This window comes from Protopterus annectens, chromosome 12.part0 (assembly GCF_019279795.1).
Source record: "Protopterus annectens isolate FY-2018-M chromosome 12.part0, PAN1.0, whole genome shotgun sequence".
Classification (NCBI taxonomy): Eukaryota; Metazoa; Chordata; order Ceratodontiformes; family Protopteridae; genus Protopterus; species Protopterus annectens.
The window spans coordinates 730,263,744-730,407,922 of NC_056746.1; positions in this window are offsets into that span (position 1 = coordinate 730,263,744).

Below are 144,179 nucleotides of genomic sequence, written 5' to 3' on the forward strand. Positions count from 1 at the left end.
GGCTTATAAATGCCCTAGGGCAGATAGCCTAGTATGAACCTATGAACCTATGAACCTATAAACAGTTCTCACCACATGAGGCCAGGACTGGCACATCTGATGATAACGATTTGTGTACACAACATGGGCCAGACACCCCAGATACAGTTCCACATGTCACTGTACATGCATGTGGGAGGTGTACACATCCCACTGTCCATATCATGGATGAAGGAACACATACATGGCAAGCAATGCACAGCATTGGCCACATGCAATAGTCACCCAGGTGACTGGATGGTGAATACAGTACCCACCTGTGTGGGCAACTCCAGACACTACACCCCTGAGCCAAAATGGAGACCTTTGTCATGTGGCCTGATGCCAAGGTATATCCATCACCTAGCCTTGTATAGCCCTCTGGCACCGTCAACCACAACACATCCGTGAAGCAGTGCACACATGCATGTTAGTACTGACACCCATGTCTCTGTGTGTGGTGTATGCTGCATATGACCACATTCACACTCACAACAACCCCCATTGGCATACTGAAACATGCTGTCTGATGTCAGACACCTCCACATACCCTTTGCACATATAACCTCCATATGACTCCTGTGGTGTATGTGATACCTGCACAATACTGTGCTGTGGCAATCCCACTAGTGATGAGTTGTATTCCTGGCCTTGCCAAGTGTGGCAATGTGTGTGCATCTCTGTGAGAGTGTGGATGTGTTGACGCTGACACCTGTTCATGTGGGCAGGCATGTGTACTACACCTACCACATAGCTACCATATCCCTGTTGCAGATGTCACTCACCATCACATATATGATCTGAGAGCTCCCCAACATGTAACCTATGTGATGCATCCAATAATTGCATGGACATGTGATAGCACTACATAGTCGTCGGGGGTTTGATACCCTGTACTGGTAGGTGTGTGACACAAACATGCATACGTTTTACTCTCCCACCCCTCCCTGGCTTTTCTATCCCTGTGTCTGCCTCTGTTTCTCCCTCTCTGGTGGATATGGAGACTTACACCTGCTTTGCTTTGGCAGCAGCATGTGTATTTTAAGTGATGCTCAGGATCAGCTGATGGTCTTTGCACGAATTGCAGCCCTCCTCTAGCTGATTGCATGTGAAACAGCTGTGGTAACATTCCCATAGCCAATTGCATGGAAACATACTCCAGTATCTAGGAACATCATGTTGGTGTTGGGCCTTTCATTCACTGTGAGCAGGAATGCGATCTGTTGTTTGGCAAACAGCATCTCAAATGGATTGGGGTTTACCTCTAACAACATGGACTATGGGAACAGGCCAACACACAGGAGGGGATGTGCCTGACCTGACTACAGACTGTAAGTGCTGCTATACTGCATTTGGAGTAATGTTGGTTTAACAGGGTGTGTGTGGATATGGCTGTTCTACATGTTTACATACCTGCCATGTCAGTGCTATGTTTATGAGGGAACACTCATCTGTTGGGCCATCTGCAGGTTGGCCAGTGTGTGGTGCCTTTTGTTTCAGGTGTTACCCACAGAGCACCTATCTGTGAACTGCAGAAGGTAGTGTGAGGATTGCAGTCTGTAGATGGTGACTGCCATAAGAGTTACTGACTTCATATCCCTCATAGGACATATTGTGCAACAAACCCTGTTACAACAGTAGATGTATGAGGTTATCACAGCAACATGTCAATATTGGCCCTGTGTATGTGCCTTCAGCCACAACCCTGACAACCTTTGTACATATGTCATGCCGTAAGGGGTGCCTATGTACTGTACATCTTAATTACTGACATCATATCTGATAACAAGCCAGTGAGATATCAGACTGCTGCACATGTAATGTATAGTAGGGGGTTATATTTGATGACATAACCTGGACATTCTGTGGTTGTGTGTACAGTACTGAGGTCTGTGTACTTATGGTGATTGTCAGCAATGTGTGTATTGTTAATATGTACCTTGGTCTGTGTACAGACTGTAGTAGATGTCATTGTTCCTGGTCCTATTTTATCTGATGTTACATGCTACTCCACTGTATTTTACCCTATCAGCTTACATGTTTGTAGGGCCATACATGCACATGTCCCATACCACAGACAGGCAGTGGACCACACTGTATAGCAGCCCAGTAAATGTAGGGTGAGTGTGTGTGTGGCACATATGAGGTTGGTGTTGAACAGATAGTCCATATACTATAATAATACACTAGCATGCCATATGTAATTGTGGCTGTGTTCACATTTGTTGTGGTGATGCACTTACCACAGGTGTATGTTACTCTGTGCTGTGGCATGTCTGTAGAGCCTGCTATCTATGTGCAGGTACATGTGCATTCCCTCATAGGAAATGTAGGCCAGTGTTGAGCCAGTCTGCCTGTAGCCTGCACAGTGCTTTGTTACATGCCTAACAGCTTAGTATACGTACCCACTTAGATGTAATGTCCAGTTACTTGCCAGATGTACTGCTGCCGGGCCACCATAACAGTCATGTATGTCAGACAGAGCAGTGGGATGTACAGATGTATGTCAATATCTAGTGGGTGGTATGTTGCCATGGCACCCACTTACCAGCAGTTATTATGTGGCAGGACAGACAGGGAAGTGTGACTGCATAAAATATAGGGGCAAATGTGTACCAGTAGTTATGTGCTATACCCATCTACATGGCTAACATACAAATTGTCAGGATTGGTCCACATGTCTTGCACTAAGGGGTTATGTGTATACCTCTGGACTGTACAGAGTGTGTCAGACTGTCCACATATATTGGCCATTATCTCTGCTGTAGTCGACAGGAGCATTATTTGCTAGCAGTGGTACTGTACTATGATGTCCTTAGGATGTCTGTCAGTAACCAATGGCGCACATGTTAAAAGCAGATGTGACCTCCCAAACACACCATGTCTGTGAAGACAATCCCTATTATAGTAGCAATACTCTACAAGTATACCTGCTATACATACTTGACATCCCCTTGCACTACAAAGTTGGGTATACAGGGGCTGAGGTAGGTCTACACTCCATGTTCAGGATATATGGTGATGATATATATATATACATATACTTATCCAGATATCTATATAGACATACAGATATACATATCGACATACATAGATGGGTATGTATATGTACATAGAATTACAAATAAACACCCAACTATATACATATACAGAGCAATATATGTCTACACATATACAGATAGAGATACATATGCACATATACGTATGGATATCTACATATATTTTGACAGTAGTAGGTATATCAGAATAGATATGTATGCATACATAGTTATTGATATCTACATGTATACCAACATAACTAGGCATATCTGTACACATAGGATGTGCATACATATATAGCTATATATACATATATCTACATATACATATACGTATATCTATGTATACATGTAGCTATATATACACATATGTATATGGAAGTGCTACAGAATCATGAAGTCCCAAAGACCAACAGGGGTGAGCTGCCTTAAGGTATATGGATGTACGTTACCATAAAATCCAACTTGGTTAAATGCAGGCCTACTGCCACCTGATATACAGACTGTTCTGTTTGTCAGTGTGCTTGTGATGGTGTCAGTTGTGCCTTGTTATGTAACAGTTACTTCCCATTGTGTCAAATGAGGTCTTTACCATCTAGGGATTGTCTACAGAGTGTAGATAGAGGCTGCTGAACTATACACCTGCATTACTTACCGACGATTATTTGGTATCCTGTCGGCCAGTCTGTCTTTACTATTGTACTACTTGATGGCCTTGGCCTGGACAGCAACATTTGTTAACTTTTCCAGACTACTGTATTAGTATAACTGTTCCACAGTTGCATTACTCAGTTTATCTGGATGTCAGTGTCTAAACAGCTCTATGACATGGCATATAAAACTGCAATACTACACAAATAAAGCTTTCCAATTTATGCACACCTGTGTGTGGTGTTATATCCTTTGATATCTTTGTGGGTATATGTTGCAGGCAATGAATGCCTTTTCTATGGCTGGCTCATACACTCTCCAGTTGGTAAGGTGGTAACTGTAGAAATAGTGGCTGTTCCATGTTGTGTGCATGTACTACATATTTAGCTTACTGTAAGTATCTCTGCGTGTGTATGTGTAGCTACATATCTCTCTCTCTCTCTCTCTATATATATATATATATATATATATATATATATATATATATATATATATATATATGTATGTATATCTCTATCTGCATATATGTGTCTGTGTATATGTATCCTAGGGATGCCCATGTCAGGTCCTGGTTATGGGATCTGCAATACTTGGTAGTTTATTACAGGGCGGCCGTGTGTGGCTGTGGAGGGGTATACATATTCGTACAAGACGTATATTGTTTGGGGCCTCTCAACCCCATTAATGGTGCATGTGGACATATATGTTATAGTTATTTTCCCATTGTTATCTACAGATGTATATCTATATATACCTATACATATATATATATATATATATATATATATATATATATATATATATCTGCTTACATATATATATAACTATGTCCTTATATACCTACATAGATATATATCTGCTTACATATATGTATCTTGATGTGTATATTTAGACATATAGGTGTAGACATATATATCTATAGATGTAGGCATTTGCATGTATATATGTTCATATATATTTATATAAATGCATATATATCTATATATATATATATATATATATATATATATATATACACACACACATATATAGATATGTTGTATCTGTTTAGATATTAATGTATTTACACACACACATACATCTAAATGTTGGAATACATTCTCTGTACTGTTGAATGACTGGGCTGGAAGATATGTTTTTGAAAACATCATGGTTATGTATATCTGACATTGCTTAGTGGTAAATAACTTTAGCTATGGAGTTCAGGGTACTGGCTTTGGGCCTTGCAGAGGCTATTTATTTTGTTGCTGGACAGAAAACGGGCCTTTGGATACAGAGTGATTAAGGCACTTTACAGCAGTTGTAAGCGAGTTTGCATGGGTTTGCACGGAGGTAAGCACTGCTAACTTCCGGTTACAGTTTCTTATACTCAGCTTCTAAATTGCTTAACCTGTGTAGGCATAGCTTACCCCCATACAAACAGGCTTAAACCTGCTTACTGCTGCTTAAAAGTGCTTACTCCCACTTACTCCCTTGCTAATTTCGTTAAAAGAAAAGAAAAAGGGGTTGATAGGAAAGTGCTGAAAAAAGGGGCACAAAGAGGGAAAGACAGTAGGAAAAATAGCCAGGGATGTGCATGAAGGGTGTAAGGAAGGTCCATAGCAGTCCATTACTTCTACAGCAACAGCTGTGCATATACACCAAATTTGGAGGTAGATTTGGGCACTCAAACCCCTGGGAGGGGGTGAGGACAACAAAAATAAGTTGTAATGCCAAATAGACCAGATTACATGTGTCCAGTGGACATGTGTGCGAAATGGACAGGTATGTATGGGGTGAGAGTTTTTTGTGGGAACAGATTGCCCTTTTATTTTTTTTTCAGGTGAGAGTGGGATGTTGGGGAGGGGTAGTAGGTATATTTTGGGGAGGTAGATTGGGTAGGTTAACAGACAAGACAAACAAGACGCATACAGGGGTTGTATATAACACATGTGGGGGGTAAACACCTTGATGGGGAGGGGATGTTTGGAAATTGGAAGCCCACAAGCCCCCTAGTGGAAGCAGTGGGACTGATGTCCCCACCCATGGGCAGTCACCACTGCACCTTCACAGCCCTGAAGGTGGCTGGGCTGGGGGCTGAGTTGCAGAGCCAGGCTGACTCTTTAATCATGACATGTGGCCCTCGAGCTGGCGAGAAGATCAAACTGCTGGTTGATCTCTCTACACACCATGACCCTGACCTGGCGACAGGTGACAGATGCCTGTTCGCACTCAGTCCCAGTGGGGCAAGCCCCATCCCCTGAGGTGGTTTCACCCGAAGATAGTGCAGGACCAATGGACAAGGAGGTCCCGGGTTGGGCCCCAAACATGCTGTTGCCTGGTGCCATGGCCAGCTGAGGTGGGACAGGTGGGTCCACTGGGACCAGCCTTCCCAAGCATGCTATAGTGTTTAGATTTCATCATCATATGTCGGTTAGTAATAGTCAACACATTCCAGGGTTAGGTATAACAGCATGCATAGATATTCCCATTAACCCAGACACCAGATACGGAACAGTTGCATAGCAAACAGAACACATGCATATATGGGACCACAGTGGTAATAAGAACAGCGTGCAGGTACATTGATGGCACCATGCCACCAATGTTGGAATAATTCAATATAGCACATGCATGGGAACTATTAAAATATTTCTCAAACAATTGGACATTATCAGAACATAGGTGTCAGTACATACCAGTTGGGGTGGGTATGTTTATTATTGTTGGACATATGGTGGGGGGAGAGAAAGGTCAATTAACAACTTGTATATTTTTGTAGTCCACATTACTTTCCTAGTCAGTGCTGTTATCTGTACCTTACACGTCTTACTACACTACCCTATAGCCTTAGGTTGGACAGTGATATGGCTGTCATAATTGTTACACATGAACTGGTTTTACCTGCAGTATATACCTCTTACCTGGTATACCTGTGGAGGGAATGTTTGTTAACACTAACTGTTTCTACACATAATCCCAGATTCCAGGCTGATGTTGTGCACATAGCTATCCAACTCTTTCTGCACAGACTCTGGCCATGTGTTGACCATGTGCTGTTATGCTGGGACATATCTAGAATATTGCCCTCTTCCACCTTTAGTGACCTGACACACACATATACATGCTTTCCTACACAGTTATATTATGTAGCACAGTGTGGGTGACAGCTCCAGTGATACTTTATTAGTCAGAGAAACTGCAACACTCACAATTCCCTACAATACCAGAGTGAACAGTACCAGTACAGGTTATAATGGTCTGTATTTCTCAGCACAGTGTTCGTATCCAAGGTACCTGTGGGAGCAATGTTTATTAGCACTATCTGACTGTTGCCACACAAAGTTCCGAATTACACATTAGTATTATGCACATACATCTCACTCTGTTACTGTACACAGTCTTGTCACAGCTTGACAACATGGGAGTGTAGATAGGACATACTTGAAATATTACTCTCCTAACAGTTTTGGGGGTTGCTACAGTGACAGGTGTGTTCTCATAGATGTTTGACAATCACTTGTATTCCCTGTTTGCTGGCTAAATATCTTGGATCATCCCACAGACATACAGGGGGACAGGCAGCAGATATGGGCCCATATACTGGACATTCTAGCCTCAACTGTACAGTTGTGGGGTATGATTTTGTATGCAGCCTAATTCCACTCCCATGATACATACCATGGATGTGTCTGCTACAACTTAAACATTGTCCATCACAGCTGTGTCTGCTATATAGATATTGCTGTATATCTCCTATCTGCTTTCTGTCTTATTAATCCCTTGTGCTTTTACATTCTGACCTTGTATTACAACACTCTTATACAGATTTCCTAGACAGTTATATGTTGGAGGACAGTGTGGGTGACAGTGATGTGTAATACCTCATTATTCAGAGCAACTGCATCAGTCTCAATGCCATACAATACCACTGTGAACAGTACCAGTAATGGGCGTCATGCTTGTATTTCTGGGCACAGTGTTGGTATCTGACAGACCTGTGGGAGGAATGTTTATTAGCACTACCTGAATGTTCCTACACACAGTACCAGATTCCACATTACTACTATGCACATACATCTCACTCTGTTACTGTACACACTCTGACCACAGCTTGACAAGTTAGGGTGTAAATGGGACAGTCATGGCTTCTTAGTCACATAAGGTATTGGGGAGTTGCTAGTGTGCCAGCTTTGTTCTCATAGATGTGTGTTAATCAGTTGTATTTCCTGTTTTCCGCCTATATGTCTGGGATCATCCCACAGATTTATCAGGGGGACAGGTTGATAGGCAATAGATATGGGTCACTTTAATAGACATTCTGGACATATCTGTACAATTGTGGGGTATGATTCTGTATGCAGACTACTACCACTGGCAGAATTCGAACTGTGGCTGTGTGTGTTAAAAAACAGTTCACATCTCAGTTGCATGCCCTATTCGTTTTTTGTTGTCTGCATTTTCACTGCTTACTGTCTTTGCATCTTTCATTTGTACTAAATGGCCTCTGGGAATTACATCTGTCATATACAGGCATTCCTACACATTCAATTTATGGTGCATAATGTGGGTAACAGTGCTTAATACAACAGTACTATTATATGATTGCAAATCTACATTACCGCATAATACCCGGATATACACATGCAGTCCAGCAGTTAGACCTGTTTTGTCAGGCTATTACACTTTTATTGACACACAAACAGTATGAGACCCTTCCTACCATATTCTCTAATGTATGCAGTGCTTGCCTTAAACAATACAGGTTTTATACAGGCAATTAATTTACTACCACTTTTTAGTTTTATTTCCTATGACAGTAAATGCATGTATTACTGACCTGCCTCGCATCACAACCTTGCCAGGTGACTGATGTGGGCCTCCTGGTTTGCGGTCCACTTCATTGCAGCTGTGGAGGACATAAGAGTAATATTTAGCCATACCTATCCATGATATACCTGAGCTGGCAAGTATTACACACATACTGGGGTGATACTTACACATGGCTGGAACATCCCCTGTCGTTCTAGCCTCTTGGAGCCACTCCTCCAAGAGGTCCCCCTTACACCATTTCAGGTCAGCATAGTGGAGCCTGACCTGCTCACCAGTTCAGGGTATGCCAGTGGCACTGGTGAGATCATGGCCGAGACAGTTCCAGGCCTCCGCCTTACATTGGGAGCCCTGGTACTGGCTCTGCAGCAGTCTTTCATTTGTACTAAATGGCCTCTGGGGATTACACCTGTCATATACAGGCATTCCTACACATTCAATTTATGATACACAATGTGGGTAATAGTGCTTAATACAACAGTACTATTACATGATTGAAAATCTACATTACTGTATAATACCCAGATATACACTTGCAGTCCAGCAGTTAGACCTGTTTTGTCAGGCTATTACACTTTTATTGACACACAAACAGTATGAGACCCTTCCTACCATATTCTCTAATGTATGCAGTGCTTGCCTTAAACAATACAGGTTTTATACAGGCAATTAATTTACTACCACTTTTTAGTTTTATTTCCTATGACAGTAAATGCATGTATTACTGACCTGCCTCACATCACAACCTTGCCAGGTGACTGATGTGGGCCTCCTGGTTTGCGGTCCACTTCATTGCAGCTGTGGAGGACATAAGAGTAATATTTAGCCATACCTATCCATGATATACCTGAGCTGGCAAGTATTACACACATACTGGGGTGATACTTACACACGGCTGGAACATCCCCTGCTGCTCTAGCCTCTTGGAGCCACTCCTCCAAGAGGTTCCCCTTATGCCACTTCAGGTCAGCATAGTGGAGCTTGACCTGCTCACCAGTTCAGGGTATGCCAGTGGCACTAGTGAGATCATGGGTGAGACAGTACTAGGCCTCCACCTTACATTGGGAGCCCTGGTACTGGCTGTGCAGCAGTCTCTGATCATGGTCTTTGACAAGGAGTCCTGCCATGCCCTTTGACTCCTGGATGCACCAGCGCTGCACATGAAAGTGCACACTTTCTCCCTTTACTGCCATAGTGCCTGCAAGGGGAAGCTACAACCAGTTATGAGAAGTATTCCCGCCTCTTGGGTTTAAGTAGGGCTGATTTCCTGCACTTTTCCGTGATTGGTCGGTTTTGAAAAGGCTAAGCTATGGGCAAACCTACTTACCTATGGTTGGCATTGTTTAAAGGGGTATACCACTGGGCACAATGAGTAAGCTAGTCTCCACATTGCTTACACCTCCTATGCCAGCCTGTACAATGCTGCTTACATTAAACTTTGCATTATATTTCTTTTTTGGCATTGATTTCTTATTCATTACATCTTATATATCTGCCTGGTATCCATGATTAATGTGTACGTACACTCTATGGGGTTCTTGTATTTTATTGGGGACTTCAACACTCTATTTCAATTACACCTCACGTCTGGGCTTACTGCTGTACTCCAGTTCACATATTTATGTTATGTAGTGGGTTATAGAACATATGACTGTATACTGATTCCTTTCACAGGTTTAGTTTGGTTATACTATGGTGAGGACTTGTTTGCTGATACCTCCTTCTTCTGTACTTCTGTGATGGCTTGGTGGTTAACTACTGTGACTGTGGTGTACAGAGACCTGGGTTCGTGACCTGCATGGCTGTTTATTTTGTTGACGGGCAGAACAAGGGCCATTGGATACAGGGTGATTAAGGCATTCTGTGCATTTGTGTGTTTGCGTGGGTTTGCGTGATGGTAAGCACTGCTAACCTGCCATTATATCTGCTTACAGAGAGTTAGCTTTATAACTGCTTAACCAGTGTAGGCATTGCTTACCGCCATGCAAACGGGCTTAAGCCCGCTTACTAGTGCTTAAATATGCTTACTACTGCTTATTTGTGCTTAAACCTGCTTACTAGTTCCTTATTCATTATGACACTGACACCTCACATGTGCATTTACTGCAGTACTCCAGTTCATAAAAATATGTTATTTAGTGAGTTATGCAACATAAATATTACTCATAATGTGCTTTGCCATGGAAAATGGAATCTGCTGTAGTGGGACTCAAACTCGAAATGCCTGCTCGTAAGGTGAATGCTCTGCCCACTACACTATTGCTATGCTGCTGCATTTGCATATATCTTCCTTGTTATCCTCTTCAGCCATTTAAACTGCATTAACCGTAGCTAAGCGATGGGCACACCCGCACACCTACGGTTAGCCTTAATGGGATTTTTTAACATATTTTCACATATGTTGCCTCAATGTCTATTATTGTCAGCTTGGATGACCATGTCTTAACACCAGCTATTGCCTATAGGTCTCCATTTCCCACCTCCTGGAAGGACTCATATCTGGAAGTGGTGGCTAAGCAAGCCAAGGCCCAGCCCCACCCCACCAGGATGGGTATACTAGTCTTCCTCCGATACACCATCAGAGGTCTGAGCCACTAAACAAACTCAAATCACGTAGGTCATAGTCATGGCTGTATCCCTTTACTCATCCATAGTTCATGTCCTTTTAATCATTTGTCTTAGTGTAATGAGAAGTCTCCTCAGTAGGTGCATAAATGTTAAACTATATTAGATTTATCTTAATGCTATATTGGCCTAGCATACAAACAAGACTTGTGAGCAAATCATAGTGATTTACAAATATAGTTTTGCTTTTAGACATTTTTCTATTTGTATCATTCTTTAGTGGGACTTAATTGCTGTATTGCTTATCAAATCTTTGCTGCTTTTCATTGGATTATATTTTAAGTATTGTACTTACCCGTGCAAGATTTTTCTTCATCAATGTGCAATATCTGCTCTGTGAATAAGAAACCTGTTCTCTTTATGATGTGAATATTTGCTTTCACAAATTTGCAGTTCATGCTCTGTACAAATGTAAAAATGTTTGTACATATGTTGCATGTTTGAATTGCATTCACTATTTGCATGTTGTCCAGTGGTATACTGAGACTGCATCTGAAAACTATGCATGTGATACAGTATGCCCAACTATACACAATTAGAAATTTGACTGTATTCTGCATTCTTATAAACAAGCTGTCTCATGCATTTTTATATGTGAGAGAACAAATACTTTTCATGTAGCACTGACAGGACTTCAGGCAACTAAACAATGGAAGACAATATATCCTGGTGAAGCAGCATTTAGGAGAAGCTTTAACAGACAATAGTCAGTATTTAGCACAGATATGATATTAAAAAAAAGTTATGTACCTAGTGTGGCCTTCTTTCTATAGTTTGCCCCTTTCAGCTGATCCTCATATGCCCCTTCTCTTGGACCTACACTCATCCCAGGTCATTTTGGAGAAATCTTACTATAGTCTAGTACCAGCTCAGTTAACTGTTTCATTTATTCTCTACTCTCTCCATTAAAAATACTTTTAAATATTTCATTTAAACTTTTTACCTTTGTGTAGTAGACATGTACCCTGCGCCCACCTCTGTCCTTCTTCCAGATCTTTTTGCCATCATACTGTCCTCTGAGAGTTTTTGTACTCTTCTAATTTTCTCCTTGTATCCATCATTGCCCTAGTATTGTTATTACTCTGGTATCCTTTGTTTGCATCTTCTTGATTAGCTTGGTCTGCTTATCACTGTACGGCTACTAGAAATTAACACAGTGTTCCAGCTGGAGCCAAACTAGGACTTGAGGGAAGGTAATCATCTGGAGAAGATACTAAAATGTCCTTTCTTTTATATTAAATGCCCACTTAACCTCCTTCTTGAACCATACTGCCACTTTGTTCTTAATGCTGTGCTTCTTTTTTGGCCCCTTTTTTTCAATGGCTGTCTGTATACTTCTTTTTATTTTTATAAACAAGCTCTTTGGTCCCTGTACTTTTCTCTAGCCTCCCATTTCAGTTGTGTTAAGTTTCTCTAGCCTTTCTGTAATCCAGTGCTTTGATTTAGCTGATTTGGCTCTTGTTACTGTCAACCATTGTGAACTAGATATCTGCATGGTCATTAATGTCTGGAGTGCTCTTACTTCTAAGTCTTTAACTCTTCTTCTCTCTCATTCTTGCCGAGGATGATATATTTTATTTAAACTTCCCTATACCTTATTGTACTAGGTGAATGAAGCCCGACAACCTATAGTCCCTACTGTTTCTGCTTTTAGATTGCTTTCTCTCATCAGTACTTTTTTACTGCCTCTGGACCTTGTCCACTGTTTTATTTGTTCACCAACTCTCTTTTACCATGTAGTGTTTAATACGTTGCATCTCACCAGCAGCGCTCACCTATTCCTTCCACTGAAGTCAACTTGTGATGATGGCTTTCAGTGTTTTCCTATCTCCTGATCTTCTTCTCTCCTCAATGATCTCACAACTTATACTCTCCTAAATGTAGACGGTACAACTGCTCCTCACCCCAGCCCCAATCTTGGCCTTTTTGACATGCCTGAATTCATATCTTAGGATCTCTGCATTTCAGTCCATCCATCATTTGCCCAAGTATCTACCATACTTCCTGTGTGTCTGCTTCCTCCTCTTGTCTCACAATTGAACCCCCCACACACTTATTTGCCTAAATTCCTGTTATTACTCAACATGTCCATTTATCTGTTCCTGTATATCATGCATGTTAATTGTTTTTTCTAGTTTGTTCGGGCTTTTTTAACCTCTGATTTGATGCCTGCATTATATTTCTTTTACATTTATTCCTACTCATTATATATCCTGCCTTCCAGGATGATTCCTGTACCTTCCTACCTGCATGTTGCTAACCTTGTTTATGTTCACTCTCCTTGATGCCCTTCTTTTATTATTCTCTAGAGACTGTCCCCACCTTTCCTGTCATTGTAATGACAATAAGTAGAAACTTAATAAAAAGTGGAGGAAACCAGTGTGGAAAATGAAAACCAATGCCAACAAATGTAAAAACAGCAACAAGTTCCACCTGCAAAAAGCAGACACCAACTCCAGATAGGAAAGCACACAATGCAGGCTTAAGGAACACCACAAGTAGAATTTATTTAAGCCCATGAATTCACAGTTAGCTTTTCAGCACTAAGCAGACTTTTTCAGAATAAAATGCAACGGCTCCAAGAGCATTTACATAATGCAAGCAATTAATTAACTCTCAATTAAGCAATCAATTGATGATAAAGTCTTAAAGAACCCTTTAAAAAACACATGCCCATACTTAGTAAGAGACTATTTAAAAGTAAGATGTATTATAAATGCATATATGAGGGAAGAATTTAAATAATCAAAATAATTTAGTACACAAATATTAAAATAATGAAATGTATGTCCAGAAAGTATTCTTGGGGGGGGGGGTTGTAAAGATCCTTGCATATTTTTAGAATACCAAGTATAACTAGTATTTTGGGGTTAGGGTTCTTTAAAAAGTTATACATATCAAGATGTAAGGCATGCTATAAAAGACCATCCTCTAGGTATTGGTCTATTTTAGGATAAGACAAATAGACCTCATTGATGGAAGCTATAATGTAAGAACTACTTTAGTACAGGATCTTTAACATTTTTCCTGAGTAGTTCAAATTACCAAACAAAACAACTCCCCCTCCTTTGTCTGGCTTCATCATCCATATAGAGTGGTTTCTTTTTATCTCATCCAGAAGCTTGTATTCATCCCTTTTTGAAGTATATTCTTTCAGTCTCATATTCCCCTGAGTATATTGTTTATAAATGTCGTGCTCACATGTATTAGAAAAAAACTTGTACTATGGAATTAGGGATAGGCACAGCTAACTTTTATTTTTAATCTTATTGCCATCTTGAAAGGTTTCACTGAAGTTCCTGTTATATTGTATAGAAAAATGTAATTTCCTAATAAATAATTTAAATTCATTTAGGGTATGTGCCAAGTTACATATATGTGTAGGGATAAAAGTGAACCCCTTTTCAAATAATGAAAAGTACTCTTCAGTAGTGGTACTTATTATTAATTTATGTATCGACATTTGTTTACCAGGAAAGTCAACTGGGCCAGAAAGCCCATTTTCAGTGAAAGCCTGGGGAGAAAAGCACCAGAGTACATACACTGAGTACAAAACAATACAATCCAAGCTCCAGGTAACATACCTAGAATATAAAATAAAACAAAATTAAATCATAATTTACTTAAGAAGAAATATCTTAAAAAAGGAATAGTGAGTAAAATTACAGAAAATGATACAACAGAGAAAAAATTCATAAAATAAAGTATGATTGAATAAAGAAATCTAATAAGCCATACAAATCACAATACTGTGGTGTTTGGCAGTGGAGAGTAACAAGCTGTTATATTTGAAAAAAGGGGATAGCAATTGAAACTTTATTATATCAAGAAGTGGGAACAAGGAAGTAAGGGTTAGTGTGAGGGCACAAAGGTAGGGGTTATTGAAGGGATAGAGGAAGGGAATGAAAAATAGTCAGTCAGAGAAGGAGGTGTGTGGGCTTTAGTAAATGTTGGTGGACAGTCATGCAATGCAGTAGAAGGAGGTTTGGTAAAGTAGAGGGAGAATGGGAAATAGTGATAAGAAAAAAAAATGTGTGTATATATATATATATATATATATATATATATATATATATATATATATATATCGTAAAATTGTTTCTTTTTATAAACTCAGGATAAGATTTAGGCATATAGCACTGATGATCATTTCTGCCTCCACAGACCCCTATTTGCTCCTCTCTCTCCTGTTCTGACCCCGCTTCCAGTACCTCTCTCAGATATGATTCTGCGGAAATATATTCTTTTCTAGAAGGCAGTGGGGTTTGTTTGCTAACTTCTCCAATCTCCGAAGAGGTGGGATCTGTAAAGGTTAGTGAGATCCAGATTAAAATTATTACATTTATTTTCATCACTTCCAAAAACTTCATCTATTATTGACGTAGTAGAAGAAGTAGGAGGAATCAGCAAAACCAACTTCAAATGCTTTTCTGTAATCAGCTTATCTGTGTTTCTTTTGCAAAGTTTTCACTCTTCTTCCTTATTTTTTACTTTTGAGAGCAATTGAATAGTTTTCTTTATTAAAAATCCTTTATAATATTTTTATTTTAATAGTCATGTTTATAATATTAGTAACACTAGGTGGTAATTTATTCCAAATATGACCAGCATAATCTTTGAAGGGAGTATCACCTTGTGAGATGCAGATGCTGTTGGGTTTGAGAAACATGTGATATGAGCACAGATTTCAGGCTGGGTGGTATTGATGAATCAGCTGAAGGAAGGGTGTTTGGATTTAATGTAAAAAAATATATATTTGATTGCTGTACAGAGTGAAGTAATTCAGCCTGTTTATAATTTATGATTATAAGCTATAAGTGCACAGGAGAGTTTTCTTCTGGTTTACTGTAACAGGGCATTCCCACCAGATTACTTAACTTTTCACAGCACTGACCAAGTGCCTCAGAGAAGTAATACTCTCACCAAGGTCACAGAATATGTGTGTTCAAATATAAAAGCCATTAATACCTCAACTTAAATCTTAGAAGTCTGGCATCTCAACCACAGTTCCATATTTGCTCTTGCAGCTTGCAGACTTTGTTTTATTTTTGCAGCCTCTGTGTACTGCTGCTGTGCTCTCATGAACTTGCATAAAAAACCTGCAGCTTCAGCACCATCATCTGGAACTAGATAAGTGAAATTAATCAGTTAAACGAGTTAACTTTTTAAATAATGTATCAGTTGGTTAAACCAAAGCTGTCATGTAACAAAATGTCTTGTTGCGCACCAAAAATCAAATTTTACATGACAACAGGTGACAATAAGAGATAATTAGCAGCCCAGTTGGTCAGCCTTTCCAAGTCTTTCTCTAGATTCTTCCACGCATTCTTCAGTGTTGCATGTCTCTTTATGTCACCAGTGTAAGGCATGATCCTTACCTCCTTTCCATCCTATATATGTGAGACAAACACTTTGAAGAGTACCGAGCTCTCAGGATGCCAAGAGGTAACATACCTCGTCATTGTGCTTTATCTTCTCTTAGGACAGCCGGTTTTCTTCCCACCCCCCATCGCTTTCCTAGTGTTTGTCTATTACACTGCTCTTCCTCTCTCCTAGAATGGCATTTTGCTGTTGTGTTTTCTTTGTGAGAACTTTAATAACGTATTCATTCACTACCAGTTTTTTTCTTATAACGTTTTGTGATTGCCCTCCCTTCTTTGCTCAGCATATCTGGATCCTCCCTTCCTCCATTCTGATATACACCCAAAAACCCATTATATCCTTTGTTTATCTCTCTGCTAACTCACTTTCATCTTTGCCTTTTCTGCCGTTGGCATCCTTGTTGTCCTTTTGCTAACCTCCAGTACTATGTCTCCTCTACTTCCACACCCCTTTCTTGCTGCCTGTAGTAGGTCAAGCCTTTTGCTTTAATTGCTAGGCTCAAATCTGTGTATATGTTGATCTTCTATAATGTTTATTTTTTATCTCTGAGGTTCATATGCAGTCCATTTTTAGACTAGCCAGTTTCCATTTTGATGCTCAAAATAACCTATCTCATTTAGTGTTAGATTGGCCTTACCCATTCCATGGTGAATAATTATATATTACCTCCAATGGGAATAACTGGAGTCATATCAAGGACAATTTGAGGGGACCCACCCATGTGCTGAAACACTTAGGAGCTGCCTCTATCCATTAGTAGCACAGGAAGTTGTCCTGGGGTAAGTTTTCTGTTTTCAGTTCATAGACCCAAGTTGTGCTTGAATATGAATGGGGATAAGCTTTGTTTTATGTGGATGGAGAGTCTGTTCCAATGCAATGATATTGTCTGTGAGATATACCTGTCCCTCCAAACCATTCTGTTGATGTTGCAGAAGATAATTAGATCCCTAGCCATTTTACTTACTTATCTGCAGGAACTCAATTAGTATTGGGTTGGAGTATGTCTTGTATACCTGACACAGATCGATTCTTAGCAGTCTGTAGGATACTGAGTACAGTGACGGATCTTTGAGTCAGTACATGTTGACTATAATGTTTAGGCCTTGTATCCTTTAAGTAAGGCATCTTTGTGGGTATTCCAGTTGTTGTATGTGTTTGGACATATACATGCCAAGGGGGCATTATACACAATTATTGGCCTAATGAGTACTGAGTAAAGGAGGACAATTACATTCTTAGTTCTAGACACAATCCCTTTGTTTATAAGCTTCCCAGAATAGAAAGACTTTCTTATGACGATGGGCACATGTTGGTTGAAAGTTAAGTCACTGTGTACATAAGTTTCCAAATCTTGAGCAACTGTGTCAACTCTTAGGGACATATTGTCAATGTAGTAGTTCCCTGGGGTAGGTGACTTCCCAGAAGGTACAATAATGCATTTTTTTCACATTTAATTGGAGTCTGTCATTTTGGCACTAGTTACTTATTTGGGACAAACCTCCCTGCAGGATGCTAAGTAGTTTCGGGAGTCAATGACTGCTTCTAGATTGCAGTCATCTGCAAACATAGTCAGCTAGAGCCCTTTGGTATTGGTTTTTTTTTTTTTTCAATAATAATTCTTTATTTTATTTTTTCCAAACAACTAATACAGTACTACCAACTACTTACAATATGTACATGAATGCTTCCAACAGTTACATAGAATCATTATACATACCTATACACTTCTAAAAAAAAAAATAATGAAGAAAAAAGAACTAGTAACCATATAAGACTTATCTCAATAAAATTCAACAGTTATTCAGTTTTTCCCAGAGAATAGTGGAATGGAAGTTTAAGCTAATACAATGTTAAAGATTTGTTCCCATATTTTTGTATTGTTTACATTTTTCTTATAATCACTAATTAGAAATTTATGTGCTAGAATATGTTTGGTGGCTACTATCTTGAAATTTTGCCATGATGCCTGTAAAGGGTTCAACCAATTGGAAGCTATATATAACTTCATCAACAAAAAAATATTGACTAGTATAATTCTTTGGGTTCTTTCCAAGTTGGGTGGTGGAATATGCAAAATCGTAAATACCCAGGAGAGTGTGGAATGTTGATATCCCATTTTTTGTAGTTGAAGTTTCAAGGAATTCCAGAGTTTGAAAATACATTTACAACTCCAAAACATATGTAGGAGGTCGGCTGTTTGATCTATACAATATGGGCATTTTGGTGAGTTCTTTGAGTTAAATTTGTGTAGAGTGAGACGCGTATAATACGCGTTATTAAATATCATCAATTGGGTAAATAATAGCTTCTGAAGGGACACAGATTTTATGGTTAAGTGAATTGCTTTTAGTATTTTACTTTCTTCAATTGTCAACAATTTCTCTCTCCAGTATTTGGAAATTAATATTTGATTATTATATTTTATTTCTTTAATCAAACCATATGCTGCAGTTATATATTTACATTCCTGTGTAAGGGTTTGCCATAAGTTCAGACACATGTTTAAATCTTCTTCTTTAATTATGTCATTCCCTTTACTAAGGTAACTTATTGATAGGTCTTTTAATTGTCTTATTATAATTAGATATGATTTGGGGAGATTCAACTCTTCTAAAATATTGTGAATCGGGATACCTAAAAAAGGATATAAATCAAGTAGGGTTAAATTAATTATAAGTGGGAATTTCTTAAGGTCTATCAGCTGGTTACCAATTTTCAGATTTGGATTTTTGTGAAATGGTTGAAGAATTATCATACTTTGCAAAAGATTTAATGAGTTGGAAAGATGTTGTACTGAAACTATATATGTTTTGATATGTTCCAACACGAAGTACCCTTTAAGAGTATTTTTGTTTAAAAAAGGTAATGCCTTGCAGTTAATATCCAATTCCTTGACATGTTTATGATTAAGAACCAGCCATTTGGGAACCCATTTCGAGTTACACCCATCAAAGTTAATTATTCTTAAAAGTCTATTGGTGTTTATTATTAAATAATATGTTTCAAATTAGGTAGATCCAACCCTCCCTATTTTTGGAGCCATCAATTTATCATACGATATCCTAACTTTTCTAGGTTCCCATAGAAATCTAGCTAGTTCTGTATGAAGCTGTTTGAAGAATTTTTGGAGATTTGGACTTGTGACGCTCTAAAATATATAGTAATCTAGGAAGTATATTCATTTTAATAATTGAAGTCTTCGCCATTATTGGTAATTTCAGATTATCCCATCTTTTCAAGTCAGATACTATCTGCTCCCAAATAACCTTAACATTATTGAGATAAAAATCTCTGTTGTCTGTTGAGAAAACCACTCCTAAGTATTTTATTTTTCTTCTGATTTTACCTGCCCTACTAATGGTAATAGTGAAAAAGGTGTAGGTGTCTTTAATGGGAATATCTTAGTTTTTTTTAAATTTAATTTATAATTGGAAATTTTCGCAAATTCTTCTACTGCCTTTAATATTTTATTAGTATCCAAAACAGGTGTTGTGCAATAAATACTCAAATCATCTGCAAAAGCAGCCATTGTGATCTTCGTACCATAGATCCTTGGAGCATTATGATAGATATTTTGTTTAATGTGCAAAATAGAGGTTCCAAATACAAATTGAATAACAAGGAGATAAAGGACAGCCTTGATGGGTACCATTTTTAATTTGAATTCTTTTGAAAGATTCCTGTTAATGACTAGATTTGTATAAGGATTGGTATATAATTTTTTTAAAGTTGAAGTGAATTCTTGTGGTATGTTAAAACATGTTAAAATGTCAAATAAATATTCTAAGTTCACTCTGTCAAATGCTTTTGTGCATCAATTATAAGTGCGTAAAGATTATGGTTTTATGGGTGGCATGAGAAATCATTGTATGCAGTGTTAATGTATTATCTATAGTTTGTCTGCTATTTATAAAACCGGCTTGTTCATCAGATATTATAGGGTTAATTACCATTTTCAACCTGTTAGCCAAAATCGATGTCATAATTTTCATATCTATGTTTAAAAGTGAGATGGGTCTATAATTATCCGGGTTTTGTCGATCAGTATTTTCTTCGGTATGAGAATAGTTTTCGATGCATTAAAGTGTGGGTCAGTAATTTTATTGTTAATAATATAGTTAAAGACCACTGACAGTATTTTCCCCAGAATATCACTAAAAGTTTTATAAAATTCTGTAGTCAAACCATCCGGTCCCGGAGCTTTGTATGGCTTCAATTTCTTGATAACATCAGTTATTTCCTCTGAAGAAATAGGTTTAATCAGGTTCATATGAAGCTCATCATTAATCTTTGGAAATATAATTTTCTGAAGAAAATCATTATTATTCTTATTTGGATTTACATCCTGTTGTTCACCATATAGTTCTGAAAATATTAGTTCAAAACCTTTATGATATCTTCCGTATTGGTGTATGTTTTATTGTTGAAGTATATTTCAGGGATTTGGGAAGGTGACTTGATTGATTAATAATACGTGCTAGTGCTTTTGACGGGTCTGTATGTGATTAGCGTATTTTACCAGCATTTTCTGTTCATGGAATGATAATTTACTGTTTTGTAATAAAAAGTTTCTTTTGACAATTTAATAATTCCGTTCGGTTTGTTTACTATAATTTCTAATTAATTCCTGATCTAATAATTTAATTTTTGATTCCAAGTCATGCATATCTTTCACTTGTAATTTCTTGTAGAAAGTAGCTTTTGGATAAATATTCCTCTAATTTGCGCTTTGATAGTTGCCCATTCTATGTCTGATGGATGTCGGTGTTCTAAAAGATTATTTAATAATTGATTAAAAAACTCCTGAGCTTCTTTTAATACATCCTCTTTATGCAATAGATATGGATTTAATGTCCAATTATAACCCCTAACATGCAATTTATGACAAGTATCTTTCTTAAAGGTTAATGTGATCCTGGAGTGATCCGACAAATAACGAGCTTGTATGTATATATAGGGATCAAAACACATTAGTGTATCTGATATTAAAAAGAAATCGATCCTGGACCACATTTTATGACAGCTTGAATAAAATGTGAAGTTATTTGGATTCATTTGGTCCTTATTACATTTAAATGGATCATAAAGTTTAAAATCTGCTTTAAGTTCCTGCAGTGCTATCACTGCCTGATTATTATAAGATCTATGGGGACTTGTTTTATCTAGTTTAGGGTCTTGGTATGTATTCCAGTCACCTCCTATTATTATATAATAATTGTTATATTGGTTTAAAATAAAGTAAAGTGATGTTATGAAGGTTTGCTGATTGGTACATGGGGCATATATATTAAGAAGAATCACCGGTTTATCGTAAAATTTTGTTATAAAAATTACATAGCACCATCTTCCTTCTTTATCCATTTTAAAATCTAAAATTCTCTCTTGGAACTGAGTTTTGATGATTATTGCTACACCTGCACTATTAGTTGTCCCTTCGAAGCTATTACCTCCCTGATCCATTTTTATTTTTAATGGCAGTCCATTGATCATTAGCCAAGTGGGTTTCTTGTAACAATATAAATGGTGCTTTTGACTGAAGAAGTAAATGAAAAATAGTTTCCTTTTTTCAGATTCTGGAAACCTTTAACATTCCATGAGTCTATTATCCACATAAAAATACTTTTAAAATGTTAGTGTATATGTTGAATTTGAAAACGATACTAGATTCCGGTATAATATCAGATTTTGAAATATCTGGAAGCAAACTAAATGCCCCATCCCTAACCAGTGCCTATCCACTATTCTCCTGGACCAGGACAAACATAGGTTTTAACACTGTTTAGACTTCTATTGGTATACATCAATCCTAAATGACTATTATATAATAACACCCTAACAAGATATACAAAACCTATGATAACTACAACTAACCCTACAAAACTAACCTACACATTCCCCATTAAACACTAGTACCTATCTACAGCTCTTGAACATATTAGTTAGTTAACACACTGTTATGTCTTACATACCAATTTCTTATTCTACCCTCTAATGATTTACATACATTATTAATTAAATAATTGGTTATATTATCCTAGAATAACTAACTGTCTTATCTAACTTTGCCTAGGTAAGTATAACATGTTAACAGCAGCATTGATAAAAACAACATCAGTAACATTTTTTTTTCACCATTAATGTATTAATACTGTAAGAAATATATAGCTAACATAATGCACAGAATCTCTAGAACCACATAAAATATATATCCTTCCATTCCCTTAGGAATAGGAGAGTGAATTATACATGTTAACACATATAGATTATCATAGCATTAATAAGGAGAAAGTTTTTTTTTTTTTTTTTTTTGGAGTAACATAAACAATATAACAGTCATTTCAAAGGCAGAAAAGCAAAAATATCAATAGTATATAATTATAACTGCATTTCTATCTTCAGGCACACTATCTAGAACCAAAATAGAATAACTGTAGTAACTTTATATTGTTTCTAACATTGTAGTTAAATTACTCTATTTAACCATATGTTACAGCCCAGTTTAAATCCTTACCTGAATAAGCTGACATTTCTTTATACAAAATAAAAGTCAAACCTCTCTAAAATAGTCCAGGAGCCTCGTTTTGCAATTCTAAAAGCTTCCCCTGGCTCCACAGACCTCTGGCTACTTCCTGGTATAAAAATCTTGATTTCGAGTTCTCAAAGGGGGACCCATTATGTGGACAGACTTCCAGAAGTGCCACAACAAAAGCTGACCCTCTGGAGCATTTCTAGGACTTCCTGTTGACTCACAGACGCACACAGTTCATCAAGGCTGCAGGAGTTCATGAAATCTTTGGATTTAGCTGGACCTGTAAGAAAATACTGGTTAATGATTAAACTGGGGCCTGGTGAGAAAAAGAAGCAAACAAAGGATTTTGAAGCCTTGAGGTATAGCAGACATGGAATCCCAGAATCTGTATTGCTGTACACAGACTGAATGTTCCAGTTAAGCTTCTGAAGTTGGAAGGATTTAAAAGTCTTCAAAAGGTGAGTTTTGCTTCCTTTTTGTAGAAACAGAATATTTGGCTCCATCAAATGTAAAGATTAATGTACTTGGATACTTCATCTGGAATTTTATATTTTTATCAATAAGAAATTTGCAGTAAGGGGCTAATGCTTGTCTGGCTTGTCTGATTTGCAGTGGTAGATCTTGACCCATAGAAACTCTGTTATTTTGCCACATTACAAAAACTCCTTTCTTTTCATAGTTAGAATTATTTTATTTACATCCTGGTAATTCAGAATTTTGACATAAACCGGTCTAGGAATATTTGATGCTTGTGATTCCTGAGAGCACTGTGTGCTCTTTCTATGACTATTTGCTTAGCCATACCCGAGTCCTCGAACAATATTTCCAGTATCTGTGTAATGGTAGGCATTAGATCATTATATTGAATATTTTCCGGGATTCCTCTAATAATTATGTTGTTTCTTCTGGATCTTGCCTCTAAATCCAGGATCTTGGTCTGCATAGTTTGAATGTCCAGGTCATGAATATCTGTTTTTTGTAAGAAATGTTATTCTGTCCTCATTATCGGATATTCTAGCCTCAGATTTATCTATTCTGTCGAGAATTTGACTGCATGTGGCATTAAAAGCAAATATCTGGTTTGAAAGTGCATTTAAAGATTCTTGTATGGGTAACAGTGCTGTTTTAATGTCCTCCATGTTAGCTAGCTGATCCGGTTGGTTTGTTCCTCCTGTTTTTAAAAGATCTTGTGGTTTTACAGTTTTCTGTCTTTTAAATGTAGAGTCTTTCTCTGGTGACATCAGCGTTGATAATTTAGTTTTAGTTGTTGTTGTGTCCATATTTTTGTCCAGTTTTGACATCTTGAAACAGAAATCAGATAGATCCTTTGTTTATAGCTCTATTCAGAGTCAGGCAGACAATCAGCTTTAATCCTGTGAAATTAATTAGTTTTTCCTTCGTTCTTTTGATTCTCAGTCGTAGTTTGGTTGTAGTAGAATAGTTATATCCGGTAATTAATGCAAAAAGACTTGTAGTATATCCTCAGGGTTACTTATTCTTGCGAGTAACTGGAGAGCTGTAGATGTACAGTGTCTACAGAAAGGCGGCCATCTTTGTCTCCCTGGTATTGGTTTTTACTTTAGAGAAGATGCCAAACAGAAGATGGGAGTCCACTGATGACTGGTCTCTTTGTGGAGATAATTTCCCTCATACTGATTTCTTGTCAGCCAGTTGGCATATATATATATATATATATATATATATATATATATATATATATATGTGTGTGTGTGTGTGTGTGTGTGTGTGTGTGTGTATATATATATATATATATATATATATATATATATATATATATACATATATATACTCACACCCTTCCCCACACCCCTGTCCATAGCACTATGGTGTCCTTCCCATAGCTTACTGTCTTAGTTGCTCCCAGTCTCTTGAATGATCCTTGGCCCCCTTCCACAGCATAGCATAATTGTACAAATGTAATCAGGTGTAAGAGATAAGAAATAAAAGTATGAAGACAAAAGGCCAGCCAATAAAAACTACAGCAGATGCTAAGAAAATGTCAAATGATCAGTCATTAAAATGTTTCCTCCATCCGCATTTATTAGGATGAGTGCTGTCTTCAAATAACAGAGTTCCTCAGATCAGTTATTAAAACATATTGTCAAAGGTTCTTATTTAAGTAGTTCAACAAGGGCAGTGTGTGGGAGTACCAGTTGGATTCATTAGATGAGATTTTAAAGAGGGCAGTCAGGTTGGCCCCTCTGGTTAGCTCAGGGACTGCATGGTATGAAAACAATTCTCCATTCTAGACCCTCTCAGGTGTAGCCCTTTATAAGCTGATTTGTTCTCCAGTGTTTCACCCTTACCCTTTTGTTATACAAATTTAATTCATTTTCATTTATTACAGAGTCATGAAGATCTGAACCATGTTTACTTCATCTGTTATACATGATTGAAACTCAGTACTACAGAGGGTGTTAAGTAGCTTTTAGAAACTAGAACATAGCAAAAAACAACAAACAGAGGAACTCACTTTTATGGGGCCATGATCTTCTAAGTCTATGGAAGATGAAGTCATGCAGGAAGTTGCCAGATCTTTTTGTGGAAAGTTCCTTAACCAACAGAAAATCTACTGCTCTTTTTATTTGCTATTCTTTAGACTTTATATATTTATCTGTTATCTCTTGCACCAGATTACGTTTATGCCACTCGCGTCTTATCCTGTTATGGTTTTCTTCAATTACTCCTTTGGCAGGGACCTTTGATCCCTAATCCCTAAGGACAATCATAAGGCCTTTTTCAGCTATGTTAGGAACCTGGGTGGAAACTCCCAGATATGCTCAGAATTAGTCCAAAATGATACAAAAATCACTGAACCCACAGACATTGCCAACATACTGGCAGACAGGTTCAGTGCAAACTTCACCCCTCTCCCCTAAAGGAGAGATAACTACCCCAGCCGAGTGTAGCCTCCCGGACATCTCAAATGCGCAGGTGAAAGCTGCTCTCCCTAAAGCTAAAAACACAGCATCAATGGGACCGGATGATGTCCCCGGCTGTGTGCTACACGAGCTAAATGAGGAATTAAACCCGCACATAAGGCAGCTGTTTAATCTCAGCCTTACCACAGGATACGTGCCCAAGGAGTGGCATACGGCAACTGTGGTCCCACTCCACAAAGGCGGCGCCTCTACGGACCCTGGTAATTACCGCCCCATAAGCTTAACAAGTCTAGTCTGCAAAGCTATGGAGAGGATCATAATGGAGCTCATAAACAAAGATATAGGGAACTTGCAGACATTGGACCCGACCCAGTTTGGCTTTGTCAAGGGAAGATCATGCCTTTTGAACTTGGTCGGCTTCTTCGAAACAGTCACCAAGGCCATTGATGAGGGAAAGGCAGTCCATACAGCCTACCTTGACCTTGCAAAGGCTTTTGACACAATACCCCACTCGGGTATTGTAGAAAAACTTACCAGCTTAAATGTAAACCCATATGTCACAAGATGGGTTGCAAACTGGCTTAAGGACAGAACCCACAGGGTTAGAGTTGCTGGCGCTGTGTCAGACTCCAAGCCGGTCACAAGTGGTGTCCCACAGGGCTCGGTCCTTGGCCCCCTATTGTTTGGCATCTACTTCTCAGAAGTACAGGGCAACATGGGAGGACTTTGGCTGACAAAGTTTGCAGACGACTGCAAACTGGGCCATAGTGGAAAGTGCATCGGACACGGATATCCTTCAGAAGGGACTCACGGAAACAGATAGCTGGTGCCAGAGCCATGGCCTGAAGTTAAACGCCAAAAATGTATAGTCATACCCTTCGGGAAAAACAAGGTAACCCCAAGCTACCATATAGGTGGCAATCCACTAAGCACAGAAGAGGTTATCAGGGACCTGGGGACCCAGGTGGACAGTGGCCTTTCTTTGACACTCACGTTGCTAAAGTGGTTAGAAAGACCTTCTACATTGCCCACCTGATCATGAAGGGATTCACATCCAGATCTAGTGAGGTCATTGTTCCCCTGTACTCTTCACTTATCAGACCAATGATCGAGTACAATGCCCCATTCGGGATGTATCTCACCCGACATCTGCAGCAATTGGAGAGACCCCAAAAGTTCCTCACCAAAAGGATAAAGGGACTCCAAAATCTGTCATATGCTGCCAGATTGAAGAAACTCCAGCTCTATTCAGTCGCATACCGCCTGCTCAGAGGTGACATGTGCCTGACATACAAGGCCATGTCCAACCCGGAATTAATGGACATGCTCCACCTCAAAAAATCCAAATCCACCAAAACCACTAGAGCAAGTGACTTAAACCTTAGCACGGATATAAATAGGACATGCTGGAGGGATAGATTTATCACTCAGAGACTCCCTATGCTGTGGAATAAAATCCCAGTCCATGTGAGGCAGAGCACCTCGCTGACTCTGTTCAAGAGAAATCTAGACCTGTGGATGGGAGATCGTAGGTTTACCCCGGGAATCATCTCTGTGTCACTGCTGGACAGAGGCACAACAAACTAATTGGCACAGTATTTTTTCATATAAGGGGTGGCGTAAGCCACAAAAATTTGGGCTAGGCTTATAAATGCCTTAGGGCAGATAGCCTAGTATAAACCTATGAACCTATGAACCTATGAATCCCTAACACATTTGGATAAGAAGCACTAGGATTTGCTCCACTACAGATTAACTGTGAAACACAACATAGCATAATCTAATCTGCTGAACTTTACAACATCATTTTTAATGTGTGATCTTAAAACCCACACACTCTACACCAAGTTCAAGTTTATGATGGTGATTATTTTCTACTCAAACAATGTAATATAATAAGTAATACTCAAAATAATAATGATAATGTAAGCAGTACATTTGCTAAAAAGTATTCTCACTGGATGTTAAAACAATGTTTCATAGCAGTAACTGGGAAAAAAATGATTATTAAAAACAGTGCTGCTAAAACAAATAATAATTATACCTGCCAAGCCGAGATAATTTTCAGATGGGCTTAAAATTAAAATTAATTGCTGACAAAAATATGCACAGATTTAAAAGCAATTCAGCATTACAAAAAGAACAAGCTGAACTGACTTAATAGCAGCAGTTTTAAATAGCCTGACAACTATTCAGATTTCAGCATCCTTAAACATCCACATCCCTGAAACCTAGAAACTGTAGACACTCAGCGCTCAAGGTATGTGAAAAACCTCTTTGTCAACCAAATAATGACCTGGTAAATGTTGGCTAAAAATCCCTTAGTGTGGAGATCTGTGTTCCCTTCTGCACAGGTAAGGAATGCATCCAAAATTTCTATCATTCTGCTATAATTCTGCACCAGTCTCAAGTTAAATCGCATTGTCCTTGTGTCTGGCATCCTGGATTGTCCCAGTCTGCTCATAGTAAATTCAAATTCTTATATGTGTTTCCCTTTCCTTTTACCCATGTCCTTACTTTTCACTCTCTCTCTCTCTCTCTCTCTCTCTTACATTCTTTTGGTCTTTCATGCTGCTCCCTTGATGTGTCTGAGGGGTGATGCACAGTATCATGCAACAATTTCATTCCCTACCTTCCACAGACTTAAATATTAGGCCAAAAAAAAAAAAAAACAAAAGAAGCCAGCAAACTGCAAAATGTGAGGTTTTAATAGCATTCTGGTACCTCGGCTACAAAGCCTTCAAGGAATGATTCACAACACTAAACACACCTTATTTATACCATATTGCTTAATTGACTATATAGTCAAAAAAATTTGCCCTTAAAAGGCCATCATCAAAATATACAAAATTACAAAAAACAGCAAAATCACACATTATAATTAATTTCCAAATTTAAATCTACTGGCATTAAAGTCTTGTAGTTTAAAATTAGTCTACTCTCTAACTGCAAAAGTTTCTGATAAAAATTACCCCCATTATACATATAAGGCTTGGCCAGCACACTGAAAAATAAACTGCCATCCTTACCATCATGCATCTTAATAAATTGGTCAGCAATAGGGCTGTCTACACATCTATTACGGATATCCCATAAGTGTTCTAAAACACAGACCTTAATCATATGTTTAGTCTGTCAGATATACTATTTGCAAAGGGAACAACCACAGCCCAAAATATAAACAACCCCACAGGATCTACAGTCAAACTTGTCATTAATCACAAAGGTTCTCCCATTAATAAAGGAGCCAGAGATATTCTTTAACCTAGAGCAGGCCTTACATCTGCCAGATTTAAACATCCCCACCTGAATATTCAAAGACCTCTTCCTTTTCCATCTGAGTAGTTCTTTTATGTTGTCAAATCTGCCATAGTAAAAAGTGATCTTTTTGGGGAACAAATGTCTGCAGCTATCTGCGAACCCTGTCAGTCAGAGTCCCTTAGTGTTAGCCTGTACCCCAGAGAAGCAGATGCCAAATAAGAGCAGTCCTCGGACTGAACCCTGAGATACTCCACTTCTCACTTGTCTGGAACTGGATTTGGAGTTGGCTATTTTTACAGTGTGGGTTCTGTCAGTAAGCCAGTTGGCAACCCATCAAGTGACATAGGGATCAATGCCCAGCTCAGTAAGTTTATCCATGACTCTAGAGCAGCGGATCATATCGAAGGCCTTGGAGAGGTCCAGACAGGCTGTGTGGACCACCTTACTCCCGTCTATGGCTCCGGAGACTGATTCAAAGAAGTCAATCAGGTTCAGGAGACAAGATTGGCCCTTCACAAACACAAACTGCATGGGGTCCAGTGTTTGAAGGTTGCCAATGTCCCCATTCATAAGTTCCATGATAATAAGTTCCATGGCCATGCAGACCAGGCCCACCAGACTGACGGGGCGGCAATCACCAGGATCCATGGTGGATCCCCCCTTGTGGAGTGGGATAACTGCAGCTGTGTGCCACTCAGTGGGCATGAAGCCTGAGGTGAGGCTATGATTAAACATGATACAATGAATAAGAACATAATTTTTATCTACAAGTATGCAAACACACAACACTTGCAAAACAGACTTACAGTTCTAAATTAAAAAAAATATCACCAGCACTATCTAAGAAAGATGAGCAGTAAGTTGCTATCTTCTTACCCTTGCCAAATGTGCACTGCAATACTGAAAGAAAACAAGCTACCACCATTTGTCATACTCCTTGGCAAGACTCACTACTGTTCCTTAAATTCAGTTAACTAAAGAAAGACGTCGACATTTACTAACCAGTCAAACCAAGCATAGAGCGACAGCCCCTAACACTGAAACCCGTACAGCTCTGTGCTGATTTGTAAACTGAAAATAAATAGTGAAATGGAAACTTTGCTTTCCAGTGTTATTTTCTCTTGTTAAGTGGTTCTTCCAAATAATGAAAACAAAAAAGGCTTTACTTGCCAATTTCTTTGTCAAGACTCAATACAGTCCACTGAATGACACTATCCACCTGTTATTTATTATTAGTTATTGTTTCTTCCACTCTCTGCCATTTGTGGAAGTAAAATTATCCAGTGAAATTCTCCCTGCATTTATTGTCTTGGGTGGGGAGGAAATTCACAGATGGTGGTCACAGTGCCTTGAACCCTGCTGGTACACAGGGATCCAAATGAGTAGAAAAATGGACAACTATAAATAGTGTTCATTGATTGTGTTAGAAACCTTAGAAACAATGCCTAACACTGTGTAGAGATAATAGTGAATTATATCACTTACTCAGACCCTGAGGACATAGCCAATCTACTTGCAGATAAATTTAGCTCTAATGTCACTCCTCTCTTCCCTCCTAGATTCCCAGATCTCACACCTGAATCTACATCGCCCACAAATTCCCCATGAATAAGTCCTGAAGACACTATCCAAGATGAAAAGAAACATTCTTCTATGGGGCCAGATAACATACTGGGCTGCTTACTGACCAGCCTGAAACAGAGCATGTTGGACCCTATACAAAAGCTATTCAATGTCAGGCTTTGTGGTGGAGGAATGGAGGACAGCAACTGTCATCCCCTTTCATAAAGGTGGGATGACAAAATCAACCTGGAAAATTAAAGACCTATTGGTCTGTCCAGCCTCATCTGTAAGGTTATGGAAAATACCATTGTGGAACCAGTAAATAAAGACATAATTAACCTACAGCTCTTGACCCAAGCCAGTTCAAATTTGTTAAGGGCAACCATGCCTTGGCCCAGCAATCAAGGAGTGTCAGTCCTCACCACTAACACCAGGGAGGTTGTTTCCTAGAAGAGGAAAGGATAACTAATACACACAGTAAAGTACAATTTCCCTTAAGTGCACACAGAGATCACATTCAAGTCTGGGGCTGGTTTGTGCAGAGAAGTAAGTTCTAGAGCACATTGCATATTTATAGAGGTTATTGTAATAGGCCACTCTAATAAGCCTTAGACTGAATAGTCACATTACCAATTGGATAATAATATTGCACAGTAATAATTAGACACCCTTTTAAGGGCCTTTGAGTAGCTGATAAATTATTAAGCTGGTGGTGGCAGTAATTACTACAGTATAGTCTGAGTAAAGGGGCACAGCTGGAGAATCTATGTCAGTCTTACCCCGAAGTGTCTGTGAAGTTGTATAAATATTTATCTCAAAGTGTTGGTGTGTGTCAGCTACCTGGGCAGGGACATGAAGCACTGGTTGGACAGAGAGGGTACTGGAGGTTAGCTTTCCAGATAGGCTGAGATTTAGACCCTATAGCTGTGCCAGTGGGGTGTCTTATTGGGGACGTGGAGAGCAAGAGAGCAACCAGCCCCAGACTGACTGTGATCTCTGTGTGCACTTAAGGGAAATTGTACTTTACTGTGTGTATTAGTTATCCTTTCCTCTTCTAGGAGATGACCTCCCTGGTGTTAGTGGTGAGGATTGAGGCTCCTTGATTTCTGGGCCAGGGCAAGGTCATCACAAGTGGTGGCAGTGGTTGGGATAAAATATCCTCACAAGTGTTTGGCAGTGGTGTGGGTAGAGTGAATCCTGTAGCTTATGTACAGTGATCTCTGAAGGTGTTTTCTACTCTAAATCAGCCATGCAGTGTATGCTCAGAGTTCAGATCACAATTGTTTTATTTCTTTTGTTAGCTTAATTAGTCTGGGTGATCAGGCAGCATGTCAACACAGGAGTATGGAAAGCTGACAAGGAGCCAGCTGGTGGAGATGTGCCAGGCTAGGGGACTGGTGCATGGAAACATGACTAAGGCAGACCTGGTTGCAGCCTTGGTTACAGCTTCATCAGAAAACAGCATCCAGGAGGACAATCAGACTGGCAGTGGAGATGCAATATCTTCAAAGAATCTACAGCTCATCCTTTCTGCAGTGGACTTAAAAATCCAGCTGGAGCTAAAGAGACTTGAGTTGGAGGCCAGGCATTTGGAGATAGATGCTGAAGAAAAGCAGCGTCAGAGGAAGCATGAGAGGGAAATGCTGACTCTTCACCAGAGTCATGGAGGTAATGTGGTATGAAGTAACTGGACCCCAGAAGCACAACAGGTCAGCAAATTTCTTCTGCAATTTAAAGAGGGGAATAATTTTGATAGTTTCATTCACATGTTTGAAAGGGTATGCAAGCAGTATAGTGTTGACCAAAGGCTCTGGGTACGGTTCCTGACCCCCTTACTCCAAGTGAAAGCTGTAACTTGTATATCACAGATGCCTGACTCTGTCTGTTTTGATTATACTGCTGTAAAAAATGTCTGTTACAATGTTTTAAGCTAACACCTGAAATGGATAGGAAAAAGTTTAGTGAGCATAGATGCAAGGCAGATGAAAATGTATGTGAATATGTTGTTGAACTAAGCACTTATTTTCATAGCTGGGTGAGTGGATGTCAGGTCACCACGTTTGAAGGGCTGGCAGACATTTTGGTGAGGGAACAAGCCCTTAGCACTTTGCTTGAGGACATGAGGATCTGATTAGCTGATAGACAGTGTGCTACTTTGGATGAGTTGAGGAAGGAGGGAAACCTATACCTGGCCAGTAGGGCAGCTCTGCACAGGAAGAGGACCCCCAGTATTGCTTATGGATCTAAAGGAACCCATGGTGGGCAGCACAGACTGCCCCAACAGAATCCAGCAGTAGCAGGGGAACCCACTAGTCCAGGTGCACGTCCAGGACCTAGGGTGAAATGTTTTGAATGCAACCAGTGGGGCCATGTGGCATACAGGTGTCCATGGAGGCAAGGTGGGGAACCAAAGGTGAGGGGAGCCAGTAAGTGGGAAAGACAAAATGCCAATAGTGAGTTGTCTGGAGACAACAGGGGTATGGAACTACCATCCTGCAGATGCCCAGAGAGGGAAGGATTTGGATGAGGCAGTACTATGTACTTATGCAGTTACAAGCAGTGAGGCTAGGAGACAAGCATGTGGGTCTGGTAGCCTGGGGGAGACCCAGATAGACTGCATACTTGCAGCCAGGACTGCTGAGGTGGTTACTTCAGGGAGTGAGCTATGCTGTAGCAGTGAGACTGAATGTGAGCCACAGCTGCTTGTAGGTACTGATGTTCCCTTGGACAAGGTAACTGCAAAGGTAGAGGTGAACAGTTGTACCCAGGCTGACAGTGAGGCACCACTGTCAGAGGATGCCAGACTTTCAGTGGAAGGGGACCTGGGAAGGGCTACAAGGAGAGAGTTGAGACAGGCTCAGCTCTCAGACCCTACATTGCAAGGCCTAAGGCAAGTAGCTAGGGAGGCACCTGATTCTCAACGGAAGGGGGAATCTGTATACTGAGACAAAGGGGTACTATACAGAGAGTGGACCCCTGAGGGAGGGCTAGAAGGTGAGAGAGTACAGCAGTTGGTAGTGCCTAGAGCTTATCATCTGGCACTTCTAGCCATAGCCCATGATGTCCCATTTGCAGGTCATATGGGCATAAAACATACAAAGAGGCGTATTATGCAAAATGTCTAATGGCCTGGAATTTCCAGACATCTAACAGGGTACTGCAGGACCTGTGAGCAATGCCAAAAGGTAGGCAAGGCAGGAGGCAAGGTGAGAGCTCCTTTGATGCCTTTACCTGTGATTGAGGAGCCATTTCAGAGGGTGACTATGGATATTGTGGGTCCTCTGAGTACCCCAAGTTCCACAGGGAAAAGATGTATCCTAGTGGTAGTGGATTATCCTACACGATACCCTGAGGCAGTGGCTTTGTCCTCCATTGAGGCAGAGAAGGTGGCAAATGCTTTGTTAGAGATATTCAGCAGGGTAGGTTTCCCAAAAGAAATACTGTCTGACCAAGGTGCCAATTTCATGTCAGACCTGCTGGCTTGTCTGTGGAAGTCTTGTGGGGTGAAGTACATGAAAACCACCTCCTACCATCCCCAGACTAATGGTCTTGTTGAGAGGTTCAACTCTACAATCAAGTCCATGTTACGGGCATTTGCAGATCAGTTTAAGAGGGAGTGGGACAAATATTTGCCCCATCTGTTGTTTACTTACAGAGAGGTTCCCCAGGAATTCACAAGTTTTTCACCCTTTGAGTTGCTGTATGGGCATAGGTTGAGGGCACCTCTAGATTTAATTTGAGATGAGTGGGAAGGTGAGTGTGAGTCTCACAAGGAGTCTGTTGGGGCATGCTTCCTAAACCTCAGGACAAGGATCAGGGAACTCATGGGCTTGGCCCAGGAGAACCTGGCAGAAGCCCAACAACAGAAAAAGGTGTGGTATGACAGGAATGCTTGAGATAGAGAATATGCTGTGGGGCAGCAGGTAATGGCTCTCATTGCTGACAGACACAACAAGCTGCAAGTAGTTTGGGAGGTACCCTACAAGGTGGCAAGAAAGGTAAGTGATGTTAACTACATGGTGGAAGTAATAGGCAGATGGCAGGGGCACAGATTGTACCATGTTAACATGATGAAACCTTACCATGATAGGGAGGCCCTTGTGCTGCGCATTTGCAGTGGATTGCAGGAGGACTCTGAGGGAGATCTGGGGACTGATCTCTTCAGTGAGGCTCGGGCTGACACCTCAGTGGAGGGGGTAGCAATATCCAAGCAGCTATCTCCTACCCAGGTTCGAGAAATCCGAGCAGTGTTGCAGGAATTTGTGGACGTGTTCACTAGGAAACCGGGATGCACTCACCTGGTGCAGCACCAGGTGGATACAGGACCACAAAGGCCTATTAGGCATTCCCCTTATAGGGTGCCTGAGAGAGTTAAACAGACTCTGAAGGAAGAGGTACAGGAAATGTTGGAACTAGGGGTGATTCAAGAATCCAACAGTCCCTGGGTCTCACCAGTGGTGTTGGTGCCAAAGATGGGAGCACCCGGTTCTGAGTGGATTACAGGAAATTAAATAGTCATACAGAGTCAGATGCTTATCCCATGCCTAGGACAGATGAGGCCCTATAGCAGCTAGGTGGGGATAAGCATCTTACAACCATTGATATTACCAAGGGTTGCTGGCAGGTGCCCTTGACTCTCAGTGCTAGAGAGAAGTCAGCCTTTATGACTCCTTTTGGTTTGTATGAGTTCACAAAGATGCCGTTTGGGATGAAGAATGCCCCAGCAACTTTTCAGAGGCTGGTGGATAATATACTAGCAGGAACAGGAGGGTTTGCCCTTGCTTACCTAGATGATATTGATATCTACAGCACCTTCAGCATGTCAGGGAGGTGCTGGACAGACTACAGAGGGCAGAGCTAACTATTAAGCCAAGCAAATGTCAGGTGGGTATGGCAGAGGTCTCCTACCTAGGACATAGAGTAGGGTGTTGTAAGATAATGCCAGAACCTGCCAAAGTGGAAGCTATTCAGGCATGGCCTATACCTGTTACCACAAAACAGGTGAGGGCATTCTTAGGGACAGCAGGGGACTACAGAAAGTTCGTCCCCAGTTATAGTACCATAGCTGCTCCCCTCACAGAACTGCCAAGGAAGAATAGACCAGATAAGGTAGTGTGAACCTCAGCATGTGAGCAGGCATTTCAGAAGCTTAAAGAAGCTTTGGGAGGAACCCCTGTGTTAGCCAGTTCAGATTACAGCAAAGAATTTGTTGTGCATGTGGATGCTTTGATCGATGGGGTGGGGGCTGTACTTAGCCAGATGTCTTCAGAGGGGGAAGACCACCCAGTGGTTTATCTCAGTCATAGGCTCAAACCCAGGGAGGAATGCTATGCAGCTGTAGAAAAGGAATGTCTAGCTATAGTGTGGGCATTGCAGAAACTTCAACCTTATCTGTATGGAAGAAAATTCACTGATCACAACCCTCTAACATGGTTAAACAGAGCCAGTCAGCAAAATGCCAAGTTGCTAAGATGGAGCCTGGGGTTGCAAGTATATAATATGTCAGTGCAGCACCGCAGTGGGAGTAGCAATGCCAATGCAGATGTGCTCTCAAGACAGGGAATGGGGTGAGATACACCCAGATAGACTGAACCCTCTCAAGTGGTGTTTCTCTAGGGTCACTAGAAAAACTAGCTTGAGTTCTCCAGGTGGGAAGAGATGTGAAGATTGGGGAAAGATGGGTGAAGGCTGCCAGTCTAGTCAAATAGAATTTGATACAAAAGTCTATCATTTGTATAAATAAATGTAAAATACAGGCTTGTGTTCTTAAATGAAAGAAAAAACTGTAAAATGTGAACTTCAAGATTGTTGCAACATTGCCATCTGCTGTAAGGAAAATCAAGCCAAGCATTTCAAATGTTCTTTGAAGTTACAATTATCTAAAAAAATGGTGCCAAAGCATCTGGCTGAACATATTCTTTCTATTGTCTTAACCTAAGTAATAATTAGAGTATACATGTGAAATGTCTTTTATTGTTGTATTTTCCTGAGCAGGTGTTAGCTTTCTAAATAATGCAGTTTGTGGGAACTCCAGACTAAGTGTCAAGATGATGTAATGTGAATACTGGGAAAACCTAAGTGTCAAAATGATGTCATTCGGGAGGGCCTTAGCAGAGCTGTTTGTTAGTGTTTTTAGAAACTATAGTTCAGTGACAGACTGAAAGCATTTTGTCTTGGACCATCAACCCCAGTACTGCTTATGCTCTTTGTGTATGTAAGTAAGATTATAGCACTGTGTTTTCTCTTAAGAATAGCTAAAGGTTAGAAAGTTAGATTGTGTTTTTCTTTGACATCAGACCTGTCCTACTGTATTGTTTTAAGTTTCTGTGTGATCTCTGAACTCTTAAATATCTCTGTGATGTAGTAGTATTGTCTTGTGTTTTAATTATGTATTATTAGATATTTTAAAATCCTTTACATGTGGCTGGTTTGTGTAGAGAAGTAAGTTCTAGAGTACATTGCATATTTATAGACGTTACTGTAATAGGCCACTCTAATAAGCCTTAGACTGAATAGTCACATTACCAATTGGATAATAATATTGCACAATAATATTTGGTCACCCTTTTAAGGGCCTTTGGGTATCTGATAAATTATTAAGCTGGTGGTGGCAGTAATTACTACCATATAATCTGGTTAAAAGGGCACAGCTGGCGAATCTGTGTCAGCCTTTCCCAGGAGTGTCTGTAAAGTTGTATAAATACTTATCTCAACGTGTGGGTGTGTGTCAGCTACCTGGGCAGGGACACGAAGCACTGGTTGGACAGAGAGAGTACTGGAGGTTAGCTTGCCAGCTAGGCTGAGATCTGGACTATATAGCCAGTGGGGAGTCTTATTGGGGACCTGGAGAGCAAGGGAGCAACCAGCCCCAGACTGACTGTGATCTCTGTGTGCACTTAAGGGAAATTGTACTTTATTATCTGTATTACTTATACTTTCCTCTTCTAGGAGATGACCTCCCTGGTGTTAGTGGTGAGGACTGAGGCTCCTTGATTGCTGGGCCAGGGCACGGTCATCACAGGCAGATCCTGACTTCTTAACCTGATTGACTTCTTTGAGAAGGTTATTGAAGCAGTGGCTGAAGGCAAAGCAGTTTACATTACACATATATACCTCTTAAAGGCATTCAACAACATCCTATGCTTGGTGTCAGAGATAAACTATCCCAGATAAACATTAATCCTTATGTACCTTGCTGGATAGCAATCTCACTCACAATAAGAACCCAGGAAATTAGGAAGGGCTGTTCTCTCTCCTCCAAAAGGCCCATCTATAGTGGTGTACACTAAGGTTCAGTCCTTAGGCCACTCATCTTTGGTACTGGCTTCTCAGATGTCAAATCTACTGTTAAGGGTTTATGACTGATCAAGTTTGCAGATGACTGTTAACTTGGTACTATCATAAACTCGCCAGAGGATACCAAGATCATCCAAGGCAGCCTTTCCCAAACCAATAGCTGGTGGACTAAAACTGAATTGCAATAAATGTATAATAATATCCTTTGTTAAGCAAGAAGTCTATTTTAACAACCTCATAGACAATACACCACTGAAAACTGATTGAGTAATTAGGGAACTGGGAACCTTTGTAGAGAACAAACTTCCCTTTAATCACCATATACCTAGTATTGCAAGAAAGTACTTTTTCATTGCACAGCTTTATTACTAAAGATATGACATCTAGGTCCAGGGATGTGATCATTCCACAGTACTGTGTGTTCATTAGGCCAGTCATTAAGTATAATGCCCCTTCAGTATGTATCTGCCCAAACATTTGACAAAACTTGAATGCCCACAACACTTTTTTTTACTAAGAAAATCAAGGGCCTAAATTATAAATACTATGCACACTAGCTCAAAACCTTATCCTTCTTCTCCATGTCATACAGGCTACTGTGGGACTTTCTCTATTTTGCTTACAGAACCTCAACGAACAGTATCCTGTTTGAACTACAGCACATTCACAAGTCCTTTGGGGCATAAGCACATACTCAAGAGATCTAAATCTCTTTTACAACATAAGTAGAACATGTTGGAAGCTCATGTCTATCTCAAAGAATACTCCTTCTTTGGAATGCATATAATATACTGTGAACATTTACTCCTTTATCACAGAAAAGGAATATAAACTGCCAAAAAATCAAAAGTCAAAAAGGGTTTATGAACACAGAGTAAACATCTAGAATCTCATCCTGTCAGCCATAAAAGAAGTTACAAAAGTTATATACCCAGGATATATACAAAGTCATTCACCGTTTTATCAGTTAGCATGAAATTAACATATTTTTCCTAATGAAAAATGTAAGAAACAAACCATTTGAATACAGTGAATAAAATATAATATCTTTAAACAAGAACATTAATTCTCATGATAATCAGTTTTATTATTAGAATCAATCCTTTTAACAATATTTAATGTATGCGACACTTTGCATTAGTTTTGATACAGTACTCTTGATGACATGTGGTAGGCCTCAAGAAACTGGATTTTAATCCAATATGATGATTTAGCAGCAGTATAGGATGTGTCATGAGCTGATGACACATTGTTTCACTGTTATATAAGACCAAACAATGTCATAATGCATGGGATGAAAATATTCTTATTTGCGGAGCTCACCAATACCACTTCTGCTGAACTAAAGCTCATGGAAGCTGTCTCACATATCATATACCTGAATTTCTGGCATTCATGTGAGTAATACAACTGTTGAGATGTACTAAATGAGATTTTTAAGATGTACTAAACTTCAGCTCCACACTACAGCAAGGTCATGATAAGATTCTTTCTGTTATTCTCACTGTAATCTCTCACTTTCAGTGGACCTTAACAGAGATGCATTGAACAGTTGTAGTGATACTCTATTGTATCTTGTTGTCTCAAAACTTAACAACCTTCCATTGTAGAGCAGGCTACACAGCTTTTAAACTTGCACTGCATACATATTGTTTCATCTGAATCCTTGTTTAAGTTCACTTGTCACTTCTGGTCTTGTGTCCTTCCATTTATCTTGCTGGGATTTGTGATTTTTTTTTTCAATTTCTTCTGTCTGTCCACAAGAGCAAAATAAAGACTGTTTACTGTACTCTTCTATCTTCAATCAGCCCATTTGTTCTGTGGGGTGAGAGCTAGGGATCTCTAGTTTAGGTATGAGCCTTGCAACCCATTTGTTCCTGCACAGGTAGCCCAACTGGACCATTTGCTCCCCATCAGTGAGATTCGGGTGAAGTGATTCAGGTTGCTGACTCTGTGAAGTGCCATACCTATCTCCTGTTAAAACACCTCCATCCTTTGAGGTGTCTGAATGAGCTCATCTATAGCTGCCTGTCACAGGAAGCATTTATCCTCATGCTCCCTCAACTGTACATGTATTCACATGGGCATCATGTGCTCATAAGCTCATGTTCCTTGGATGCAACATCAAATGCACTCTCCAGGTGTCATCCAACTGGCAAGCCAGATCCTCCTCCTCCTGCTCCTGTGATGGACAAACCTGTGAAGGCTGCTCACTCCTATTCTCCCTGGCCAGCTCTGTAAGTCATATATGCTCCTAATCAAAGTCAGGTCAGCTGGACCATAGTCAGGTCTTTATCCCATCTGCATCCACCAGAGCTGGTCTGTCTATTGCCCTTTAAGAATGGCATGTTCCACCTTCCTGGATTAGTATACTATAGACGTTTCAGTACAGCTTTTGTCTCAATGTCTTCACAACTAAACATTAGAACTACTTCAATAGACAAGAGCCACTAACGCTCATATATCAGCTAATAGAACTGATTGATTCTTTCATTCCTCATATAGCTGTCCTCCTAACTGCATTGTAAAATCTCATTTGTTATTGTTGTTCTACTTTCCCTGTTAAAGTTTCATTCCCCCTTCCTAGTCACACCTACCATGATTTCTCTATCCTAGTTATCATTATACATTCATATCTGTAAACTTTTCTGTATAGATTATTCCATGTATATTTACAAGGATTGTTAACCATGTTTTTTTAACACCTTGCTTCCACAAGAACTTTAAAAAGCTGCACTTTAAGTTCCAATGACTGCATTTTGAGTTTACTTTAAAAAATTCTAAATAGTAAGCGGCTTAATTACCAACTCCACCTTATACTGGTTATATTTATATGATTCCATTTAAAATGGATTTTAAATAACAGTAAACACAGTAAATGTTAACTTTTCGGATGTTTTGCGAACAATGTGCACAGTCTCAGTAAGCATTCAAAGTGTGCATATATCACTAGTGAGTTCTCACAGGAGATGCTTTTGGTTGTTGGTTTATTTACAAAAGCTATGAATTCTACAGATGACACAGATGCAGCTGGCATCACTACTTGACAGCATATGGTTCCAAACTGGGGTGCCTTCTATGTGGAATTGGCATAACTTCTTTATATTCACATGGGTTTCCACTGAGTACTCCAATTTCCACCCACATCCAAAGATGTGCTGTAGATGAACTGTCACTCCACCAAAGTGTCTGAAGGTGTCACTGCTATGTGAAAGCAGTTGTGTGTATCCTGCAGTGAGTTTGTGCCTCATTCAGAATGAGTTTCTATGCCCACTTCCCACTGTGGGTTAGAATAGGCTTCAGCTCCCATACAACCTTGCATTGGATTAAGGAGGTTATCAAATTAATTAAAATTAACTATTTTCATAATTAAGTATGCATACAACACAATATCACTGGCTGTACTAAAAAAAGATTAGGCATCACTGATAGTCACGCTTCACATCTCATAACCTTGTAATATATATCTTTCAAAAGAGCTTGAATATCACATGTTTTTGTGATTATTAATTGATATATGAACATGCAAAAGCATAAGCCTCGCTACAACACTAGATTGATCCCAAAGAAGTGCCCAGGCACTGCAGGACTCAGACAAATTGCTATCTTGACAAATGGTGAACTGTGGAAGATGGCAGTTATGTTATGATATGTTTTTTAACTTATAAAGTGCATCTAGCCTTTTATCCATTTTTATCAACTTTGGTTGCGATCCCAACTTCCAGAAATAAATACGAGTATAACATACCAGTTTTTTAAACTGTTACAATCTGTCTTGTCAGCAGTACCACAGCTAACTCATCTGTCACCAGAGGCAGTTCCAGACCAAAATAAATGTATTACATCTACAACTGTGTCAAGATGCCCACTATAACAGTAACAACTTGCTACAATTACTCAGCTTCATTTCAAGTGCAAATGCTGTACAGATTATTCATTTATGAAGCCCCAGTATTATCATGGCTTCATAAATAAAAGCCAGTACTGTAGTTCTGCCCCATTGACACCTCGCAGCTGGGATAGCAAGCCCCCTCCATCCCTATTCTAGTCGTGGCTTTGATTTTCATAATTAAGTATGCATACAACACTTAATATCACTGGCTGTACTAAAAAAAGATTAGGCATCACTGATAGTCAAGCTGTTGCCTGTGATACACTTTGTCAGATGGCTACACACTTTTATTGCATCATACCTTTTAATGTTTGTGCATAATTTGTTCTAAATTACTTGCCAGGTATCATTCATAAAACATATATAATCAGTGTGAGACTTATTTCAGCAACAAAATACAAAATAAATAAATAAATAATAAATACTGCTACCTAGAGATATCCTAGTGTGTGTATATATTACCAGTATCAGGGATTTGAACCTTACATTTCTATTGAAAAAAACAGTGTGATTTCCCTGCAGTATATATCTGAGCAGTGTAGTGGCATATACTGTAGTACTCAAAGAAATGTACCATTTTCAGTGCTGCATTCTGTGTCAGCATTTGACCTGTGGTGCACCACTGATAATGCTAATTTTATGGTCCACAGATACATAATGAAGATTTGTATCTCTCAAATACCTGGGTTCAACACAAAAGTCTAATATATCATTTTCTTCATCACAAGTAAATATTAGGATTTAAAATAAAACTGGTAGATGAAGTCCTTTATGGTACTGATGTATTTTCATCTCATTCAAAATTGTCTGTACCATTCACAACTTGCAATTTCCTTGTCAGGCTTTTATACATTAATGCAGGAAACACTACTCGAACAGCAAAGCTATTAATTATATATGTCTACAGCAGCAATACAGCTAAGCTAGCACTCTGCACAGTACTGGACTTCTGTTCCCATGATACTATTACTGTATAAAAACACATTTAGAGCAACATATTCTGCAAGCTAAAAATGAACAGTGCAAATTCTAATTACATTTTCATTTATTAAAAAGCAAGGAACACTGCAACATGCAAATAATTGTTTATTTCATGCAGTTGTCAGAATTTCTTCTTGTGAACAAAATTGTTGCTATTATTATTATTATTATTATTATTATTATTATTATTATTATATTAAAATTAAAACCTCCAAACAAAGCTGTCACATCTTAACCTTTTTCCAGTTTGTAGCTATTTTTGGTTTCCTGGCCTAAAACAAGTATTGATTATTTTTATAGGTTATCAAACACCTACACATTAATATACACATTTTTTCTCAGTAATGAATACATTTACATCAAGACTGGCCTTAGCAACTATTGGACCCCATTAGGGCTATTTTGATGAGACCCCTCATGTAGGACCCATCCCCACTCTCAGTTATTTTGTCAGTTGCTAACCTCCTAGACTTAAGATTATTTTACATTAGGTATCAGGAACAGAAGTGTATCTGGTTCAATTACTGCCCTGGGCCAGTACTATGATGCAGTGTCCCACCCCCTCAGATCTGGGTCTATATCACATTATCAAAATTCCAAAATGTCGACCACCATAAGCTCGACCTTGGAATCTCAAAATGTGATATATACTCGAATGCTCAGAACAGCGAATTTTTTTCCAAGAGAAAAAAATTGCTGTTCCGAGAATACACACGCACAGCACAAGCACACCAAAATACATGATCTACACATACACACTTCACAGAACCCTACACTAAACCGTAAATACACTACTAGCTATCCACTTACCTTAACCCAACCCTAACCCTACCTGCTCCCTAACCCTAAGGTCCCTAACTATCGCACACTCACCTTACCTGCTCCCTAACCCTAAGGTCCCTAACTATCGCACACTCACCTTACCTGCTCCCTAACCCTAAGGTCCCTAACTATCGCACACTCACCTTACCTGCTCCCTAACCCTAAGGTCCCTAACTATCACACACTCACCTTACCTCTGTCCGTTCGCACACTTACCTTAACCCGGTCCATCACGTTCACACCACAGTCGAGGAAATAGCGAAGCTGCAGAATCGGCCCACAAAATACTTTCCCTAGGAAAATATTTGGTGTTCTGCAGCTTCGCTTTTTCAAGCGTTCGGTGAATTGAGGTCAGTATTATAACATTCAAAGTTTTAAGACTTCAATGTTATAATATAGACCCCTCAGATCTTCATGTGAAGAGCCAAAAAAGGAAAAGAAAGCAGATGTTCCTTCATTTCTGTGCACCGCCCTACAAAAAAAAATAAACTTTTCTTCTTTTAAACTGCAGCAAAAGTATTGCTACAAATGTAGCAAACTGCTACAATTTATACCTGCCAGCACTGAATGATTCAGTGTTCATGTTTTACTTTAGAAGAAAAAACACATTTCATTTTAAACCATAGCAAACTACTTGCTACAAATGTAGTAAACAATTTCTACAGTTTATATTCTGCCTGCATGGAGCACTCATAATATTTTTATACATTTATTTATGTTAAAACAAAAACTAAACAGAAACGTTCCAACTTCAAAACAAAGGTACACAAAACCGGCTGATGAATTGGTATAACCAAAAAACGAATACCACTCTCCAAAATAGTTTTAGCGCTTTCATTCACCTTTAATTTACATGAACTTCTTCAGAAACATGGGAAATGACATAATAAGTTGTATAAATACAAATGTTACAGGAAGTGATGTCATATTAATACAATTAAAAACTATTTTCATTATAACTTTTCACAAAAATTGATATTAACATTTGTGAGCAATATACCAAGTTCAATTTTTGTGAAAAGTTATAATGAAAATATTTTTTAATTGTATTAATATGACATCACTTCCCATGTTTCTGAAGAAGTTCACGTAAATTAAAGGTGAATGAAAGCGCTAAAACTATTTTGGAGAGTGGTATTCGTTTTTTGGTTATATCAATTCATCAGCCGGTTTTGTGTACCTTTTTTTATGTTAAAACAACTTCTGTTTATACTGAGGATAATTGCTTGCTACAAATGTAGACAATAGATTCTACAGTTTATACTTGCATATCTGCATAGAACACTACAGCACTCAGGTTTTAGTTACAAAAAAAAAAGATTTTTTTTTACTTTTAAATTGTAGCAAACTTCTTGCTACAACAGTTGCTGCAGTTTAGATCACACAATGAGCGCTACATAGCTCGTATTTGACCGCAAATGCAATACTGGCTTTAAAAGCCGGTATTGCTTTAAAGAGCGATCAGGATCAGCTGATTGTGACTCCCAATACTTTGCGCCCAGGACTGTTGCCCCTCCTGCCCCACCTAGCTATGCTAGTTATCAAGAATATATGTTATTACTCTATATTAAAAACATTACAATAGCTTCACTTATTAGCTTACATTTTTTCATATAATATGCTAAAATTGAAGTTGATTGTCAACTTAAGCACTCTACACATACTAGAATGTCTGGAAAGTACTGCAGATAATATTAAGACCATGCTACTCAGAAAGAAACTAATTTCAAACACAAAACCTGATATAATCTTCAGATGTGTCACCATCAACAGTTTTCACCTTTCATGCACAGTATTCTTGTAAGCTAGTAAGTACAGGACAACTGTGACAGTGGGGATGGGTTTTGATGGTTATAGGGAGGCTGAGTGCCAAAAACAGCAGAAATATTTTTTTCTAAACTCTGTTATACATTTTCATCTCATATTACCTGTTTCTTCCTTCATGGCCATGAGTCTGTCCAGAAATGGAATCTCTTGGCAAGTTAATTCTCATCATCACTGTGTTTCAAAAAAAAAAAATCTGTTCAACTACCTCAAGAATAATCAGTAGCAACAGTGACAATGACCACCATCATCATCTCAATCTTCTCCATAGAAACATCATTGCTCTCACCCTACTTGCAGCTTTTTGTGAAAGTTTATTTATATATATTTTTTTTCTTTTAGTCAAGTAGAATGTCTACCCACATTTGCCTCCCTTCACTGAAACAGTGAGCAAACCAGCTAGCACACACACACACACACACACACACACACACACACACACACACACACACACACACACACACACACACACACACTGATACCATGTTTCACTTGTCTGGAATTGTTTTGTTTCTCTCTACAACTGCAGTAAATATTTCTGTACCATGTTATTGCACCAGTAACATGTTGTTACATGTCTAAGTAATCAGAAGTTATATCACGCCAGTACATCTGTTCCCATACATTTTTTTTGAGGGGACTTACTAGTACTTGTTTCCATACTGGCCAAGGCTGACTATTCCACAGTTCTTTTTATAATGACATTCATTAACAATAAATCATTCATCCCACATCAACAACAGATGGAAAAGAAAACACATTAACTTTCTTGGGTGGTGTAAGCCAGGGAACCTTGTTGGCTAGGCTTGCATAGGCCCTTGGGCCAATAGCCTAGTACCTACCTATGAACCTATGAACCTATGAACAGTAGTGCCACTGTCAGTCTTCAAATTATTGCACAGAACCAGATAGTCCAGCCTCAGTTCTGGGTTGAAAACTCTGTTGAGCACTTAGCAACAAATGACATATATGAGAGCATGAGAAATAGACACTGTTAGCTATACAAGGAGAGTGATAACGCAATGTTAATAACACTAGACTAGCCACAAGCAGAGTACATGACAGAAAATGAACTTCACTCTACTAATAATGCTTGTAACTACTGCAGGTCAAAGGGTAAAAGTAGGAAAATGTATTGCACTTTGCTGTAATGTCTCCCAGGCAAATACTGTAAGTCAAATAAAGTGTACTGAATAACCCTGTCATAGCTTAGAGTAGGAATATCTGTGTGAGTGAAGCTCTTTAAAACCAAATAGGTTCTATTAGCTTAAGACTAGCCCTGATTTACATAGTGTTAGTTGTGAACTACTCCTTTGCACTTTTTTACAACAGTCTACACCATTAATTGAACTACATGTTTTAGCTGATGACAGTGTAAAGTTTGCAATGAAAATTCTTCCAAATGGTCTGTTTTAGAGGCTTATCCTCTTTATAAAAAAAGTTATAAACTTTGACTAGCTTACAAATGTATAGCAACTGCAACTTTTTCTAGTTTCTAATGGACCACATGTTAAGGAATACTCTCCAAAGGCACTGCTAGAGGGCTGTAACCCCTAAAGCTCATTGGGTCTCCCCTGAAAACAGGTTACTATTCTAGTGGGGCTAACTTGGTTCACAAAAGGGAAAAAAAAAATCTCACTACGAGTGAACATAAACTTGCCTGCTCTTCATTTTAACCTAATGTGCTTGAAATTGAATTTTTTTAGAAAACATACAATATCTTCTTCTTTCAGCTTTTCCTGGTTAGGGGTCACCACAGTGGAACTCCGGTCTGCTAATGATTGGCAGTTAATTTTTATGGTGCTGAGGAGCCAGCCCGATGCCCAACCTTCAACTAAGGCACGCCCATTTATGCATGTCTTTCGAACGCCACTCAACCATGGGGAGGACATGCAGACTCCACACAGAAGGCACTCCAGCCGAGAATCGAACGGGCGAACTTCTTGCTATGAGGTGACAAAGCTACCGCTGCACCACCGCGGCTTATAGTAAGCATACAATATAAGACCTTGTAATTATCTATGTCACTTTGAAATATCATTTCCTACTAACTAGATACTATCCTGACAGTATTCATATTTCCAGTGTAACAGGTCATCTTTGTGCTCACTAAGGCCAAAAATAGGTTCATAGGTTGATACTAGGCTTTCGGCTCTAAGGTCTATACAAACCTAGCCATAACAATTCCCTGGATATTTCTTCCCACAACATTTACTCCCCTGGACTCCTGTCTAGCAGAGTGACTGATGTGATCCCCGAGGTGAATTTCCTATCTCCCATCCAATCGTCGAAGTTCCTTTTGAAAAGAGGAAAGGAGGTGCTCTGCTTGACATGTATGGGCAGTCTATTCCAGAGTATGGGGAGTCTCTGGGTTAGGAACTTATCCCTCCACCATGTTTTGTTCATTGTGATGACAAGGTTTAGATCCCTGGAGCATGTCGCTCTGAGGGATTGAGATTTCTTTAAGTGGAGCATATCCAACAGCTCAAGGTTTGACATGGCCTTGTATGCTAAGCAGAGATTTCCTTTGAGTAGACAATATGCCACAGAGTATAGCTGGAGTTTTTTTAGACAATACAGCCTCAGTGGGACCAGATACTATCCCAGATTGTCTACTAAACAATCACAAACAAGGCCCAGTGGACCTACTTGGCATTCTCTTACATCATAGCTTGAGAACTGGCTATGTTCCTGCAGAATGGAGAACAGCAACAATAATCCCCCTGCACAAAGGGGGGCATCAACTGACACTGGGAACTAAAGACTTATAAGTCTAACCAGCCTCATCAAGGCCATGGAAAGAATTATCATGGACTTTATCAAGAAGGATATAAGTGACCTCCAAAGGCTGGACCCAGCCCAGTTTGGCTTTCTTAAGGTTAGATCATATTTTATTAAACCTGGTAGACTTCATTGAAAATGTCACCAAAGCCAAGGATGAAGGAAAGACAGTGAACACAGCCTATCTCAACCATACCAAGGGTTTGGCACAATTCCTTCACTCTGGCATCATTAACAAACTCTCCCAGATGGGAGTAACACATGTTACTAGATGGCTAGGCAGTTGGCTCACTGACATAACACACACTGTCAAAACTGATGACTCTATCTCCTCCAGTAAACCAGTTACCAGTGGAGTAACACAGGGGTCTGTGCTGGACCCCTTACTATTTGGAATCTATTTCTCAGAACTCCAGGCCAAAGTAGATGGCTTCAGGCTAACCAAGTTTCCTGATGATTGCAAACTAGGAGCAATCATTGAGTCTTGCAATGATGTCAATGCATTACAAGAAGGACAAACACAAATGAATGACTGATGACAAAGCCATGGTATACAACTAAATGCAAAAAAATGAATTATTATCCCCTTTGAAAAACTGGAATTTCCCCTACAAATTAAAATATTGACAGCACTCCCCTGAATTCCAACCCAGTTGTGCAGGATTTGGGAATACAGGCTGATAACAATCTGATCCTCGACCATCAAGTTTCCACAGTGGTAAGGAAAGCCTACTACATAGCGTACCTCATAAGCAAGCATAGCATCCAGGTCAAGGGTGCTACAACTTGACTGTACTTGACCCTCATCAGACCACTAATAGAGTATAATGCACCCTTCTTCATGCACCTCAACAAACACCTGCAGCAGCTGGAGAGACCTCAGAGTCTTCTCACTAAGAAAATACAGGGACTCTAAACCATGACCTACATGGACAGGCTGAAAACCCTTCACTTTACTCTCTATCTTATAGGCTGCTGAGAGGTGACTTGTGCCTGGCCTATAGAGTAATCTCCAACCCTGCCCAAATGGAAATGCTGCACATCCGCAAGTCAAATTCACATAAGTCACTTGGCCTAGGGATCTCAACCTTGTCTGTAACATTAACAGAACATGCTGGAGAGACAGATATAGGTTCATAGGTAGGTACTAGGCTATCGGCCCTGGGGCCTATATAAGCCTAGACAAAAAAGTTCCCCGGCTTTTTCCACCCAAGAAAGTTATTTTCCTATTCCCCTATCTAGCAGAGCCACCAAATGATCCCTGGGGTGAATTTCCCATTTCCCATCCAATTTTCAAGATTTTTCTTAAAGAGGGCTAATGATGAGCTTTGCTTGACATGAATGGGTAGTCTGTTCTAGAGCATGGGAAGTCTCTGGGACAGGAATCTATCCTTCCAGCATGTTCTGTTTATTATGGTGGCAAGATTTAGGTCCCTGGAGCATGTGGCTCAGAGGGACTGGGGTTTCTTTAAGTGTAGCATGTCAAACAGATCTGGGTTTGATGTGGCTTTGTATTTTAGGCAGAGGTTGCCTCTGAGTAGGTGATAAGCAACGGAGTAGAGCTGGAGTTTTTTGAGACAGTCTGCATATGGCATCTGTTTGAGACTGGTAATCCTCTTAGTGAGGTATTTCTGTGGCCTTTCTAGTTGTTGTAGATGTCTTGCGATGTACATGCCAAACAGGGATTTGTACTCTATAATGGGTCTGATGAGGGATGAGTAGAGAGGAACAACGACCTATTTTTTTCTGGAGGAGTACCTCTTTGTGATGAGGTGTGCCACGTAGAAGGACTTCCTGACTACTGTGGCAATGTGATTATTAAAGGAGAGACTACTGTCCACCTGTGTCCCAAGGTTTCTTATCACACTTTTGGTGTTTATTAGGCTACCACCTATGCAGTGATTAATGGGTACAGGGTTTTCCCAAAGGGGATGACAGTGCACTTCTTGGCATTGAGCTTGAGGCCATGACCTTGACACCAAGCATCAGTCTCAGTGAGGCCCCTTTGTAGAATGTCCACATCATAAGGCGATTCTATTATGGCACCTAGTTTGCAGTCGTCTGTGAATTTCATTAGCCAAAGATCTGCTGTATTAGCCTGGACTTTTGAGAAGTAGATGCCAAACAGGAGAGGACCCAGGACTGAGCCCTGTAGTACTGCACTTGTCACTGGTCTGAAGTTGGATTTGAAGTCGGCTACTTTCACTGTGTGGGTTGTGTCAGTGAGCCAGTTGGCCACCCATCTTGTGACATAGGGATTTATGCCCAGTCTAGTGAGTTTATCTATAATTCCAGAGTGGGGGATGGTGCTGAAAGCCTTGGTGAGGTCAAGATAGGCTGTGTGTACCACCTTATCCTCATCCATGGCTTTGGTGACTGCTTCAAAGAAGTCAATCAGGTTTAGGAGACATGCCCTACCTTTTACAAACCCAAACTGAGTGGGGTCCAGAAATTGGAGGTTGCCTATGTCCTTGTTTATTAGCTGCAAGATGATACATTCCATGGCCTTGCAGACCAGGCTCATCAGGCTAATGGGGTGGTAGTTTATGGGGTCCGTGGTGATACCCCGTTTGTGGAGTGGGATAACCATCGCTGTGCACCATTCAGTAGGCACAAAGCCTGAAAAGAGGCTATGATTGAACATGACACTTAGGTGGGTGCCAGTTCATTCTGTATTTCATGCAGAATGCAACTTGGGATGTTGTCAGGTCCCATGGATGCTGTGTTCATGGCTTTGGAGAGTGCAGTCTTTACTTGTCCCACCGTGATTACAGGGGCTTTGCATTCTTCTGGTATATAGATGGGCCCTTTGGGGGGTGGGGGTGAAGTTTGCACTGAACCTATCTGTCAGGATTTTGGCAATATCAGTTGGTTCTGTATATCTAGTGCCATTGTGCTGTAGCTCAGACCAGATCTGAGTGTTGCCATTGAGATTCTTGACATAGCTGTAGAATGCTTTGTGGTTGTCTTTAGAATCAGTGGCAAAGTTATTTTTGTAACAAGCTTTGGAGGATTTTATGAGAGATCTCAGCTTCTTACTGACCAGGGAGTTCCTGCAATCAGGGGATTTTACTTCTTTTTGCAACAGATTCTTCCTTCTGTTATAGAGTTAATTTATGGCAGGGAACCACCAGATTGGCTTCCTTCTTTTGGAGGATAGTGTCTTGGTTCTCTAGGGGATGGCACGATCCATGCACTCATGTATGTGCTTATACAGTGCATTTTTGTATAGGATTCAGCAGTCATACCTCTATTTTCCATCTGTATGGGTGTCATGAAGCTTGCCACTTCTGTCTTAAGAAGCATGAAGTTGGCTTTGGAGAAGTTTTTTACTGTGGTTTCCTTAATGCGGGGTGGGGGCAGGATATTGATGTCTAGGGTGATTAGCTTGTGGTCAGATCTGACCAGCGAGGAGTTGACCTCTGGCGTGGAACATCAGTTGCCCATATTGGTAATGACCAGGTCCAGGATATTGCTGCTACTGGTGGGGGTGTTGGAATTTATGAATTGCAGAAAGCATTGAGGAAATGAGTTAGTACATGAATAGTTTTCCCAGTTGATGGTGGGGTAGTTGAAATCATCACCCAGAGACTGCTGTTTCTCTAGAATAGACTTCCTATTCAAGTAAAACTGAGCTCCTCACCGACCCTATTCAAATTCAACCTAGATAATTGGATAGGAGGGTCTATATTAGAACATCGAATGATTAAAATCGCATATACTCTAAAAAGCATAAATGCCAGACTTCAAAGTGCTTGTTTTGAGATCACAGTACAATGAAGATTGGAATATTTGCCCTTTCCTCACTGTAGCGTGATCTCAGAGTTGGAATATATATTTAGCAACGGGTATGGGGGGCTGCCAAGTTCGAGGTCCAGCATTTTCACTCTTTAGAGCACTCATGATTTTAATCATTCAATGTTCTGATATAGACCCAGATAGGAGACCAGAAATTCACCCCTGGGTTGGTACCTATATCCGTCATAGACAGGGGTAGCCAGTGTTGATCACAGACCTGCTCTGGTCATAAATTTGTTCTGCAAACTACACAAAAAGAACAAACGGGAAGACTTGGGATTAACATGGTTAGGCTTGTAAAGGCTGTAGTGCTGCTACCCTAGTAAACTCCTGTGAACCTATGAACCTATAAGTATAGAGGGAGGGTTACCAGAAGTAAGAAACAGCATAGGGTTTATAGTGTAACATGGTCCAATGTGATATGATCCTACATGCATGAAACCAGGCATATGCCATCACGAGGACCACAGTGGCCACTGGGGGAAGATCACCTACACAGATCACCCTCACAGGGATGGAGAACTTCCTGTTATCCTTGTCAGACAGAGAACTCACATTTATACTAGAAGAAGGTCTGAATATTTAGGCTGGACTGATGCTAACACTATGTATATCTGTCTGGGATGTACCAGCTAGGAATGCCTATGAGAGAGATCCAGAGCACAGTAGATCATTGTTATCAAGGTTGCATCAGGGAGCAGGAGCCCATATTTTTTCTGAAGAAGGGAAGGGGCGATAGCAGTAAGGTTCAAGGCAGTCAAGGAAGAAGGTGCATACAGGGGCAGACAGACAAACCAATCCATAAAAATGTACACATCTGTCCTCTAGGTAACTCAGGGATGCAACTGCATGATCTGCACTTCAAGGTATATGTATGTGCCTTCTGACTTTGGATACACTTGGCATATACTGGTGTGTGTCTGCCACAGTTGGAGAGGTCTCACCTATGTTATACCTTTATCACAAGATTTTCTCTCTCTCTGCTTTCACAGGTGTTACTAAAGTGGGCTCAAGTGCTGCAAGATGGGATATGCCTGGTGGTAGTCCAAGAATATAGTCAGATATCACAGTGATGATAAGAGCACTGATAAAACCCAAAAAACGAAATGACAAAGATGCACAGACTGGCTGAAAAATAATCCTTTTACTTCGAATGAATTAAAACCAGTGTAAAATAACACACAAATAGTAAATGGTCAAGTAAGGTAAGCACTTTCGTTTGGCGGTTGCCAAACTTTTTCAAACAATTAACCATCATTTCCTGTTGATTAAATACTCCAATGATGTAATACAATGTATTTCCATTGACACTTTAAAGAAACAATGTATTCTGAAAAATAAAACATTGTGTCTTATAAATAAATTTACTAATGGACTAATAAATCCTGTTGAACCACTGTAATTGCATCTGTTCATTGTTTGCCCAACCTATGAAACATTATTAAAACATTAAACATATGAACCCTTGAATTTTATATACATATTAAGTGTTGCAAAATTTATTTCCAAGGTTTAAAGACCAAAGATTGTATTAAAAGGTAGAATTGTATTAAAAGGTTTACAAAGACCCATAACAAAGACCGACAACAAACCAATGCCTAAAGGATATCACGTAACACCTACTTATGTATTAAGCCTAATGTAGTCATAAGTGTCACCGATATTTACATAACTTCCTCATACATAGAAAAAAAACTATAAAAACTGTGTATCCGATTCATTCCTATTTAAGTTTCAGTACTAGGAACTGTGAATGATACCTTTTATAACACACGTGAGGAAAGCGGACGTAAAATATGACTTGCAAAACCCATACAAAATAAGGTGTGATCATTATTTGTTTATGCGTACTATGTAAAATGTAATGTATGAAATATTGATTTATTAAAGCATTAATTTATTAAAATATAATTTATTAAAACCTATGTCTTGCATTATAATCAATCATGAACCTATGTTAGAAATATGAAAAATGTGTATTTGGTAATAGTTTAAAATATATAATGAATGTTTGTATATAAAAAAATTATTTTGTAAGGTGCATAGTGCATAACAACCTACTATAACCTTTGTTATGGGTCTTTGTAAACCTTTTAATACAATTCTACTTTTTAATACAATCTTAGGTCTTTAAACCTTGGAAATACATTTTACAACACTTAATATGTATATAAAATTCAAGGGTTCATATGTTTAATGTTTTATGAATGTTTCATAGGTTGGGCAAACGATGAACAGATGCGATTACAGTGGTTCGACAGGATTTATTAGTCCATTAGTAAATTTATTTATAAGACACAATGTTTTATTTTTCAGGATACATTGTTTCTTTAAAGTGTCAATGGAAATACATTGTATTACATCATTGGAGTATTTAATCAACAGGAAATGATGGTTAATTGTTTGAAAAAGTTTGGCAACTGCCAAACGAAAGTGCTTACCTTACTTGACTATTTACTATTTGTGTGTTATTTTATGCTGGTTTTAATTAATTTGAAGTAAAATGATTATTTTTCAGCCAGTCTGTGCATCTTTGTCATTTCGTTTTTTAGATATCACAGTGATACTGTAGACAATATTAACAGTCAAGGGCCCACTACCACCCACATCTGAAAATGTGCCTGGGGAATGTGGTAGTGCCTATCTTGCATTCATTGTGTTTAGTGGTGGCTGGCCTGTCCATGAAAGCCAGAAATAGGATATCCACTCCTCCCCATCAGATGTCACCTCACAATATATACACAGCACATGGCAGTAGTGTGTGATGGATGATGCCACTACAACTATCATCATTTCCAGGCCTGGATGTTATCCTAGGTATCAAAAAGTGAATGTGTAGGTCAGCGTTCTAGTCCCAGAAACAGGCTACTCTCACTCTATCAAAGATAATCACTGTGATGTGCAGCAGGTAGAAGGGCATAAGTAAAGGCCTGAAGTGCCTGCACATTGATATGGCATACATGGGCAGGGAGCATTAATGTTTGCTGAGAGTACTGGAGTGCCACTTGGCATCCATTGTGGCTGGCATAAGGTATAAGACTTCTGCCTACCATGAACTTGCCAGAAGACACTTGCATTGCATCCCTTCTGGGGAAAATCTATAGAACAGTAAACCACCACTTCAAGGCCTGCTCTCGCCACAAACTCCACAGGGATGCCTTCACCACTAGGCACAGGCTTGTATATATTAATGGCCAATGCTCCTCAGGGATTTACTGTGTGTACCCCAGAGAATCAACCCATCAGAATTATACAGTTCCACATCATCTGTTTCATCTGGTGGTGTTCAGCATGTAGAACCATGGAAAGACTATTCACAGCGATGAGGCTATAATACATCTCACAGGGCAGTGCCCATAGTCTCAGCTGGTGCCCCTGTAGCTTCCATATTTGTGCACTCCACAGACCCAGATGATCAACCTCATTCATATCCATATAATTGATTCTATTTGGTGATATGTAGCTTGCAGCATCTTGAGATTATCCACATGAAAGTGGCTGCCCAGTGTATACCACCCCTTAGCTGTGTGACACACCAGGTATCACATACATGCTGATGATGTGCCATGGCATTTACTACAGAGAGTCCTCCCATCCCAGTACTCTAAGGCCACCAAGACTCTTCAGCCAAAATCACCCCTCCTTACCGGTAGCTGAATGTGCAACCTGACTCCCTCAATCACCCAGCCATGTATCTTGCTGGTACCTTCAGCTGTCATAATCCATGGATTCTTCTATCTATGTTAGAGTTGTTTTACCCTCCACTGAGCTTCAATCTTCCAATGCAAATTATGATGACTCTGCCCACCCCTCAGCATAGTTCTCAGCTTTTACCTTCAGAGTTAGGAAGAAGGCAAAAAATAATTAGGAAAAAGCCTCCAAATTATGAATACATTTTAAATGCCGGTACTATTTGGTTCTCTAATAGAAGACCGAAGACACATTCTTTCAAATTCATCTTGGTCGAACTCAAAAGCCTGAAATGTCAAAATATCGAAGTGGCTTTTAAGCAAATTCTTTCCCTGGGAAAGAATTCACTTGGCCACTTCATTACTTTGCTGTTTAGGACACTGTAGTGTGATGTTGGAGTTGGTATATTTAAGTACGGGGGTGTGGGGGGCACAGCCCCCCACATTGGGGGGTGTGGGGGTGAAGCCCCCCTACTTAATGTAATGTTTCGAGTGTTTTATTTATTTATTTTTGTGTTGGAACAGCGATTTTTTTCCCTAGGAAAAAAATCGCTGTTCTGACAGTTCAAAATTGTAAGCTTTCACTTACATAAGGTCAATTAATCACCGTTCACTTTTTTAAGCGTTCAGTGATCTAATATAGACCCTACTATTTACCTTGAACTTCTCAAAATGATTTCTAATTTTAGGATATATGTATCAAAAGTTCAAAAGTTTGATAAACATTTAGGAGCATCCCACTGAAATCTAGGCAGTTGAGAGTTATGCCTCCAAGTCTTTTTGGGTTATGTATTGTCTGGTGCACATCTTGGTCACATAATGCACTGTACTGCATAAATAGGCCACAGTATTGGATGCATAGTTTCATTCCATGTTGTCTCTGTCATGGCCCATAAATGTGGAAAGATGTCACCTCTTTGTTCGTGCCATTGCATGTATCTCCTACGTCAGTCTTGCATGGAATTCTGGTGGAAGTGATTCCTGCAATTACTCCTATTCTATTGCTCTCTCTAATCTGTCTGGTGCTTGAGTGATGTAGCCATGCTGTAGTTGTTTATACAGAACCATGGTATGCAGCATGGCTCAGATGACAAATATCTAGATGCAGATCTCCTGGGCATACTGTGTTGCATATACACAGGTCTTTAGACCATGTAAGTGAACCTTCATCACTCTGAAGAGATGCTTAGTGATCTTACACTTCTGTAACAGTGAGGCATTGTATGCCATCTCTGCTGTAGTCTAAGGGCTGCACATAAGGGTCATGAGTCATGGTTCCAAGGCAGATTCTCATTGCCTGATATGCACAACACTGATAAACTATATGAATGGACTGCAACATTCATGCCTCTGGGTAGGTTTTCTCAGCTGTGGGTGGAGGAATATGTGTGCACCTACCAATGACATGTACTTGTGGGAAAATCAAACTACTAAATCCACTGGTATATGCCACATACATGCATGCCAGATGCGACAAGCATGGATACTTCTTGGACAGTGTGAAGATATTTTGTAGATAATACCCTGAGCATTTCACGCTAACTGGCAGTTAATTGAGCAGAATCCTATCTGGTTGATATACTAGATGGTGAGTGGAGAACGTGGTCTTGACAGTAACATGCATGCAATCAATGACCAGTAAAACCAGACAGAAATTGGCTATGTTACAAAATGCCTACATAATGGTGTTTCTGTCCTCTGTTGTCCATGCTATAGCTACAGTATCACTGCAAGGAAATTATGTAGGTTTTGGAGAGTCTGAGAGCTTTGAAACTCCTTCTGTATCCCCTATCAGACACTGGAAGCTTCCTGTAGCAAGGATGATTAATATTACACAGACCTATTTGTACACTTGGATAGGCATTCCATACATTCCACGAGTTCTATTTGAGGATGGCACATGTTTACACATTCCCATATGGCTTCTCTATCCCCATGGTACCAGCCAGCTATGAGTATGTGTCATAGAGGAGATGATGATATGTCAGACACTGCCAAACCTGTCTACAATGAGGGGGCCATCAGCACACAATAACTCAGTCACTGCTTGTGAGAGCTTCTACTAGCAACTGTTGCTCCTTAAGCACAAATGTTACTCAAAACATATTAAGGAAAGTCATTCTATAAACAGAGAAATCACATTGTTCAGCATAGCTGATCATCATTGCTTGTCATGATATCATCATCTGTTTCTGAACAACTCAGTCATATGTATATCATCATTTGCATCCATAACAGCTCTCATTTACATAATGTCTCTCATTTGCATGTAACTGTGTAGTCATTTACATATGAAGTGTGCCATGGTACTTGTAACTCTAAATCACCTCTTCTCTGTGTATCAATGCTCATCATACTATTTTTGTCTAATGCAATGCACTGTTTGTTACTATAACAATTCAGGAAACATGACTTAACAATGAAACTATGAAAAACTGAATGAAAAACATTATCAACAGACCACAAGGCATACCTTTCAACCTCTTGGTACAAGAAATATGGACAAAGCCCAAAAAATAGGGACAGTTTTTAAATAGTGCTCTAATAAACTTAGAAAGTTGCTAGAATAACATGATTTGTGTTAGCATGCATTTTCTGAAGGACATAAAAAGTCTGACATTCAAATGTATGTTGTGATTTAGTGACTTCAATCCTCATTAATTTGCCAGAAAAACACACATTTTATGAGGAACTGTCCAAAAATATGAAGCAAAAATATGAACATTCTGTGAAAATCTGTACAGTTGAAAGCCATGCCACGAGGTGATCTGCTCACAATGGTCAAATTGTAGTAGGCTTAGAGCCAAAACTCATGGACCAGGCAAAATTATGATGGCACTAGGAAAATAATCAAATGAAAGCAATACATGCATATAATCTGCTGAAAAGGGACAACTTAATAGCTGCCAAAATGATTTGGGATTACCATGAGAAATGGATGGTTATAAGAGCAAGAAAGAAGTAATGACTTTATGAAATGCAGAAATAGGTCTACATAATAGTTTATTGAAGTACTGGATAAAAAGGAAAAATCAGATAAGTACTTCTTTGGATAAAACAGTTAACAAAGGAGGAATTCATTTACTTCATTTTGTTACATCAATCAATTTTGAAATAGAAAATGGAAGTGATGTAACTAAACAGAGGGATGGTTATGCATATGGTCATACTTACATAAGAAAAAAATTAGGTCAGTCAATAATTTTATATGACCTAAAAGATTATTCACAGTATTTAGTTTAGAAATAATTAGATCACTGAAGGATCATTTCCTTTTTGCATTACGTTCTTCAAATGAAGGAAAGCTTTGTAAGCAAAGGCAAAAATATGAGCTGTTATGAAATGCACATTCTAATTCCCATCAAGATGTCTGAGGAACAACTAAGATTGTTGGAGTAGAAGTTAGGGATATCTTATTCAAACCATACAGAGAAGGACATAATACAGTTGTTTCAGCTCTTTTATATTTAAATCATACTCAAGTTTGAAAAATCAAAATTAAAGAGAAAAATCAAAGGGGCATGTAGGATGCCTTGACAAGGAATGCAACAAACTGAAGACAGTCTGCAGACTGTGGGTTTATAATAGAATAAGTTAAACAACAATAGAATGAAAACAGCAAAGCAAACATATAGATACAGATTAAAGCAGAGAGAGAGAAAGGAATTTTCTGAACAAAATATACAAATAAATGATTGGCAGTATCTGGTATAACAAAAGCAAAAACGTTTGGAGACAAGATGTATAAGTAGAATAAATGTAGGTGACAAGTTCATAGACACAGGTAGGTGGGAAAAGTACTATAGTGAGAAGTTTAACAACATAGTAAAATTTAATGACTTTGAGTTATATGAAAGAAATTAAAAGAAGGGCTGGTTTATGACTGAGAAAGAAGTTACAACTGAAAGTGTCACATTCTGCATTAAAGTACTTTAAAAGTTTGCTAACAAGTCTTTCCAAATGTTGTTTAACAAAAAATTCTTACACTAAATCATGGCCAAAATGTATAATAATCATTGTTCATAAAAAGGGGCTTCATAAGGCCTTAGGCCGTATGGAGTAATTACCATTAAAGATCATTAATTAAAAATATTCAAAACTTTAATTTTGTCTGATCTAAAACATCAAATTGGACTACACCATACTCAGTTTAATTACATTTTTAATTCTACAGTAAACACATGCATATTTTTTCATCATATTTTTGATAAATATATTTTTATAAGAATTCCAAAGATGTATGTATTTTCAGTAGATTTTGAATATGCAGCTGACTATATAAATAGAAATATGTTATTTATTTATAAAAAAAATTATAAAGAAAAACTCCAGTATCATTATACAATAACAAGTAAAAAGCAATTAGAGAGGCAGTTACAATTTATGCTGGCATTAGCAACATATACGAGTTCTAATTATCTAAAAGCAAACATGAATGATGTAGGTAATGTGAGAAGTTAGACATATTCATACAACCATCTACATATTCATATAGCCATGGAATATTAGTTCCATATAAATATTAGTTACTTATGGGAAGTGAAGAAGAAGGGAGGTATATAGGAATTAAGTTAAGGGATAGGAAAAGGACGTTAGTCAGAGACTGATAGGCAAGATCAAAAGAGGAAGAAAGTGGTCAATTAGTGTGTAGTTTATGTATGGGGAGATAGATTATGGGGGGGTGTAATCTATAGAGTTATAGGAAATTATTGAAGAAAAATGGGGTTTCTCTTTATCTAATAAAGCCTTATTTTAATTTGTTATAGCCTGACACATGTAAATGTAAAGACTGCAAAATTAAGGTACACAACTTCAAAAACTGAAATAGGCAAAGATGTTAGACAATTTTGTATTCTTACACCAAGGCTCCATTGGATTTTATAGACAACGTTATTGAAGAACTGAAGAAAATTATTTAAATGGTCCTAAGGTAAGCAAAGAGCTTTATATATCAATAGGTTATGTAAATGAGCTAATAAAAATGACAACCTCTGAAGACTCATTTAAACAGTAATGAGAATGTTTGGATATGTTTATATCTAATTACAGAATTCAACTTAACACAACTAAAATAAAACTGGCAATCTACAATAGGAAAAAAATAGTGTCATAAGTTAGAAGTTGTATCCTGTTTCTTGTGCCTAACAATTACTTTTTCCAGCAGTGTCTCCTGGCAAAGGTTACAACAGATTAAAAAGTGAAGAAAATCTGCAATGCCTTATACATTATGATACTCTTGGTAGATGTCTATAGGTCCTGTAATAAATGTAATGAAAGGCAATATTCTTCCCATAGTAACATATAGAGTTGAGTTATTGCATGATATAGTATGAGTGGCACAACAGGTAGCAAGCTCACCTTTGGTGTTGAAAGACCAGAAGGCTGTGGGTTCTAGTCTCATTTCAAATGATTGGATTACTGATGCTGCAGTGCAGTGTTAGGTGGTGTGTTGCACTCATCAGTGTGTCTTTCTTTGAATAAGAAATTAAGCCAATGCCCCGTATGCCTGAGATGATAGTCGTTCAGGTGGATGTTAAATATTCAATGGCAACTATCAAAAAAAGATAGGGTTCCTTTATTTATATCAAAAATAAATCTTATTTACAAAATATTTACACATTTAGAAATATTTAGAAATATAGAAATATATAGATATAGAAATCTGTTTACACAATCATACTAAATTTTCATCCCTGTTAGACCACCACTCCTTTTTCCACAACAACCATCTGATTTTACTTAATATTGTTCCTAAAATCCATTTATCATTAAGCAAATTTAATTTAGTCTTTCGTTCCATATAACCCATATAACATAAATAACTTTTTATCAATTCTTTTAACATATTGTTTACATCTACTTTTATAAAATCCATATTTAATCATATCCACATTTATTTTATCGACTTCTTTTATATTTTTCAAAACATTTCTTTACATTATTTTCCCCGTACATTTTTTACTCTTTTATATTTCAAAAACACATGTTCCATACTTTCTTTATCTTAACAATGTAAACATATTCTATCAATTTTTTTCTTATATGGCATATTTACTTTTACTGGCAATTTATCTATTAGCAGTCTCCTCAAAAAAATCTTGACCTTCTAATTTGTGATGACATCATTTGCTTCTTATTTTATATCTTTAATTGTTTTCATTTATTAGATTTTCCGTGGTTTTACTTAGTAATGTTTTATCATTATTTTATTTACTCATTTATACACTCTTTCTCTCTTTTACTCTTTATTACCATACTACAAAAATTATCATCCTTGTATTTATACAATTTTATCTGACAAATGTTTCATTTATCCACTTTAACACTTTGTACAAATTTCATGAAGCAGTGTATACCACTGGGTTAATTAACCCTAAACCTCCTTCTTCTTTATTTATATACAACACTTCTCTTTTTACTGTATTTAATCTAGAACCTCATATAAATGAAAAATATATATCTGCAATAATTCCTTTTCAAATACTGTTGACATCATAGATATACTTGTTAAGAGGGCTATTTTCCCCATCAGTACTAAATGTATCAAATAAGTCTTTTTTCCTGAATGATAATTTATACTTATATGTTCTCCAGAAAAGATAGGTTTGTTTTATTTCTTCTAATATTTTTTCATTGAATTCTACTTCAATCTTAAATCCCAAATGTTATACCTAACACAGACATTTTATTAACTGTAAATATAAAGTCCTGATGGTTAAGACATTTCCCTTATAAGCACAAAGTGCAGTGGTTGAGTAACACATGGGGTAACTGGCTAGGCTTAAAATGGCCCACAAGGGCAGTTAGCCTAGTACTAATATGTAAACCTGTGAACCTCTGATCTTTACTACATCAACTAAACCTTGACTTTTCTCTTTATTTAAAGCCACCCCTATCATCTATAGATACTAATTTATGCAAATCATTACTTGTTTTATCCATTTTTTTTTTGCAATTATTATAATGTCATCTTCATATGTTGACAACCTGGTTTTCCTTTATCTCTAGTCATACTGCAAGATGAACAGAAAATCCTGCATTAGCTACCTCCCCTTCTCCTATAACTAAACCATCTGATACTGTAAAATAATCTATTTCAGTTCTGTACATAACCCTTTTGTGAGTCCATGATTTTTTTCCCATGAAGTTTTAACTTAACCACATCTTAGAACTTATACCATTCATATCATTGCCTTTCTTTGTACTCTTGCCTCTTAAATCACAATTAAAGTCTCCTTTTGTTATAATATTCTTAACCCTTCAGGTGTTATATACACTGTCTCCTTCATGTTGTAATTTTTTTCACATACTATCACATTCATAACTAATGCAAAAAGTATACAACACATTGGACACCTCTATCGTATACTACTCTTCATATGTGCCTCTTGGCTTAACCTGCCATGTACAAGTATTTTTACTTTATTATTACTATATGCTGACATACATAATTTTCTAAAGTTTTCACTTATATTATGTTCTTTCATAATTGCCCATAATATTTCATGCTCAATTGTGTCAAATACCGTATTAAGGTCTGCTACCATGATTTTCACTTCTTCTTTTCTGTTCATAATGTTATCAACAATTTCTCTATCATTAACAATTCTTGACAATGCTTCCACTTTATACTATATATGCTATCTTCCAAAATATTTTCCCTTTTAGTTTCAAATCTTTTTGTATTGTTTTCATAAAATTTTATAATTGTTATTCAATTCTATCAGTCTTCAGTTTTTAACTGTTTTCTATCTTCCTTCTTCCATTTAAGTACTCTACTACATAATTATTTACACATAAAACATTCATTTAACCATTCATTCTAAAACTTTATTTGTTTTTTGCAGTCCCTTAAATTTTTATACATTTCATACCCTATTCCATCTGGTCTGCAGACAAATCTGTATTCACTTGTCATAATCTAGCTCATTTTAAGAAATCTTTTTTCCAACTCTTTATTCTTTTTCTGTTAACATTTTTTTACTTTCCATGTTTTTATTACACTACCTTCTTTTTTTCTTTAACATTTCTTGTACGCATTGTACTACATTATTCATAATCATTTCCTGAGTTGTTTCTATTTCTCCTTTTAGATTCTTTATTTCTGTCATTATACTATTTTCCTTTACCAATATGCTTAAGCAATTCAATACTTTTTTCTCTTTTCCCATGTAACAAATATCTTTGATGCTAGTATTTTTCTTGATTTCTTTCATATGTATTGTTTTTCTTTGTCAAAGTACTTTCTATCATTATGTTCTAAATCTTCCAATGTATCATTATAGGTTATTTTCTATTTTTCTTTCTCGACTTTTCTGACATCGTATTGCTACTGCAAAAACATATTTTTCCTTAAATATCATCCACCATTCAGACCATTTTTTTTCTAAAATGTTCTCATAGTAATGTGATCTTTCCATAACTGTATTACTAATCTCTTTCGTTCTTCATTCCATGCTTTCTCATTTATCCTTTTTATTTCTTTGCCTATTTCATATATTGCTGGTTTTCCTTTATCTCTAGCCATATTGCAAGATGATCAGAAAATCCTATTTCAACTATCTCCCTTCTCCAGTAACTAAACCTTCTGATCCTATAAAATAATCTATTTCAGTTCTATACATAACCCTTTTATAAGTACATGAATTTTTGTCAGAAAGTTTTAACTTAACCACATCTTATAACTTTTAACATATATATCATTGCTTTTCTTTTTACACTTGCCTCTTAAATCATAGTTAAACTCTCCTTTTATTATAATATTCATAGTTATCACTGCATAATCTAAAATTTAATGAAATAATCTTTCCCTTTCATTATAATTAGTATAAGCATATCATTTTGTAATTCTATATTCTTGTCCTTTCCATTTTAAATCTACAATGGTTAATTTTTCCATTGTTGCTAAAGTTGCATCTAATATCTTTATATTATTTCTATTGAATATGGCTATTCTAGAACACCTTTCATTTTCCAAATCCCAAATTATTTTACCTAACCATAGTTTCTCTGTTTGTAATCTTTCTTCATTTGTTAAAAACCTTGTGTTTTCTAATTTACTTACATCTACATCACATGCATTACACCACTCCGACATTCCTATTCTTTTTCTTACTGTAGTCTTAATAATATTCACATTTACAGAAAGCACTCTAAAACTTCATTTTTCTTACCTAGGCTAGCTTTTAATAGGTCAATCTAAGCCTGGGTCTACTTGATATGGTCGACAGTTCATATGGCCGAAACTCATTTGGTCGACGGCTCATTTGGTCGACAACCAGTATTCAAGGCACTTAACAGGGATTTTCCCCCTCCACAAAGTTGTGCGACCCTGGAGTTGATATATATAGTTAGGGGTGTGGGGGGGTGGGGGGCTTTGCCCCCCACCCATACTCATTTAAAATGTTTAGTTTTTGTTGTATTTTCATGTTTTAAATTACTATTAAATGAATATTAGTGGGGGGCTTTGCCCCCACACCCCCCATTGTGGTGGGCTGTGCCCCCCACACCCCCCTAACTATATATATCAACTCCAGGGTAGCACAACTTTGGGGAGGGGGGCAAATCCCTGTTAAGTGCCTTGAATACTGGTTGTCAACCAAATGAGCTGTGGACCAAATGAGCTTCAACCATATGAACTGTCGACCATATCAAGTAGACCCATATATATATATATATATATATATATATATATATATATATACACAGATATATTCTTTTTCATCCATTTCCTTTATTTTTACTTTTGCACTTATCCCTTTAAATTTTCTTTTTCTGTATTTTAATCTTTTATCAATATAATTATTTCCCCTTTTCACTTCCTCCCAATTTATATCTTCATCATCACTTATTTCAGAACGTCCTCCTGTGTCCTCTTTATTATTTTTTTCTCATCTATTTTTTTCTTCTTTTTCTGCTTTCTTACTTATTTCGTTTTCTTTTTCCTTACTCTTATTTTACTTTTTGCAATCCATCCATAAATGTTCAATTCTGTTACATTTATAACATTTCAATTCACCTTTTTTGCATCATGTCCCATTTCCCCACAAATATAAGATTTCCTTTTGTCACAATTACTTATCGAGTATCCTTACTTTCCACAAGAAATAAATGTGGCTGTTCCCTCTGTTTTTTAACATCCATATTCCTTTCTACATTGATTATGCTTGGTATATGTATTATTTTTCTCTTTCTATTTTTAACACACTATTACAATCCCAGCCACTAGTCCATGAACCCCTTTTTATCATAAACTTTGCAATGTCCAGTACTTGTTTACATAAAGATTTCAAATGTCAAGTCAAAGTCTCTCTTTCTACCTCTGTTTAAATTTTTACATGAATCTTCTTCTTTGATCCCTGTTCAATGCTTTTATCACATAAAGATTACACAGGTTGCAGGGTTTCTTTTTTTCATATTCTCCAAGAAAATTTTCCGTTGAAAAAACAGTCTCAAATATAATGTCACAAAATGTATCTTTGTTAATAAAAACAAATGCCTGTTACCTCACTTGCTTTTATGCTCAAAGGAGCTATTAAATTGTCCCACACTTCATACATGTCCATTTTTTTGCCGCCTTTACTTTGAATCCTTACCACATATTTACATTCATCAGTCTCTTCTGCTTTCTTTTCTGCTACTCCACTTTGGCCTTTTTTTACTTTCTGTACATATGTTTTCTTTTCCATCTCACTATTCTTCAGGATTGTCTGTACATCTTCCTTTTGTATTTTTTCCATTACGTGCCCCCCCCCCACCAAGGAAACATCTCCTTCATTTTTTAGGTCACTCTGCATCACCATTTCTTTCGTAAATCATACCACAACTCTCTTGACTGGAAGGTTGTAATCATTTGCTGACTCATCTCCATTAAACAAGTTCCTTTGAAACATTTCCTAAGAATCCTGCACACATTCTCCAGTCTTGATATTTGCTTTGTCCTTATTTTCTTTCAACAATCCATCATCTCTTTCTCTCTCCATCTGCCTCCCTGTTTCTCTGGGCCACCTCTTAACCTGGAATGGAAATAGGAGGTGCTCCTCCAGAATGGGTCCCACTCAGAACAATGATGAGCAGGGGAAGTTCCCTGATGCCCTTGCCAAATTTCCCATTCTTATTCTTCTTTCGGCTGCTCCCATTAGGGGGCGCAACAGCGGATAATCTTTTCCATTTCTTCCTGTCCTCTGCATCTTGCAGTGTCACACCAACCACCTGCATGTTCTCTCTCACCACATCCAAAAACCTTATCTTAGGCTTTCCTCTTTTCCTGTTACCTGGCAGAGTCATCCTTAGCATCTTTTTCCCAAAATACTCTGCATCCCTCCTTAGCACATGTCCAAACCAATGTAATATTGCCTCTCTGGCTTTGTCTCCAAACCTTCCAACCTGGGCTGACCCTCTAATATACTTATTCCTAATCCTGTCCACCCTCGTCACACCCAGTGCAAATCTTAACATCTTTAACTCTGCCACTTCCAGCTCTGACTCCTGCCTTTTTGTCAGTGCCACTGTCTCCAACTCATATAACATAGCTGGTCTCACTACCCTCTTGTAGACCTTCCCTTTCACTCTTACTGATACTCATCTGTCACAAATCACTCCTGACACACATCTCCACCCACTCCACCCTGCCTGTACTCTCTTCTTCACCTCTCTTCCGCACTCACCATTACTCTGAACTGTTGATCCCAAGTATTTAAACTCATCCACCTTCATCACCTCTACTCCTTGCATCTTCACCATTCCTCTATCCTCCCTCTCATTCACACACATATATTCTGTCTTAGTCCTACTGACTTTCATTCCTCTTCTCTCTAGAGCATATCTTCACCTTTCCAGGGTCTTCTCCACCTGTTCCTTATTCTCACTACAGATAACAATGTCATCTGCAAACATCATAGTCCACGGGGACTCCTGTCTGATCTCATCTGTCAACCTGTCCATCACCACTGCAAATAAGAAAGGACTCAGAGCTGATCTTTGATGTAATCCCACCTCCACCTTAAATGCATCCATCACTCCCACCGCAGACCTCACCACTGTCACACTACCCTCGTACATATCCTGTACCACTCTTACATACTTTTCTGACACTCCTGACTTCCTCATAAAATACCACATCTCCTCTCTAGGCACCCTGTCATATGCTTTCTCTATGTCCACAAAGACACAATGCAACTCCTTCTGACCTTCTCTGTACTTCTCCATCAACACTCTCAGAGCAAACATTGCATCTTTAGCATTCTTTTCTGGCATGAAACCATCCTGCTGATCACTAATCATCACCTCCCTTCTTAACCTAGCTTCCACTACTCTTTCTCATAACTTCATGCTGTGACTGATCAGTTTAATCCCTTTGTAGTTACTACAGCTCTGCACATCACCCTTATTCTTAAAAATCGATACCAAAATACTTTTTCTCCATTCCTCAGGCATCCTCGCACTTTCCAAGATTTCATTAAACAATCTAGTTAAAAACTACACTGCCATTTCACCTAAGCACCTCCATGCTTCCACAGGTATGTCATCTGGACCAACAGCCTTTCCATTCTTCATCCTCTTCATAGCTATCCTTACTTACTCCTTGCTAATCTACTGCACTTCATGATTCACTATCCGCACATCATCCAACCTTCTCTCCCTCTCATTCTCTTCATTCATCAGCCCCTCAAAGTACTCTTTCCATCTGCTCAACACACTCTCCTCACTTGTGAGTACATTTCCCTCATTATCGTTTATCACCTTTACCTGCTGCACATCTTTACTAGCTCGGTCCCTCTGTCTAGCCAATTGGTACAGGTCCTTTTCACCCTCCTTAGTGTCCAAACTTTCATACAACTCTTCGTACGCCTTATTCTTAGCCTTTAACACCTCTCTCTTTGCCATGCACATCATCTCTTTATACTCATTAACAGTATAAATACCACCTACGATCTCCCCTGAAAAGAGGGCATTAGCTTACTAGGAATAACCTGGTCAACAAAGAATAAATACAATAAATTGAAGTGAAGAGGCATATTGGAGCTTACTAAAATTGGTGCATAGAAAGAAAGCAATGAGACTTTCTCCTTCACCTCCAGAACTCCATATATGAGTTAAGAATTATAAATAAATATGCATTATTAGATGAACAGAATAACTGTGTGGGTAAACATAAAACAAACATAAAATGTATTTAGTAAGAAAATATGGAATGAAAAGAAACACTGAGCTGATAAGGGGCAAAGGCATCTAATTTAATGAAAAGAATGCAAAAGTTACAGGAAGGGCATGGATTAAAATATCTAGAAAATATTTAATGCAAATTGAAGAGTATATCCAATGTCTAGGAGTACAATACAGAAAGTGTGTGGGAAAAATAGGAAGAGGAGATCAAATCCATAGAATATTTAAAATGTTGTGCTTGGAATTTGGTTATCTGCATTATATCATAGACAAAAAATTAAGGGCATCAATTGTCAAGTATATGTTTGAGACATATGAAGGAAATGTATGGAAAATAGAATTCGAGTTGTAACTGTTGGTGGGCAGCATCCTTGTACTTGGAAAATGTAGATGACATTGCTCATATTGTGACAGTGTTTTCTGTATAACAATATCAGCAAAGGTGTGCATGCCAACATATTTGCTCCAGGGTACAAGTCGATAATTCCAATATATTGTAATGATTCCATGGTCTTGCTATTCACTAATGGGGATAAGCACACTCCAATTAAGGTATTTTGACAATGCATAAAGTAAGACTTTGGTTACATAACTTTTCATTTATTCTACAATATATATTGCTCATCATATGACAGATATATTGTTTGGCATTTTAAAGGTTAAATTTGTGATAATTGTGGTAATTGTCATATATGTTGCAACAGCAATTTGATAAAACAATAAACTTTGCAACTTTGTACTGTATATTGAAATGTTACAATAGCAATAGTGCTCATTGTGCAAAGTAATAGAGCATCCCAAGTGTCATGTCTGTGTAAAATATTTATTCATATGAAGTACAGAAGAAAATGAAAGAATCAGTCGATCTGAATGGAGAATTAAGGCTCCCAACTGTTACTAAGTTACTTCTTCTAATCAAATGGTAAATAGTTTGATTCCTTTTACCTCCATTTGCTTGCTGTGCAACTCTCAGCAAGTCTTTTAACCAGACAATGCTTCTGGGACACTTTTGAAAAGGAACATTTGTAGACAATGAGCTTAGACTGATAATATTATATAAAATAAAAACAAAAATGTCATTGTTGACAGCAATGCCTTTCTGTTGCTGTGTCTGCTGCTGTGTCTTTCGGCTTTTCCCGGTTAGAGGTCACCACAGCGGAACTCCGATCCGCTAATGATTGGTAGTTGATTTTTACGTGCCGAGTTACCAGCCCTGATACACAACCTTCAACAAAGGTACACCCATTCACGCATGTCTCCAAGCAGAAGATGCTCTAGCTGAGAATTGAACTGGACAGCGTCTTACTGTGAGGCAACAACGCTACCGCAGCACCACCACCGCGGGTTTCAGTAATATTTAAATATCTTGATTGTCATTTCTGATAAACCTTCCTTTCTGACTTTGAAGATGAACATTGACATACTTAACCACCTGCTGTGCTTGCAGTAATAGCATCGTTTTCTGGAACCAGCCTTTCAGTTGTAAGGTTAAGATTATTTAAAACGAAAGTACAAAGATAGGGAGCAATATAAAAGACCATCTTTAATGCACTGTTAGAGTCTTTTCCAAAATTCCTTTCAATGTGATATCTTTACAAGCAAGACAAATGTCAGTATATCTGAATAAAACCGGGTATTTCTTAAAGATGGACAGTAAACAAGCAGTACTCATAGATGCTATTTTTATTTTTAGTGGTCTTTACCATACAATCAGGGATAATTCAATTTCTGTTATCAGGGCACAGTTCTATACCTTTTTCTAGGTTTTATCAATTCCCTCAAATCTGCCTTCATCCTGCACACAGTTTCTGGGATACTCTACTTCAGAAGCCTGATACTCCTCTTCAGAATCCTCACTAGTCAGAGATCAGGAATCAAAACTGCTCACCAGGTAGTGTCCATGATAGAGTTTAAGATCACCTGCTTCTATTAGATATCAAGAAGTTCCCCCTATCTGGTCTTCCTGTCTGTTCTGTATCTCTGAGTGACATAGGAGCTCACTTCTATGAGGCACACACTCTGATAAAGGCAACTGGAATGTGTTTACAAAGATCACATACAACATTATTACAAATATTGAACTTTTCAGCTTCAGCAGTCACTGAGAAACACTGTATTAAGTAGATGGAATACAAACTGCAGGAATCCACTGCAATTACCTGAATGTCTATGAATCGGTGATGGTGGCATGGTAAAGACAAGTCTTATTGCTAAAAATCATTCAACACATAATGCCTTCCCTGCATTGGAACCTAATAAAACAAAACAGTGTCAGAAAATACAGGAGGAGGGATGGAAGATTGAATCTGAGAATGGGATTATTTTATTTGTCATTATATCGTATGCAGATAGAAATAAATTGTTACACGCTTCTGCTGTTTAATGTTTTGAACAAAACCTGAAGTTATATATTAGCAATAAGTTAGAAATTATCCACTGAATACTGCTAGACTAATTCACCAAAACAGCAGCAGATCAGAATGTTGTTTTGGTTGTATCCAAAAAATATCTTGCAGTTTTGCATACGAGTGTTGTTGAGTCATGACTGACTCATAAAGACCCAATGGGCAGTTATCTAAACAATTCAGAGTTGTCATGCCAGAGAATTGGAGCAGATTACCAGTAACTACTCTTAAAAAGTAAATGAATGTATGTGTATGTAGCCAAATTCTGAAGAAAATGAAATTAAGGAAATAGTTTCCCTGATTACAGACCCATGACAGACATTTGTATTTTATAGCATGTGTAAATAACCTAGGTTTCACCTAAGTTCCATTACAAAAAAAAAAATAACAATAATAATAATAATAATAAAAATCAAAGACTATTATTTAGTTGTATGAATGCTTGCCCTTGGAATTTATAATAATCCCTTAATAATGTCATTCACTTCAAGTAAAGTCACGTGCATAGCATGTAGAAACAGGGAAACAAGAGCCAGTTGGGCTACAAAACAGCAATAAAGGACAACCAAGTTTACATTGTAAGTTTCATTGTTATTAATGACAGATGTTAATTAGGGGTCCCTTGGTCCTGACACTCTCAGATTTTACTTAGTGGTGGTGTTACTAACATTATGTATTACTGATCTTAAATATGATATAGTGGCATGTTTGCTGTATGTGTCGTAACATTTGCTGTTGAGTACTTTTGAAATCTGTATTTCAAAAATAAATATCATTATATAAAATCATTTTTTCTTTAATTTATATTTCATTCAACAGTCCAGAGAGTCATGAATAAAACAAACATATCAGATCATTAAATTGAAGGCCTTTGTGCTTCACACCAATTCAGAAAATTAATTGAAATAGCACATATTCAACAAGGTCAGTCTACCTAGGTGATGAGTTCTGGTGACACGGTTCTGTGTAAGTACTGTCTGATTGACAAAAAACAATGGGCTAGATTCTCAAAAGCTTGCACGGAGTGTTAGACTAGTGTATGACGTCATACAGGCAAGATGTCTGCCGTGTGATTCAGGAATAGCCTGTAGGGGCGTGCACGAGAGCTGCTAAAGCTAGTCTTGCACGGACAGCGTCATGGTATGCAAATTACCTAATTTGCTGGTGAAATCCATGCAAATGAGGTAAATTTGAGTTCCAGCAAAAGCTAACCTGTCTGTGGAAAATTGGTGTTACCTGCAGAAATATACTCCGTCGGTAACAGAGTACATTTCTGCGAATAAACGACAGCTCCAAACAAAGGATGCATACACTTGAGGAAGCATGCCAATGGCCAAATATAAGTACATCGGCAGTGCAAAATGTTTAAAAACATAAAAATGTAACTTTTTTCCCCCGATCTCCGATGTTTAAGCATACCGCAGCACCGTGTAAGCGTGCAGTGCTTAAAAAAAACAAGAAAATTATTTTAAAAAATCCAAAAATAGGCATTTTCACTAAAAAAGCTTATTCTGCCATGCAGGCGAATGGCAGGCTGAAGACAACATGGCTACTGACTATTGGTTGCTAAGGGGGGGAACCTCAGTGTGAGAGATGTAACCATGCATTACTAGGCAATCCTATGCAAATGAGGATAAGGATAGTGAATCCCAATTTTCCCCAGCATTTGAGGCATGTCCCAAGAGTGTAAGATTTGGAGTAGGTGAGTGTAAGACTAGAATATAGGTGACATCATGAGGGGGTGTGTCAGACAGGCTGTAAGCTAATTGGAGCACAGTGGCTCATGTTTGCCCTGAGTTGCTCAGGATTGCAAAGAGACATGTCTACAGTTGTCCTATTTGAAAACCTCAAACCCAAGGTGCACACTGTTATAAGATAGGAAACTCCTTGCAAACATGGACACAGTGTGTGCGCGTGTGTGCACGTGTTGGCTCGCATTTGCACTTGTTTGCATGGTGCTTCCCCCCCGGGCAGAAACAGAAAGGCAAAAGGAATGAAAAGTAGTAGTAGGAAGTTAACCAAGGAGAACTAGCAGAGCTGCCATGTGAAATCAATCAGAATCAGCCAATTACACAGGCTGTAGACTAGCCCAGCCCAGCACTTTAAACTCTGCAAACACCATTCCCCCCTGTTTTTTCTCAAGAACTCTACAACACTGCAGTATACAAAGAGGGAAAGCTTAAAAAGCTTAAATCAGACAAAATGTTAGGGTCTGCACTTGCTATCATAAACCAACATGTGCAAGGTGATGAGGGTGGGGAAGTTGTAAATGCCACTGAGCAACCCACAGTGAGCAGACAGAGAAGAGTGGACAAACCCAGGGTAACCTACCAGGGGCTACATGAGCTGGAGATAGTGGAGTGCTATAAGGTGGACAGGGACCTCCTACAGCAAATTGTTGAGCTGTGCCGGCCATGCCTCACACACAGAACCAACAGAGGGGAACCCATCCCAGTGGATACCAAGGCATGTGTTGACCTAAGAATACTAGCTACAGCTACCTCCCAAAGACCAACTGGTGATATGATGGGGATTTCACAGGCATCAGCATCCAGGGTACTCCACCTGTTCCTGGATGCCATGTCAGCACACGTCGGTGACCACATATATTTCCCCACTTCCTGTGAGGCATTGGCCAGCAATATGTGTCTTTTCCACCAAATAGCAGAATACCCTGAGGTAGTGGGTGCAATAGACTACACGCACATATGCATCAAAGCACCACCTGATGAGCATGGTAGGGTTTACATCAACTGCAAGGGCTTCCCCTCCATTAACTGCCAGTTCATGTATGATGCCCAGGGCATAATAATGAATGTGTGTGCTGGATGCCCTGGAAGCTATCACGATTCCCACATTTGGCATCTGACCCAGCTCTACCAGTCATGTGCTAATGGGGACATTCCCTACGGTCACCTAGTAGGGGATGCTGGATATTCACTGGAGCCATGGCTGATGACACCCATCAGAAATGCACACACACCTGAACAAGAACTCCATAATGAGGCACATGCACAAACAAGAATCATAATAGAGCATGTGTTTGGGATGCTCAAGTCATGGTTCCGGTGCCTGGACACATCTGATGGATCCTTGCAGTACTCACCAACTACATGTACCCAGATTATTATGGTATGTGCCATGCTACACAATATGATCCTGCAGAAACAGCTGCAGCAGGAACAGCATGGGGGAGGGCCAAACAGCCCCCCACCATTGCCAAGGCCTGCACAGGCACAGCATGACTCAGAGGAGGAACAACCTGAGCATGCCCCAGTAGGCAAAAGGAGGTGTGCCCAGTATGCCCTGGCCTTGGCAAAGTGGCAATGCATAGCACATTCACTGACTCAGTAGGAACCCTGGAAATGACACCTCTCTCTGACTCGCACATACAGTAAAAGGGATGCCTAACTTCACGCTACCTGTTTTCAAACATGTATAGGGAGTGTACTATGTGCATCCGACATAGGCAGCCCTGCAGCACCACCCTCAATACTGGCACAGACACAACTTAATTCACTCACACATACCAGTTGGGGGGCATCACATACCTAACAGTCACAGCCAGCAGGACAGTTGTAGACAAATGCAAACACAAACAAATGCTGTATCATGCCCTCTGAAGAGGTCTATGGGTAACCTCCCCCCAGGCCTATACAGATAGATAACAGCAGGCCAGGCAGTGTGATGTGGGTTGGGTAGGCTATGAAGTCACAAACTAATATGCATGTAATTGGAAGCTAAGGTCTGTATTACATTGGTATGCCTCAAGCCAGTACAGTAGGCAACAGTACAGACTGAAATGGAGTACCTGACATAGCAGTGCAGGCCTAGCAAATGTGTGTAAGTGTCAGGTTTACTCCTCATCCTATGTACACCCACAGTAACAATCAGGTGTGCCCTCCCCGGGTAGAAATGTACAGATAATAGCTGTCCCCCCTGTATGTAGAAATGTTGCTAAGTCTATGCAAATTGACTCATTGAAGCCCTGCAGGCACAGCATACTTCCTGTCGATGTACAACACAAAGGTGAGCCCTGAAGTAAAAAACAATTTGATTTTTCACACACATATAGTATATATGCCCATAGTGGGCATGCTCACACACTTAAACAAATTTAACAAATTTCAGTCAACAACATACTGAAAGGTCATACTGGGCATGCTCACACACCAAACAAATGAAGCAAATGTCAGTCAACAACAAACTGAAAGGTCATACTGGGCATCCTCACACACTTAAACAAATGAAGCAAATGTCAGTCAACAACATACTGAAAGGTCATACTGGGCATGCTCACACACAAATGAAGCAAATTTCAGTCAACAACATACTGAATGGTCATACTGGGCATGTTCACACACTTAGGCCATGTCTGAGTACAGCAGTGGGCCACACATATCTAGCAGTTGCAGTTCTTACTCCAGACACATGTCACTATTCACCAATTCTGCCCTGCACACATAGTGATACGAAAACAGACCCATATAATATAATATAGTATCTATAACTGATCAATACTGTGTGTTTGTTAATTTAAACTATGACCACAGTAGCCTACTGATACAAGGTTATCCTGTTTTTCCACCTGAGAAATTAAGAAATGACTTACAGTTTCAGAGCAGTCCTTGGTCAATTGTGATTGTTTCTTAACACATACTTGTCTTTGCTTTGGCTCATTAGCAGCAGTACAAATAACTGCCTGCTCACACCCTTGTTCTCCCCTCCCCCTTCCCTGTTTATTACCTTAAGACAATCCCAAAGTTAATAAATATTACCTGTGGCAGGCACCATTTTTAAAACTACAATCCACTCTGCTACAGGCCCCATGAAGGCTCAGTGTCTCTCCAGTAAGTGCTTTACAACTGTAAATGCCTATTTATGTTGAATTGTATTAGGCATTTTACAACTGTATATGTTTATCTTGAATTGTGTTAGACATCTAATATGATTTATGCTTTATTACTGGATGTTACTATGGCATGCTAGTATTTGTATGCACCAAGTTGTTTTTAGTATAATAGTATGTATGGTCTATTTGCATAGCCGCACCTTGTTCACTAATGTTATTCATGTAATTGGGTTGTGTGTAGACAGCTCATACTCGTGTCTAAATTATTTCTATATAATTGTGCTGTTACTGGTGGATAAAATCACATTAGAGAACCACAACAGATTGCTGCTCGCTATATTTCTATCTGTGACTGCATAACTGTCTGGGTTTTTTTTTTAATGTTCTTCCAATTGGCTCAGTATCTGCATATACTAAGTAGTTGGTTCAAGACATTGTCCTGCATGCGGTAGCTATTTGCTCAGTGTGTTTTTTATAATCTTTATAATATATATTTACCATCTCAAAGTGCTTACTCCTCTCTATACTCTTCTTTTCTAGACCTAACACCACTCTTAAGTATTCAACTGCGGTACCACCTTTAACATTCTTGTAAGAAAAGCACAGTCCAGGTCTGAACTGTCTGCAAACAGCTACAGTTAACTTTGAGTATGTGTCTACTTGTTTGAGCCAATATTCATTTTCCCCTGGAGAGCACTTTGCTTTGGCTTGTAAGCAGCCCCCCCACCCCACCACACACACACACACACACACACACACACACACACACACACACACACACACACACACACACACACACACACACACACACACACACACACACACACACACACACACACACACACACACACACACACACACACACACATACACACATCTTCCACTTTCTCTTATTCCCTTCTGTTAGCAAATAGTATCCATAACTGATCAATACTGTGTGTTTGTTAATTTAAACTATGACCACAGTAGCCTACTGATACAAGGTTATCCTGTTTTTCCACCTGAGAAATTAAGAAATGACTTACAGTTTCAGAGCAGTCCTTGGTCATTTGTGATTGTTTCTTAACATATGCTTGTCTTTGCTTTGTGATTGTTTCCAGCCCCCTCATACGAGCAACTAACAGGGCATCTGCCCGCTTCGCTCCCCACCCTGCCCCCTATTTCCTTCCGCCCCCAGTGGTCCCACCTTTATTGCACTCAAACCCCTCCCATCCTTCCAATAGCCAACCACAGCGCTAACCCAACACTACCTCCTCCATCTTCCCACTACTATCACACCTCCTCATCTAACATGTACAAGCATACCTTTCCTATGCTCACTCTCCTTGCATATCTTATATCCTACCAAAGCTCCATCATTCCCCCACTCAACCACTACCACTGTGCTACTACTCACACCACCACTGAACCATTGGTGGACACCAATCTTGGAGGTTTACTCAGGAAGTAGCTATGTTTTGTGTGCAGGCATTCAGTTTTTAGAAGAAAATTGATAGCAAACTTTTGAATGAAAATTAATGGCGAACTTTTGAATGCAAAGAGGATATTACTCCATAACCTTGAAGATGGTGCATAATATATGTGCCACTTTTTCTGTTATTGATATTTATTTTAAGAATTAAGTTGCCTGGTCTTGTGTTAGCTCCCCAGCAGTGCATTCCAGTACTAGCCTTTCAAGAAGAAACAGATTCACATTGCCTTATAGATTAGGCAGAGGTCACCACTAAGTAACCTATAAGAAAAATAATGTTGCAGTTCCTGAAACTTTCTGAGTAGTTTATTTTCCAGTATTATAATTTTTCTATTAAGGAATTACTGAATCTTTACAAAAGCAGTGACATTAACAATTTTGTATGGCTTATCTGGGATGGCTGGGAAGTGTGCATATGTGATGACCCATCACTGGACCAGTAATGAAAGAGCCTCAATCCTCACCACTGGCACCAGTGGGGGACATACATTGGGAGGACTTCTCACTCTGTCAGAATATTGGATGAGTTGGTTTGCTGGGATGGTTAAACTATTCAAGCATGTAATGTTAGACTCCATGAGGGTAGGATGGGTTTTAGAAGTAATTGTTTTATGACAGTCTTACTTATTCCCTTTTTATGAGTGTCCACAAATGTAATGATTTTATTCCTAGATACACTCTCAGAATTTACTATTTGTATGAGCTTTGTAAATAGAGTGTCATTATCTTTGAGAAATAAGTATATATGTTTCTGATCAATAGGACAAATGACATTTATTAACTATATTTCTATAAATGTTACTAGAGTAAACAATGAAAGCAAGTGAGGTGACTTAAATAGATATCTGAAGCTGTTTAATTTTCAGGTTATCTTTCTACAGGAAACACACTTATTAGCAGAAAATATAAACAGACTTAATTCTAAGAGTTACACTAAACTATTCAGCAAAAAGGGAAGTAGCTATTTTATGGAATAATTATTTACCTATGCCTGAAGTTATGGGAGCATATCAAGATGATAAAAGTATGTTTTGTACTGCTACTATAAAATACAATAAGAAAATGTTAACTCATGTTAATGTGCACTGGATTCCAAGAATAGGAATCAAGACAGTTGATCAACATTTAGAGCAAGTAATTCAATATGCAGTGGTGGTGCTGTGGTAGTGTTGTCACCTCACAGTAAGACGTTGTCCTGTTCAATTCTCAGCTAGAGTGTCTTCTGTGTGGAGACATGCATGAATGGGTGTACCTTTGTTGAAGGTTATGTGTCAGGGCCAGCAACTCGGCACATAAAAATCAACTGCCAATCATTAGCGGACCAGAGTTCCACTGTGGCGACTCCTAACCAGGAAAAGCCGAAAGACACAACAACAATGCAATAAGCAGTATCATTTTGGCAGGGGACTTTAACTGTATATTATCACCAAGTGCTACTAATACAAATAGTAAAAGGAAATTTCAGCCGTCTGCAAAAAAGTTAATGAAATTTACTGAATTATTTTGTCTTAGAGATATAAAAGAATTTTCAGAACCAAATTCATTAATCCTTATGCATTATTCTCATAGGCATGGAACACAATCCAGAATAGACAGAAGGGGACTTCAGTAAAGCATACATGGTCTTTTTACCATGTCGGCATCGTGGCACAATGCTTAAGTGAGAGTAAGCAGGTTTGTGATACAGTAAACACTGCTGAGCAGTGCACATGAACGCGCCAACATGGGAAGTTCCATGGTATGCAAATCACCTCATAAAGAAGTGAATCTCATGCAAATGAGGCAAGTAGAGCAATCCAGCAAGCAGATGGGTAGCCCTGCCCCCGTGTCAGTATCCATAGTGTACACGGAAAAATTTCATGTACAGGATTTTAGACAGACAACAGGGGCTGTAAAAAAGCAGGTAGATGGACAGAAATGGCACAGCACATACAGATACAAGCAAAACTATCCACAGTGTGTCAAAAAATGTAAGGGAAATAAGTTAAAATAATTTTATTTCTTTTAATGATCTAGGTATGTTTGCTCAGCATACTGCAGTGAACAAACATGCTTTTATGAAAATTAAAACAAAGAAAGAGTGGAAAAATCACATTCAATAGTATGCAACAGAAATGTATTATAGAACCCTGCATGGAGTATCTGCAATGGTGTAATGGTGCTGTTGCTAATGAGGTAGGGCCTGGAACCGTGTAGTTTGCAGGTTGTGTGCATGGATCCCTATGCAAATGAGGTGGGATTACTGAACAGCAAAAATAGGTATCCATGTCCGCATATCCCTTCTGTGTAGGCACAGAACCACATTGGTGTTCACAAAAGAGGTATCTGACATCAAGAGGGAGTGTGTCTGAGGATGTGTAAGCTCATTGGAGCTCAGCTGTGCCTGTTTGCATACCACGCCGTTGTGCTCATCAGGAGTGTGTGCACACTGGCTGCTAAGCTTTATTTACCTTCAGGGCATGTGCTTCCACATGTTTGCATGGCACACCACCGTGCTGAGCATGAACTTTCAGAGGGGTGTGTACAGTGATGGCTAAGCTTTGTTTGCCTTTGTGACGCTTGTTTCTGTATGTTTGAATGGAGTGCCTCATTGCTGAGAGTATCTAAAGACAATGACCCTTGTTTTTTTTTTTTTTTACTTAAACTAGGGCCAGTAAATGACATTAATGATATGTTAGGCATGTGGAATGAATCATAGGCAGCCAATCACACATTCAGTACCTACAGTAGAGCACTATAAAGTATGCATACATCGTACATTCTGATGTTTCACCCATACTCTGCACCATTAGAGTACAGACTTGGGAATTTTAACTGAAAGAATGTTACGGGCTGCTGCAGTTCTACTACACCTGTATGTACTAGATGCTGAAGTCACTGCTGCTGCTGGTGCTGATAACAATAGGCCTAGGCAGAGTAGGAGAAAAGTATTCAGGCCCAGGGTAACCTTCCAGGAGCTACAAGAGCTGGAGAATGTAGAGCACTGCAGGGTGGATAGGGACAAACTACAAGAACCACTCTCAACTCAGACCTAGAGCCTACAGAGAGGAACCCATCTCAGTGGAAACAAAGGTATGTACAGCTCTTAGGATAATAGACACAGGTACCTTCCAAAGACCAACTGGGGACATGATGGGGGTCTTACAGACATTAGCATCCAGGGTACTCCACCAATTCCTGGATACCATGCTATCTCATGCCAGTGAGCACATTTATTTTTCTCTCACCCCTGAGGTGAGGGCCAGGAATATGCAACACTTCTACCATGTAGGGCACTACCCTGAGGTACTGGGTGCCATGGATTGCATTCATGTACACATCAAGGCACCATGTGGTGAGCAGGGTAGAATCTATGTCAACCCCAAGGGGTACCACTCCATCAACTGCCAGGTCATGTGCAATGCCCAGGTCATTATCATGAATGTGTGTGCTGGCAGTCCTAGTAGTTATCATGACTCCCATATGTGGCACACATTACAGCTGTATCAGATGTTTGCTAGGGAGGGTATCCCGCGTGGCCATTTGCTGGAGGATGCTGGCTATGCCTTTGAATCATGGATGATGACACCCATCAGAAATCCACACATACCCACCAAAGAATGACATACTGAGGCACTCACACAAACTAGAACCATCACAGAGTGTGTGTTTGGGCTGCTGAAGTTATGGTTCCATTGCATTGATATATCTAGTGGACCCCTGCAATACTCTTCAGCCACATGTGCACATATGTTCAGAGTATGTACCATGCTGCACAATATGATTCTGCAGAAACAGCTGCAGCAGGATCAGCAAAGGGAAGGGATACACAGCTCCCCATGAGTGCCTAGGTCACCACAGCCACACTCACAAGAGGACTCAGAGGAGTCTCCTGATGATGTACTGTAGGCAGACATAGGCATGCCCAGCATGCCCTGGCAATCTCTAAGAGACAACGCATAGCAAATTCACTGACAACCTAAGGCCCTAGGGACTGACACCTTACTTCTACTCGCATACATATGGTAAACATGTTGATGCCAGGCAAACCACACAACCTGTACCTATCCATGTATTGGTTACATGCTGCTTGCATCACACAGAGTCAGCCCTAAACTACAGGTCTCTCAACTGCTGCATTTGCAAGGTAAGTCTCTAAGCTACACACTAATTGTAAAGATTACTGTAATAGTATGGATCTGCTGCTATGTAAGGAAATATAGTGGGCTAATTGGACAGATGTGACATCCACATGGGACTACTGATAACCAGTCCAATAGCATGTGTTCCTGAATAGTCTCTAGGCCTCATGGTTGGAATATTCACTACATCACTCAAGGGAGATGTTAAACGGTGGGATTACATGATATTTGGACTACTGCATATCCCAGAAGATCATGTGCTATTGTTCCCCCACTCCCAACACAGCAGGGTACCCATACAACTTCTGTAATAGAAAAATCATCAATGGTATATCAGTGGACCAGGCAATCTCAGGGCTGTAACATAGATACTGCTCACACCATTGTATGTCTCACCCCATGCAGGATAATAATGTACATATTTATGCTCCTGATTGTGTGATGGATGACTCCTCTCTGTCTGGTGACCTGAGTGGCTCAGTGAGCTATGGAAACTAGCATTGGTGATAGTGTTGATGGTACTAATCTGGAATTACTCACATCTTTTGCATGTGAGGTAGTACTATGTTGGTGTTTTCACAGACTGTTATACCTCTTAGTGCAAGAAATTTGGACAAAGCCAGTAATACTGGTGGGACAAAGGAAAAAATAGAGGGACAGATTTTAAATATTGTTCCCATGAACCTAGACAGTCACTGGAAGTAAAGGTGTTGCATTATAACATATGTTCTGAAAGATATAATGTCTGAAACACAAATGTTTGTCTGTAAGGAGTATAATGTAGTGATGTCAATATTCAATAATTAAACAGAAGACCACAAATGTATGAGGAACAGACCAAACATATAAGGCAAAACTCTAGATATTCTGCAGAAATCAGGACAGCTGAGAGGTATGCAGACTGTCAGTCTGTTGGTGGTGTAATATTACCAGCTGCAGTTACAGATTAAGTGCAGAGCCCAGCTGGGGAATGCTGTGGACAGTTTGAGTGAAGTGCAGTGCTACAGAAACAGGTGCAGATGTTAATGTCTGTAACATACAAAATCCCAGACTGGAGTACAGGTAGGTGTGACTGGAGTCACCTTAGTAGTACTGACAATCCCACTAGGCATGTCCATACACTCAGTTAAAATGAGCGCAATCCTGTTGCCCCTTCATCAAAATGACCTGTTATAAATGAATGCCTATACATACAGAAATATGTATCATAGCCATCTGTGACTATCTCTCTCACATGTATAGTATATCTATCGCTATGTAGTATCAAATAGATATGTACAGATATATACACCTATATATATATATATATATATTAAAATGATAGATACGCTCTCCCCGTATATCAGCATAACACATATACATATCATACACACACATAGCTACAGTTATATATACATCCCTGTTGCATACAGAAATATGTGTGGATGTCTGTATTGTTCGACATTCCCCTAATAATGGTGAGTAAAGCTCCACTATCACACAGCCATACTGTTGCTCATAGGATTCAAGATAAAGCTGCAACAGTACAAATTCCACATACCCACAGACCCCTGTGCCTGCAGGTTTTCACCACATAGACAGACAGAGGTGAGCAGCTGCTGTAATGTATAATGTTGTCAATGCATGTATAGACAGGGCAATTTGTCCCTGACCACAGGTATGCCTACGTAACTGCAAGCAGCCACATATGGCCATACTGGTAACTGTACACACATAGCTAGGATAATTACAGTTATTCCACTACTAGGATACTAGATGCAGATAACACTGTGAAGCAAAATCATACCGCAAGCCACAGATGTTGGTCAACCCAGGCCTAGTTTGTGTAATGCACAAGTACCGTGCTTGCAATCACATGTACAATAGACAATGTGTAGTGTGTGCGATAAAGTACATTCCCCTAATAATGGTGAGTAAAGCTCCGGGACCATTTCTAGCTCTTTTGTAGTTCACTGTTTAAAATCCGCCTCTGGGCGTTTTTTTCTGGCTATACTGCTCAGACAAGCTCCACGTGGGTTTACAGAGTGGTCCTAGCAGCAGGGAACTCAGAAAAGCGACTACCTTCTGGATTTAAGTATCTTTGCTTTTTTTTCACTTGAAATAGCTCCTGTAGCTTACCTTGAACTATCCTGAACTGTTTTTTAACTGATTGCTGCATTATTTTAAAATCTGCACTTAAAGTTACATTTTAGTCGAATTTGATCGAAAATTTGTTTGTTTGTTTGTTTAATTTAACTGTGGAGGCTGCCCACTAAAGTGTGCTAGCCTGTGTAACTAATTTATCACTGTTTCTGCATTTTCTGTGTGTTTCTACCAAAAAACAAAAAAATAATCCTTGTTTTCCCGCCTTCCTCGACTAGTTTAGACCAGTTTACAGGCATTGCTGTATTCTGGGCTGTGGTGTAGTTCCTGTGTTGTCCATTACCTTACTTGGATAGAAGGACGTTTCTTTGGTCACCAGTGGGAGTGGGGAGCCTTGAGCAGCCTACCTGTCCTTGGAGGAAGTGACCTCAGCACAAGAAGCTGTAGTAATTGGGGGTTTGGGACCATTTCTAGCTCTTTTGTAGTTCACTGTTTAAAATCTGCGTTTGCATTTCTTGGTTGAAGCGATAGCGCAGCCGGTTAAACAAGGTTAAACTTTTTCTGGCTCCGCCAAGTCTGCTCTTCAAATTTTCCCTTAAGGAAGCTCTACTCTTAGTATAACCAGACTACTCACTGTATTATAAGCCAAGCACTTGTTCTCATTACTTCTCTACTAAGTAAGCACTCTCGTACTAAGTAAAGCACTACATCTACTTACCACCCCTGTGAATATCCACTTCCCTTAAAGGTATACCATTCCCTTATACTGTTCTAGCATGTCGAGTGGTAGATTACTGATGTCGTCTCCAGTTCAGCTGGTCAATCTGGGTATCTTGAGACAATGCTACAATTGCCTCATGTACACAGACAACCCTATCCTCCTCCCAACAAACACAAATACATGTGAGAGATGCAACTATATAGCCAAACTGGAGGCTGAACTCTCTCAACTCAGGGCTGGCATGACCAGACAGGAGGAGATGGCAACCACACACACAACAATCCCAGTCCCACATAGACCTACCACAACTGCAAACCAAACACATAAAACACAAAGACATACTGAGGCTCTAATAAAAAACTTACCAAAACAACAGAGGCTCCCAAAGCAGACATCCAAAAATCCACCACCTCAAAACAAAACACATGCAACACATACTTCAATAAATCAGTGTGTCGACCAATCGCAGCCCTTAAGGCCAAACACCTTGCCTGATACACTAGTAATAGGTGACTCCATAGTCAGACACACTGATGTCCCACTGACCAGGCTGAAGAAGGAGAAGGTGACTGTGAGCTGTCTATCGGGAGCTAGGATCCGCCACATAACACATGCACTCAGGTCACTACAAAGCAAGTACAAATATGACTCCGTCATTGTCCATGCTGGTGTGAATGACCTGAGACGTACCTCCCTGGACTACATGAAAAGAGACATAGAGGAGCTCTCCGATTATGTAGCCCAGGCTGGTATGACCCTGACCCTGAGCAGCATCTTGCCCTCACCAAGAATGATACCACAATACAAAGACAAGATGATCAACTTTAACAATTGGCTCAAGTACTGGTGTCATTCTAAGGGGATCCAATGTCTGTCTGCCTGGGATGATATGTTGGACAAGCCACGCTGCTTCGCAAAGGATGGCTTACACCTGTCACCACTGGGCTTCCGGATATTGGCTAAGGCTCTTGCCACCCCCATAGTGCCATTTTAGGCAAGGCTCAAAAGACAAACCCACCTCCTTATAAAACAAAAATGGAAAAAAACTAAGGGTAATGCTGCTCAACGCCAGAAGTCTAAATCTCAAGATGCAGGCACTTGATGCACTCCTCAGCATGGAGAACATCGACATCTGTGCAGTAACTGAAACCTGGTTCAAGGCTCCTGAGAGCACCCCAGCGCTACCAGGCTATACCTCGTATCATGCTTTTCGGCCCCAAAACCCGGGCCGAACCACAAAGGGAAGGGGAGTGTCCATATTCATAAAGGACACCTGCACCTCCAGGTTAGTAGCAACACATGAAGCATCAGAGACCATACAGGTGCTACTAACCATACGCAAAACTGCTATACAACTGGTAGCATGTTACAGACCACCCTCCCAATCTCAAGAACCCCACTCAGCCTTCCTGAAGACATTGGAGGATATGAATGTATCAAAAAATAACATCATACTGGGAAACTTCAACTACCCAAACATAGATTGGGTACATTATTCTAGCCCTAATACCCTAGCCCAAAGGTTCCTGGAATTCATAAATTCAAATGCACTGGAACAACTAGTCACCTCTCCCACTAGGGGAGATAATATACTAGACCTGATCATCACAAACATGGGGACAAAATGCTCCACATCGGAAGTATACCCCTCACTAGTGAGATCTGACCACAAACTAATCACCCTGGATATACATATCCCACCTCCACCCCCAGCACAAAAGACCACAGTGAAAAACTTCTCAAAAGCAGACTTCACTCTTCTTAAAACTGAGATGGTATCCTTTAAGCCCACTGTGCCAGTGGATTCCACATCCCACAATGCCGAATCCTTCACAAATGCTTTCTATGGACATCTCCAAGAATGCATGGATCATGCAATCCCAAACAAATCCAAGTCCCTCTCCACCAAATGTAAGCGTCCTGTCTGGTGGACCTCAGCCATAAACAAATTGTGTAACAAAAGAAGGAAGCTACTGCACGTCAGAGCGAAATCCCATGAAGGGAAGACATCTCTGATCAACATTAGCAGAAAACTACATTCTCTCATGAAAACATCCAAGGCAAACTTTGAGAGAAAAATCGCTAAGGACACTAAAGATAACCACAAAGCCTTCTTCAGCTATGTTAGAAACCTGGGCAGAAACCCTCAGATATGCTCAGAGTTGGTTCACAACAACAAAAACACACTGAACCCACAGATATTGCTAACATTCTGGCTGACAGGTTCAGTGCAAATTTCTCCCCTCCTTCACCCCCAAAAGAAGAAATACTTATCCCAGCTGAATGTAATCTCCCTGTCATCTCAGATATCCAAGTGAGAACCACCTAAACAAAGCAAAAACACAGCATCAATGGGACCTGACGGTATCCCGGGGTGCGTGTTACGTGAACTCCAAGAGGAGCTAAACCCACACATAAAAATGCTATTTAACCTTCGCCTTACTTCGGGATATGTACCTGAACACTGGCGACAGCAACAGTGGTCCCACTCCACAAGGGGGTGCCTCTACAGACCCTGGAAACTACCGCCCCATAAGCTTAACTAGCCTGGTCTGCAAAGCTATGGAAAGAATCATTATGGAACTCATAAACAGAGACATAGGGGACCTACAGACACTTGACCCCACCCAGTTCGGCTTTGTAAAGGGCAGATCCTGCCTTTTGAACCTGGTTGACTTTTTCAAAACAGTCACTAGAGCCATTGATGAGGGCAAAGCAGTCCATACAGCATACCTGGACTTGGCTAAGGCCTTCGACACAATACCCCACTCAGGCATCATAGATAAGCTAAACAGCTTAAAAGTAAACCCTTATGTCACTAGATGGGTTGCAAACTGGCTAAAGGACAGAACCCATAAAGTTAAAATCGCTGGAGCAATGTCAGACTCAAAGCCAGTCACAAGTGGTGTCCCACAGGGATCTGTCCTGGGACCCCTCTTGTTCGGCATTTATTTCTCAGATGTTAAAGCAAACATGGGAGGGCTGTGGCTGACAAAGTTCGCAGATGACTGCAAACTAGGCACCATAGTCGATACACCAGCAGACACACACATCCTACAAAAAGGCCTCACTGAAATGGACAACTGGTGCCGTAGTCACGGCCTAAAACTAAATGCCAAAAAATGTATAGTCATCCCTTTTGGAAAAAACAAAGTACCCACAGATTATCACATAGACAGCAACCCAGTGAGTATGGAAAAAGTAATCAGAGACCTAGGGACCCAAGTAGACAGCGACCTCTCATTTGACACCCACATTGCCAAAGTGGTTAGAAAAACATTCTACCTTGCACACCTCATCATGAAGGGATTCACATCCAGATCCAAGGATGTCATTGTACCCCTATATTCCTCCCTCATCAGACCCATGATTGAGTACAATGCCCCATTTGGTATGTACCTCACCCTGCATTTGCAACAGCTGGAGAGACCACAAAAGTACCTCACCAAAAGGATCAAGGGTCTCCAACATATGTCTTATTCTGCCAGACTAAAGAAACTTCAGCTCTATTCAGTAGCATACCGCCTGCTCAGAGGTGATCTCTGCCTGACGTACAAGGCCATGTCCAATCAGGATCTGATGGACATGCTCCACTTCAAAAAATCCAAATCCATCAGGACCACGAGAGCTAAAGACTTAAACCTCGGCACAAATATGATTAGGACATGCTGGAGGGATAGATTCATAACCCAGAGGCTTCCCATGCTTTGGAACAGGATCCCAGTTCATATTAGGCAGAGCCCCTCACTGACTCTCTTCAAGAGAAATCTTGATGAGTGGATGGGAGATCGTAAGTTTACCCCAGGGGTCACATCTGTGTCACTGCTAGACAGGGGCACAGTAAACTAATTCTATTATATAAGGGGACCTTCATTGTGTCACTATTAGACAGAGGCACAGTATTCTAGATTTATTCTGTACATTTTTGTACCATTTCATGGGGTGGCAAAAGCCACATCACTATGGCTTAGGCTTACAAATGCCCCAGGGCAGATAGCCTAGTACTATACTATGAAACTACTGTGATCTATAGTGTATAAGACTAGATAGGCAGTGGTTCTAATCTCACTCCAGCCCACTTGGTGTGTGGGTGCACCTTCCTGCAAATTGACGGACATGCCCTCATAGGCTATCCACCACCAATGGTTATGCACTTTTTGGCCCTGTAAGTTGCTGCATGCTTCCCCTCGGCTCTCTTCTATAAGACCTGATGATGTCAGCCACCTTAAGACTACCAGCTGACAGTACAATGTCAGATATAAGATGTGGTGCTTGTGATGTGTATCATGATCTGTAGGGTATAAAACTAAATAGATAGGGGTTCTAATTTCACTCCAGCCCACTTGACTTATGTGAGGTTTTGCAGTGTTTTATTTGTAGCGGTTGACGGGGCCCCCTCCCAAAGGACTGACCACAACAAGGCCTGCGTATGTCTTCAAGCATACTATGTCTTAAAATGATAACACCAGCAGACATGAGGTGTGTTGCGTGCACCATGTACTGTGATCTGTAGTATGTACCATTACATTGGTAAATATGCTCACCTACATACAGCCAACCTGCTCAATGTGTGTGCCTTGGCATGTCCTGTATACACTGACTGGAAGTGGTACTAGCATCAATGTAGCCATGTGTTTGTGTGAGCCTGTTAGAGCATTTTACAACATGGGACATACGAACTGAACACAGAGAGTACTGCAACCTTTGACTGTCACTGGTCAGAAAGATGTGAATACATTTATTGTTGTGCAACCTATACCAACAGGTTTGTGACAGACATCACTGACTGGCACTGGTATACTGAATGTGGCCGTCATCACAGCTATCATTGTGTGCAATGGCACCCTTGTCATGTTACTACACAGGCATGTTGTACAACTTAAGCAGCCACACAGATTCCAAGGTACACCAATACACATTGTAGAGAACACGTCCTATGGAGTTCATGTCAGGACTGTACATGTGTAGTTTGTCTTTGAAATGCTTTGGGGGTATGTGCATGGCTCCATACAGGGAGGTGTCAATTTCCACTGTGTACTTCCTATATATCCATAACAGGACTAACACATATGTCACCTGTGCTACACATCAACAGCAGTGTGGTATGCATAGTACATACTGGTGAGACAGGCATGTAAAACAGGCAGTGCACCCTGCATGAAAGGCCCCCATGCATGTCATGCACACGTCTGCTGTGAAACACATTATGTGCAGGTTACACACTGGGATGCAGAACACAACAGTCAAAACTGTTGCCAGGTAACTGTTGGTACTGGACACAGGATATATGTAGATGTGTCATCTCCATCACAACCCTGGTGGCACTTATGCAGGCTAGCAGACCTTCCTACAGATTTGGGATGCATGAGTATAATGAATGCCAACACTGTCTTTGTTAGCCTGTTATACACATGTGAACCTATGGGGCCATGCAGTTATAGTGCTGTACCTTGCTGACAACATATCTCTGCTGTGCTGACATGCCATCCTGTGCTGCTGTATTTCCACTGTGTATCCTAGGTTTCCCCAACAGACTCCTGTAATAGAAACATAAAAATGACTTTGACACACCTGTCATTGTGTAACTAGACAGCTAATTCAACAACATAAGGACCACATAAGGTACACAAATGTATGTGGTGTACATGTGACAAATGCCAGCATACAGTAACTCTCGTTAACCACTACAAGTGGCATGGTGAACCAACACTGCATTACACAAGTACATGTTAAGTAATATAGTCACCTTGTGCATCAGACTCATAGCTTCATTTCCCTGCATCGATGTCAAGGATGATAGGGATATGTCACAGGTATCATCACTTGCACTGGGTGTTGTGTGGGGATGCAAGAGGCCTACATTGGTCCAAATGGTAGACAGCATGTGTGTGATTCAGGGATGAGCATGTAAGATGGAACATGGAGAGGTGCTGTGTGCGTCTGTAGGTGACCTACATTTGACAGTGGTGTGTGACTGTGTCCATATACACAGTCAATCTCAGTGCTAGCCCTACATGTGTGTATGTTGGACAGCTTTGGACCATACATGGTAGAGTTGACAGTTCACCATGTCCAGCCCTGAATACGGGAACTGGCTCTGCCAGGAGTTGCACTGGAACCTCCATGCCCAAGGTCAGAAGTGGTGCTTGTACCCATCAGCAGGTGATTATCTCTAAACCAATCTGTGGTTCTGAAATGCTAATTGCAGTCAAAGCAGCTGAAATGCACTATCATTAGCCAATGACATGCAACCATTGTGCAATATATAAAGCCTTCATGTAGACTTGGGCCCCTTTCTTAGCTGTTGAGATGGACACTTCTGGGGTGAGGAGACTACATAATCACAGAGGATAAATCTGTACCAGAAAGCATTACATAGAGCTGTGTGTACCACAGGCTGCAGCTGCTGCTGCAGGTAGCAGAATAGTCAGAGAGTATGAACACTTTGGAGGACAACAAGCTGTAGGTGTATCTGTGTCAGCTGTGTCAACCTTGTTGTAGAGGCGGTGCCAGGGTAAGGGTACCCTTCACACTCCAATTGAGGCATGCATTTAAGGTATGTATGTTAGGCAACTGTGTCAATAACAGAGTACTAGGCAACATATAGTATACTATATGGATATGTGAAGTGTGTCCCTACCTGCAGCCCTGTGACTTCATGCACTGAAAATTGGTTATTTAATTTCTAATGTTTTGTGTGGATAAAGAATGTATTAGTGACCCATTAATTGCTGTCTTCGCAATAATGTAATTGAAATGCAGCATAACACTGGATTTGAACCCAGGACTGTGTATGGCAAAATATACTCTATGCAAGTCATTTAAAAGACTCAGCTACTAAGTCACTGCTGCAGCATGTGTACTTGCAAGATATATGTGTACACATACAAGCTGTGACAAACATTTTCTACATCCATCAGTACGTGCATAGCTTTATAAGAACGTATTTCTGCACCAGAGTTCCAGTTGAAAATATATTTTGCCATGAATGCCTTAGCAGGTGACTTTCTACATGTTGCTGATAAAAGGGTACATTTACCTACTATCACAGGCCTCAGTTAAATTGATTATCATGTGTTTGGTTGTCTAGTGGTGTACTATTGCACCAGAATCCAAGATACACTCACATTTTTTCCATTACTGTATTCAAGGGTACAAAGTGCAGCATGGCACACAGTTTTATTGAAACACACCAATAACTCTAATTGGCAATTCCTATGTTTTTTTAAAACCACCTATTTTAATTAAGAGTTGTGTGGCATGGCAGGTTAATGCAGTGTGCTGCAGGTGTCATTGGCTTGGGTTTGAAACGTGGCAGAGGTGTTTATTTTGTACATGTGACTTACAATGTTACAAACACATATATTCATTATAGCTCTGTTTAGCTGAGCAAAGCAAAGCTGTGCAGTGCAGGCTAAAAATATAAAGAAAAGAAAAAGGAGAGATAAGAAAATGATGAAATGGGGGCAAGCAGGGGGAAAAACATATTGAATTGCAGGGAGAGATTTGCAGGAAGGGTGTAGGAAAGAACCACAGCTATCCATTTCTTGTACAGCAACAACTGTGCATTTTGACAGATTTGTATATGAATTTTGATTCTCAAACCCCAGAGTGAGGGGTGAGGACAACATATCTGCATTGTCAAGCCAATTGGACCAAATTACGTGTGTCCAGTGGACCTGTGTGTGAAATAGACAGCTATGTAATGAATTATTTTTTTGGGGACAAGTGCCATTTTTTTAAGGTGAGAGTGGAATGTTGGTGAAGGGACATAGGTACATGTGGGGAAGGTAAGTTGGGTAGGTGAGGATGCATTTCCAAACAGACAAGACAGACAAGACAGCAGACGGGGTGGTATGTGACACATGAGGGAGGTAAACACCTTTGATAGGGAGGGTGTTGTGGTATCCGAGTCCCATGTGCCACCAGACAGTAGCAGTGTGACTCACATCCCCCAGCCATGGGACCATCATCACTGCTCCTTCACTGCCCTGAGGGTGGCTATGCTGGAGGTTGGACACCAGGGTGATGCTGTCCCACCAGGCTGGCCTGTATGCCTTCAGTCTCGCGCAGGCATTAGTCATAGCCATGCTGGACTATCCTGAGCACCATGACCGGTAGGTAGCTTATCACAGGTGATTACTCTCCCTCTGCCACCACTCCCAGAGGGGGACTGGGCCCCGTCCCCTTGTGCAGTACTACCCGACACCTTAGGTAGTGCAGGGGCAGCAGAGGGAGCACCAAAAGTCTGGGTCCCAGCCGTGCTGGGATCCAGTGCCTAGGCTGTTTGAATCAAAGTACGGGGAATCAGCTGGAACCGGCATACCTTGATATGCTGTGGTACATGAGGTAAAGCAATAAGTTACAGTTAGTAACAATTAAACTTCATCAGACACACTTAACTAAGAAATTGACTCTTTTACATCACATCTTCAACAATCCATATTTAGATGTACTGATTACTAAGATTGTGGGAAATATGGGATTAAAGTCAACTATATATAGGAAACCAACCTACTTGAATAGTTATTTACATTATTCGAGTAGCCATCCTCTACATCTCAAACATGGGGTGGTTAAAGGACAAATGGTGAGAACAGCTCACATGGTATCTGGGTATGAAGATTTTTTTGGATGAATGTACTCATATTTTTAATATGTTTTTGAATCGTGGGTATCCTTCATGGTTTGCAACTAAAATGCAGAATGAAGTGATCATGAAATGTACGAATGGTTTGTATGTTCCTTTATTGTTAGTTCAGAATATTGATTATGGTGAGCAGGCTAGTGAAGTAGTAGGGCCCATGGTTAATAATGTTTCCCAAGTTGGGAATGGGATGGTTAGTGATGAAGTGAGCACTAATCCATCGAATATGTCAAAGGGAAAAGATATTTTTTGTCCCTTTGTTACTACTTATAATTGTAGTAGCTATATTACCTCTGATATTCTACGGAAACATTGGAATATAATAATGAGGGATCAGGATATTGCTGACAGATTGGGAGTACACCCTAATATTGTGTATAGAAGAGCCCCCAATTTAAAAAAAAGATCTAGAAAGACAGGACCCAATAGTGAATATAGGTAAAACGACGCCTTGTGTGATGTGCCATCAATGTTGTCATGTATTTACTGGTTCTAGTTTTGAGGTTAGGAATAAAACAATACATATTAGGGGTAGGTTTAGTTGTTATTCCCATGCCATAGTTTATATTGCTATCTGTTCGCAGTGTCCTGTATTTTATATAGGTAAGACCCAGAGAAAATTAGCTCAAAGAATTTATGAGCATTATTATGAGATTTCACAGAAGAAAGAAACCAATGCATTATATAGATATCTAAAAATATATCCTGAACATATATTTAAGGTTGCAGTTATACATCAAGTTACGAGGGATCCCTGTGATGGGCCAAGGAAACTATTCTCCAGATTTACTAATCTTCCGTGTAAGACTAGATTAGTCTTACACAGAAATGCCAGTGCAAGAGTATGATGGCAGCGCACCATGCATATTAATGAGGGCACGCTGCCTCAACTCTAAAGCTTACATGGAGCATGGACGAGTGTAGGGAGTGTGTCAGACTGCCGAGCAGTCCAAACATCCACGCCCCTGCAGCGAAGAAATGTCACAATTTTGAGTTACATGAGTGAGTCCGCTTACATGTGTACAATGTAACACTACACTCCCCCATATGTTAAACAACTTACAAAATTAAAAATAAAAATTTTTTTTTCCTTCTGATATAGCTGCCCGTATTTGCATGGGTTTGCGCAGGTTTGCCCATTGCTTAGCTACAGTTATCAGCTTAGACACCAGAAGAGGATAATAAGAAAAATATATGCAAACTAAACAAAATAGTGATAGTGTAGTGGTTAGAGCCTTCACACAAAGAGGAGGCATTCCCAGTTCGAGTCCCACTACTGCACGTTCCATTTTCTGTAGGAAATCTGTATACAAAAATATTTCCTGACATTCTTTATGTATAAGTTTTGTAAAAAGCATTGAAATGTTAAATGTAGTAGTGAATGAATTATATGTATACATGAAGGTGAAATGGTTATGCATTCTGAGGCATGAGTACCCTATTTTAAGCAATATAAAGCACTGCTAAGCACATTTTACCCTTACTGAGCATATTTAAATACAATTGCGTGTAGCTGCGCACCGTGCTAATCAGCGCAACTGCAACGTATTTGTGCATAGCTGTGCACCGCGCTAACCAGCACAACATCGGGCAACGTCAGGCAATGTCGAGCAACATCAAGCAACGTTGAGCAAAGTTGGGCAAAGTTGAGCAAAGTCGGTTAAACACACTCACACCTGCTTTACTGTACCTTAACCAGTCAGGTCTGCCCAGCAGGAAAATAAAAAGCAGTGACAGGGCTCGAACTCAGGATACTGTGCACTATAGTCACAGTTCTTAACCACTAAGTCATGGCAGCATTTCACAAATGTGCAATTTCAACAGACAAACTTTGCCAACATCAGTTAAGCAGGCATGCCTACAGCTGAGTTTTTTCCAAAACTGGCCAATCAGAAATAAGTGCGGGAAATGAGGCATATTTAAGCTCCACAGGCAGGAATACTTGCTATAACTGGTTGTAGCTTCCTTCTGCAGTCAGCATGGCTGGTGTTGGTGAAGGCACTCGATTTAGAGTGCAACACTTGGGCATCCAGGAGTCCAAAGTAATGGTTTGGCTCCTTGTCCACAATCATGAGGAAAGACTACTGCAGAGCCAGTACCAGGGTACTCAATATAAAACAGAGGCCTGGAACAGTCTTGCCTGTGATCTCACCAGTGCCACTGGTGTTTCTCGGACTGGTGAGCAGGTCAGGCACCATTATTCTGACCTGAAGCAACGTATTGAGGATCAACTAGACTAGTGGATCCAGAAGTCCCGTACGGTGCCTAATGCCCCAGTACTGAGTAAGTAGCCATTGTATTAAGTAGTTAAGAGTTGCTATTCTTGTCTATACTATGGAGAGGTATGTCTCAATATCATTGCATTTACTTCACAGCTGCAGGTGTCCGGGCTATGAACCAGCAAGCCCATGAAGATAGGCTGCAAAGGCTGCGTCATGAGGCAGGTTAGTAATTATTCTGCATGTACTGTTATGTAAAATAAATGAGATAGCCTTCAAAAAGTCTTTTAACCCAATAAATAAAGGTGTAATAATCCTTTAATAAAGGTATGATTCATGGAGTGCATCTGTGTCATTTTCTTTGATATGTTGTACTGTTGCATTCTACAAATAGTAGTGTTGTATTAAGCAGTGTCAACCCACACCTGGGTAGGCCCATATAACATGGATGAAGGGAGTGCCAGTATCTTATATGCATATCTACAGCCCTCAACTGTTGGTTCATGGCCAGCATGTACAGGTTAATCTGGCACATGAGTAGCTTGGTATTGCGTTCCCCAAAAATGTTAGTGTGCTGCCAGAAATGTAGGGAGCTGTTAACATATAACTGATACTTTCACCTGACCATATCTAGATAATTATATGAAAGTAGATTTGTCAGTGTACCATCTTAGCAGTAGTGTGTGTGAGCAACTCTCAAAATATGTTGCAGTAACATCTGCATCTTGGACAGTTTGTATGTAAGATACAGCTCATGTATATAATGATCTAGCAAAATCCAATTGCACAATATAAGGACATTGGGTAGTGTAATAATACATGTAAGGGACATATAACTGCAGTTAATAGGAATGTAGTGAAAACTAAAAGGATATATAAATTGTTACTTGAGCTATCCTTTCCCACCCTACTGTATTTGCATAAAAAAATGCAATTCCACACCTCAATTGGTATGTCTAATCTAAAAACATTTGTTGGGACATATGTCCTATTGGTTTATAAATATTTACATTTATTTCTATGCATGTGCCCTGTTAAAATACCACAGTATTGGTGGTCTGTTGCCATCAATTCAACCTGCATGCTGTTGTAATGTCCACTATTGTTCTATATATGCATGTGTTATGCTTGCTTTTCAACTGTTCAAAATCTGGTGTGTTGGTTTAATGGGAATACTTCTGCATGCTGTTATAACTAAGTGGGAATGCTGTTGACTGTTACTAACCCATATCTTTATTAAACTCTCCAAAACATAGTTCGTATGGGAAAGCCGGTCCCAGCAGACACACCTGTCCCACCTCAGCTGGCCATGGCACCTGGCACCAGCAGATTTGGTGCCCAGCCTGGGACCTCCTCCTCCGTTGGCCCTGTGTCACCTTTGGGTGGAAGTGCTGCATGGGATGGGGCTCGACCCCCCCCATGCAAGCGTGGGCAGAGGGGGCACCTATCACCCTTCAAACAGTCCGGGCTGTGGTGCATAGAGAGATTGAATGTTCTGTTGCAGAACCTCTACACCAGCTTGATGTATGCATCTTGTTTGTCTTGTCTGTTTACCTCCCCAGCCTACCTCCCCAAATATACCTACTTCCACATTCCACATTCCACTCTCACCTGAAAAAAAAATGCAATCTGCTCCCCAAAAAAATAACATTATGCCCCATACATAGCTGCCCATTTTGCACACATGACCACTGGACACATGAAATGTTATTTAAGTGTCATTACAACATACTTTGTTGTCCTCACCCCTCTCTCAGGGGTTGAAGGGTTCATATCTATCTCCAAATTTATTGCATATGCACAGCTGTTGCTGTTGAAGAAATGGGCAGCTATGGATCTTCCCTACACCTGTCCTGCACATCCTGAGCTATTTTCCATACTGTCTTTCCCGCTTTGTGCCCCTTTTTTACCACTTTCCTATCTCCCCATTTTTCTTTTCTTTCAAAGAAATTAGTGCAGGGATGAGCGGGAGTAAGCACTATTAAGCAGTAGTGAGCGGGTTTGCGTGGGTTTTTTCTTGTTTGCGCTTGGCTAAGCAATGCATAGCATTGCACAAACCCATGTAAACTCACTTACAACTGCTTAAAAGTGCTTTAGTCACTCTGCATGTGAGGGCCCTTGTTCTGCTCAGAACCAAAATATAACACCTCTATAAGTCTCAAACCCCAGACCTTGCACACACTATACAACATGAAATACCACTAAGCCACAGTAGATATACCTCACATTGGTGCTTAAATAATTATATCATGCATCAGAATAAGTGAATGTAAAGGAAAATTAGGAATACCATACCACACAACTTGTTCTGTGGATGTTGACCGACAGCTGTTGTGGGATTACATTACATGACTGTGATAAGAAAAGCAGCCATTCTAGCAGGAAATAATATTACACCATCACTTTACAACCCCACACAGTATCACAGCAGGACAAACACTGGCATATCTGTTTAGGGCAGAGACCATACCTCTCAACTGTCCCTAATTTTTAGGGATGTCCCTGATTTTGACACAAATTTTAGCTCTGTCCCTCTGAATCCTTCCTAAAACTACTGACTTTGGGCAGACATGTGGTGAATTACACTTAATGAATAATGACAATAATTAAGAGTTAGACACTTCTTTTACTTCAGAAAAGGTGTATTAATTCATATACTCTGATTATCTCAATGTTTCAACTTAATGGCACTAATATTTTAAAGGTGCCCCTGATTGCCCTGACTTTTTCTTGACTTTTCCCTGAGTCTGTTCAAATATGTACCTGATTGGTTGAGAGGTCTGGCAGAGGCAGAAACACAGAGGCATATTAGCCTTTCTGCTGTTATACACTGTGCAAATAGCTTTGGAAGGAGTTTTGGAAGCATACCCTTATGTAGGAATGCAACACTGAAATACAAATGGATGTAGCCATGTACTGGTAGCAACCAACTGTAAGAATGCCATTGCTCTAATGCTGAAAAGACCTGTGTGGTGCACAGACAAAAAAATAACAGGCTATTATCTTTCTATCATGTGGATAGGTCCACAGTTGGGAGTTACGCAGACAGACTACTTGCCTTGATAAACTAACATGTACACAGCAACCCTGTAAGTCCAGCAAGATAATATCCACACAATACTACTTATGCTCTCTGTACTTCTGCAACCCTACCCAAATGTAGAATATACCTGTGTGTGCAGGGTCTACCATGGATGTAGGTAAGCATACTTCCTGTACTGAAATGTGTCCAGTTTTTCTGAGCAGCACGTGCTGTCAACACTAAAAAAGCACAAACTGAGTAAATGAATAGTCACAGTATAGCAGTTCACAAACAATTCTTGTGCCAAAGGAATACATCTCTATAACTAGCTTTGTATGGCAGTTAATTGTAATAGTTGAAAAGAAAGTACATCTTTCCATGTATCCTGGGGTAGCATTTTGAGGGGTGAGTACATTTCTACACTGACAAGTGGGTACTGGAAGCAGCAACATTAGGTCTGAGTACAAAATGTAAATCTCTGGCTACACCCCTGGCTTCTGATATAAGAACTATACCAACCTTCTGTCTTAAACAATGATGTCCACACCAAACAAGGATGATCTCCATCTTGGAAAGCTGAAAGGACCACACCTACATGAGTCAGCAATATATAGTACTGGGTTTCTATGACAGTGATTACTGCAATTACTACACAGCAGGCTGCATGCAATTAGAAAATGGCGGCCACTAATTGGTGCAGAGGCCATCACATGCTCATGTGCAAATTCCTACAAAAGCAGGCTGCAATCTCTGCCAACAAACTCAATCATTCTATTGCAGAGACTGACAGAGAGACAGACAGAGAGAGAGAGAGAGATAAAAAAGGAGAAATAAATATTACCAAATTATACAAAGGAAAGGTATGTGACACATATGTATTTACTGGCATGTAGTAGATGTTATTGAAGAATAGTCTACATAATGTGAAACATTCATATGTGGCAGCAGTGCTTCTTTATGCACAGATGTTCTGCTTAACTACTGCTATGGTATGGACAATACTGTGTGTACCTGTGGGCAGTGGGACATACCTTTAAATGTCAAAGATATGATCCATGTTATCTGTGTTCTGTACAGTAGTGTGGCCAATGGCTGTTGGGGGGATTAGCGCTGACATTATATAAACATGGGTGTGACAGAACAACACATGCATGATAGTCATATCAAAGTGTAGCTTAGCATTGGCAACTGCTGTAGCAGTCTAGTATGCTTATCTAGCATCTGTTGCCATATATACCCCCCCTAATGTTAGTCTGTGTTCATATGTGACACATGTTTGTGTTGCAGCAAGGCCCGACAGTTCAGTTGTGAGGTCCAGGGACTTACAACAGTGTGGACCATGTGTGTGTATGCCACACACATACAGAGAAATATATATGTGTCATATTTATTCATATCTGTATATGTGCATAAAGCAGGGGACATATTGCAACTGTTTGCGAAGGGGAGAGATATATATGTTGGTGAAGGTTAGTATGCACATATTTGTATCTAGGTTTTAGTGTGTGACAAACAAGACAGCATACAGTGCTGGTATATGACATGTGGTGGTTAAACACTGTGGGTGGTTTGTTCAGTTTGCAATGTTGAAGCCAGTAAGGCCTGCTAAAGCTACCTGGGCTGTGAACACCTTCAATGCATTTATCCCAAGACTATGCAATTTTATTACATTACTGTACACCTTACATCCTTTGTATAATTGATATTCTCACTATGAAAGGTGAAATGTATATATATATATATATATATATATATATATATATATGTAGACAAATGGATGTATATATATATATATATATATATATATATATATATATATATATATATATATATATATATATATATACTCATACACACCTACATCTACTTGTTGCAATAGATTCTCTGTACTGTTGACTGACTGTGATGGTCAATATGTTTGTGAATATGTCAAAGATATGTATCTGTGGGATAGCTTAGTGGGAAACTGTTTATGTTATGGTATTATGGGTCCTTACTTTGATCCTAGCAAAAGCTGTGTATTCTGTTGCTAGGCAGAACAAGTGCTATTTCATACAGTGTGATTAAGTCCCTTGGTTTTAACTAGGGTGTGTCATTGGAGGCTAAAGCACTACATCTATGATTATTGATTGATACCGATGTTGAATGCAAATCCTGTGTGTACTGTAGTACTAACTGAAGCTCTGGGACTGTACAGCAAAGTATGGTGCATGTCCACATTGCTTGCATCCACTGTTTTGTGTGGTCCCTGTATTCATCACAGATTACATTTCTCAAGATTAAGGTTGTGTAAGTACTGGCACACAGTACTATATAGTACACACTGAAAGCTTATCTGGGTTGTCATACCTTTGTGTCCTGTAATTATGTCTGATGTGTGTGTGTGTGGGTATGTCTGTAACATGTCCTTTGACATATGTGTGGTAATACATATAACTGCATATCTAGTAACATTCATAGTGTACTACAGCAGTAATATTCCCAATTGTGCACATATTTTGGCCACGGGATTGGCATTAACAAGTTGTGTGGTATAATAGTAATACATTTACTGGACCTTACACTGATTGTGATGGATGATATATTTCTTTACACATCAGCTTGATGTATATCTGCTGTGGCTTGGTGGTGCATCGTGTTGCATACAGTGTGCTAGGTACTCTTTTATAGTCTTATATAGTGATTTTATTTTGTTGCTGTACAGAACATGGTTCATTAGATAGAGAGTGAGCAAGGCAATTTCAAACAGTTGTGGGGTGAGCAGAGATAAGTGGCAGTTACAGTGTTTCACTCTCGCTTAGCTTATAGGTTGCTATATATGGCAGTTCAGTGATATCTGTACTGTATAGTGTTAAATATGCCATATGACTTGCTCAGACATATTTTTGTATTTATGTCTTCCAGGGATCATGGCCCACCACAGGAACCCGAGTTACAGTAGTGCTGAAGATGATATTGTTACTAGCAGTATGATTCAGCACTACCGTCTCATGTTTTCCCGCACCAGCCAGGACCAGCAGGAGTGCACTGCAATGTAGCAAGATCTTTTCCGCAGGGTCAATGAGATAGGCCTGCATAACCGAACATATGAGCAGGTACACCACCACTGCAGTGATCTTCTCAGACATGTCCGTCAGAATGCCGCTGATGTGCGTAGACAACAGCTTGCAAAAGGGGGTGGTGTTAATATCCACCCCCCTCTCACCAGAGTGGAGGAGCTGCTCATGAGCCTGGTGGCAACTGCCCAACAACAACAGCAGCAGACATACACCATGATGGAGTTTGAAGCCACCCAGCAAGCACACATGGAGCATGCAGGTAACATGGCATATCTGTAGACTACTTTTATCTGTATTGGTAGATCATGCATATGTGAGATGTGGAGTGTGTCATTCAAAGATGTGGAGCCTGTTGTGCAATACTGATCATTTGGAACATAATCTGTAGCCCTGTGAATGTAAACTGTTGTTGTACTGTAAGATTGCAATCACACAGTAGCAATGCCACAGTTGTGGTCACTGACAAACTGTCTCATCTCTATGTAGGTACCTCTGGGATGACATCAAGGCAGCAGACAGATGCTGGTGAGTGTGATCCACATTTATTATTGTAAATAAAAAGTGCATGTCATAGTTAAGGTGTAAGCCATGTACACATGTAACGTACTTACCCATAATGCATGCTGTGCATGTTTGGTGTAAAAGCACGCACATCTCACTAATGTGATTAGCTGCCTCAAACACATGCAATACTCAGACCATCTCAAACAAATGTGGCTAGACTGTAGTGACCATTGGATAGGCACAGTTGATACTCAACATGCACATAACATACACATCTATGTCATACACAGAGCATTTTAACATGCTACGCATAAAGGATTCCCAAACCCTCTGTAAAGACACACTCCAGTATCCAAAATCTCATCCACACATTACACATAATATACCTGAGGGGTAGAGGCCTATCCTGGGGCATTTAAACACTCTGCAACACACTACACATTCATTTCAGGGAATGCTCCTTATTGGCCTCCTTACAAACTCACGTAACAACTGGTTGTGAAATGGAGAATTTAGCCAAGGTAGTACAGTTCTGGCACAGCATGAATAGAGCTGGTTTGTGAAACATTTGTAGCCTTGAGTGACCACCTGATGCTTCATGATGATGGCTTATGGTACTATACCCCATCCAGTTATTGTAAGCACAGTACTACACATAGCTGTCATTGCTACACACCATAATGATATGTGTGTGCACACATATGCACCTCTAAACAGTATGCATACCAATCATCATTTGCACAACTGACACATATATGTCTTGTGATGCTATTGAGTGGCTAGGTCATATTACACATATTGGGTATGTGTAGTGTTTAAATATGCAGTTGTGTTTTAGCATGCCATGTCATGGATGAGACTGGTATGTCCAGAATATGATCTACACTCACCATAAGTACCGTACATAGGGTATGTGGCCGAATGGTATTCCATCAATTATCCATGCACCACTGATGATGTTGTGTGAAAACTCATAATGCATGTGCTAAAAATGTGTCCACAATTATTTGCTAAAGACACAGAGGCTGTAATCAGCATTGGATACCTATCTGACACACAGATACACATCCAGCAATGGTATGTACACCTGTGAGTTATGGTGCACAGTACACCACAGGGTTATGAATACCTGCACAGCAATGTTGGGTCCACATATGCATTATGTTCCAGGGGGAGGGCTATCACCTAATAACAAAACACATGCATAAAAGCCATGTATACTGTTAGTAACAAGGACTGACTACACTTGCACTGCATGCTGTTGAGCAACACGTCCTGCATGCTGACATGTGTGATATGACTGTTTTGCTTGGGATACTGTACCCCACCATCACCTGCTATTGTATATGTTCTGTGATTGCTGGTGTTGTGTGTGTTCGCTTTTGGGAGGAGTGTAGTTTTGTATGTGTGCATGTGTGCAAGGACTGACTACACTTGCACTGCATGCTGTTGAGCAACACATGTCCTGCATGCTGACATGTGTGATATGACTGTTTTGCTTGTGATACTGTACCCCACCATCACCTGCTATTGTGTATGTTCTGTGGTTGCTGGTGTTGTGTGTGTCCGCTTTTGGGAGGAATGTAGTTTTGTATGTGTGCATGTGTGCATGTGTGCATGTGTGTATGTGCGCATGTGCACGTGTGAATGTGTGCATGTGGACATGTGCATGTGCACATGTGCGCATGTATGCATGTGTGTATGTGTGTATGTGTGCATGTGCGCATGTGTGCATGTATGCATGTGTACATGTGCACATGTGAGCATGTGTGCATGTGCACACATGCATCTGTGCATGTGCACATGTGTGTATGTGTGCATGTGTGCATGTGAACATGTGTGCATGTGCACATGTGTGCATGTGCGCATGTGTGCATGTGTGCATGTGGTCTGAAGTCATGTTCAGGTCTTAAAGTGTGTTTCCTGTTTTCCTCTCACAGGTGATGAGGTGGGGCTGGTTCAGTACAGCAGGGGACCTGAGGTCACTGAGACAGACAGTGATCATGAGGATAGGTGTGCTCAGGCACAGGCAGGTTTGTCAGGGTCTGTTGTTGGGCCACCAATTGACAGTACACAAGTCTCCACCCCATCCATGCACACAGTCATACTGCCTGTACATCCATCATCACCATTGCCTTTATCTGAGGGACAGTGTATGGTTGGCACTGGCCAGGACAGTGTGGTATCTATGGCACATGTATCAGGACACAGCAGTCATAGCCAGATGTCTGGAATGGTACCACATAGGCAGATGCCCAGGGGTTTTCATCAGAGCACTGCTGGTCATCATGCCCCTGGCAGATATGCAACACCTCTTTCTAACACACGCATGTTCTAGGCTGTCATGGAGGCACAGACATGAATGGAGCGGTACACCAGACAGGGGCTAAGGGCACAGAGGGCTCATTACACCTCTGTAAATGACAGTATCCGTGACCTAGCAGGTGCCATACGTAACTACACTGAGGTCATTGATAGACATTGGGGTGAGACATTGGATGTCCTCCACAATGTCATGTCCATGTGTCAGGACAGTGCGGGAAGGGTGAGATGTCGATGTGGATGTATGCCAGCAACATCACCAGCTGGAGGTCACAGTGGACGTCCAGCAAGTCACAGCTGCTCCCGTAGTGCCAGTACCAGTCCCAGCAATGTTGGGGGAGGTCTGTCCATTGACCGTCCTAGCAGACCACTTGCACGTAGCTCTGGACAGTCCCAGCAGGAACCTGGATCCAGTGGACATATGTCAACCTCTTTGGATAGTCTCCAGTCTGGATTAGTACCTGATACTGTCTGTAGCACCCCTGCCAGGCACAGGTTCCGTATCCATGGCCAGAAATGGTGATCTGTAAAGCCTGCCAGGTACAGTCTGTAGCTGTCTCACAAATCCCTGTATATGGCAGCCACATGGTGGAACTGTGTGCATGCAAACACACACACATAAACCAAAAACCTAGGGCAAACACATACCCGCACACATGACATCAACATTGGCCTATAACAGTACTCATGGCCCTCACACACACACTCACACACATGTCGATTGTCTGGCTCAGTGTAGGCCTCTGGCAAACCAACAACACACCCTGTGCATATGATGAAACCTGTGCCCCCTCCTGTCATCTGTAACATTGATGCAGGAACAGGTTAACATGGTGCTGATGCATAGGGTGACTTTAATAAAGTATAGCAATGGTTGGATGTGTAGCATGTCAGCAGTAAAGTGTAATGATATCCTTGAAGGTGTAGCTGAGCAGGCATGATGCATTAAAGCTGTAATTAGCAATGTTGTATTGTTTTCATCAATGTTTATTCCAATTGTGTTTTGTTTGCCCATGTGCCACTTGGCTGATGTGTGTAGTTGTGTCAGCATGCATTATACAGTGGACAGTAAGTGCAGGGTGTGTGCAACACACATTTGCAGGTGTCCATTTGTGAACATGGTGGAGGTGCACTGTCTGCATGTACATGCATATCGGACACATGGGCAGGGTGACATGCTCTGTATTGGCCAGTGTTAACACTCCATAGTTTCTATTGGTGGCCAGTATGCATTGTACTACACACATTTTGGAACTTGAGTACGCATGTGTGTGTATGACACAGGTTGACACTGTGCTGTGGGTGATGCTGTTGTTGCTATCTGTCATTGGTTTGCATTGCTAAGGTTAACACTGTCCCAGCTGCATAATCCTTTAGTAATGCACACTGTTCACCTACAGGGTTGCATGGACTGTGCTATCACAAACACAAGAAATTCTCACTTATACAGTAAAAGTGCATTAGTCTCATGGACCCCTGCCATAAACTAAATATATAATAGAAGGTGTGAAGTTGTACCAAAAAAGAGTTACATACCAAGAAGGGATAACCACTCTGGTCAGTATCATTGGGAAAATACAAGCCCTCATTAAACATGCAAGGCAAGCTTCAAAATACAAAATGGCAAGGATTCCAAAGACAACACTAAAGATTTCTTTAGTGTTATTTATAATCTACAGGGGAAATCGCAGATGGGGTCACAGTTAATGTAAATGGTCACAAAGTACACTTATCTGACTGACATTACCAATTTCTTGTCAGACAGTTTGAATGCAGATTTCTTCACCCTGTCATTACACAAGGGCCACATTTCCAGACCTGAAGAATGTAAAACCTGATGATTCACAGACACTCTAGTTAAAACATCTCTTTACCAAAGTCCAATCCACAGTGGCAATGGTACTGGACAGTGTCCCTGGCTGTGTCATACACAAGCTGACATATGAAGTCACCACTCACCTAAACACTCTGTCCAGATGCAGCCTCTATACAGGTTACATACTTGTGGAATGACGCATGGTAATGGTGTTCACAGTCCACAAGGGTTGAGCTACAACGTCTTATTCTTCTTCTCCTTTCAGATGTTCCCATTAGGGGTCGCCACAGTAGATCATCTGTTTCCATTTCTTCTTGCCCTCTGCATCTTGCACTGTCACACCATCCACCTGCATGTCTTCTCTCACCACAGCCATAAACCTCATCTTAGGCATTCCTCCTTTCCTGTTACCTGGTGGCTTCATCCTTCGCATCTATTTCACAATATACTCTGCATCCCTCCTCAGCACATGTACAAACCAATGTAATACTGCCTATCTGGCTTGGTCTACTTACCTTCAAACCTGGGCTGACCGTCTAATATACTTATTCCTAATCCTGTCCACCCTCGTCACACCCAGTGCAAATGTTAACATAAATTGATTAAGGGTAGAACTACAACAGATCCTGGAAACTCTCACCCTATAAACCAGACAAATGTTATCTGGAAGGCTATGGAGCACAGAATTATGGAACTCATTAACAGAGACATTATGAACCTGCAAACACTGCACCATACCCACTTAAGTTCTCTAAAAGCCAGATCATTACTCCTACACCTAGTAGACCTCAAGCCAGTTAACAAGGCTATAGGTGAGGGAGGGGAGGTCAACACAGCCAAGCTATAGCTCACCAACAATTCATACCCATCCTACATTCTGGTATTATACATAACCTCAACAGACTGACCATAAATGATTGTTAAATGATGAATTGACAACTGATGCACAGATGTAGGACACACAGTAACATTTGCAGCCTCCATGTACAATTCTATGCCAGTAACAAGTGGTATTCACCTGCACTCAGTCCTGGGAGCACTCCTGTTTGGCATATAGCTTTCTTAGGTACAAGCAAACAAAGTAGGGATATGTCTGCCCACATTTGATGAAAATGCATATTATGGGCTATACTTTATTCTCCAGATGACACACACATTCTCCAAAAGGGTATCACAGAGACAGATACCTGGTGTCAAACTCATGCTGTAAAGCTATAAGCCAAAGAAAGCATAGTTATCCACTTTTAGAAAACAAAGTATCACCAGAGTACCACATAGGTAGTAGCCCCCAAAATGTGGAACAGGTGCTAATGTATACATAGAGCCATGTGTTTAGCCATCTCTCCTTTGATAATCACATTGCCAAAGGGTTTTGGAAACCCCTCTGTGTAGCACATAAGCAATAAAGGGTTTGCATGCAGATCCACAGAGGTTGTTGCACACCTATAATGAATAGTCATCTTTGCCAGATTTTGCTTGCTTTAGAACAGGATTCAAATATACCTCAAGCATAAACCCTCAATCACACTCTTCAATAGAAACCGTGATGAACGGATGTGAAACAGAAGGCGTAGCCCAGGGATCACTGCAGTGGCTAAGCTTGTCACAAGCATAAAGAAGTGACCTAAGGTCTGGAAAGCACCAGCACGCTCTGGCAAAGATAACAGATGCTTTCATGGAGAAAGCAGAGTACCCACCTATGAAATAATTGAGGTCACATGTATGTATATGGCTTTGCCCCACAGCTACCTTACATGTGTAATGCACATACAGTTGTCAATGTGATATGTCATACACTAGAAAAATCAAAACACACTCTACATTGACCAGTGGTGTCATACACACACACAGTCAGCAAGTGTGAGATTCAAACTCCTTCCTAACTACATTATGATAATACAGCAATATGCATTTACACAATGTGCTATACACATTACTGGAATCACAACTTTCCACAGGTATATTTGTAGGATGGTGACATCGTCAGACTTGACAAAGATGAGTATACCACTTTTAAGGGGTGTGAGTAGTCTCCAAAAACGTTGATCTTCCCCAGAGAGACACACACAGTTGGCAAGTGCATACATAATTCAAACCCCTACCTAACTACATTATAATACTACAGCAGTACGTATTTACACGACACGCTAGACACATTATTGGGATTTCACCTTTCCACAAGTATATTTGTAGGATGGTGACATCATCAGACTTGACAAAGATGAGTATACCCCTTTTAAAGGGTGTGAGTAGTCTCCAAAAAGGTTGCTCCTCCCCAGAGAGAGACAGACACACACACACACAGTTGGCAAGTGCGGAGTTCTTAATCCAGACTAAGTACATCTTTACACTTCAGCAAGCAATATGGAGTTACAGGGTGCAATACAGACATTACTTGCTGACAGTTTGCCCAAAGTTTTTTTCACATTTGCTAACCTCAGCAGGCTTATCATACTAGGTGTATTGTGAGTGTATTGTATGCATAGGCCATGACCATATCATATATGGGTTGATGCACCACATGCTGGCACACACAGGGTCAAACCGGTGGCTAAGCTCTGTCAACCCAATACTGGACAATACAGTCAAGAGGAGTAGGGTCATACAACCACAACACCAACAGTCTCACATAGACCTACAATATAAGCACCAGCAAAACACACACATAAATACACATTACCATACTCAGAGAATACAAATATTAATCTGAAAAGGAGAGAGTGTCCTAAGCAGACAAGCAAGCAACATGCACCTCCAAGCACACACCAGAAAACACATAATACACCAAAGCAGTGTGCCTCACATCAGGCCCTAAGGCAAAACAACATACCCAACACTCTAGTAATAGGTGACTCCATAGTCAGGCACACAGATGTTCCACTCACTCGGCTGGACAAGGGGAAGGTTACTGTCAGTTGTCTGTCAGGTGCTATGATCCGCCACATAACACAAGCACTTACATCACTCCAGAACAGGTACATATATGATGTGTTCTTTGTACATGTCAGTGTGAATGATCTGAGACATACCTCCCAGGACAACATGACAAGAGATATATAGTAGCTCTATGATCATGTAGCCCAGGCTGGTATGACCCTGATCTTGAGTAGCATCTTACCTTCACCTACATGATACTGCAATATAACAGAAAGATGATAAACTTCAAAAATTGGCTGAGCTTCTGGTGTCATTCAAACGGGATCCAGGCTCTGTCTGCCTGTGATGACACACTAGACAAGCCTTGTTGCTTCGCTAGAGATGGTTTGCATCTGTCGCCCCTATGCTTCTGAATACTGGCCAAGGCTCTTTCTGTCCCCATATTACCTTTTTTAGGCAAGGCTCAAAGGTTCATAGGTAGGTACTAGGCTATCGGCCCTGGAGCCTATACAATCCCAGCCAAAAAGGTACCCTGGCTTTTGCCACCCAAGAAATTTATTTCCCTGTGCCACTGTCAAGTGAATTTCCTATTTCCCATCCGATCATCAAGATTTTTCTTGAAGAGTGCTAATGAGGAGCTTTGTTTGATATAGATTGGTAGTTTATTCCGGAGTATGGGAAGTCTCTGGGACAGGAATCTATCCCTCCAGCATGTCCTGTTTATTGTGGTGACAAGGTTTAGGTCCCTAGAGAGTGTATCTCGGAGGGATTGGGATTTCTTTAAGTGGAGCATGTCCAACAGCTTTGGGTTTGACATAGCTTTGTATGTTAGGCAGAGATCACCTCAGAGTAAAGCTGGAGTTTTTTGAGACGGTCTGTGTAGGGCATGTGTTTGAGGCCGGTAATCCTCTTTGTGAGGTATTTCTGTGGCCTTTCCAGTTGCTGTAGCTGTCTTGTAAGGTACATACCAAAAGGGGCGTTGTACTCTATAATGGATCTAATGAGTGATGAGTAGAGGGGAATAATTACCTCTTTTTTTCTGCATGAGAAACCTTTTGTGATGAGGTGTGCCACGTAGAAGGATTTCCTGACTATAGTGGCAATGTGATTATCAAAGGAGAGACTAATGTCCACCTGTGTCCCAAGGTCTCTTATCACACTTTATGTGTTAAGTATACTACCGCCTATGCTGTAGTTCATGGGTACAGAGTTTTTACCAAAGGGGATGACAATGCACTTTTTGGCATTGAGCTTGAGGCCATGGCTTTAACACCAGGCATCTGTCTCAGTGAGGCCCTTTTGTAGGATGTCCACATTGTTAGTAGTTTTGATTATGGCTCCTAGTTTGCTGTCATCTGCGAACTTCATTAGCCAAAGACCTTCTGTGTTGGAATGTATTTCAGAGAAGTAGATACCAAACAGGACAAGACCCAGGACTGAACCCTGTGGTACTCCACTTGTCACTGGTCTCAAGTTGGATTTGCAGTCTGCTACTTTCACAGTGTGGGTTCTGTCAGTGAGCCAATTGGCAACCCATCTTGTGACACAGGGATTTATACTTAGTTTAGTGAGTTTATCTATAATTCCAGAGTGGGGGATGGTTTCGAAAGCCTTGGCAAGATCTAGATAGGCTGTGTGAACCACCTTACCCTTGTCTATGGCTTTGGTGATTGCTTCAAAAAAGTCTATCAGGTTTAGGAGACATGATCTGCCTTTTACAAACCCGAACTGGGTGGGGTTCAGTGTTTGGAGATTACCAATGTCTTTGTTTATAAGTTCCATGATGATACGTTCCATGGCCTTGCAGACCAGACTCATCAGGCTAATTGGGCACTAGTTCCTGGGGTCCGTGGTGGCTCCCCCGTTGTGTAGTGGGATAACCGTCGCTGTGCACCATTCAGCAGGCACAACTCCTGAGATGAGGCTATGATTGAACATGGTACTTAGGTGTGGTGCCAGTTCATTCTGTAGTTCATGTAGAACGCAACCTGGGATGTTGTCTGGTCCCATGGATGCTGTGTTCCTGGCTTTGGAGAGTGTGGTTTTACCTGTGCAGATGTGATTACAGGAACTTTGCATTCTTCTGGTATAGAGATAGGTTCTTTAATAGGTGAGATGGGGGTAAAGTTTGCACTAAACCTGTCTGCCAGGATGTTGACAATATCAGTTGGGTCTGTATATTTAGTGCCATTGTGCTGTAACTCAGAGCAGATCCGAGTGTTTCCATTGCGATTCTTGACATAGCTATAGAATGCTTTGTGGTTGTGTTTGGAATCAGTGGCGATTTTGTTTTTGTAACTAGCTTTGGAGGATTTTATCAGGGATTGCAGCTTCTTACTGAGGCTGACCAGGGAGCTCCTCCACTCATGGGATTTTACTCTCTTTTGCAACAGTTTCTTCCTTCTGTTGTACAGTTTGTTTATGGCAGGGGACCACCAGATTGGCTTCCTTTTTCTGGAGGATAGCATCTTGGTTCTGTTTGGGATAGCACAATCCATGCACTCATGTAAGTGCTTATAAAGTGCAATTGTGTAGGATTCAATAGTCATAACTGTATTGTCCATCTGCATGGGTGTCATTAAGTTCACCACTTCTGTCTTAAGAAGCATGAAGTTGGCTTTGGAGAAATTTTTAACATGGTTTCCTTAATAGGGGGTGGGGGCAAAATGTGGATATGTAGGGTAATTACCTTATGGTCAGATCGGACCAATAAGGTGTTGACTTCAGGTGTGGAACGCCGGTCACTCAAGACAAACAAAACCCCGTAACCAACACAAATAACCACAAAGTGAGCTAAATGCTACTCATTGCCAGAAGTCTCAGCCTCCAAATGCCCACACTGGAGGCACTTCTCAGTATGGAGAATATTGATATCTGTGCAGTAACAGAAACCTAGTTCAAGGCTCCAGAGAGCACACCAGCATTACCAGAATACTACTCATTCCATACCTTCCAGCATCAGAACCTGGATCATAGCACATGGGGGGGGGGTTGTATCCATATTCATCAAGGATACCTACACCTCTATCTACATCCTCTCTACAGGATATGTACCCATAGAATGTTGCACAGCAACTTTCTTCCCACTCCACAGGGGTGGGGGCACAAAAGACCCTTGGTATTCCTGCTGTAGGAGACTGACGAGTCTGATCTGCAAGGCAATGGAGCCAGTCATAATGGAAGTCAACAATAAAGACATTAGGAACCTTCACACAGTTGAGCATACCCAGTTTGGCTTCATCAAATGCAGATCACACCCCTGAACTGGGTGGATTTCTTTGAGACAGTTACCCAGGCTACAGGTGATTGAAAGGAGTTCCACACAGCCTACCTATACCTCGCTAAGGCCTTTGACACCATTCCCCAGTCAGGTATCATAAAGGAACTTACCAACCTGGGCATAAATCCATACATCACAAGATGGATTGCAAACTGGCTCACAGATAGATCCCACAAATTAAGAGTTGCTGACTACATGTCAGACTCTAAACCGGTAACAACTGGTGTCCCCTAGGGTTCAATCCTGGGGCCCGTCCTGTTTGGTATAGACTTCTCAGAAGTACATGCCAACAAAGGAGGGTTGTGGTTGACTAAGTTTGCTGGGAACTGGAAAGTGTTTGCCATAAGAGATTCCCCAGATGACACAAATATTCTCCAGAAGGGACTCTGTGAGACAGATGTGTGGTGTCAGAATCATGGCCTCAAGCTCAATGTGAAAAAATGCATAGTAATCCCCTTTGGGGAAAACAAAGTACCCACAAACTACCACATAGGTGTTATCTCCTAAAAACTGACAAGGTAATAAGGGATCTGGGGATACAAGTAGATAGTCATCTTTCCTTTGACAACCATGTTGCCAAAGTGATTAGGAAATCCTATGTGGCCCACCTACTCAACAAAGGGTTTGCATCAGGATCAAAAGAGGTAGTGGTGGCCCACTACTCTTAAGTCATCAGACCCATCATTGAGTACAATGAACCATTTTGGATGTACTCGACTAAGCATATCCAGCAGCTGGAGAGACCACAGAGGTACCTCACCAAGAGGATTACTGGCCTCAAACCGTTGTGTTATGCAACACAACTGATAAAACTAAATCTGTTCTCCATTGCGTACCACCTATTCAGAGACACACTCTGCCTAACATACAGAGCCATGTCCAACACATAACTGTTGAACATGCTCCATCTAAGGATAACAAAATTTAGTCACACTACACACTCCAGGGATATGAACCTCATCCCAACAATGAATACAACATGCTGGTGGGATAGAGTACCATCCAAAACACTTGCCTTACTGTGAAACAGAGTCCCACTGTACATCAGACAGAGCCCCTCGCTGACACTCTTCAATAGGAACCTTGATGAGTGGATGGAATACAGAAAATTCACACCAGGCATCACATCAGCAGCCCCAATAGAAAGGGGCTTAGGGTATTAACTATTAGAACTAGGGCTTAGGAGACTAACCAATGAGGTGGTGAAAGCTGCACAACTTGCCTAGGCTTATATATGCCTCCGTGAAGATAGTCTACTACATACCTATGAACCTATGTGAGAGGTACATGTCTACAGATAGTACATGTGTACTTCATTGTACAGCCATATTGTACAGCAGGCACATGCACCACATACACTGTAATGCTTACAGATACTGGTGGCTATTATGTACAGTGGGTGAGATGTGCACCTCATGTCTTTTGTGCCATTGGGATGTGTGCTGGGAGGGACAGTCCTGGATGGCTCCCTGTCATGGTTACCCTCTTACACACATCTCTGCCCATCCATCCTTGGCTTATTATACTGTGTTCCTGCTACATATATATAGGTACATAGGTAGGTAATAGGCTATCTGCCTGAAGGCATATATTAGTATGGTCAGAGTGTGCAGCTATCACCACACATGGGGTTACTTCCCTATGCCTCAGTGTGGTAGAGCTGATGAAGTGATCCATGGTGTGACAGTTCAGTTTCACATACATCATCAAGGCTCCTCTGGAAGAGTGTCAGTGAGGGACTCAGCTTAATGTAAGTTGGGAGCCTGTTCCAAAGCAAGGGAAGTCTGTGAGTTAGTAATGTATCCCTCCAACATGTTCTATTTATAGTTGTGATGATTATATCCCTAGAGCATGTGGCACAGTGAGCTTGGGTTTACTTCAGATAGAGCATGTACATCAGTTCTGCATTGGACATGGACCTGTCCATTGGGCAGAGATCGCCTGAGTAGGCAGTATGCAACAGAGTACAGATTGAGTTACTTCAGTCTTGTTGCATGGGGCAACTGTTTGAGGCCAGTAGTTCTCTTGTCGAGGTACTTCAGTGGTCTTTCCAGATGCTGAAGGCGCCTAGTCAGATTCATCACAAGTGTGTCGTGGTACTCTCTGATGTGTCTGATGGCTGATGAGTAGAGGGAACCTCCTTTGACCTACATGCAAAGACTTTGGCAATTTGTGGGAACACATAGCATGATTTTCTAACCACTTTGTGAATGTGTTTCTGAAAGTAGAGATGACTATCCACATGTGTCCATAGATCCCATATTATTACCTCCATATTTAGGGTGTTGGCAACTATGTGGTATTTGTATGACTGTAGCTCGAGGCCATAATTTTAACACCACATCTGTCTGACTGAGACCCTTTTTAAGGATGTCTCTGTTGTCCCAAACATCGATTATAACAACCTTTTTGGAGTCATCCACAGACTTTGCTAACCATAGCTCTTGTGCGTTTGACTGTATTTCTGAAAAGTATACACCAGACAGGAGGTGTTCCAGGACTGAGCCATGGGGGACAGCAGTTGTTACCAGCTTACAGTCTAACAGTGAGACCACAATTCTTACCTTGTGGGATCTATCTGTGCCCCAGTTGGCATTCCATCAGATGACATACGTGTTTATGCACAGGTTGTTGATTTTGTGGATATGACGTGTGTGGGATGTTGGAAAAGGGCTTTTCAAGGTCTATGTAGGCCATTTGGTGCTCATTTCATTGATGCATGCCCTGGGTAACTGCCTTGAAAACTGTCTAGCAGGTTTAGGGACCATGATCTGCCCCTGACCAAACCAAAATGGGTAGGGTTGGGTGTTTGTAGGCTCCCAATAGCTCTCTTTATGAGTTCCATAATGATGGACTCCATGACCTTGCAGATCAGGCGTATTAGGCTTATAAGACAATAGTTCTCATGGTCTGCTGTGCACTAACACTTGTGGAGTGTGCCAAACGTTGCTGTAACCTATTCAACAGTTTCATATCCTGTACAGATGATGAGTCTCAACAGACTGTTCAGGTGCAGGGTCTGTTTGCTTTGGAGTTCACATATGACACAGCCAGGGACACCATGTCATCCCATAGACACCATGTTTTTAGGTTTGGATAGATCTGTTTAACCATTGTATATGTGATTTCTGGATTTTCACAATCTCCAGGTATGGTAATGGGCCCATTTGTCAGTGAGAGGGGGGTAAATATGTATGAACCTGTCTGACAAGATGTTGGCAATGTCTGTCATGTACATGTCTTCATTTACACTTTGCACTGACTCAGAACATATATGAGTTTACATTGATATTTATGACATAGCTAAAGAAAGCTTCATGGTTCTCGATGGACTCTTTGGCAATATATTTGCCAGAACATGGCTTGGATAATGTTAGGAGTGCTCATTGTTTCTTGATTATACTGATCGGAGATTTAATGATCTTCTTTGGATTTTAACTTTCTTTGAACAACTTAAGTACTTGTATTACATAGTTTGATTATGACAGGGACCAATATATTATATGGGACTGTTTTCATATCACTATGTGCGCAAGGCAGGATTGGTGAATAGTGACATGCATCTGGAGTAAAAATTGCAACTGCCAGATATGTGTGGCCCACAGCTGTACTCAGACATGGCCTAAGTGTGTGAACATGCCCAGTATGACCTTTCACTATGTTGTTGACTGACATTTGCTTTGTTTGTTTAAGTGTGCGAGCATGCCCTTGTGTCAGTATGACCTTTCAGTATGTTGCTGACTGACATTTGGTAAATTTGTTTAAGTGTGTGAGCATGCCCACTATGGGCATATATATACTATATATGTGTGTGAAAATTCAAGTTGTTTTTTACTTCAGGGCTCACCTTTGTGTTGTACATCAACAGGAAACACGCTGTGCCTGCAGGGCTTCCATGAGTCAATTTGCATAGACTTATCAACATTTCTACATACAGGGGGGACAGCTATTATTTGTACATTTCTACCTGGAGGGCACACCTGATTATTACTGTGGGTGTACACAGGATGAGGGGTACACCTGACACTTAGACACATTTGCTAGGCCTGCACTGCTATGTCAGGTACTTCATTTCAGTCTGTACTGTTGCCTATCATACTGGCTTGAGGCATACCACTGTACTACAGACCTTAGCTTCCAATTACACACATATTAGTTTGTGACTTCATAGCCTACTCAACCCACATCACACTGCCTGGCCTGCTGTTATCTGTCTGCATAGGCATGGGGTAAGGTTACTCATATGCCTCTTCAGATGGGCATGATACAGCATTTGTTTGTGTTTGCATTTGTCTACAATTGTCCTGCTGGCTGTGACTTTTAGGTATGTGACCCCCCCAACTGGTATGTGTGAGTTACTTAAGTTGCGTCTGTGCCAGTGAAATGCTGTCATGGCTTAGTGGTTCAGTACTGTGACTATAGTGCACAGTATCCTGAGTTCGAGCCATGTCACTGCTTTGTATTTTCCTGCTGGGCAGACCTGACTGGTTAAGGAAAAGTAAAGCAGGTGTGAGCGTGTTTAACCGACTTTGCTCGACTTTGCCCAATGTTGCCCAACTTTGCCCGACATTGCCCGATGTTGCGCTGCTTAGTGCAGTGCGCAGCTATGCCCAACTGTTTTTAAATATGCTCAATACTGGTAAAATGTGCTTAGCAGCGTTTTATATTGCTTAAAATAAGGCACTCATGCCTCAGGTGGGGCTACAGGGTTGCCTGTGTCAGATGCACATAGTACACTTCCTATACATGTTTGAAAACAGGTAGTGTCAAGTTAAGCATCTCTTTTACTGTATGTGCGAGTCAGAGAGAGGTGTCATTTAAAGGGTTCTTACTGAGTCAGTGTATGTGCTATGCGTTGCCTCTTTGCCAAGGCCCGGGCATACTGGGCATGCCTTCTCCTGCCTACTGGGGCAGGCTCAGGTTGTTCCTCCTCCAAGTCACGCTGTGCCTGTGCAGGCCTTGGCAATGGTGGGGGGCTGTTTGGCCCTGCCCCATGGTGTTCCTGCTGCAGCTGTTTCCGCAGGATCATATTGTGTATCATGGCACATATCATAACAATTTGGGTACATGTAGTTGGTGAGTACTGCAAGGCTCTACCAGATGTGTCCAGGCACTGGAACCGTGACTTGAGCATCCCTAACACATGCTCAATTATGTTTCTTGTTTGTGCGTGTGCCTCATTATGGAGTTCTTGTTCAGGTGTGTGTGCATTTCTGATGGGTGTCATCAGCCACGTCTCCAGTGCGTATCCAGCATCCCCCACTAGGTGACCATCAGGGATGTCCCAATTGGCAAATCTCTGGTACAGCTGCGTCAGATGCCAGCTGTGGGAATCATGATAGCTTCCAGGGCAGCAAGCACACACATTCATTATTATGCCCTGGGCATTGCACATGACCTGGCAGTTGATGGAGGGGAAGCCCTTGCGGTTGTTGTAGACCCTACCCCGCTCACTGGGTGGTGCTTTGATGCATATGTGCGTGCAGTCTATTGCACCTACTTCCTCAGGGTATTGTGCTATTTGGTGGAAAAGACACATATTGCTGGCCAGTGCCTCACAGGAATTGGGGAAATATACATGGTCACCGACATGTGCTGACATGGCATCCAGGAACTGGTGGAGTACCCTGGATGCTGATGCCTGTGAAATCCCCATCATATCACCAGTCGGTCTTTGGAAGGTACATGTAGCTAGTATTCTTAGGCCAACACATATCTTGGTATCCACTGGGATGGGTGCCCCTCTGTTGGTTCTGTGTGTGAGGCGTGGCCGGCACAGCTCAACAATTTGCTGTAGGAGGTCTCTGTCCACCCTATAGCCCTCCATTATCTCCCGCTCATGTAGCCCCTGGTAGCTTACCCTGGGTCTGTACACTCTTCTCTGTTTCCTCACTGTGGGTTGCTTAGCAGCATTCACATCATCACCACCCTCAGCACCTTGCACATGTTGGTTTATGATAGCAAGAGCAGCCCCTAACATTTTGTCTGTCTTAAGCTTTTTAAGCTTTCCCTCTTTGTATACTGCAGTGTTGCAGAGTTCTTGAGAAAAAACAGTGGGGGATTGTGTTTGCAGAGTTTAAAATGCTGGGCTAGTCTGCTGCCTGTGTTATTGGCTGATTCTGATATATTTCACCTGGCAGCTCTGCTAGTTCTCCTTGATTAACTTCCTACTACTTCTTTTCCTTCCTTTTGCCTTTCTGTTTCCACCCGGGGGGGGGGGAAGCGTCGCACAAACAAGCGCAAATGTGAGCACACACTGTGTGCATGTTTGCAAGGAGTTTCCTATCTTTTAACAGTGTGCACCTTTGGTTTGAGGTTTTCAAATAGGACAACTGTAGGCATGCCTCTTGCAATCCTGAGCAACTCAAAGCAAACATAAGCCACTGTGCTCCAATTAGCTTACAGCTTGTCTGACACACCCCCTCATGATGTCACCTATATTCTAATCTACTACTCAGCTACTCCTACTTTTACACTCTTGGGACATGCCTCACATGCTGGGGAAAATTGGGATTCACTATCCTTATCCTCATTTGCATAGGATTGCCTACTAATGCATGGGTACATCTCTCACACTGAGCTTCCCCCCTTAGCAACCACTACTCAGTGGCCATGTTGTCTTCAATCTGCCATTCACCTGCATGGCAGAATAAGCTTTTTAGTGAAAATACCTATTTTTGGCTTTTTTAAATTATTTTCTTGTTTTTATAAGCGCCGCACATTTGCGCGGTGCTGCGCTATGTTTAAACATTGGAAATCGGGGGAAAAAAGTTACATTTTTATTTTTTTAACTTTTTAAAATGCCAATGGCCTTGTATTTGGCCATTGGCATGCTTCCTCAACTGTATGCATCCTTTATTTGGAGCTGTCATAGCTCCATTTAGCTATTTGCAGAACTGTACTCTGTTACCAATGGAGTACATTTCTGCAGCTAACACTAATCTTCCACAGACAGGTTAGTGTTTCCTGGATCACAAATTTACCTCATTTGCATGGCTTTCACCAACAAATGAGATAATTTGCATACCATGATGCTGTCCGTGCAAGAGTAGCTTTAGCAGCTCTCGTGCATGCCCCTGCCGGCTGTACCTGGATCGCATGGCAGACATATTGCCGGCATGGGCTCCTACACTCTTTTTTGCACTCCGTGCAAGCTTTCGTAAATCCGGCCCTATATCTGGAACAAAAGGAAACATGGTGGCAAATATTTTTAAATGCTAGTTTCCTGCCTGGTCTCAATGATATGATTTCAATTACTAGCCTTTTAAAATTAAAAGTTTTTGATAGATAGTTTTATATATATATATATATTCATAAGTGTTTACTATTTATATATTTTTATATGATTTTTACATATTTTTACATGTGTTTATTCCCTATAGTAAATGTATATACTGATATATGTATCACAGTTGAGGTAACTAAAGAGTTAACTGTGTTTCAGTAATTGTTTTTCAATTGTCTGCTGGATTTTTATTGTTGAGGATGTGGCATAAAAAGTCAGTTTCTGCATTAAGTGTGTCTAATGAAGTTTGGTGACTGTACTAAATGAAAGCACATACAATAAATGGTTTATTTTTCATTTTTTGGTGTACTTCGTTTTTTGCCAATACTCACTGCCTGCCTTTTGTGTTTAAATTGTATCTTTGGTACATGGTGTTTCTTAGTAACAACCAAACCATTGTTAGCCTTAACAGAATGGAACAACCTATTTATTAGTCCAAATACTTATTAATGTATATTATGTGTTACACAACAAAATGTAACATAACAGTCAGTATGGTAACAACATGCCAGTGTGAAGTAAACTATAAGGCTAACAGAGCAGTTAGTTTAACAAAATATATTAATATTGAATCATAATAAAACATAACAATAATCAACCATATTTTCCAAAATATAGTTAAAATATGTTAATATTAAATCAGAATAAAACGTAACAATTAACCGTATTTTCCAAAATATAGTTATTTTAACAAAATATATTAATATTAAATCATAATAAAACATAACAATTATCAACCACATTTTCCAAAATATAGCTAGTTTAACAAAATATGTTAATATGAAATCATTATAATATATTACAATAATGAATAAATTAAGATAAGGGGTGAGGGAGAGAGAGAGAAAAACATTCCATTAGTGACATTGCAGATGATATCTCTGACAACACTGGTCATACATACTTCTACAAGTGTGTACTGACAGTTGTAATTACAGTGACTACAATTCTCCTATAACTGTTGTAGTGCATACATACCTCTCAAGCTGATAGCATGGGACAACAAGGGCTATGCACTAACAAATGCAAGTACAGAACTACTCAGAACAGTTTCACATGATGTGGACTTATATAACTACCAGGGTGTTCTGTAAATGGATTTGGTAATACATTGAATTCCAGTTAATAGTCATCTGGTAAACATGTCACAGATGGATTAGTCAGTTTTAATTACATTATGAGAAAATATGACACTTGAGAAACATGTTTGTGTACATTAATTAAACTAGACAGCTGTCATGGCTTAGTTGGTAAGCCTGGGGGTTGAAACTACTAGCTGTGGCTACATGGGACATCTGCAGACTGCAGCAGCAGCATAGTACAGACATGCACAAGATACAGCCATATTGGGATTACACAATTTTATTTCTGAATCCACAAAATTGATGAATACATTCTTGCTATCGAGTATAACATTCTGTGAGTTCTAAACACAATATCTGCACGTAATATGGGCTACCTCACCCATAACATGTTTGTGTTCTTGGGGAGAGAGAATCTGTTAGCATTATGTGACTGATATTGAAAATGTAGTGCTATATAGCACTGGATTCAAACTCAGGACTGTGTGTGGTGAAATGCACTATATACAAGGAATTTAACAGACTGGGCTACTGAGGCACTAATGACTACATGGTAACTTATACTTGCCTAGAGATAACCTGGAAACACACTATTAACTCGGAAATACAAGTTACAGGACTTTCCTCTGGCATTCTGGTACTGTTACAGTGTTATACTAGACTGCAGTGACAATAGAATACACATGCATGGTATACACCTATACTGCATATGTTACTACAGCTTTATTTCACTTTCAACAATGCTGGTGAACACATTTATATAGATTTGCAATATCTGTGAAGTCCACACACAATATCTGACTATGGAGTGGGCTGTCTCACTCATATACCTTTATTACCTGAAGTCTGTGGAAGACAGAACATTATGTGTCTGGTATTGGCTTAGAGAAAGCCTTGAACAGTACCATGTGTTAAGCAATTCAGTTTTCAGCCATTGGATTTGCATTCTACAGCAGAACGAAGCACTAAAGGTGGAGGCATGTCCAAATTCATTAAGGATACCCACACCTCCAGGCTAGTTGCACAGCATAATGCATCTGAGATTATCCAAGTGCAACTAACTCTGGGTAAGACCGCAATCCAAATTGTAGCTTGCTACAGACCCCCCACCATGCCCAAGGATTCCCACTCCTCATTTCTTGATACACTGGAAAGTATTAGGGTACAACCCAACACCCTAATAATGGATGATTTCAACTACCCCACCATTAACTGGGAAAATTACTCATGTACCAACTCTTTTGCTCAACGTTTTCTGGAATTCATAAATTCCAACGCATTGGATCAACTTATTCACACCCCCACCAGGGGCAGCAATATTCTAGACCTGGTCATTACCAACATGGGCAATCAGTGTTCCACACCAGAGGTAAATTCCTCATTGGTCAGATCCGACCACAAGCTAATCACCCTAGACATCCACATCCCGCCCCCCACCCCCAATTAGGGAACCCACCATAAAAAACTTCTCCAAAGCCAACATCACACTTCAACTCATTCCCTCCAATACAGCTCTTTTGGTTGTGCACCTTTAACTCCTAGTGGGCATGGCTTGAGACTTTAAAAAATAAAGTTATCACCTTACAATTCTAACAAATACTCATTGACATAGGTCAAATATCAATACAATTGTGTTTGCCATCATGTATGCTTCAAGATAAAATATTCTGATACCTCGTATAGGGCATGGTTTTGGAATTATTAATGCAAGTATTAACAAGCAATATTTGATGCCTAGAGGAGCAGTAGGAGGTAATTGCAGATGCACCTGGAGGCATCACTCAGATGTAATGTGTTAAGACAGAAGTGGCAAACTTCATGACACCCAAGCAGATGGACAATAGAGGTACGACTGCTGAATCCTAAACAAATGCACTTTATAAGCACTTACATGAGTGCATGGATCATGCTATCCCTAATAGAACCAAGATGCTATCCTCCAAAAAAAGGAAGCCAACCTGGTGGTCCTCTGCCATAAACAAACTCTACAACAGAAGAAAGAAACTGTTGCAAAAAAGAGTAAAATCCCATGACGGGAGGAACTCCCTGGTCAACCTCAGTAAGAAGCTGAGATCCCTCATAAAATCCTCCAAAGCTAGTTACGAAAACAAAATTGCCACTGACTCTAAAGACAACCACAAAGATTTCTATAGCTATGGCAAGAATTTCAATGCCAACACTCATTTCTGCTCTGAGTTACAGCACAATGGCACTAAATATACAGAACCAACTGATATTGCCAACATTCTGGCAGATAGGTTCAGTGCTAACTTTACCCCCCTCTCACCCACTAGAGGGCCCATCTCTATACTGGGAGAATGCAAAGTTCCTGTAATCACGGCTGCACAGGTAAAAAACACACTCTCCAAAGCCAAGAACACAGCATCGATGGGACCTGACAATATCCCAGGCTGCATTCTACATGAACTACAGAATGAACTGGCACCCTACTTAAGTACCATGTTCAATCATAGCCTCACCTCAGGCTTTGTAACCATTGAATGGTGCACCATGACGGTTATCCCACTCCACAAAGGGGGAGCCACGACGGACCCCAGGAACTACCGCCCCATTAGCCTGATGAGCCTGGTCTGCAACTCATAAACAAAGACATTGGTAATCTCCAAACTCTGGACCCTACCCAGTTTGGATTTGTAAAAGTCAAGTCATGTCTCCTAAACCTGATTGATTTCTTTGAAGCAGTCACCAAAGCCATAGATGAGGGTAAGGTGGTTCACACAGCTTATCTAGATCTCGCCGAGACTTTTGACACCATCCCCCACTCTGGAATTATAGATAAACTCACTAAACTAGGATTAAATCCCTATGTCACAAGATGGGTTGCCAACTGGCTCATGGACAGAACCCACACTGTGAAAGTAGCAGACTCCAAATCCGACTTCAGACCAGTGACAAATGGAGTACCACAGGGTTCAGTCCTGGGTCCTCTCCTGTTTGGTATCTACTTCTCTAAAGTACAGGCTAACACAGATGGTCTTTGGCTAACAAAGTTTGCAGATGATTGCAAACTAGAAGCCATAAGCGAAACTCCTAACAATGTGTACATACTACAAAAGGACCTCACTGAGACAGATGCCTGGTGTCAAAGCCATGGCCTGAAGCTCAATGCCAAAAAGAGGATTGTCATCCTCTTTGGTAAAAACTCTGTACCCATGAACTACCACATAGATGGTAGTCTACTTAATGCCAAAAATGTGATAAGAGACCTTGGGACACAGGTGGGCTGTAGTCTCTCCTTTAATAATCACATTGCCACAGTGATCAGGAAATCCATCTACGTGGCTCACCTCATCACAAAATGTTTCTCATCCAAAAAAAAAGAGGTCATTATTCCCCTCTAGTCATCACTCATTAGACCCATTATAGAGTACAACGTCCCTTTTGGTATGTACCTCACATGACATTTATAACAACTGGAAAGGCTACAGAAATACCTCACAAAGAGGATTACTGGCCTCACATAGATGCCCTACGCAGACCGTCTCAAAAAACTCCAGTTTTACTTCATTGCATATCGCCTACTCAGAGGCAATCTCTGCCTAACATACAAAGCTATGTCAAACCCAGAGCTGTTGGACATGCTCCACTTAAAGAAATCCCAATCCCTCTGAGCTACATGCTCTAGGGACCTAAAGCTTGTCACCACAATAAACAGAACATGCTGGAGTGATAGATTCCTGTTTCAGAGACTTCCCATACTCTGGAACAGACTACCTATCTATGTCAAGCAGAGCTCCCCATTAGCACTCTTCAAGAAAAAATTGATGATTGGATGAGAAATAGGAAATTCACCCCAGGGATCACTTCTGTGGCTCTGCTCGACAGGGGCATAGGAAAATAATTTTCTTGGGTGGCAAAAGCCAGGGTAAATTTTTGGCTAGGCTTATATAGGCCCTAGGGCCAATAGCCTAGTACCTACCTATGAACCTATTATAGTGTTATACTTTACTGCAGCAGCCTTACCTTAAAGACTCAATGCATACAGCTCTACTGCAATGGTTCTGATAAGGCAATTCTGATGTACAACATTTTCCCTGCTGTTATTGGTATTATTTCTTGTTTTTATTGAACTACAGTTGTTATTCATGTATTTCACTACAGCTCTATCTCCACATTTATTGCACTACATCTCTAATTCCACATTTGTTGCACTACAGACTGTATTGTATACACTTTGCTGCAGTTAATGCTTTACTGTTTCTTGCCTATTGCACTACAGTTGGCATAATACATCCAAACTCACCACACTCGTGGCACAACCTGGCCAGATGTCCAGCATGAGACTTGACATTGCAAGTTCCCTGAGCTGCAGCTGTTGGGAGAGAAGCACACCATTATGCATACCAATTTTGCAGACATTCAGATTACATATTGGGAAAAAAGAGCTAAATTTACTTACATACTTGTGGGGCATTCTCTGCCCTTGATTCTTGGACCCAGGTGTCCATAGTTCTCCTCTTTGACCTTTTCAGGTCAGCATGGTGGTGATAACACTGCTCACCTGTGCAGGAAATGCCAGTAACACTGGTGAATTCTCTGGCCAGCCAGTCCCAGGCCTCAACCTTACACTCTGTGGCCTGGAAACTGCCCTGCAACAGCCTATCAGCATGTTTTTTTACAAAGAGCCCAACCATGACCCTGGAATCCTGAATGCCCCACTGCCGCACCCGAAAGTGCGCACCTTCTCCAACACCACCAGCCATATTGACAGATGATTGAACTCTAATGGAATCTGCAGAATTCCCACCTAGTGCACTTTATATAGGCTGTTTTCCCACCCTAACATGTCAGTGAGCAGCATTCAAAAAAGCGCTGCATAGCTTAGCAGCATGCAAACCATCTAAGCAGAGCTGTGAGGCATGCAAACATGCACAATCATGGTTTTAGCAAAGCTGAGTACTGCTCAAACATTGGCAACCCTTACCATGTTTATGCAGTGCTTAGCAGGTTTGAGTACAGTTGCACAGAGTGCAGTAAAGCCATATTTTAAAAATGTGGCCATAATCTGTGCAACAAAGATACAGACAATTTCCAACCTCCATGTTTTCAAACCCTGGCCCTACTACACACACAGCTGTAACTCTACCCATTTAGCTATGTGGATATTAGAAAATCAGGTATACCTTCACATATACTGCGGAGCTACCTGTTAGCAGTGCTGAGTACCATGCCATGAAAATACACTTAAATACACCAATAAATAAATAATTAATTACATCTGGTTTCTATTTTTAGATGTCTGGCAATTGTCAGCTATGTTAGTATGAGCTCTGCTCAGCTTAGGTGCACTCTGTGCCACACCGTGCAAATTACAAATTAAAAAAAAAAAAAAAAAAAAAAAACACATAAAATGTCATTATACTTATTAATTAGATTCGGTTTCCATTTTCAGATGTCTGGCAGGTGTCAGCAGTCTACATGTGAGCACAGCTTGGCATTGATGAACTCCGTGCCACATCGGGCAAACATGCAATTAAAAAAAAAAAAGACAACACTGATTCAGTATCTGTGCTCCTCAGCTCTCCCTCAGCAGCGCGCCATCATTTATATGCATGGCCCCTTGCTGAGGGGGGCCATGGCTGTGTACATGGATACATTCCATGTAGGATCTAAATGGTGACTACACAAAGTTTATTAAATCCAAGTGAAGAGTTTATATCCCTAATGAACTAGCAGACAAGTTGGGTAAAGTTAAGACTATAACTTGTCAATATTTAGATCATAATGTAATCACTTTTGTATTGTCTTTGATCTCTAATAATAATATTAAAATAAAAAGAATACCAGCATACATAACATATTTACAAGAATTTAAAGACTATTTTCTTAAATAAATGTCCTCCTTTATAGAAATTAACAATACAGTGGATACTTCAGAAATCTATGTATGGGATGCTCTAAAAGCATATCTGTTTGTTAGAATCACTAATTGGCTATCAAACAAAAAACAATTGGCAAGGAATTATACAAAATACAGGGAAAACTTGGTAAGTTGAAGTTAGAAAACCAGAAGAATAAAAATAATAACATAGAAGAGATCAACAAGCTAAATGACAAATACCTGGACATTTTAAATCATAAAACCAAAATCAATCTTGAGAAGTTTAAGAAAATTAACTTTTCTATCAACCCATAGTCTATGCACAATCTAGCTTCCAAAACAAAATTACTCAGTAAATCCAGTCACATTAAAGAAATGTATTCACATAGAAAGAAAAGAAAAGTAACAGAAATAGAAAATATTCTAAAGGAATTCAGAGATTATTACAATGAAATTAATGAGAATAATATTCTAATAGATCCAGAGAAATCAATCAAAACATTTATTTGAAAAAATATAAAAACTAGACTATCAAATGACCAAATTAAGTTAATTGACAAACTGATTTCTATGTTGGAACTTCAAATCCAAATTTCTAAACTGAAGTCTAATAAAGCAACCAGGTAATGATGGAATTATATCTGAACTTTACAAGCTGTTGCATAAAGAAGCCCTACACATATTGCATACGTTTTTTTTCCTATAGTTAAGGACTTGACTAAAGTTTCTCCTTCTTGGAAATGTACCCTTATCTCTCCAATTTTAAAAATTGACAAGGATCCTACTCATTGCTCTTCATACAGACCCATTTCACTTCTAAATACAGATTATAAACTGTTCACGGCAATTCATGGTGGTAGACTAAAGCACAATCTACCTTCTATGACTGATGAAGATCAAACTGGGTTTATTTTAAATAGCAACATCTATGATAATATTAAATGAATACTTACAATAATCAACATGCAAAAAGCACAAATGAGAACTTAACATTAATGAGTCTTGATATAAATAATGCTTTTAAATTGGGTAACTGGAAACATCCTTTGCTAGTTCTAGAAAAGAAGAATGCAAGTTTTCTTTTACCTTTGCACATCTTATAAATGTTCCCTATACACATTCTCTGGGATTCATGAAGCTTGCTGCAGATGCAGGCATAGCGTTGGCATTCCAACACCAAATATGTCCGGCGAGCGATCCATGTACGAGCTGTTTCCATGTGCACTACCTGCATATGTTACACCCGCACAGCTCCCGGCCCCTGTATGCTAATTACCCCAGTTGCAGCAGTGTAGCATGCAAATGAAGGTATTTAGTGATCCAGGAAGTGGTGCAGGCATAGTGCAAGCATGCAGAAATGTAAACCGTAAAAAACAGTTTACATTTTTACAAACATAAAATTGGAGTCATGACAGCTGGCCAAACACATGTATTATATCGTTAATATACACCAAACACATGTATTATATCGTTAATATATGCCAATGGCTAAATATATAGCCACTGGCATAAAAAAATGTACAAAATATAAAAAGAACATTTAGTTTCATTTTTCGCAGTATCTCGAAGTTTAAGTGCAGGGCAGCAGCGTGCAAACTGGATCGCAAGAAATAATATAGAATAAAACTGCAATGTAACACATATCATGATTTTCCCATAATAGTCAATGACAAGCATGATACACCACACCATGGTGCAAGGGTTGCTAAGGGGCTGTGACAGTGTTTTTCTCAGTAGCTAGGAATTAGTAGGCAATGCCATGCAAATGAGAGGAGTAATAGTGAATCACAGATTCCCCACTAGTGCAAGGTTGCACCTCACAGCGTAGTGTTATAACACCGAGGTGTGCTCTTAAGATATAAATGGCATCAAGAGAGGGGTGTGTCACCTTTGCTGTAAGCAGATTGCAGCATTGCTAATCCGGTGTCCCATATCTAAGCAAAGCTGCAGGAAAGGGGTGTGCTGAACTGGCTATAGCTTTGCTTAGCTGAGAGCACACAAGGTAACTGAGTATGCATGTGAACAGAGATTAAGACGCGCTTAAACTCGGTAAATGGGTTTGCGTGGTGTGCACCAGAGCTGAAACAGGAAGGATATAGAAAAAGAATAAGGAAATGCTGCAGCAGGGAAATTGGAGTACAAATGACCAATTAACACCTAAGAACGTACAGTGGCCATTGACAACAGCTAACAAGGCTGCAAGCAGCTACCTGCAGAACAGGAAAGGGGAGTTGCTGTACTGCAAAGAAAACAGTAAAGTGTCACAGCAGAACAAAGCAGATTCGCATTATATCAGCTACAAGATACATTTTGCAGCACATGACTGGGTAGGGAAACAAGAAAGACGACAGGTGGAGGCATGCCGATAATGGGAGGGGATCCTGGTATAAAAGTGAATTAAAGAACAACAGATTAATCAAGGCAGGCAAGCATAACTCCACACTAAAGGCCCCACACTTGCAGTACTCACTGTAAAACCCATAATTAAGATACCCTGCAGCTGGATTTGCTCATACACACCCAATGACATCAGCAGCATACATAGCACAATAGTATAAAGTGTGAAAGCACCTCACACACACTTGTGTATTCCCATAAACTCTGCACCATTGTTGTATACAGATGGGAAACTTTTAATATGTACATTTTAGGGGATGACATAGCTTTAATCCACCAGCATGTGTTGGAGACTGAAGGTGGTGTGGAGGATGATGCTCACATCCACCCCAGGCAGCAGAGGAGGAGAAGAGTGTTCAGACCCAGGGTAACCTACAAGGGGCTACATGATCTGGAGATAGTAGAGCATTACAGGGTGGACAGGGACACTCTACAGCAACTTGTGGAGCTGTGCAGGCCACACCTCAGAGCCAGAATAAACAAAGGGGAACCCATCCCAGTGGATATGAAGGTATGTGTAAGCCTGAGAATACTAGCTGCAGGTATCTTTCAAAGGCCAACTGGGAATATTATGGGGATCTCACAGGCATAAGCATCCAGGGTACTTCACCAGTTCCTGGATGCCATGTTACCACATGCCAATGAGCACATATACTTCCCCTGAACGCAGGAGGAGTTGGCCAGCGATATGCATCTCTTCCACCATGTGGCAGAATACCCGGCGGTACTGGGTGCAATAGACTGCACGGACATACACATCAGGTCACCACCTGGTGAGAAGGGTAGGCACTGCATAAACCGCAAGGGGTACCCCTCCATCAACTGCCAGGTCATGTGCAATGCCCAGGGCATTATCATGGATGTGTGTGCTGGCAGCCCTGGAAGCTATCACGACTCCCACATCTGGCATGCCTCACAGCTGTATCAGTTATTTGCCATGGGGGACATCCCATATGGCCACCTTGTGGGGGATGCTGGCTATGCACTGGAACAGTGGATGATGACTTCCATCAGAAATGCACACACACACATGCAAGAATGCCATAATGAGGCACACGCACAAACCAGAATCATCATAAAGCGTGTGTTTGGGGTGCTTAAATCATGGTTCCGTTGCTTGGACATATCTGGTGAAGCCTTGCAGTACTCCCCAGGCATGTGTGCCCATGTCATCATAGTATGTGCCATGCGACACAATATGATCCTGCGGAAACAGTTGCAGCAGGAACAGAATGGTGAAGGCCCTCACAGCCCACCACCATTGCCGAAGGCCCCACAGGCACAGAGGTACTCAGACCACAAACACCTTGAGCCAGCCCCAGTAGGCAGATGGAGGCATGCCCAGTATGCCCATGCCTTGGCAAAGAGGGAACGTATAGCACACACACACACACTGAGAGTGTAGGCACCTAGGGACTGACACCTTTCACCACCTGCACACAGAGTAAAAATGGATGGCACACACACACAAGACTACCTGTAAATTGTCATGTATAGGCAGTCTACTGTGTGCATCCAACATAGGCATCCCTTAACTATTGCACACACAGCTGGTATTGGCACAAGGTAAGTCAACACCTGAACAGTAAATTAAACTATCAGCATATGCTGATACTGTACATATAGATTCATAGATAGATACTTGGCTAACTGCCTGAGGGCATTCATAAGCCTAGCCAATATGTGTCAGCTTTTGCCACCCCATTGATTAATTAACTGTTCCTCTCTTGAGCAGAGCCAATGGCGGGATCCCTGGTGTGTATCTACTGTTCCCCATCCACTCTTCAAGGTTTCTCATGAGGAGTGTTAGTGAGGTGCTCTGTATAATGTAATTAGGGATGCAGTTTCAAAACATGGGAAGTTTCTGTGACAGGAACCTGTCCCTTTAGCATCTTCTAGTTATTCCTGTGGCAAGGTTTAGCTTACTACAGTGTGTGACTCACTGTGACATGCATTTCCATAGGTGGAGCATATCCATTAAGCCTGAGTTGGACATGGCTTTGTTGGCCAGCAGAGATCATCTCTGAGTAAATGAGATGCCACTGAGTAAAGTAGGAGTTTATTCAGTCTGGCTGCATAGGACATATGTTTGAGGCCAGTAATCCTCTTGGCGAGGTATGTTCATGGACCTTCCAGCTGTCGGAAGTGTCTTCTGAGGTACATCCCAAATGGGTTACTATACTCTGTGATGGGACTGATGAGTGATGAGTAAAGGGGCACTATAACATCAGTATGTCTAGATGCGAACCCTTTAGTAATCGGATGACCTACATAGAAGGATGTCCTAACTACTTTGGAGATATGATTGTCAAAGGAGAGATCACTATCTGCCTTAGTCCCCAGATTCCCTATTATCTTGTCTGTATTAAAGTGGCTGCCACTTATGTGTTAATATGTGGATGTTTAGTTTTCCAAAATGAAATGGCCATGCAGTTTGTGGCACTTAGCTGTAGTCCATGACATTGACACCCTGTGTCGGTCTCTGTGAGGCCCCTTGAAGGATGTCTGTGTCAGCTGGACTGTCTATGGCTCTCAGTTTGCAACATTGACAAACATGGTCTGCTGTAGTCCACCTGTGTTTGCCTGTACCTCTGAGAAGTATATGCCAAACAGTAGGGGTCCCAGGACTGAGTCCTGTGGGACACCAGTTGTGACTGGTTAAGAGTTGGACCTGGAGGTTGTTAGTCTTACCATGTGAGTTCTGTATGTAAGCATGTTGGCACCCCATCCTGTGATGTATGGGTTTATGTACAGGCTGGTGAGGTTACCAATAATACCTGAGTAGGGAATGGTGTCAAAAGCCTCGGTGAGGTCCAGGTAGTATGTGTGAACCACCTCTCCCCTCATCTAATGTCTTGGTGACTGTCGGTAAGATGTGAAACAGGTTCATTAGGCATGATCTGCACTTAATCAAGCTGACCTGGGTTGGATCAAGTGTTTGGAGGCTACCAATGTCTTTGTCAATGAGTGCCATGAGGATGCGATCCATAGCTTTGCAGACCAGGCTAGTCAGGCTAATGGGGTGGTAGTTACCATGGTCAGTTGTGTTTCCACCTTGATGGAGTGGAATAACCATTGTTATGCACCATTGTATGGGCATGTAACCTGTGTAGAGGTTGAGGTTGAAAAGCTTAATTAGGTGGGGGGTTAGTTTGTCTTGTAGTGTTTGCAAGATACAATCTGGGACACCATCTGCCTCCATTGATGTTGTGTTTTGCTATCTGAGAGGGCCATTTCCACCTGTGTGTCTCTGATGTCTGGGATACTGTACTTTCCAGGTATTGTTGTGGGCTCTTTAGGGGGTGAAGTTTGCACTGAATGTATCTTCAAGGATGTTGGTGATATCAGTAGGTTCAGTATATTTTGTGCTATATTGCACCGGCACAGTGCAAATCTGTGTGTTACCACTTAGATCCTTGACATAGCCAAAGATGGCTTTGGGTTATCATTCAAATCTCTGCCTATTTTCCTGTTGATGTTAGCCTTAGATGATTTCATGAGGGACCTCTGTTTCTTACTAATACTGGTTACGGATGTCTGCCCTTCTTGGGTGTTGCTGTTTTTCTGGACTACTGTCCTACTTGCTGTATAGCCTGTTTATTGCAGGGGTCCACCAGACTGGTGTCCTTGTCTAGGAGGAGTGAGTCTTGGTTTACCAGTGAGGGCACTATCCATACATCTTTGTAGGTGCTTATAGAGTGATCTTTCTGTATCTTGAGCAATGTTTTCCCTTAGCATGGGGGCTGTGAAACCTCCCACCTCTGTCTTTAGTAGTGTGAAATTAACTGTAGGAAAGGTATTCACTGTGGTTTCCTTGGGTGGGGGAGATGGTTGGGTGTGGAAATCATCAGTGAAAAGTCCATGGTCAGATCTAACTAGTGACTGGTTTACCTCTGCTGTGGTGCACCTGCCGCCCATGTTGGTGATTACCACTTCTAGTATGTTTCCACCTCTCGTTAGGGAGTTTACCATCTGACACAGGGCATATGAGGTGATAAATTCCAGGAAGCGCTGGGCCTGGAAGTGAGTACTCAAGTACGTTTCCCAGTTAATGGTAGGGTAGTTGACATCGACCAATTCCAGGGTGTTAGGTAGGACTGTCATGTTTTCCACTGTCTCCAGGTAGGAGAAGTGGTGGTCATGGGTCATGGTGGATGATCTGTAGCAGGCCACAGTTTGCATTGCAGTTGTGGCTGATGTTAGCTGCACATGGATGATTTCAGAGGTATCATGCTGCCTCACTAACCTGGAGGTGTAGGTATCCCTGATGAATATGGATACACCCTCTCCATGTCTGTGTCAGTCCGTGTTCTGTGGCCGAAATGTGTGGTATGGGTTGTAGTCCGCTAGTGCTGGTGTTCTCTCAGGAGCCTTAAAACACATCTCAGTTACTGCACAGATGTCGACATCCATATGGAGGAGTGCTGTGAGTGCATGCATGTTGTGATTACAACCCCTGGCATTGAGTAGCATAACCCTCAATGATTCTGCTATTGTGCCGTTTACGAAAGTGGGAATCACCTTTGAGACTTGCCTAAAAAAGGCACCATGGGGGCGCCAATAGCCTTAGCCAGTATTTCAAAGCCTAAGGCTGACACATAAAAGCCAGTATGGTATTGTTGCATGCATGTCTCATCTATCCTGTAGGTATCCTACTGGTAAGCAATAGAAAGCCTTAAACTTATACAAGTCTTCTAGCTTTTAAGATAGGCTTTTGGAGTGATTAAGTATCAGTGTTCTGTATGTTCTTGATGTACTTAACTATTTTCTGGCTACATGGTGATTTTTCACTGTATATTGTGATCCGAAAGCTCTGTTTATTCACATATTATGTCTGTGATGGCCTGCACTTTAGAGGTTCACAGATAGGTAGTAGGCTATCTGCCCAAGGGCATTTAGAAGCATAGTTACAGTGTGTTGGCTTTCTCTGCACCATTGATGAAGTAACTGAGCATCTGTCAAGCATAGCCAATGACGTGATTCCAGGCAGAGTTTCCGGAAGCTGTTGAGGACTGGGGTGGCAGAGGGTGATAGGGGCACTTAGTGATCTAAAGAGGGCATATTAACGTGAAACATCAACAGCATTCAATTTCTCCAACAGGTCTTGCAGCTATAAAACTGGAGGGTCTCCTCCACCCCCTGGCTGTATGGTTCTGGGACACATGATCCCAGGGGTGTATATTCTATTACCCATTCAAACATCAAGGTTTCTCATGAAGTGTGTCAGTGAGGGGCTATGTCTAATGTAGTTAGGAATTTAATTTATAGTCTCTCATTTCATTTGTTATGTTTTTATTTCAAGAGTAAGTGAAGCTCAGTGGGTTTGGGCACCTCTGCCCTTTGCTTAGCCTAGCTTACACATAGAAATCATCTAAATAGGAAATAGGCAGAAGCAATATTAATATCGATAGTGTAATGGTTACAGCATTTGCATAGTATCTGTGCATTCCTGGTTCAAATCCCAATAAAGTCAGAGATGTTTTTCATGTTAAAAAGTATACCTTAACCACAGCTTGCATATCTAGATAGTATTCTTCAGTATAATAAACATTTGAAGCACCCATGTGTGCTGGAGGGTAAAGTCAACAGATAATGTAACATTATATAAGCACATAGTGAGATGTTACTTCACTGAAATATATGTATCCTGAGTAGTTAGCAGATGTGGCCATGTATGCGAGCACAGGTTATAAGTTTTAAAGTTTGTTTAACTGCTGCTTTAATTTCACACAAACACTTTTAAACATGCTTACAACCGCTTAAATGAGCCTTATTCTGGAGTAAAACACATTTTAAAGCATTGCAGGTGTTGAACCCTGGACCACACACACAATAGTCATGGGAGTTACCACTAAGCCATCTGAGCTGTATACATGCCTTATGGTCTTTAGACTACACCTTATCATAGGTTCATAGGTTCATAGGTTCATACTAGGCTATCTGCCCTAGGGCATTTATAAGCCTAGCCAGAGTGTGTTTGGCTTTTGCCACCCATTTTAAATTAATTTTGCTATGCCCTTTTTCGAGGTTAGTATACTGTGCCTCTGTCTAACAGTGACACAGAAGTGATACCCGGGGTAAACCTACGATCTCCCATGCACTCATAAAGATTCCTCTTGAAGAGAGTCAATGAGGGACTCTGCCTAACCTGGACTGGGATTTTATTCCAGAGTGAAGGGAGCCTCTGGGTTATGAATCTGTCCCTCCAGCATGTCCTATTTATTTCAGCGCTGAGGTTCAAGTCTCTTGAGCGCATAGCTCGATGGGATTTGGATTTTCTGAGGTGCAGCATGTCCAATAATTCCGGGTTGGTCATGGCTTTATACATCAGGCACAGATCGCCTCTGAGCAGGTGGTATGCCACTGAGTAGAGCTGGAGTTTCTTTAACCGGGCTGCATATGGCATCTGTTTGAGCCCTTTGATCCTCTTGGTGAGGTACTTTTGGGGTCTTTCCAGTTGCTGCAGGTGTCTGGCCAGGTACATCCCAAAAGGGGCATTATACTCAATTATGGGCCTGATGAGGGATTAGTAAAGAGGCACGATGACCTCCCCTGATCTAGATGTGAATCCCTTCATGATTAGGTGGGCTATATAAAATGTTTTTCTAACCACTTTGGCCGCATGGTTGTCAAATGAGAGATTGCTATCAACTTGGGTCCCCAGGTCCCTAATTACTTCTTCCGTACTTAATGGATTACCACTTATGTGGTAATTTGTGGGCACTTTGTTTTTGCCAAAGGGGATGACTATACACTTTTTGGCGTTTAGCTTGAGGCCATGGCACTAGCACCAGTTGTCTGTTTCTATGAGGCCCTTTTGGAGGATGCTTGTGTCGGCTGGAGAGTCGATTATGGCTCCCAGTTTGCAGTCATCTGCGAACTTGGTCAGCCACAGTCCTTCCATGTTGGCCTGTACCTCCGAGAAATATATACTGAACAAGAGAGGTCCCAGGACTGAGCCTTGTGGGACGCCACTTGTAACTGGTTTGGAGTCTGACATGGCTCCAGCAATTCTAACCATGTGGGTTCTGTCCTTGAGCCAGTTTGCAACCCATCTAGTGACATAGGGATTTATATTTAAGCTGGTGAGCTTATCTATAATACCCAAGTGGGGTATTGTATCGAAGGCTTTTGCGAGGTCCAGGTAGGCTGTGTGGACCACCTTCCCCTCGTCAATGGCCTTGGTGACTGTTTCAAAGAAATCGACCACTTTTAAGAGGCAGGATCTGCCCTTACCAAAGGCGAACTGGGTAGGATCCGGTGTCTATAGGTCCCCAAAATCTTTATTTATAAGGTCCATGATGATCCTTTCCATAGCTTTGCAGACCAAGCTAGTCAGGCTTATGGGGCAATAGTTTCCAGGATCCGTTGAGGCACCAACTTTGTGGAGAGGGACCACCGCTGCTGTACGCCACTCTTTGGGTACATATCCTGTAGTAAAGCTGAGATTGAACAGTAGTTTTATGTTTGGGTTTAGCTCTTCTTGGAGTTCATGTAGGACTGAGCCCGGGACACCGTCTGGTCCCATTGATGCTGTGTTTTTTGCTTTGGAGAGGGTGGCTCTTACCTGAGCATCTACGATGTCAGGGGGGCAGCACTCTGCTGGGATAGATATTTGCCTTTTTGGTGAGGGGGGGGTGTTTGCACTGAACCTGTCAGCTAGGATGTTGGCAATGTCTGTGGGTTCAGTGTATTTTTTGTCATTTTGGACTAATTCTGAGCATAGCTGGGAATTCCCACCCAGGTTCCTAACTTAACTAAAGAAAGCCTTGTGATTATCCTTAGTGTCCTGTGCAATTTTTCTCTAAAAGCTGGCCTTAGACGATTTTATGAGTGCCCATAGTTTTTTGCTAATACTGATCAGAGATGCCTTCCCTTTTTGGGATTTTGCTCTATCATGTAGTAGCTTCCTCCTTCTATTGTATAGTTTGTTTATGGCTGGGGTCCACCAGACAGGATGTCTGCCTTTGGAGGATTGGGTCTTGGTATTATTTGGGATTGCATGATCCATGCATTCCTGAAGGTGTTCATAGAATGCGTTTATAAAGGAGTCTGTGGTCTGGGCCATATTTTCCACAGGCCTGGGGGCTTTGAAGGATTCCACTTCAGTTTTGAGGAGTGTGAAATTTGCTTTAGAGAAGTTTTTCACTGTAGTTTTCTGGGCAGGGGGTGGGGTCAGGATGTGAATATCCAGTGAGATTAGTTTATGGTCTGATCTTACCAGTGAGGGATACACTTCTCATCTGGAGCATAGAGTCCCCATGTTGGTGATGATCAGGTCCAGTATGTTTTCTCCTCTTGTGGGAGTGGTAACAAGTTGTTCCATAGCATTTGAGTTTATAAATTCAAGGAAACTTTGGGCTAGGGTGTTGGAGCTAGAGTAATGGTCCCAGTCTATGTTTGGGTTGTTGAAGTCGCCCTATATAATGCTGTTTGGAGAGACCTTCATATTTTCCAGTGTTCTCAGGAAGGCTGAGTGGAGTTCCTGGGTTTGGGAGGGTGGTCTGTAGCAGGCTATAAACTGGAAGGCCGTTTTACCCACTGTTAGTTTCACATGGATAGTCTCTGATGCTTCGTGCTGTGCCACCAACCTGGAGGTGTGGGTATCTTTGATGAATATTGATACTTCCCCTCCTTTTGTGGTTCAGTCCAAGTTTTGGGGCCGAAAAGCATGGTATGAGGTATAACCTGTTAGTGCTGGGGTGCTCTTGGGAGCCTTGAACCAGGTTTCTGTTACTGCACAGATATCAATGTTCTCCATGCTAAGGAGAGTTTTGAGTGCATGCATCTTGAGGTTTAGACTTATGGCGTTGAGTAGCACTATTCTTAGCTTCTTATCCCTTGTGATACCTATGGAGGTGGATTTGTTTTTTGAGCCTTGCCTAAAAAAGGCACTATGGGGGTATCAATAGCGTTTGCTAATATCCGAAACCCCAGGGGTGATAGGTGCAAGCCATCCCTATCGAAGCATCGTGGCTTGTCGAGCATGTCATCCCAGGCTGACAGGCATTGGATCCCCTTTGAATGACACCAATACTTAAGCCAACTGTTGAAATTGATCATCTTGTCTTCATATTGTGGCATCATTCTTGGTGAGGGTAAGATGCTACTAAAGGTCAGGGTCATACCGGCCTGGGCTACATGCCCAGAGAGCTCCTCTATGTCTCTTTTCATGTAGTCCAGGGAGGTATGTCTCAGGTCATTCACACCAGCATGGACAATGACTGAGTCATATTTGTACTTGCCTTGGAGTGACCTGAGTGCTTGTGTTATGTGGCAGATCCTAGCACCCGACAGGCAGCTCACCGTGACCTTCTCCTTGTTCAGCCTGGTGAGCGGGACATCAGTGTGCCTGACGATAGAGTCACCTATTACAAGTGTATCAGGTGTGTTGTTTAGCCTTAAGGGCTGTGACTGTTTGGCACACTGGCTTTGTGAGCTATGTGTTGCACGTGTTTTGTTTTGGGGTAGCAGTTGCTTGGGTGTCTGCTTTGGAGGTCTCTGCTGCTTAGGCAGATTTTTATTTAGAGCCTCCGAGTAGGTTTTTGTGTGTTTATGTGTTTGGTTTGCTGTCGTGGTAGGTCTATGTGAGACTGGAATTGTAGTGAGTGTGGTTTCCTTTTCCTCCTGACTGGTTACGCCAGTACTGAGTTGAGAGAGCTTAGCCTCCAGTTTGACTATATGGTTGCATCTGTTGGAATTTGTTGGGAGGAGGAGAGGGTTGTCTGTGTACATGAGGCAGTTGTAACATTACCTCAAGATTCCCAGATTCACCAGCTGGACCAGAGTGGAGATTGACAACTGACCTTTGGACATGTTAGAATAGTATTGGGAATTCCTTTATAATTGAAAAAAGGGCCAATGTGGAACAAGGTACTCAAGGGGAGTTTGTGAGGGTGTAGTGCTTTTAATTTTTTAGTGCTGACTTATATAATTGCTTTATTGAGCAAGTGCCAGGTAACTTAAATGCAATGTGCTACAGGTAACTTAAATGCAAAAATGAAAAACAGTAACTTTCATTCAAGTGAAACAAGGAAATAAGTACAGTAAGCGATGCAGATATCACTAGGGATCCACAGAAGCACTGAAAAGCCGCGTTTTAGGTGGAATTAGCATTTCAGGGAAATAACAAGCAAACAAACAACAAGCATACAAACAAAGCTAGATTCAGCAGGCCTGGATCTAGTCTATGCTACAGCTAACAAGGTGTACCAATTTCAGTAAGAAGCAGTTCAAATATGCAGGCACTATAGGCCTTTGACCAGAAATTTCCAGTTCAGAAGGGCAGAGTCCAGCCTCTCCTCCCACAAGAGTGCAGACCACGAACCCTCTTAATGTAAAATAACTGGCCTGAAGCCCAAGTACTTAAACCAGAATTAATACACTTTTAGAATAACAGACACTGAGCCCTCAATCAGCAGTTCCCAACTTAGAAGGATGTAAGCTACCTGTCCTGCCACCACAGTGCAAGCCACAAACCTTCCTAATGTAAAACAACTGGTCTGAAGCCCAAGTGCTTAATCCAAAATACTTAGAATGATAGCTACACTTTAATCAAGTTACTACCAAGCAGTAATAAATACAATTGAATACTTTAAAGAATGCCTGGATTAGTGCTCAAGTTATACAAACAAAGCTAGATTCAGCAGGCCTGGATCTAGTCTATGCTACAGCAAACAAGGTGTACCAGTTTCAGCAAGAAGCAGTTCAAATATGCAGGCACTATAAGCCTTTAACCAGAAATTCCCAGCTCAGAAGGGCAGAGTCTAACCTCTCCTCCCACAAGAGTGCAGACCACAAACCCTCTTAATGTAAAATAACTGGCCTAAAGCCCAAGTGCTTAAACCAGAATGAATACACTTTTAGAATAACAGACACTGAGCCCTCAATCATCAGCAGTTCCCAACTTAGAAGGATGTAAGCTACCTGTCCTGCTACTATAGTGCAGACCACAAACCTTCTTAATGTAAAACAACTGGTCTGAAGCCCAAGTGCTTAAACTAAAAGGCTCAGAATGAGTTACACCAAGCAGTAATAAATACAACTGAGTACTTTTACGATGATGCAAAAGCAAAATAAAGTAGGAAGAAACACAAATACAGTAAAAGCAGATATTTTTTTTTTATCCTATAGGCATTCCACAGTACTGACCACAAATGGGACAGTCACATTGTGTACATATGTACAGTACATTGTAATGTAGTGTAGTTTGTGAATCAACATATACAAGTCTACATATGTATAACTGTTGCAAATTAATACTATATATATATATATATATATATATATATATATATATATATATATATATATATACAGTTACATCTATAGCCATATATATAAACATCTATGAACACACTTTTTGACACAGAAGCAATCCAAAGGAATTGAAGAGTACACAAAACACATGCAGCTCTGCTATTATAACTATTAATATTAACTAAATTCACCATATAAGGGATGGTTGTTGTGTATGTGGAGACTGGGGTGGGTGGAGGAATGATGGGCAATGAAATTATGCATCAAGGAGAGCCTGGGTTGGATGTTTAATAAGTGAACTGGAGGGGTATACATGGAGTATGGGGACAATATAAAAAAGAAACAAAACAAGAACCATTCTCATCCATAATACACCCTGTCAGGTCACATCACAACACTTAATTCCACAAAATTATGAACATTAACATGTATCATGTGTATGTATACCAACTGACTGTCACATTTGTTTTCAGTAGTGAAGAATGCCGTTATAAAATGTATATTCTAAACACCATAACATTTGTGCATATCTCAGATGTCTTAGTGGTAAAGTCAGTGATTGTGGTGTTCATGGTCCTGGGTTCATGACCTGCAAGGGCTGTTAATTTATTTTGAGGGCCAGAATAAGGGCTGTCAGATGCAGGTTGATTAAAGCACTTTTAAGCAGTTGTAAGCAGTTTTGCGTGGGTTTGCGCAATGCAAAAGCAATCCTTAAACACGGTTAAATGGATAAGCTCTTCACAGGTTTAACCTTTGCTTAACATCATGCAGCCCACTTACAAATGCTTAAATGTGCATTAATCACACTTTCCCTACCCGTGCCTGTTCTGAGTGGTAAAATAATAACCACTTCCAGGATTAGAACCTGCAGCCATGTACACCATCCTCAGAGTATCCTACCACTAAGCTACCTGAGATGTACCTATGCCAGTTGTGTATTCAAACAGGTTAAAACACAAAAGGGAGGATTGTGTGGAAATAGGACAAACCGCTACAGCTTTTGTTTCGTCATTCAGTTTACACTCAGGGCTTTTATGTTCCATAATTCGCAAGAATTGGTACTTCATCACCAATGCTGGATTACATGGCAGGTTGGGTAATACCCCGCTATTTACTTTCAAAAGAGGCTATAATCTTAAGGACTTGTTACAGAGAAACAGTTCAATAGATCTTATGTCTAGGCAAAAAGGCACCTTTTCCTGTGGATGCTGCAAATGGTGCACACACCTACGGATAGGGAATTCCTTTAGTATTGGTAATAGGAAGTTTACCATTACTCACAAAATTAATTGCAACACCAAATCCATTGTGTATATAGCTTTTTGCGAATGCTGCAATGCATTTTATGTTGGTAAGACTGACCGACGGTTTAGGGACCGTATTTACCAACATTTATATGCCATCAAGAATAACAGGAGCGATAATGCCCTTTCAAAACACATACTGGACAACTGCGGTCACAGCTTCAAATTCATGGGTATCGATCAGGTACTATGTGATAAAAGGGGAGGGCCCCAGTCATTATTGTTAGAGACCCGTGAGTTAGAGTGGCAATTACAACTAGATGCCTTCTCTTATCCGGGTCTAAATGACAATTGTAATATAGCCTGCATTTTAAAATACAGGAGCTATTTAAGGTAGGGGGTCTTCATAAATAGTACCCATAGCACCATAATGCTTGTTGATTTTTATATATATTAATTTATCCTATATCCCTCTATACACACATACTTCCACCATAGTTCATCTTATACTAGTGTTTATGCCCCTCGATGGTCATTATGCCATGGTGGGCTCATCACGACACAGGTCCAATTTTTGATAGACCTAATATACACATTGTATTGAAAATGAACTAGGAAGTAGTTTTTGAAGCTTTTAAACACATTTACACTAGAAATATTTATTAACCTGATATGTCCAGACAGGTTAGGTCGTGTTAAATATCAAGTAGTGTTGTTTACACATTCTCTAAATCCTCACCCTTCCACTTTTATTGTAATTATATGGTATGGGTCTACCTTTAATATAATTATTTTAGTATAATTCTGTTAATAAGTTTTTAAAGAAAGATTTTTAAAAATTTTAAATGTTCAACTATTGCACTCATGAATGCTTCTGGTAGTGCTATGATCAACGTTTATATTGTGGTTATTGTTTTATTTCTTATTTTTCCCGCTCACTGAATAAGTATGCACTTTGTCTTTAAATTTTAATGCTTCAATTAATCACCTGCCTGATAGCAGGTTAAAAGAAGTGAGCTTGTGTTTGTTGGTATGCTGAAGAAGCTTCTGTGTAACAGAAACGAAAACGTGTTTTATCTTTTGTAAATAAACTACGTTACTTTGTTTGGAAACCTTGGCTTGTTTGGACAACCTTTCTGTTCGATTATAGTTTCTGTGGATCTACAAGTTTAATATATATATATATAGAAAGAGAGAGAGAGAGAGAGAGATACATAGATATATGTCGATATATAGAGCTATACATATATATATATATGTAGATATATAGAAAGGTTAAAAACATGTACACATCTATGAAGGTACATATAAACGTATGGAATAATATATATTATGTATCTATATCTCTAGACATACATGTATATATATATATATATATATATATATATATATATATATATATATATGCATACATGTGTGTATACAGCATCTGAAGTGTTCAAATCTGAGTATAACATGGACCATAGCAATCACACATTCTGCCACCCCCAAACAATATGAACATAACATATGAAGAGTACATGGCAATACACTATTACAAATATGTTCTATGGACATGAACAAACACAACTACAATGACTGTAAATATCCATGACAGAAATACACAGACATCTTTCATGTAGCAAAATGCTTTTACATTGTGATGTATTGCCAAAAGGATTCAAGGACTAACAATACCTACATGCTATACAGGAAGCATTTAACAGTGCCTTAATGAATCAGCCTGCAATTTCCATAGTATTAGTCCACTGAGGGATAGGTGTTCACATAGGGAAATAACCCCCACACACATATAAAATATGTATAAAGGCAGTTCCTACACACCTGCATCTATGTACACCCACCATCTCCCCCACACCCAAACTAATTACAACAATGCATACTGTCATACCCTAACCAATTATTCACCCACTGTACGACATCTGCTGAAAACCTAACATACCTGGAAAGAGACACACTAACATGGCCCTATGTGAAATAGTTGCTGTTATACAATGGAACAACTGCTGATGTTACAGGGTTTCTGTGAACTAATCCTATTTCAGAGGGTTGAAAAGTAATTACACCAGGAAGTGTTCCAATTACTGATTATCAGCACAGTATGATACACATTTACACAAAACTAAAGATGTCTGGTGAGCACACTGTAAACCCCCTAACATTATATGCATTGCCATATAGCAGTGAGCTGCTCAAACATCCTGGCCAGACTGAAACATATGCAGAAGTATTAGGTACAGACAAACCCTGCACAAGTAGCAATGTTCAGAAATATAACAGCAGTAATCACATGTAGACCAAATCTTCTAGGCATTACACTCAATATATTTCTGTTTGTCTCCATACAGCTGTTGCAATATATTTCAAACAACACTTCCAGTCTGTCTTCCTCACAAGTAAGGCAAAGGGACAATGCCCAAGTGGAGTACTCAGTTATACTCCACCATTGCCATGCTATTGGCTAAGGGAGTAGCTGCACAGCTGATGTGTATGTAATTAACTACTGTGGTACACCAATTGGTGATCAAGATAGCACATGTTACTGATCTCTAACTATAAAAGGGTGCCTTGTCACATATTCCAGCCATCTGTATCTACCTGCAGAATAGTACAAAATACCCAACAGGAGATCAAAACACAAACCGA